The following is a 144,179-nucleotide window of genomic DNA, read 5'->3' as shown; positions in this document are numbered from 1 at the left end:
TTCACTTTCTAAAAGACCATTGACATCTGATTGAAGATAACCCGTCACAAAAAAATCACATAGGGAATTTTTGTCCCATATTAAAAATAAAGTTTAGTGAAATGAAGTGTAGAAAAATAAAGTTACACACAAACACTTAGACCACCCCCCCAATTACACTCACAAACATAACATTTACAACATATATACATATAACATATGCAAACATAAGCACACAAACACTAGGGGAGCCCAAGTACGAAAATTGTGTTAAACCTGTTACATATTACCATGAACATTGGAGTGAGATCGATAATTCTGGGCCCATTGTTCATGGTTAGGTCTACACTGATAACCTGCAGAGGCTTTTAGGGAGTCGCCTATGGAAAATTTAGGGTACTGAAGTTTGTCACTGTTTTTCAGGCACATGCCATTTCAAGGCTTGACATGTTGGGTATCCATTTAGTTAGCACAATCTCATCTTTTTTTATTTTATCAAAATTGGATAATATTTCCATTTGTGTGTTCTAAAATTAAGTTTATTAGAAAAAAATAAGCACAAATGGAAGGAGTGCCAGGCCAAAGGATAAAAGATCCCAGATTCATTTATTAATTTGTACTTATTAGTTAAGTACAAACTAATAAATTACAAACTAATAAATTACAAACTAATAAATTAATTTGGACTCTGTTAGATTCCTTTCACACGAGCGTTCCATACAAATACATGGGTGTTCATTTTTCATACGTAAATGGACAGATAAAAAACAGACACCCATGTATTTCTATGGACTAGCGGATGTAAACGGATGATCATCTGTTTACATCTGTTAATGTCCGCATCCATCAACATTGTTTTTTTTAATAGAAGAAAACACTAATTTCCTTGCGTTAAAAAAAAAGTAACGGACGAAAAACTGATGTAAACAGACAAAACCAGATGTAAGCGGATGAAAAATGGATGTAAATGGACTAAAACAAATGTAATGTAAATGGCCAAAAAACGGATCTAAACCGATGAAAAACGGATGTAAACTGACATAAACTGATGAAAAACTGATTTAAACTGATAAAAAACTGATGTGAACCGATGAAAAACTGATGTTACATAGTTACATAGTAATCTCCCCCCCGTTTTCATGTGCACTCCTGAACGCCCGATCGGTGTGCAACAAGCTTACCGCAATCCACGACCTCTTTGTTTCCCGCTCCCTCAACCTCCTGGCGATTACGGAAACCTGGATCCAGCCCACTGACTCTACCTCCCCTGCTGCACTCTCCTACGGAGGTCTCACCTGGACCCACTCTCCCAGGCCTAACGGTCATAAGGGTGGTGGGGTTGGTCTGCTCCTGTCACCGCAGAGCACCTTCCGAGTCCTCCCAAACCCCCCCTCCCTATCCTTCTCCTCCTTCGAGGCCCACTGCGTCCGACTATTCTCCCCAAACCCCCCTGAAGATTTACCGGCCTCCTGGATCCATACCCCGCTTCCTGGATGACTTTTCCTCCTGGCTACCCTCTTCCTCTCCTCTGAGCTACCCACCATCATCCTTGGGGATTTCAACATCCCTGTCAACCGACAACCCGGACACATCCCATCTCCTCCTCTTAACCTCCTCCTTTGCACTTGCACAGTGCATATAATCCACCACCCACTCCAACGGTAATATCCTTGATCTTGTCTTCTCCAACCGCTGCGCTCCCCACAACCTCACTAACACCCCCTTCCCTCTCTCTGACCACAACCTGATTACCTTCTCTATCTCCTTGTCCTCCAACGCCTACCCCTCCAAATGTCACACTACTACCAGCCGTAAGCTCCGCAACCTTAACCCTGCCCCCCTCCACTCTGCAACTGATCAACTCCATGACAGCATCCTCCCCCTGTCCTGCCCCGACTTGGCTATGACTGCCTACAACAACGCGCTGTCAACAGCCCTCGACTCACTAGCGCCTTTAACCACACGCAACTTCAGACCCCGTCCGCTCCAGCCCTGGCAGACTGATCACACCAAAACCCTCAAACGACACAGTCGTGCCCTGGAGCGACTATGGCGCAAAACCAAATCCCAACAAGCCTTCACCCGCTACAAATCTGCCTTCCACACCTACACCTCCTCCCTCCACGGAGCCAAACAAGCCTACTTCCTGACCCTCATCAAGGCCCTCTCCTCCAATCCTCGCCAACTCTTCTCCACCTTCAACTCTCTACTCTCGCCACCCCCACCTCCACCCAGCACCTCACCCACTGCCCTTGAGATTGCCAATCACTTCAAAAACAAGACTGACACAATTCGCAAGGACATCGCCGCAACTCACACGCCCTCTCGACCTGTCCCCTCTCACACAGCTACCCCCTCATCCCCCCTCCCCCTCGACATAACCCGCAGGGACTTCGTCGCTACTCAAACTCCCTCCAACCCCGTTCCCCCTCACTCAGCTACCCCCTTATCACCCCTCTCCCATGGCCCCACCACTGCTCTGACCTCCACTTCCACCCCACCCTTCATTCCTCATACTGAAGCCCCCCAACACTTCACACCTTTGACCTTACTACCATCGAGGAAGTCTCCAAGGTCCTCTCTGATGCCCGCCTCACCACCTGCCCCCTCGACCCTATCCCCTCACAACTCCTACAACCTCCCTCCCCCTCCATCCAACGCTCCCTCACCCACATCTTCAATCTCTCCCTCTCCTCCGGCAGTTTCCCCTCCTCTCTGAAGCATGCACACATCACCCCCATACTTAAAAAGCCCTCCCTGGACCCCAATGACCCGAACAACCTCAGACCCATCTCCCTGCTCCCATTTACATCTAAACTCCTCGATCGCCTAGTCTACACTCGCCTAAGCTCTCACCTATCTCTCAACCCCCCACCTCACTCCCTCAGTCTCTGCCCGAATCACACACCTACTGAGCGACATATCAGACTGGATGTCTCTCCACTTAAATTGAACCTCTCCAAACCGAGTTTCTTGTCTTCCCCCCAGCCCGGACACCACCCCCCATTAACTTCTCCATCACATCCAACAACGCCACCATCAAACCCGCCCCGCAGGCCAGAGTACTTGGTGTCATTCTGGACTCCAACCTATCCTTCCAGCCCCAAGTCCAATCTTTAACAAACTCGTGCAGACTCCACCTCTGCAACATCGCCAAAATACGCACGTTCCTAACCCCAGAAACCACTAAACAGCTCATCCACTCCCTCATCATATCACGACTCGACTACTGCAACTTCTTCCTCACTGGCCTGCCTCGCCGCTGGCTATCCCCGCTTCAGTCGATCCTGAATACGGCTGCCAGACTCATTCACCTCTCCAACCGCTCCGCTTCCGCCACCCCCCTCTGCCAATCCCTCCACTGGCTTCCGATTGCGCAACGGATCAAATTCAAAATCCTAACACTGACGTACAAAGCTGTCCACAATACTGCCCCGAACTATATCACTGACCTAATATCCAAGTACCGCCCAGCACGCACACTCCGCTCCTCACAAGACCTCCTTCTCTCTAGTTCCCTGGTCTCCTCCTCCCATGCCCGCCTCCAGGACTTCTCCAGGGTGTCACCCATCCTCTGGAACTCCCTGCCCCAAACCATCAGATTATCACCTACTCTCCTCTCCTTTAGGCGCACCCTGAAAACACACCTCTTCAGGGAAGCCTACTCCACCCCCTGCTAACTTGCCGACCTCCTCCACTCTTCCTACCACTCCATCCCCCACAATTATCTCCTCCTGTGCCACCATCCCCTCCCTCCTAGATCGTAAGCTCGAAAGAGCAGGGCCCTCAATCCCCTCATGTTTTGCATTGTATTGGTATTATTCTGTCACATGTTCTATCCCCCTTTGTAATGTACAGCGCTGAGCAAACTATTGGCGCTTTATAAATACTGTATAATAATAATAATAATTAGTCTTGCTGAAAAAAAAAGACAAAAATCCATCCAGTTCAACTATTAAAAAAAAAAAAAAAGTTATAATCCTATACCGACAGTTGATCCAGAGGAAGGAAAAAAAAACAGATGTAAACTGATCCGTTTTTCTTGGAAAAAACACCTGACTGAACTGATGAAAAAAAGGGAACATCCATGTGAAAGGGGTCTAATTCTTTGGTCTGTTGCTCCTTTTGTTTGTGCATGTGTTTTGTTCTGGTAACCTGCTGGGGTACCCACTGGAAGGTAGCCTTGTCTGTTGTGAGCAGCCCAACCTGAAACAGTGAGCTCTTCAAATGTTTTTTCTCACTGCTTTTAGAAAGAATACGGGTGTGATATAAGAAGTGCCTACAACAATGTAATGGAAACACCCTCTTTTTGGTGGGATTTTTAGAGGCACAAGTCAAACCAATAGCATTGTAAAAGATACATATTTTTTAGTAAACCATATTTTATTTATACAAAGTTAAAAAGACATATAATTACAAAATATAACATCAACCATGATTCTACAGTAAGTACATGAAGGAGGATGAATCATGCATGCATTTGCACTTGACGCGTTTTGAGACCAACAGTAATATATTCTTCAGAAGTGCTTTAACCCCCCTGGCGGTATTTCCGAGTGTAGCTTGGGGTAAACTTTCAGTAACAAAAGCGGTAACCCTGAGCTACACTCGGGAATACCCTGCAGCGTTGCTCAGGGATTCCCTTGATCAGTTACCTTGTCCATTGCTCTCACGATGTCCCCCCTGCAGTGTCCCCGGCCATTTCCTCCGGCCGATGCCAGCATCTGTCTTCCAGGTTCCGTTCCCTGCGAGCGTCAGGATGTACGGGACGCACAGGGGATGGAACCAGCGGGAAATTAAAAAAAATGTAATAAAGTGACATTCACTCAATACACTAAAATCTGATAGTATAACATTACTGTATCAAACCATTTCACATATATTTTGTCCCTAGTGCTTTGTCCTGTGCTCTGCCTGCATTTTTACTGTTCTTTCTGCCTAGAAACTGAGAAAAGTCCATGGCGTCCAAAAAGCGTCCCTTTAGGTCAAAATCGGTTTTAGACCAGCTAGAGAACAGCGATAGTAAATTAGAACTACTTGCAGAATTGAGTGATAACGATTCGTGGGGAAATTCGTCATCAGACACTGAAAATGATTCTGTGACTGAGCTCAGTGATGTGCGAACTTGGCGCTCTATTTCAAATTTCAGTGTTTTTGGTTTGATTACATTATTGAATGAAATTAATTATTATTATATTATTATTTTTATGATTATTTATTATATTATACTTTATGATTTCGTGTTTTAAATTTTATCCTACCCGGGATGTTTACTAGACTCTGGACAGATTTCAGTGAGTTATTCCTAAGAATTACAGGCCTACAATAAAAAAAGACATATTTCCATGCAAAAAAATATACCACTTTGAGCACAGAAATATTGAGATAATCAGACTGCTAGGGAGGATAAGGGCAAGACACCTAAGGAGTAGTTGACTCTCAGTCAACTGGTGGTTGTTTCATGTTCTCTGCCCCAGAGTAGGGCTATCCAAGTCAAAAATTATGTTTCTTGAGAGTGTCATTATTTCTTTGTTGGATATATTTAAAACATGACAATAATGATATATTTACTATAGGTGTCATGCCCTTAAAGCACTTCTGAAGAAGAGATTACTGTTGGTCTAGAAACGCGTCAAGTGCAAATGCATGCATCCTCCTTCATGTACAGTTGTGTCCAAAATTATTCAACCCCCAATGCTGTAAAGGGGTTTAGGGACTATAGTGTACATTTGGAATTGTATTCAGAATCAAATCCTACAAGGACGTTGTAACTACCCAAATGCAACTAAAATGACATCAATTGTTTATGTAATACAGTAGTAAATGGTTCTTATGTGGTTTCTTCATTGCCACAATTATTCAACCCCTTAAAGACTACCACTCTGAAGAACAGAGGTTCATACAGGTGCTTTCCATCAGGTATTGAAAACACCTGTGGATGTCACCGAGCAGCAATCAAGCATAATAAGCACCAATTAGGCAGCTTTAAAATGACTGTGATACTCAGCTCCTTCTAGACATTTACTGGTGTGGTTACAAACATGGTGAAGGCAAGAGAATGGTCCAGGAAGACAAGAGAAGAGGTGATTTCTCTTCACAGGAAGGGCAATGGCTATAAGAAGATTGCAAAGATGTTAAACATACCAAGAGACACCTTAGGAAGCATCATTCGCAAATTCAAGGCAAAGGGCACTGTTGAAACGCTACCTGGTCGTGGCAGAAAGAAGATGCTGACTTCGACTGCTGTGCGCTACCTGAAGCGTAGAGTGGAGAGAAGTCCCCGTGTGACTGCTGAGGAACTGAGAAAAGATTTGTCAGATGTGGGTACAGAAGTTTCAGCCCAGACAATAAGACGCACACTGCGTAATGAAGGCCTCCGTGCCAGAACTCCCAGGCGTACCCCCTTGCTGTCTCCAAAGAATAAGAAGAGTCGACTGCAGTATGCCAAAAGCCATGTGGACAAACCACAAAAGTTGTGGGATAGTGTTCTGTGGACTGATGAAACAAAATTAGAACTGTTTGGGCCCATGGATCAACGCTATGTTTGGAGGAGGAAGAACAAGGCCTATGATGAAAAGAACACCTTGCCTACTGTGAAGCATGGTGGAGGGTCAATCATGCTTTGGGGCTGTTTTGCTTCTGCAGGTACAGGGAAGCTTCAGCGTGTGCAAGGTACCATGAATTCTCTTCAGTACCAGGAGATATTGGATGGAAACGTGATGCAGTCCGTCACACACCTGAGGCTTGGGAGACGTTGGACCTTTCAACAGGACAATGATCCCAAGCATACCTCCAAGTCCACTAGAGCATGGTTGCAGAGGAAAGGCTGGAACATTTTGGAGTGGCCATCGCAGTCACCAGACTTAAATCCGATTGAGAACCTCTGGTGGGACTTAAAGAAAGCAGTTGCAGTGCGCAAGCCTAAGAATGTGACTGAACTGGAGGCCTTTGCCCATGAAGAATGGGCGAAGATACCCGTAGATCGCTGCAAGACACTTGTGTCAAGCTATGCTTCACGTTTAAAAGCTGTTATAACTGTAAAAGGATGCTGTACTAAGTACTAAGATTGAATGTCACTTGGGGGTTGAATAAAACTGATAATGCTGTGAGCACAGAAAAGACATTTGTGGTTATTTCATTATAACTGTTATGTTATATTTGTCTGACCTACAAGTGCCTCTTTAATGTAAATGTAAGCAAGATGACTGAATGATCAAAAGCAATGTCAAACTGGCCAAAACACTCAATTTCAGTGGGGGTTGAATAATTTTGGACACAACTGTACTTATTGTAAAATCATGGTTGATGTTACCGCCATATTTTGTAATTATATGTATTTTTAACTTTGTATAAATAAAATATGGTTTACTAAAAAAAATGTTATCTTTAACAATACTATTGCTTTGACTTGTGCCTCTAAAAATCAAAAAGAGGATGTTTCCATTGCTTTCTCACTACTTTTAAGACCCAGCGCCTCTTGGATGCTTTCTTAGTTGAAAAATAACTTTAGTGTATTTTTTACTGCTTTGGAAACTCCTGTGCAAATAACATTTGACATAAAAAATTGTAACTACCACTAAGGATGCACCGATATCAGTTTCTTATCGGCAAGTACGAGTATCGATACTTTCGGTCAAGTACTTGCCGATACCGAATACTGATACTTTGCGGTGCGATCTGCATCAGCAAACAGATGCCGTCTAGCCCAAACTGTCTTTGCTGCAAGGAGAGATAAGAAAGCGGCGGGTATTTGAAATTCCTGCCGCTTTCTCTCCTCTCCTACCACTGACATTAAGCATGGGATGCCTGCAGAGAGGTTGCCCGCACCGCTCTTGTGTGAACTCGGTCTATGACAAGCCTGGGTTCACACAGCAGCTGTGGGGAAACCGCATTTGACTTGGACAGGAATCACGTTCCTGTTCAAATCACATGCTAATCTTTGCAGTGCAATTTGCGTCCAATAATGCAAATTGTGCCACAAAGTATCGGTTAAGATATCAGTAGTATTTTCATGAGTACTCATGAAAATACTTGGTATCGGTACCGATACAGGTATCGGGCAGCACGGTGGCTAAATGGTTAGCATTTCCGCCTGGCAGTACTAGGGTCATTGGTTCAAATCCCAACCACGGCACCACCTGCCTGGAGTTTGCATGTTCTCCCTGTGCCTGTGTGGGTTTCCTCCCACACTCCAAAGACATGCCGGTAGGTGAATTGGCCCGTGTCTAAATTGGCCCCATATGTATGTTTTACATACACTCCCAGCTGCTACAGCAGCCAAAAATGTTTGTAAATCTGACAAGCCATTGGCAGATCCAAGACCAGCATGGCAGGTTCCACCGCGTAGAGAGGAGGGAGATCAGCAAACAACAGGTCACCCATCTCCCCTTCTGATATCACTTCCAGGGCCTGGCAGTAGTAGGGTCATTGGTTCAAATCCCAACCACGGCACCACCTGCCTGGAGTTTGCATGTTCTCCCTGTGCCTGTGTGGGTTTTTTCCGGGTACTCCAGTTTCCTCCCACATTCCAAAGACACGCTGGTAGGTGAATTGGCCCCTGTCTAAATTGGTCCTAGCATGTGTATGTATGAATGTGAGTTAGGGACCTTAGATTGTACACCCCTTGAGGGTTAGGGACTGATGTGAATGTACAATATATGTAAAGCGCTGCATAAATTGACAGCACTATATAGGTACCTGAAATAAATAAATAAATCTCTAACTACCACCATTTTATTCTCTAAGGTGTCTGATTTTGGCAGCAAAAGAACACCTGTGCATCCCATGCTGGAAAAGACGGCCCTTCTCATGAGTATGTGGATAGGTATGCCAATGTTAATGAGGCCTTATTCTTCCTAGGTCCCTTTTTCTAGAGGTTTAGCAGTATTTCCATGCATTAAGTTGCAGCCTCTTTTACAGGGGTCCAACTGCTCACTTGAATAGCATTGTGAGAACTGGTAGGCTCATGGTTAGCAGTCAATCGGGAGATGACATGCCACCTTCTGCACATGTTTGAAGAGAGAGATCATGGTGAAATCCCTTTTCTCTAAGCCACATGGATACGGTTGTGGTGTGGCCCTATTCAACTCTGTGGGGTGTGGTGCCCCCAGAGGTATCACCTGCTGAACCAATATGGCTTATTTTGTTTGCCGTGCCGCAAATCATTGCAGCCATGGCAATGTGTATGGGGCTCTCAAGCAGCCACTCCCTGGTTTTTTGTTTAAAACATGCCTCATACACTTGGTTTTGCCACCTGAAAGTGCCCATGTGAAAGGGACCTTAAGCTGGCCATAGATGTATAGCACCCTGAAGTTCAGCAGAGATTGGGCGAATTTTGATCAATCTATGGCCATTCCTGCCCTGGGCCTGCTGGATTATTATTTCCCTTTTACCAGCACTACAGCCAATTCCCTGAAGCGCTGATCAGTGTCTTCTGACAGCAGAGGAGTTCCCCTGTCAGAATACAGTAGCATAGCGGTGAAGATTCCTCCACTTGTGTGAAAGGGGGAATCCATTCAGTTATTTAAAAAAAAAAAATTGATCCATGTATGGCCAGCCTTAGAGTGTCTAATCGGACACAGAATTCTATTTCTCTAAACACAGATAAAGTGACTTCACCTACATGCAGATAAACACACACAGTGGTGTATTTTGGCTTTGTGCTGCCTTAGGCAAGACTAAAATTGTGCACCCTCCCCCCGCATCTAAATTTGTCCCACCCTTTCATCTGCAAACTCCACCCTTCCTCTTTAGGCTCCACCTCTTCCTATTAGAGCTCCACCCACTGACAATGATGGGGCGCTATTCCTCCCACTGACACCAATGATGGGGCACTATTCCTCCCACTGACACCAATGATGGGGCACTATTCCTCCCACTGACACCAATGATGGGGCACTATTCCTCCCACTGACACCAATGATGGGGCACGATTCCTCCCACTGAAACCAATGATGGGGCACTATTCCTCCCACTGACACCAATGATGGGGCACTATTCCTCACACTGACACTAATGATGGGCCACTACCTCTCCCACTGACACCAATGATGGGGCACTATTCCTCCCACTGACACCAATGATGGGGCACTATTCCTCCCACTGACACCAATGATGGGGCACGATTCCTCCCACTGAAACCAATGATGGGGCACGATTCCTCCCACTGACACTAATGATGGGCCACTACTTCTCCCACTGACACCAATGATGGGGCACAATTCCTCCCACTGACACCAATGATGGGGCACTATTCCTCACACTGACACTAATGATGGTGCCCCAGCTCCAGCTGCTCCCTCACTCGATCTTCAATCTTCACGCTGCCGCTCAGCTCCTCCTCTCCAAGCTCTGCCTCCTCGCCTGTGATTGGCTGCCTGTGTGCCTTTTCTGAGCTACAGATAACAGGCGAGGAGGCGGAGCTTGCAGAGGCAGGAACAGGCTGCAGTAGGCTGCCCACTGATCCCAGGGGTGTGGCCAGATTCGAGAGGAGGCTTGTAATCCCGATCAAGATCCAGGAGCATGAAGACACCGGACGGACACCCTCTGCACCCCTCCTCCAGCAGCGCCTTGTGGATCGGATCGACGTGGGACATGGAGTCACGGACACAGGTAAGACACAGCAGCCCCTGTCCCTTTCCCACGGAAGTGTCCCTTCCACGGGAAAGGGGGGGGCGGCGCTGCCGCCGTGCCGCCCCCCTGAAAAGTGCCGCCCTAGGCAAATGCCTTGTTTGTCTCGTGGCAAATACGCCCCTGAACACACAGTATGAATGTCACCATTGTAAAGTAATTACATACATTTATATGAGTTTTAAAATGTCCTGTAAATGCAGGTTTGACAGCACTAGTGCGAAGTCTTAAAGTGATACTAAACACTCACTGTTTAACCATTTGCCCTCTGAAAGATTTACCCCCCTCTCCTGACCAGGCCATTTTTTGCAATACGGCACTGCGTTACTTTAACTGACAATTGCGTGGTCATGCAACTCTGTACATAAATGAAATTGATTTAATTTTTTCCCACAAATAGAACTTTCTTTTGGTGGTATTTGATCACCTCTGCATTTTTTATCTTATGTGCTATAAACAATAAAAGGCTGACAATTTTGGAAAAAAACATTTTTTTTAATTTTTGCTATAAAACATATAAAAAAAAGAAAAATACAATGTATTCATAAATTTAGGTCAAAATTAGTATTCTGCTACATGTCAAAAAAAACAAAAAACAATAAGTGTATATTAATTGGTTTATGTGAAAGTTATAGCATCTACAGATGGCAGTATATATGGCTAAATGGTTAGTACTTCCGCCTGGCAGCACTAGGGTCGTTGGTTCAATTCCCAGCCACGGCACCACCTGCCTGGAGTTTGCATGTTCTCCCTGTGCCTGCGTGGGTTTCCTCCAGGTACTCTGGTTTCCTCCCACACTCTAAAGACATGCTGGTAGGTTAATTGGATCCTGTCTAAATTGAACCTAATATGTGTATGCTTGAGGGTTAGGAACTGATGTGAATGTAAAATATATATGTGTAAAGCGCTGCATAATTTGACGGTACTATACAAGTACCTGAAATAAATATATACTCTAATTTTTATTTATTTATTACACTAGGAATGGTGGCGATCAGCAACTTATAGCGGGGCTGCGGCGGGCATTCTGACACTAACTGAAACTGGGTGGAAACTGACATCTCCAGTGACACCAATACAGTGATCAGTGCTCATAAATACCACTGACACTTTGCTAATGGCACTGGGCAACAAGGGGTTAACATCTGGGGCGATCAAAGGTTAAAAACCAGCAATCAAGGGGTTAATATGTATCTAACTATGGTTTGGGTACAAATGTGCTGCTTTTATTCACAAGTGGTTCATCTTTATTCTCTCCCTGGAATGAAAAGGTTCCGGGGAGAGAAGATCCAGCTAGATTCTGTGCCTCTCTTTACAAATACAGGCACAGCTCTGCTTCTCCATTCGTTGCAGGAGATCAGCAGAGCCCCAATCAAAAATCATTGGCCGGGACCTGCTGACAAACATGTTCTGCATCGAATGATGGCGGGGGTCAGCAGAGGGGGGGGGGGGGCTGCATGTGCACGCTCCAAACTTGGAAAAACACAGAGACTTACAAGTTCGTCGCTGGTCCTGTAGCTGCACTGTAATTATATTAATTAAAAAAAAAAATCTAAGCACTCTTTTTCTAATCGTTATGCTGGTCACAAGCAGGAGGAACTTCTAGTCCTCTGATGCTGGTCACATGTTCAAAATAAAAAAAAAACAGTCTTTGGAATACAGAGTAAAAATTAATAATTAAAATAGAACTAAAGGAAAAACTTTTGTTTTTTCATTTTGGATAGAGTAAGGAAGGGTTATACCCTTGTCAAATTTTCTTTTTTTGCCATCTTGGTCCCATGGGGAAGATATACCTTCACTTCCTGTCCCATAGCCAAAACAGGAAGTGAGAGGAAATCCCTACAAATAAAGGAATCCCTTGGAGTCTCCCAGGTCACTAGAGACAGTGTCCGCTTTGGACTATTTCCCCCTTTATTACTTTTCTGTGGAAACCCAAAATTTGGAATTTTCTTTTGCTTTCACTTTCAATGTTAATGGTAAACAGGACAAATAGAGAGGGTGAGTCTCCCTAATGGGGACACAGACAGCAATAAAAACCTAACAAGGGTTCTAATCCATCTCCATTCTATCCAAAACAAAAAGAAAAAGTTTTGATTTAGTTATACTTTAATTTCAATTAACTATTTTAAATTGTCATACAAATATATATTTGAAATCAAATCTATTATTTTTTGGCAATAACATGGTATGGGAGAATTTCTGCCAGTCACATACTGCGTCATGCTTTTCTAGCCTGTGTCTTAGAGTAACAGGTAGGTGAATCCTCCATCAATTAAGATGTAATATCCCACTTCCATTGTGGTTAGTTGGTTAGTGGGCATGGAGGAGGAGGGATGGAGTCATTTACCACTGTGTATACACCCACATGTGTGACTCTATAGTCACATGAGCTGCTCAGATGTGATAGGGAGGAAATGCTCAGCATGGAAACTCACAGAAAACTGAGCATGTGCAGTAGCTGCCAACACTACTCTGCAAAATCCCCAACTGCATTGGGGACATGAACAGAAGGGGGCGATAGAGAACAACAGGATCAACCAGGTTTTTTTGCAGAAAATGAATCCCATAGTGAATAAGTATGAACAGCATGTAATACAGCATTTATTGATAGTTTTTTTATGATGTGGGTTTAGTTACACTTTAGGCACTATACACACACACACCTTGCAAGGAAATTGAACTGGTAAGTGCAACCAAACTTTATACTTCCCAGATCCATTTCTCCTGCACTTAGGGTATATTCACAGCTGCATTTCTGGCTGACAGCAAGCAGATGCAAGAAATTTGATGGTGTAGACAGCCCCATAAAAAGCCATAGGAGGCTGCTGGCTCCTGCAGCTAATTGCAGCCTCTCCCATGTAATTGCTATGCGGTGATTACTTGGGAGCTATCCAGGGTCAATCACTTACAGGTAATCTCCGCATAGCGATTACATGCAAGTGGCTGCAATTAGCTGCGTGAGCTGGCAACCACTCATCACTTTCAAAGGGGTTGCCATACACAGCTACCCCCACACCCCCCAGTTTTGCCACATCTGCTCACTGTTGGCCAGAAATGCAGGTGTGAATGTGTAGCTTTAAAGTGTTACGGAACCCCGGACCCTTTATTCACTATATCTGGTCACACAGCACACGGAAATACAATTATTTTAGTAAATATAAACTGCTAAATACCTTTTCTCATCAGCAGTTAGAGCAGTCTTGTGACTGCAGATGAGCACTAGTTAAAGCTTGTAGGAGGAATTTTCTTTCTGCTCTAGGAGGATGCAGAACCCCTGACCTCTGTCTGGACAGTGTGGATTGGCCCTGTGCTGATCACATGTACTCTCCCAAGAAAAATAAAAAAAACCCTCTTGATCAATACACACTAAACTGAGCATGTGTAGAAGGGCTATGGGTTCAGTTTGTCTTATCAGTGTGGACATTTGAACAAGAGGAGGAGCAGAGAAGACAGGATCAAACAGCTTTTTTTACACAATGCAGAGGACTGACCCCTCAGGGTCCACAGTGAGTATAACAAGCATGCTTTGCTGCATATACAGACTGTTTTACTGTTGTGGGTTTAGTAACACTTTAATGCACATCTACATGCGTATAGCTACATAAAACCAGGATAAGTGGTTCCTGAATGCACACATTTCTTCTTTATCTAAACCCAGCTAGAGGGAATGCACCTACATGTCCAGTGTGCTTTCATGCAGAATGTTTGTAATCCCAGGTCAGAGTCTGGAGCTTGAGCCTGGGTTCACATTGATGCGGTGCGAAATTTACTCTGGTTTCTGTACGAATTCCACACCGCATCATAATCGCACCCCATTCATGTGAACTGCTGCGGGTGTGTATGTTAACAACACCCTGAAATCGGTTCACAAAACACTGTGCGATATGCAGAGTTCTAGTGGGGACGAAAAAAGGGTCCCGCACCTTTCTGGTGCAGATGTGGTGCAATTTGAGCCATATATTTTGTATGGCTCAAATTGCACCGCACAGAATTTGCGTGTGATTTGGACAGGAATGCGGGGGAGGTTCCTGTGCGGATCACATGCAATGTTCCGCACCGCAGAAGTGTGAACTCAGGCAGAGGGTTCAAAAGTAGACCAACAAAGAAATTTGTGAAAAGAGATTCACAAGAAAGCGGCTACATTATGGACAGAATGCGATACTCAGAAAAATTTCCAAAACTTATGCTTTATTACACATTAATAATTGACAATTGGGCAATCGCCCTGGTTTACCATCACCTCAGTATGAGACAATACACACAGACCTAAAACCATTTAAAATCACACCAAGACTGGTCTGGATATATATGTGCTGCAAAGGCTGTGACAAACATAGTCTAGAACATTTACAGCACCGCACATTGGTTACACTCCCTGTAGGAGGTATTTTCAAAAAATTGGACCATAGGTATATAATATCACATGTTATGCATATAAGCAAATACAGTTACCACGTGGAGAGAAACATAACCCTAAGCCTATACAAGGCAATGTGGGTAAAAAATTGAATGAAAAAAGGGGGATATACCCCAGTAATGTAATTATGGATTTATGCAGTACAACCCTGTAAAGGCACATGTGGTTGGGGCTCATCTACCCGTGGTAGACCTAAATAGTTGCAAAGATTCTTAAAAGTGAAAGAGTCCCTGTTGATGTCTTGATGGAAAGATGAATGTAGATAGCAGAGGCCTGCTTTATATGGTTTCTTCACCACAACGTGTGGACTGCAAACCACTTTAATATTTGAAATAGAATGAGGCCCAATGGGTCTTCCGCCTGTTGCAATATATGTTGTATGCCTTGCATCTAGGTAATGCATCATAATGTCCCCATCCTGAAATAAGACAAATAATATGAGGATAGTCACTCTGGGTACTCTCACTCTGATGTATATATAGTATAAGTAACAAGAAGCCTTCTTCGTTATTCTCGTAACAATCCACTCACCACCTGTGCAATGGGTAGTAAAAAATAGAAATATCCTTCATAGGTACTGCCGTGTTGATCCAAGGAACTACCGCTTACATCAGCCGACATTTCGCGGGTTCCAACCTCTCCATGGCGCCTGTACAGCTTTTGCATGACTCATGGCATGTGAAGATGGCTGCTTCCTCCTTGTAGGACAGCGTGTATATCGCCAATGCGTATGACCGGAAGTGACGTATCTGACGTATGACGTCAACGCGTTTCGCCAATGGGCGTATCTCACTCAGCTTCGTCAGGACCAATGAGATTCCTGCCTTTCAGCTTCCTATTTATAGTGGGTTTAAACCCACCCACATATGCAAATTATTAACCTGCAGCTATTCTCAATGGGAAAAAGGCTAATTACTTAGCACAACAGCTGGTCATTTATCACATTTAAAACAACAGGCAACTGGACACATCTGTAAATGCTCTAGACTATGTTTGTCACAGCCTTTGCAGCACATATATATCCAGACCGGTCTTGGTGTGATTTTAAATGGTTTTAGGTATGTGTGTATTGTCTCATACTGAGGTGATGGTAAACCGGGGCGATTGCCCAATTGTCAATTAATAATGTGTAATAAAGCATAATTTTTGGAAATTTTTCTGAGTATCGCATTCTGTCCATAATGTAGCCGCTTTCTTGTGAATCTCTTTTCACAAATTTCTTTGTTGGTCTGCATATTTTTTGGCTACTGGATGGAAGCCATATATTGGGTGATACAGTAATTTATATTTGAACCTCTAAACCTATTTTTTTTACTAAGAGGGTTCAAAAGTGCCTTGAGTGGAACAGAACGTGTCTGGACTTTGCTGGCCCCTGCAGCCTGGGAGAGTGCACGGGTGTGCATAAGCCATGTCTGAGAGAAACTCAGGGCAGTTGCTGCTAATTCGATACACAACCTTGGAGTGGCGATAGTGATATGTTTCAGCCAGGAGGACGACTTGCTTGGGACACGAGACCCCATGTTGGGGAGACTTCTTAGGACTAGGGCTCATAGGACTGGGAAAGGTAGGACAGCTACACGGGTCAAGAGAGAGAAAGCTGAGGTGACTAGCGAGTCCAAGGAGGCTGGAGGAAGTCTGAGTTCATGAGGAGTGTTTGGGAACCTGGAGTGCTGGGCAAACCCTGTCAGGAGGCCAGGAGTGGGCCCATACAGCAAGATGCTCCAACAAGAAGGCTGAGGGAGTCTGAGGAACCTGTGGTCAGGGAGACCATTGCTAACAGTGGAGGGGTTGCTGAAGTGTAGCCAGGCGGACTAGCATTTTTTTTATTATTTCATTAAAAGTGGGCTGACAATCCTTTAAAACACAGCTTGGGTTGGCATGGACTTCACTAAAAAAGCATCTACCAACTGAGCCAACCAACCCCCATATCACATTAGCTTCAACTGTATCTGGATGCATGTATTTTTATACCCATGTACATGAGGCCTTATAATCAGCGGAGGTAAAAGACATGGGCCGCCAGAGAGGTTAGCTTAAGAGCTCTTCTCTTGCAAGGACAGGTCTCATTGTAAGCTGAGAGGATAGTCAAATTATTTTTTTTTGGGGGGGGGGGGGGGGTAGTGAGTAGCTGGGGCAGCAATAACAGGAATTGGTCACTCATGACATACAGGGAGGGTGGGGCTGTGCTATGGGCCTGACACTTTCTGGAGTTCAGCATTGGTAGTGCTTTAAAGTGGAAATCCAGGATTCCCCCCCAATGCTAAACACTCACCTTCTTATGTGTCCTTTTTCCAGCTAAGTACCACTGGACTCCTTCAACCTCTCTCAGCCACTTCCTGTCTACATTGATTTCTCTAACTGGTTGCCATCCACAGCTGCCCCTAATTCTGTCCACTCCAGTTTTGATAAATCCCCCACTCGTGTATTTTTGGATATCAGTTTAACTGCTTCCCCCATCGCCCTATAGCACAAATACTGCTACAGGGCAGCAGAGCTGCACAAAATCATGTATATATATATATATATATATATATATATATATATATGTGATTTTACACTTCCAGATAGGGGGCACACACGCTGCCCTACCCATGCCATTAATGGTGGGTATGCCTGTCGATCACGGGGTCCCAGCTGGAGATTCCCCACTGGCACCCAACGATCACCAAAGAACACTGACAGGGGTCAGTATGTAAATAATACAAATTCTCCCCTGCCAGCTTCAGCACGCTGCTTTGTTTTGCTCTGCATATCAGAGCAATACAAAGCAGCATGCTTACAGAGTAAATTTCACGCAACACACATAGTAAAACAGCACACAGTTAACCCTTTGATCACCTCAGATGTTAACACCTTCCTGCCCAGTGTCATTAGTACAGTGTCAGTGCTTTTTATTAGCACTGATCACTGTATTGTTGTCACTGGGGATGTCAGTGGCAGTTAGTGAGTGTCAGTGTCAGAATGCCAGCCGAAGTCCCGCAGTCCTGCTGTAAGTCACTGATCGCTGCCATTACTAGTAAGAAAACATTCTTTTAAAAAATTTCAGTATCTATGCTGCCATTTGTAGACGTTAGAACTTTCATATAAACCAATTAATTTACTCGTATTGGGATTTTTTTTAGCAAAGACGAAGCAGAATACATTTTGGCCTAAATTTATGATGAAATTTGATTTTTAATTTTTTTTTACTGGATATGTTTTATAGTAAAAAGTCAAAAATATTGTTTTTTTTTTCAAAGAAGTTAAAATACCACCGAAAGAAAGCTCTATTTGTGGGGAAAAAAGGACATAAATTTAATTTGGGTGCAGTGTTGTATGACCACACAATTGTCAAAGTAACGCAGTGCCATATTGCAAAAAATGGCCTTGTCAGGAAGGGGGGTAAATCCTCTGGAGGGCAAGTGGGTATTATTGCATTGTTTACCTACACACTCCTGTTTATAAATATATAGATATCCAGAATAGCCACTAGAGGGAGCCCCATATTCCTCCACCATCATTCAGGGATCACAGATTATGAAACATTATTTCAATGTTTACCATTACTTTTCAAGTGACTTTTAATATAGTTACATATAGTTACATAGTAAGCCAGATTTAAAAAAGTCAAATGTTCATCAATTTTTGGCCTCATGCGCCCTGGACATTTTTGCAGCTGCTTCTAGGGTTGTCTGGCGTTTTTTTTTTCTTTCCTGCCTCTAAACTCCCCTGCATGTTAGCGTAGGTGTCCATGCGTACATGGGCTTTTAGCAGCTTTCAGTGGCAGGGGCTTTTAGAGGCAGAATAAAAACACTGCCAGTGCATCCAGGAACAGCCAAGTTTTGGCAGAAATAACACTTGATGCTTGTAAACGCATCTAAATTATTATTATTATATTATTATACAGGATTTATATAGTGCCAACAGTTTGCTCAGCACTTTACAATATAACGGGAGACAATACAGTAATAATACAGTTCAATACAAGAAGGATTTGAGGGCCCTGCTCCTTGGAGCTTACAATCTAAAGAGGGTTAACACTAGGGGCGTTTAATGCTTGAGCATTAATTCATTTCAAGGGCCAGAATAAATGAATATTCTGGTTCTGGAGTAATGGTGTGGGGGATATTTTCTTGGCACTAGCAAGGTGTACCTAATAAAGTGGCCGGTGAGTGTGTCTGTGTAAATAGATATATATAATTTATGATCATTTATTTTTAAATAAAATTTTTGTTGTCCTTGAAATTAATGGTAAAAGTCTTACTTATCACGGATACAGATCATTGGGTGGTAGCATTAGCAATTCACTAAAGTCATTGTAATTTACCAGCTAGGGAGATATACAGTTAATGTAGCCATAACACAGTCTGGATCAGACACGTTGGGTGAGGTAGGAATATACCATTAACAAAAAGAGGTGGTCATATGGAATTGTCAAACAAATGGCAATGTGCAATGCATATAACCTACTACAGCAACACTGACATTTATAAAGAAAAAATTGTGTTTAAGGCTTTGTTCACATGGGTGTACTTAAGCATACATCCAAGCAAAGGGCTGTGTTAACACAGGTTTTCCGTGCATCTGCACACAGGCAGTCCTATCCATGTCTACTGGGATGTGCAGCTACGTGGACACAGCCATTGCTCCTAATTTGACATGCACTACCAGTGGGTACAGGGGCGGACTGACCATTTGGAAACTTGGGCACTGCCTGAGGGCCCGGGGTCAGTAGGGGGCCCCATGAGTTGCTCCTGGTACCTTTTTCATAGGCTTTTTTGAGTTTGGGCAAAGGCACAGGGGCCCCATGAGTTGTCAGTCTGCCCCTGAGTGAGTATGTCCCTAAATGCAGACAGTGTGAGCTCAGGGACACGCACATGCATGGATGTCAAATTAGATATCCGTGCACCTGCTGCATCCTAACAGAAATGAATGGGACTGCCTGCATGTGGATGCATGGAACAACTGTTTAGGCAAACACAGCCCCTCGCACAGATGTACGCTAAGAGATGCCTATGTTAACGAGAACTTAATTGCCAGCAAAATGACATCTCCTGGCCACTTTGTTCTGTGTATAAACAAACCAGCCGGGCATTCCCTTCATCATCTATACCAGACCCCTATCGTAGTTGAAGTCAGAACTCCCTTAGCTCCATGTTTAGTTATTCTAAGTATTGAAGTCACTGGCTCAGCATGACAGCCAAGCAACTAGTATATGCAGAATGAGAAGTCAGTAATGGAAGCCTCCATATTTCTCTTAAGGTTTTCTTAAGGCTGGCTTCACTTTCATGGTAAAATGCAAAGCACATAATGGAGAATCAGCGATGCAGGTCCATTTTGAGTGGCAACCCAATGCACCTTGTAATTACAACAAAATGCACAGATTTCCTGACCTGTGTATTGTGTTTAAGTGTGTTTTTTTTCTTTTTAAAAGTCCAGTTTTTGATGCATTTTGGTGTGTTTTATTTATTTATTAACTACAGGTACTTATATAGTCAGGGGTGTATTTACCACAAGCCAAACAAGGCGGTTGCCTAGGGTGGCATTGTTCAGGGGGGCAGCACTGCCCCCTGGAAAAAGGGACACTTGCAGCATGGGAACCAGGCGGGAGCCAAGAGAGGCTGCAGACTAGTTGATGGTGTATGCAGAGCCCGACTCACATTCCTAGGGATATCCAGAACTGTAAAGGTGAGTGACTTTCTCTCTGGGTGGGGGCGGGCAGTGGTGTTGTTGGTCAATGTCAGGTGGGTGGGGGGCCATTTTTGTTTTGCCTAGGGCAGCACAAAACCTAAAAACACTGCTGTATATAGTGCCATCAATTTACGCAGTGCTTTACATATATATATATATATACATTGTATATTCACATCATTTCCTCCCCGTACAATCTAAGGTCCCTAACTCACACTGTCACAAACACTAGGGACAGGCTAGCAACAAACGCAGAATGAAAGGGCTGCCGTAATGTAACGCAAGTGATTGTGCAAAATACAGCACATTAAAGATCACTTGTAGCTTCTTATTTAATTAATAGGTAAGGGGTCAAAGTTTGATTTTCTTGTACATCCAAATAATGCAGAACATAATGAATTTATGTAGGCTTTATAACTCCTTTATGGCAGGTCTACATTAATTACTGTGTTGAAAGTGGCACTCTGTTAAATATCAATTCTTTGTTTTTTAAAGGGGTTTAGAAAATGAAGATTCTCTGGCTAACAGAGCTGCTCTTCACTGGAGCAAGAAAAGTACCCAGATTTGGGGTCAACACTGAAACATGAGTTGAGCTAGAAACTGCTTTTATTTAAACTTTTCTATCCTTCAATCCATAACCCATCAATACTTTTATGTACTGTACACTATGGCAACGTATCCCACTTGTTGCCAAGGAACTATATGACTAATACTTGCTTAAAGGTCAGGCTATTTTTATGTTTTATATCTACAGTATGTGTTTATTGTATTTAGTGCTAATGTCATATTTTTCTTGTTCCAAATGCATGTAGAGTGTTTACTGGATGTTTTATTTCCTGGTACTCTATCTGTGGCTTGCAGTGGTTCGAATGTTGGAAGGGTACGCTATACGAACTGTGTTTTTCATATCTTTATGTGACACCTTTTAGGTTGTCACTTATTCAGCACAAAAATGATATCTGCCTTGTCATATTTTTGCTTTATTTATCTCACTATTGGCATATGTAGAGAAGGCCATGAAGTGATGAAAGTGATGTTCAACTTGGGATTTTTTTTTCTGTTAATCAACTGTGGCTGAATTCTCATCTATGTGTGTGTTGTGTTATGCATTGACGTGTGTTGGACACATGGTCCTACAGGTTCAAAGTACTCATGGTGGCCTCCAGTGGTCCCTCCGAGAAAGGCATTATTATTATACAGGATTTATATTTTATATAGCGCCAACAGTTTGCTCAGCGCTGTACATTATAATGGGAGACAGTACACGAGACCGTACAGTAACAATACAATTCAATACACGAGGGGTTTGAGGGCCCTGCTCCTTGGAGCTTACAATCTAGGAGGGAGGGGATATTGGTACAGGAGGAAATAGCTGTGGGGGATGGAGTGGTAGGAAGAGTGGAGGAGATCGGTAATTAGTTGAGGGCGGGGTAGGCTTCCCTGAAGAGATAGGCTTTCAGAGTGCGCCCAAAGGTGAGGAGAGTAGGTGATAGTCTGATGGATTGGGGTAGGGAGTTCCAGAGGATGGGGAAGCCCTGGAGAAGTATTGGAGACGGGCATGGGAGGAGGAGACAAGGGAACTAGAGAGTAGGAGATCTTGTGAGGAGCAGACTGTATGTTTTGGGTGGTATTTGGTACAGTGATGTAGTTTGGGGCAGTATTATGAACAGCTTTGTACGTCAATGTTAGCATTTTGAATTTTATCCATTGGGCAATCGGAAGCCAGTGGAGGGATTGGCAGAGGGGGGTGGCGGATACGGAGCGGTTAGTAAGGTGGATGAGTCTGGCCGCAGAATTCAGGATAGACTGAAGCGGGGATAGCCTGCGGTGAGGTAGGCCAATGAGGAGGGAGTTACAATAGTCAAGTCATGATATAAAAAGGGAGTGAATGAGTTGCTTAGTGGTTTCCAGGGTTAGGAATGGACGTATTTTGGAGATGTTGCGGAGGTGAAGTCTTCATGAGTCTTCATGAGTTTCTCAGCGATTGGACCTGGGGCTGGAAGGACAGATTGGAGTCTAGGATGACACCTAGTACTCTGGCTTGCGGGGTGGGACTGATGGTGGTGTTGTTGGTCTTGATGGAGAAGTCGGGGGGGCACGGGCAGGGGGGAAGACTAGGAGCTCAGTTTTGGAAAGATTTAGTTTGAGGAAGTGGAGTGACATCCAATCCAATATGTCGTTCAGTAGGCTTGTGATACGGGTGTAGAGGCATACCCATAGGTAAGGCATACCCATAGAAATGAAAGGGACTGTGGCAGCATTGCTCAATATGAAAAGAAGCCAACTAGAACATTGTTGGGTAAAAGATCTCAGGGTTGGGGAAAAAGATAAGTATTATCTCAGGTAAGCTGCACTTAGAGTGGTAGGGGATTTATTAAAGGTAAACCTCATTAAAGGCAAGGTTGTCCTTTAAAGAACATGCTGTCATATGAAAGGAAGGAGAGTGAGCCACATGCTTCACTGTTGTGTAATGGTGGGGTGCCACATGCTGGTCTGTAAGATCACCATATGATTTCTCAATCCATTTATGCCTGGGCAAGGAATTGGAGATCCTCTGGGCCCAGGACACCTTGGGGTACCTGAGGGCTATGGCCAATGCAGAGGCTCACCCCTTGAGCTCACTATTTTATAGACACCCAGCTTGTCCTGACCAGTTTTCTCCAGCTGCGCTTCCACATGCCTGCTAGAACCTTAAAGCAATGAGTCCCAAAACAGCCCATGCTCAACAGGAGTTAGGTGAAGGAAGAGTCCAGAAATAGAAATTTTAATGTGTTACTTGAACACTCCATATGAATTCCATATGGACACCCTTCAATCATCATGGTCCCAGGTGAGAGTGCATTACTTCAGTTCCAAACTGAACATTTAATAAGTGAGGAGACAGAGAGGTGAGATGAGAGACGAGGAGCAGCCGATATCTTTAGGAGATTGTTAGAGTCCTACATTCCATACCTAAGAGGTGTGAGTACTGCTATAGTCCTGAACCTCTCCTTCTTTGTTCTTATATGGGGAAGCTCTGGAACAACTCCTTACAGTCTACTCTACATTCTGCTGTAGCCTGATTCTCAGTACTTCCACTGCCTGGACCTATCCTATTGTGTAAATTCTGGCATCATCTTGTGGTCAGAAAGGGGAACTACACCAGGTACATCTGTGCCCTTACCCGAAACCCTAATACACCGCGTTCCAAATTATTATGCAAATTCTATTTAAGTGTCACAAAGATGAAATATTTTGTTTTTCCGTTTAACTCATGGATGGCATTGTGTGTCAGGGCTCTTTTGATCACTGAAAACAATCTCGGACACCTGTGATAATTAGAGTGACCGGTGAGCCCAATTTAAAGAAAAACTACTAAAGGAGGGTGTTCCACATTATTAAGCAGAGCACCATTTTCAAGCAATATGGGGAAGAAAAAGGATCTCTCTGCTGCCGAAAAGAGTGCAATAGTTCAATGCCTTGGACGAGGTATGAAAAAATTAGATATTTCACGAAAACTTAAGTGTGATCATCGCACTATTAAGAGATTTGTGGCTGATTCAGAGCACAGACGGGTTCATGCAGATAAAGGCACATTGAGGAAGATTTCTGCCAGATCCATGCATCGGATCAAGAGAGCAGCTGCTAAAATACCATTACATAGCAGCAAACAGATATTTGAAGCTGCTGGCGCCTCTGGAGTCCCACGGACATCAAGGTGTAGAGTCCTCCAGAGTCTTGCAACTGTGCATAAACCTTCTATTTGGCCACCACTAACCAATGCTCACAAGCAGAAATGGCTGCATTGGGCAGAAAAATACATGAAGACTAATTTTCAAACAGTCCTGTTCACTGATGTTCACCAACCCTGGATGGTTCAGATGGATAGAGCAGTGGATGGTTGATGGACGGCCACTCTATTCCAACAAGGCTGCGACATCAGCAAGGCGGTGGTGGAGTCATGTTTTGGGCCGGAATCATGGGAACAGAGCTGGTCGGCCCCTTTAGGGTCCCCGAAGGTGTAAAGATGACCTCTGCAGAGTATGTGTATGTGTTTATGACTGACCACTTTGTTCCCTGGTACAGAAGGAAGAACTATGCTTTCCGTAATAAAATCATCTTCATGCATGACAATGCTCCATCTCATGAAAAAATATATGTTTGTGTGACTTGCGAGCCAAACTAAATTATTTCAAATGGATCGCCAACATTAAACACATAACTTCAACTGTGCATATGAAATAATATACCTTTAAATGTTGCGCTCCTTATTAACACAATACCAAAATATTATATCCTTCCTATGATGTGACACACCTTAAATTTTTAATAAGGGATCAATATTCATAAGTGACCGTGTTATATAAAAAAAATTGTATTATAACATCAAACCAATTTTATATATATATATATATATATATATATATATATATATATAAAATAGTTAAAATGTTGTTAACACTTTGATTAAAATAGCTTTTGATTTCAGTAAATATGCTGGAAACTGATTGATGTAAATAACAGTCAGAATAATTCTCATGTTATCAACTATTAAGAGTACAATTCACATTTTATTGAACAAACCTCCTAATGATAACAGGATTTTTTTTAAACATAAAACACTCCCAATGCACTGTTCCAAATTATTACGCACAGTAAGTTTCAAAACACTTTATAGGTTGTAAAGAACTGAAAATTGTCATTTGTTGTGTTTGCAGCATATTTACTGAAATCAAAAGCTATTTTAATCAAACTGTTAACAACATTTTAACTTTTTAAACATTTTAACAGGTCACGTTACATTTTAAAATAGGACCCCTTATTTGATAGCAGCTTCACAAGTTTTGCATCCATTGAACTTGTGAGTTTTTGGACAGTTTCTGCTTGAATTTGTTTGCAAGATGTCAGAATAGCTTTCCAGAGCTGCTGTTTGGATGTAAACCTCCTCCCACCCTCATAGATCTTTTGCTTGAGGATGCTCCAAAGGTTCTCAATAGGATTGAGGTCAGGGGAGGATGGAGGCCACATCATGACTTTCTCTCCTTTTATCCCCATAACAGCCATTGATGCAGAGGTATTCTTTGCAGCATGAGATGGTGCATTGTCATGCATGAAGATGATTTTATAACGGAAAGCATAGTTCTTCCTTCTGTACCAGGGAAGAAAGTGGTCAGTCATAAACTCCACATAATTTGCAGAGGTCATCTTTACACCTTCGGGGGCTCTAAAGGGGCCGACCCGCTCTGTTCCCATGATTCCGGTCCAAAACATGACTCCACCAACGCCTTGCTGACGTCGCAGCCTTGTTGGAACAGGGTGGCTGTCCACCAACCATCCACTACTCCATCCATCTGGACCATCCAGGATTGCAGGGCACTGATCAGTGAACAGGACTGTTTGAAAATTAGTCTTCATGTATTTTTCTGCCCAATGCAGCCTTTTCTACTTGTGAGCATTGGTTAGTGGTGGCCAAATAGAAGGTTTATGCACAGTTGCAAGACTCTGGAGGACTCTACACCTTGATGTAAGTGGGACTCCAGAGGCGCCAGCAGCTTCAAATATCTGTTTGCTGCTATGTAATGGTATTTTAGCAACTGCTCTCTTGATCCGATGCATGGATCTGGCAGAAATCTTTCTCAATGTGCCTTTATCTGCATGATCCCATCTGTGCTCTGAATCAGCCACAAATCTCTTAATAGTGCGATGATCACGCTTAAGTTTTCGTGAAATATCTAATTTTTTCATACCTCGTCCAAGGCATTGAACTATTTCACTCTTTTCAGCAGCAGAGAGATCCTTTTTCTTCCCCATATTGCTTGAAAATGGTGCTCTGCTTAATAATGTGGAACACCCTCCTTTAGTAGTTTTTCCTTAAATTGGGCTCACCGGCCAATCTAATTATCACAGGTGTCCGAGATTGTTTTCAGTGATCAAAAGAGCCCTGACACACAATGCCATCCATGAGTTACACTGAAAAACAAGATATTTCATCTTTGTGACACTTAAATAGAATTTGCATAATAATTGGAACGCGGTGTATATATACACACACACACACACATATATATATATATATATATAAAATGTTTGGGGGATCTAAGTAATTTTCTAGCAAAATATACAGATTTTTAGATGTAAACAAAATGTGTCAGAATTGACCTGGTCTTAAAGTAGTCAATGTGGACCTGTTACCTTTCCTAGTATGGGGAAAGGGTTTAGAAGCTCCATCAAACATTAATTGCTGTCCATGTCCCCGTTTAAGAGAATTCCCTGAATTTCTGTATGGGTAAGAAGAGTCAGACAGAACAAGAAGCAAAGGTAACTCTCATGGGACACCGAGAAAGGCTCTGACCCAACCCTACTCTTTCCAAAACTAAAACAGTAAAGTGTTAGATGGAGTTTTGAGTTAGATGATGACACAGTGCAAGTTAACTGCTTGCATAGAGGTACAGGGATAAGGTGTAATACTTATTTTATGCCCTGCTCCTGTAGGCTTCCTCCATCTGTGCAATCACTCCCATGAAGCCTCTTTTCTAAGGCACTCCAGGATCCTGACTCCTCCACTTACAGTGCTGGGTCCCCCATTGTACTCGATGATGCAGATGGACCACCCATTGGTGTATTTAGGTGTTGTGCTGCCCTAGGCATCACAAAAATCATCTGCCCCCACGGACACCAACTAACAACCTCCCCTCCCCCTCCCGTGGAGAGAGCCTGACATTGACCAACAACATCCCTGCCCCCCCACCTAGGACAGCCTTCCACTAACCCCCGCCCCGGCGATAGAGAGAAAGACACTCATCTTCATCTCCGGACATCCCCGTGAATGAGAGTCAGGCTTTACATACACCATCAAGCAGCCCACAGCCTCTCTCGGATCCCACCCGGTTCCCATGAAGCATGTGTCCCTTCTTTAATCCCTTCTTCTGGGGGGGAGGTGCTGCCCACCTGAAAAATGCTGCCCTAGGCAAGTGCCTTATGGTAAATACGCCCCTGGGACCACCCACAGCGCAGACTGGAGGAGAAAAGAGGACAGAGACGGAGCCCACCATAGCAGGGTGTAAGGTAAGCAATACAACCTCTTCAGCTACCCTAGTTGAAGGGGGGGGGGGGGTGCCCACTGCAGGTTTTTTTGGACTCCCTCCAACTGCTCGAGAACCTTCTTCTCTAAGGTGCTCCTGGCTGCGGTCGCACGTCTGCAATCCTAGCTGCTACTAGACCCAATCCTACCTGCTTCTAGTGCAGCATATGCACGTTCACTGGTTTCACTGGCCTGGGGTCCTGATGCCATCAAGGTCCATAGCCTTGCAATAGACAATAGCTGCCTGCCAGGGGAGCAGAGGGTCAGGCATGTAAAACTGTTTGTCCAATTAACCCTTGCAGTCCAGTTTCAGTCCCATTCCAATAATAATTAAAACAGTTGGGTTTTAAATTTAAAATGGAACTGCACTGCATCTGAGCACCACAAACCAAAAATGCTATCTAATTATCTAATCCATTGCTAATATTCAAAGCAAACTCACCCATCCATTCATGTCTCCATGCTTTATTTTGCTGAGAAATCACTTTGAAAAACATCCTCCTAGTATTTCTGGCAGTGGCCATCTCGAGTAAGGGCAGATGATTAATTTAGCATTTACTTCCTGGAATCCGTCTGCTCTTAGCTCAGGCATTGGCTGAACTGAGAACCCTCCAGAAGACTTCTGGGATATATGGCATAATTTGCCTAGGCATGGAAACCAGAGAGTAACAGAAAAATGTAAAAAAAAAAGTAAATATGATATACTTTCCTATCCATTTACTGATTCTAGCAGCATAAGGATTAAAAAGAGTCCATGTCGATTGAGAGAATGAAGTTCCACTTTAATGCAGCATTTTAGCAAGGGGGAGGGGTGGGCCATTTAAACAGTGGACCTTTTGCCTGTTGCTTTGCCCTGGCTGATAATAATATGGGTCCCACAATTTAGGAAACCTTCCCATAGTGGGTGAACTACAGTAGCCATTCCAATGAACACACCCTGATAATAGTGATCGCCCCATGCAAACATGGCATCTATGGGTGATGTCTGAAATCAGTAATCCATTACAGATGTAAAACATTCAGATGGATATCTTATAATGAAGGTATACAATGGATTCTTCCTCTGCTTTTTCACTGACTGCTTATCTCATTTCTGCAGCTTTAGCCAAATTTCTGAAGCCAGAACAGGAGGAACCAGTTCCCCCCTGCCATCGATCAGCGCTGTGGAATGTGTGGAGGGGAAGCGGAATGACAGCTGTCAGGGACCTGCTGGAGTGAGTGTCTCAGCACAGGTGACATCCGCCTGTTGTCCTGCACCTGCCTGCCTCCTCCACACCCAGCAATCACCTCCTAGGAGCGAGGTGTAGCACTCTAATCCAGTGTAGTCTGCTGCATAAGGTGGAGCCTCTGTCTCTCCTCCTCCATGACCATTTTGATAAGATATCTGCCATCTGCTCATTTCACACAGTCCTGAATATCCTGGAAGAAGGGGACAGCATAGATCTGCTGCTGCTGCTCATTAAGATCCAAGCAGACTCATCCAGGATAATCCATTTCTCCCATCACCATCATCATCATCAGCCATGGATGGGGAGATGGGTGCCTCCTGACTTGTCTGATCTACAGCCTCCTCCCTTCTCTGCTCCTCACTGTGTGATCAGGCTGCCAGCAGACACAATGGCCAAACAATATGATGTTTTATTCAGACTGCTGCTGATTGGGGACTCCGGGGTTGGCAAAACATGTTTGCTGTGCAGATTCACAGACAACGAATTCCATCCATCACATATTTCCACAATAGGTAAGAAAAGCTTTTACTGCTTTCTTGCATTGATGAGCTGCCTCTGGTAATTGGAGATTATAGTATTCAATGTGTGTTTACATGTTGTCATTGCTGGAGGAAACATACATTCACAGTACAAGCTTTTCCTGATAAATATACCCTTGGCTTGCTTGTATGTGCCTCTAATTAGTACATAGGGAGCAGCATTAATAATGGAGCTATTCACAGACTCAGTCAATGATATATTTATTCCAACTGTTTTTTTTTGTAATAAATACATAAATTGGTTTTGCATTGATCATATTGTTCGTTTACAGATACAAAATGCCTTTTCCAATTTAGCTACCCTGTTGCCATGAATTAGAAAATGTCCCTGTTCTCATCAAAGCATGTCCCATTCGTTCATTTCTTCCACCTGTAATTCCCATATGATTTAAAACATCAGCTGATGGCTGGGAGTTGATGCCAGTTTTGTAATCCTATGAGCTGATGACCCACTAAAACCCAATGCTGCCCCTTATGCTGAAGGGGGTATGTTGGCAGAACCTAGTTCAGATCAAAGCCAAATACCTGGCAGAGAAAAGTGTTGATTCTTCTGTGATGTTTTTGTTATAATGGGCAAAGGTTTATTTACAAATTCAGATATCCGATTGTTAACAAAATGTGCTCATTCCAGAATGGATAGGGTTGGGAATTTCTTAAGATCTAAATAGAGAGAGCAGCTCTTCTCATCCTGGGTTCCCTGGATGCATTGGTTCCTCCTGAGGTTGCTGGGGGGGGGGGGGTTCCTTGAGCTGTGGCTGATAGACCTCCCGTTTGATATTGTCTAATTGTCTAATTCTGGGGCCAACCTCCCTTTGCAGCTGCAGGACACCAGGGATCTTTTTTGCTGTTAGGGTGACATTCTGACCACCACTCTGATGGAGGTATTCTTCCCATTGACCACCAATGTAAGGGGCATTTTTCCACTGACACCAGATAAATTGATTTGGCAGGGGTTCTCAACACCTGAAAATGATTTTGAGGGTTCCTGTATGGTAAAATGGTTGAGAGACTAGTACATACATTATACACACTATATATGATTTTACCATTCTGCTATGTTAATCCTTTACAGTAAGCCACATCATGTAAATAAATAATTGTGTTTGTTAATACTGTCAATATACTGTAACTGTTGCCACTGCAGGGTTTTCATACTTAAATTCAAGAAACCTCTGCTGAATAATAATATTTAGAGAATAGGTAATGACCAGAGTGCTTTGTAATTTTTAAAGGAATTTACCACTCCTTTATCAGAACCACCCATTAACTGGTCAATTACTGCCTGTGCTTGGCATTCTTTACTAAATGACATCACACAGTGTAACCCTAGACAGACTGCACAGAGGATTAGCAGAAATTGGTATGCCGTCCAGATTCTTTATGATAATGCTAACAAAACATCCCTACTTCCCTGTAAATTACTTTTTAAAATGATTAAACCTCTGTTTCTTCTTGTACCAAATTGTATTGTAACTGCAATGTCTACCTTCATTTTGTAAAGTGCTGCACAAACTGTTGGCGCTATATAAATCCGGTATAATAATAATAATAATAATTATGCAAATTCCTGCACACTTACGGGAAGGAGGTCATTAGACGATGTAGTCAGACTGCTTTAGGTATTTGAGAATGTATGCAGTAGAAACTGTATTCTGTGCATGATAAGCAGATGTGTAACACACATAGGCAGACATATGAATGTATTTTTAATTCAGGAGCCAGGTAGTCTAGACTGAGAGTCAACAGACGTTTTAAGGGAGAAGTGTGAGCTAAATGAAAAAGTAAACATACATACCCACCTACTGTATATGGCTAAAATATTGGTGTGATGTTGCAGTTGTCTCCAAAAACACTGAGAACTGAATGATTACATGACCGCTGATCACTCAGTTCTCGATCTGTTCTGAGCAGAGACTGGTGACTGGTGACTGGCGGTCACCACTCTCTGCTCTGCCCGGCCCCTCCAGCGCTTATTGGACTCTAAGGGCTGCGGGAGCTGCTGTCTCAGGCTCTCAGCGGCGTGGTGAGAGGCTGTGACAGCTGCCGGTCAGGCTATCTGGGTGGATCCTTGTGATGTTTTTGTTATAACGGGCAAATTTTTATTTACAAATTCTGATATCAGATTGTCAAAAAAAAAGCGTGCCAATTACAAAATAGATAGGGTTACACATTTAAGATCTGTAGTGTAGAGCAGTCAATCTCATCCAGGGTTCCCTGGATTCCTTGGTTCCTCCAGAGGTTGCTGGACCTCCCGTTTGATGTTGTCTACATAGTTCTGGGGCATTGGGCAGTTCTGGGGAAGCAGGTATTCTAAGGGTCCTGACATTAAAATTGAGATCCTTCCAGAACATGGACTGGTTCTGTGATGTCAGCTGACGGCGGGCTTTAGTTGTGCCCCACATGAGAAGTATGACCATAAAAGCTTTGGCCATACTTCTGTAAGTAACACGTATATTGGCTTATTTGACAGGGAGAGTATAAAGACATTTGTAGAGTCATATTATGAAATTCTATATTATGTCATATGCCGCCATTCTTATGGTCATACTGTGTTTTTAACATGTTATATACCTCTGTAATTTATGTATACTATGCTGTTAAAAATTTTCTTGGAGGTCCTAGATAGAGAACTAGTTGGTGGGTAGTGTTCCCATAAGGAATTCCACCCTCCCTTTACATCTCCTGCCCTCTGAAGGTAGGTGGGATATCCTATTGTTATCTGTTATTTAAGGGAGGGTGAATTACAGGGAACACTAGCCATAGCTCTGAGGAAGGGGACTGGATCCCCAAAACATATCAGAAGCTTGTTGTCATCCTGTTACCAGGTGGAGGTGGAGAGCGGACTCCTCTATGTGGCTTTTGAATCTCTCTGCCTTTAAACTCACTATATTTGTGAGTATATTGTATGCTTGTTTTGTACAATAAAATGTTTTGCGCCTTCTCTGTTTTTTTATGGTTTGCACAGTGCTGAAATCCCCCAATCTGAGGAGGGTTGCACTGCCATTCTCCTTCTAAACCCTGTTTTTTCCAAGAGTGGCCACTACAGTTCATGTGATGGGTGCCTCTATTCACTTCTGAACGCATAAGTGTCAAGTTTGTCTGTAGAATTCTATCATCTTCCTCCAGAGGCTGCTAAGGGTTGAGTTGTGGTTTATAGACTTTTTATCTGAAGGTGTCTGCATGGATCTGGAGCTGGCGCCACTTGTCACAGCAAACAGATTGACACCAGAGACATATTTAGCTGTCTGTAAGGATGACAGTTGGACTTCCACTGTAGGGGAGCATTCTTGTCAACTGACCGGAAATGATTCTAAGGGTTACTCTGGGGAAAAAGGTTAAGAAAGGCTGCTATATACTGTATATCTATTATAGATATATAATGTTCTGCAGACTTTACCTTTTAGGCTCCATGCACTCTGGGCTTAAAAAAATGGCAGTTCCCTTGGCAGAAAAAAATGCTCATATAGAGTGTTTTTGTACAATATTTTAGCACGTTTTAGGAGAGTATAGTGTTTGTTTTTTTTCTGACAACTCCAATCAAAAGCTCCAATCAAAGTGCAAACCAGAAGGGGGGGGGGGGGGTTTAAGCCAGTGTGCATGGAGCCTAATCAGTCTTAGCAAATGATGACCATCTTTTGTTTGGGTACCTCAGTGGAGACATACTTGAAGAATCCTGAGACCTACAGTATATCTTGAGTGTATGACAAAACTTCAGTTGGCTGAGATAGAAAATGTTGGTTAACAGTTCTTTGTCCATTATTGTCAATGTCCAAATAAGCCTGGTGCTAAAGTGCATAACCATTAGTATGGTTATAATATTTTAGAAAACAAAAAAAAAATACATCTTATAGTACATACAGGGCCACCATCAGGGGGGACAGCTCACACACATGTAGGGGGCCCGGGCATCCCGATGGGCCCGGGCCCCAGAGGCATATCTAGCTGCAGTCTGAAGGCTGGATGATTGACAGCTGCAGTAGCTACAGGGCTCCGACCATTTCCCTCCCTTCTCCTATCACAGCTGGAGTGCATCCTGAGACATCCAATCGGGGGGGTGAGCTTGCTGTTGCCCTAGCAACCAGTAAATGTGGCGGAACAGCTTTGAGGAGAGAGGTTTTCACATCCAGGAGACGGCTCCCAGTGCCCAGGAACACAGCAGAACCCAGCAGTCCTGGTTTAGGCTGGAGCGGTGGATCCCTGTTTTTTCTCACATCTCCCAGGTGCGGTGGTTCATCGGCATGATTTGACAGCCTCTTATTTCTCCCTGCAATATGTGAGTTGCCATTTGTTACTTATTAAACAATTTGTTGTGTCCTCCTGTACCTAGAGTGGTGCTCGTTGTTTTTGTGAGAGGAGAGAGGAGCAGGAGGCTGCTGGTCCTGTGTGGGCTTCTCCTGACCACCATCCTCATCCTCAAGTAAAGGGGAGATGGCGGTACCTCATGAGGGGCAGGGGGCTCAGACTGAGGTTCCATGTACTGATCTCTTCTTCCATTCCATGGAGGAGTGCAGGTCTATAGATACAAACCATTGTTCCACTGAGAATTTCCCTCCCACCAAGACAGGAATTGGGGGAAATCTCCGTGGGGACAGGGATAGAGGAGGACATGGGATTGAGAACATGGGATGGACAAGGAGGAGGACATGGGGTAGAGGACACAGGTTGGAGGAGGAGAAGAAAATTTGATGGAGGAGGAAGACATGGGATGGAGGAGGAGGACATGGGATGGAGGAGATGGAACTGTAGGAAGAGGACATGGAATGGAGTAGATGGGACTGGAGGAGGGTATAGGATGGAGGAGATGGGACCGGAGGAGGAGGATATAGGATGGAGGAGATGGGACCGGAGGAGGAGGATGTAGGATGGAGGAGATGGGACTGGAGGAAGAGGATATAGGATGGAGGAAATGGGACTGGAGGAGGAGGATGTGGGATGGAGGAGATGGGACTGGAGGAGGAGGATGTGGGATGGAGGAGATGGGACTGGAGGAGGAGGATGTGGGATGGAGGAGATGGGACTGGAGGAGGAGGATGTGGGATGGAGGAGATGGGACTGGAGGAGGAGGACGTGGGATGGAGGAGATGGGACTGGAGGAGGAAGACGTGGGATGGAGGAGATGGTACTGGATGAGGAGGACGTGGGATGGAGGAGATGGGACTGGAGGAGGAGGAGGATGTGGGAAGGAGGAGATGGAACTGGAGGAGGAAGAGGACGTGAGATGGAAGAGAGGGAACTGGAGGAGGAAGAGGACATGGAATGAAGGCAGAGGATATTGGATGGAGGAGAAGAGACCTCCAAGAAGAGGACATGCAATGAGGGAGATGTGACTGGAGGAGGAGGATATGGAATAGAGAAGGAGGAGGACATGGGACTGGAGGGTGAGAATATAGGATTGGACTGGAGGAGGAGGATATAAGATGGAGGAGATGGAACTGGAGGAGGAGGAGGAGGATGTGGGGTGGAGGAAATTGGACTGAAGGAAGAGGATGTGGGATGGAGGAGATGTGACTGGAGGAGGAGTATGTGAGATGGAGCAGATGGGACTGCAGGAAGAGAAGTATGTGGGATGGAGGAGATGGAACTGGAGGAGGAAGAGGACATGGGATGGAGGAAAAGGACATGGGATGGAGGAGGAGGACATGGGATGGAGGAAAAGAGACTGGAAGAAGAGGACATGGGATGGGGGAGATGTGACTGGAGGAGGACATGGGATAGAGAAGAAGAACATGGGATGGAGAAAGAAGAGAACATGGGATGGCAAGTTGGTGGATTTGGTGGGATGGCCAGAAGGCGGGTCCTGGGAATGTTGGTAGTCAGGCCCAGGGGGCCCAGGCCTAAAGCTGTATAAGGGGCCCCAAAATTTCTGATGGCTGCCCTGAGTACATATACAATATTGTGTATGTATGTGTGTGTGTATATATATATATATATATATATATATATATATATATATACTGTGTATATAATAATGTATGTAGTCAGATTGAGACCATGCAAAAAGGTTACATTAATATAACAATTCCCTTGGCATAGCAAGTGTATCATTAACTCACTATTGCTGTAGCAAATTTATACTTGTAAATGTGGTATTATAAAAACTTGAGTGCCACTGTTAGTCATCCTAACGGCCAACTATACATGCACAACATCTCACTACACGCAAGCCAGTGTCCATTCATGCATGATGACCTGAAAGTCTTAACACCCCCACTCCATCATATATACTTAATGCACATCCTATAATGCGGTTGCTATACAGCAGTGTTCTGGTGACTGCACTGTGAAGAATTCTGATGTACTTTTGTGAGCAATATGTTCCAAAATTCATTAATGTGCTAACCATGAGACTGATTAGACGTGGTGTGGTCACTGTGTTATAGGCATCAGCACAAAAGTGCATATTGACTTTTAAGCAATCACGTATGGTGAATTTTTAGGTTATACTGACCTTATTTGTTGAATCATAGCAGAGACACAGAGGATTTACTGCTTGTGCCTAATCCCAACACATGATGTCAGTTTAGCCTGTATATGCAACAATGTATGTACTTTAAAGCTGAACTCTAGGCAGACATAAAAGATAAAATAAACACACCTTTATTATATGACATATTCTTAAAAGCAACTTAAACAGCAGTAAAACAGAAAAACGCATCAACTATACCCTGCATAGGTGTGAAACTAGCCTTATAGTCCCTATAAAGCAGAGTGCAAGGAGCCAATCAATTGTACCGCTGTGCAAGGAGAATGCCGATAGGAGGTGACAATTGAGTGACAGAGAGATGAGCTCAGCAGTGTTCTGTGTCTCTTTTCACTGTCCAGTCACAGGCTTTGGGGGGGAGGGGGGGTCAGACAAGACCTATAAGTGTTACTTAACTGCAAGGTCTCCTTAGCTGCCTAACAGGCTGTGTGCTGTGTAAATCTCAGAATGGGATTGACAGATGTACAAATCATTTGGGATTACAGCTCCCTTAAATGTATTTATTCTATGTATTTAGCGGTTTGCCTGGAATTCAGCTTTACTCTTGGTTCACACTATTGCGAGACATGCAGCCTGCATTTGCTCAGGCATGGCAACCCATTAATTTTAATGGACTGCCGTGGCTGCGTTTTCCACAAAAAAAAAGTGCATGCACCGTTTTGAAAATGTGGCCACAGGGAAACCACATGGTCTTTTTGACCATGTGGTTTCCCTGCAGTTCCTGCACCTGCAATGATACTGTGGGCTGAGATGTATGGGGATGCCATTCAGAATGTATGGCAGCCCCATGCGTCTTGTAGGAGCAGTGCAGTTTGCCTGCGGGTGTGGAAACAGATGCAATCCCTGCACCCGAAAACCAGTCCACAGCCTGCTGGCAAGTGTGAACCTAGCCTGAAGTTGGCCAGATAAGCCAGTGGCTGCAGAGAATACTTCCGTGTCAGTGTTTGATCTGTGCAGTTTGTCAAATATTTGATATTATACTGTTTGGTCCTTCATTAAATCATTTGTCATATTTGTTTTGTTAAAGTAAACTCGTCACTAGATGAATACAGGGCTGACATTATTGACCTCCCCATGAAAATACTGGATACCTGGCTGTACTGACATTCAGGCTCCAAGGCCTTCTGAATTACTGATAGAGTGCAAAAGTGCAGATTAGGGAAGACAGAGAAAAGTCACAAGTCCTTATCTGCATCCTTGTCTCAGATCAGCCATTCAGAGTACCTAGAAGAAAAGAAAACAGAGGGCCAGCATGGCAGCCAAGCAACTGACATTTATCTGAGAGGTCAGCAACGGTAGCCTTTTATGTTTTTGTGCTGCTCTTGTGGTATGTGTCCTATTCAATGTAATAGATAGCCAAACCCTTTTTTTTTTTAAGCTTTTGATAAAGTGGATGGGAGGGGGGATTACAAACACAAGAACTAAGTAGAACTGTCTACAAAGTGAGGGGAAATTATTTATTATTCATTTGTCACCAAAACCAGTTGTGGTGATACCTGTAAAATGTTGGGTTTCCCACCAGTTTCTGTGTTAGTGACAATGGCCATCAAGACAAACAGAGAGATGAATCTACACAATGGAGACACAAGCAGCAAAAAAAACTGTCCAGGAATCTTATTGTTCCCTTTTCTGACCTAGACTAAAAAATGTTTTGGCTATAGATACACGTAGGCTGGCCTTAGGTTATGCACATTTCTTTCCTTCCATGTGCTGAAGGAAAGCAAATTGCCCAAATGCCCAGTCAACACACTTGGTGTTGTTGGGAGAATTCCTCCCACTGTGCTATTGTATTCTGACAGCAGGAGGTTTCCACACCATCAGAGTACAATGATCACTGCTGGTGGTGGTCACATGACTGTATAACATGTTACCAACTTGAACCTCTGCAGCAATCCCTTGCTCTAGGCTGCATCTTCTGAAATAGGAAGCAGGCTAGAGAGATCACGTTTCTTGACTGTAGAAGGAAAGTGTTTACGTTTCGGCCTCTTTACACATGGGCCTAGTTGCTGACTTGCTATCCAAGGTGCAGTGCATTGTCAGCAGTGACTGACCAACGGTTAGCAGATAATTTGCAGAGGGATTGCCTACGTTCACCCTCTTCATCTCACCACAACCACGTCCACTGGATGCAGTTACATAGTGGTTGTGTAGCAGCGCCATTCACCTCTATGGGCACAGTGTCAAGAAGTATTGCCTATGCAACGCAACCTGCCCTATATTTTTGCCGCGCTGTGAAACACATCATTTGTGGCTGCGGCAGTATTTATGGGTCTTTCTAGCGGCCAATGCTTGGTTTTGACAGGCAGTTGAGGCAAGTTAAAAATGCATCTAATCCATCAGTTTTTGGCATCTGAAAGTGCCCATGTGAAAGCGGCCTTAAAGTGGTTGTAAAGGCAGAAGGTTTTTTACCTTACTGCATTCTATGCAGCAAGGTAAAAACCCTTCTGCATGCATCTACCCCGCAACCCCCCTAAATACATGCTTGATCTCAATCCAACTATGTGCACAAGAGCCAAGGGTCTCTCAGACCTCTCATTCCTCATTGGTTGAGATACAGCAGCTATTGGCTCCCGTTGCTGTCAATCGGAGCCAATGGCTTGTGAGCAAGACTCGTGAGTGAGCAAGCATGAGAAACCCACAGCAAGCTGCTTGTTCTAGGGGCACTTTGTGGGGTGGGGGGATCCTAGAGTGCCAGCTGGGGACCCCAAATGAGGAGGACTGAGGCGGCTCTGTGCAAAACCATGGCACAGAACAGGCAAGTATGCCATGTTTATTATTTTAATTTAAAAAAGCAAAAAAAACATTAAATCAAGCTTTACAATCACTTTTAAGCTGGGAACTAATGTAAACCATCTTATCAATGTGTACAAATATAACACAAATCCTTGTTTTTGTGAACAGTTCATTATGTTATAAAGCCTATACATGGGGAAAGATATATTGTCTCATAAATTATGCAGGCACTGCTTCCTGCTTATTACTGTACAGCGGTTGTGCCGTGCTGATCCTTAGCCCACTGCCAATCTACTAAATGGGGTCTGTCTGAGTGAGAACAATTGGCAGGGAGGGGGTTATTTACTAAACCTAGAAAGTATAAAATTTGGTTCAGCTCTGCATAGAAATCAGCTTTTTTCAGGTTTTATTGCCAAAGCTTAAAGCAGAGTTCCACTCACCCTGTCAAAAAATAAAAGTCAGCAGCTACAAAAACTGTAGCTGCTGACGTTTAAAAAACAGCCACTTACCTGACCCACGGTGTGTGTCCCGAAGCCCGTTCCACTGGCCGTCCTGTATTCCAGGAGGCCGGCATCTTCAGTGTGGGCACCCGGCTGTGGTGACTTGTGGCTTCACAGCCGGGTACCCACTGCGCATGCGCGAGTAGCGCTGCACTTCATGAATGGTCCTGTAGTCTTCTGGGACCTTCCCCTTTTGGGTGGAGCTCTCTTTTAATTAAACAAGCTGAAGTTAGATGCTGATTGGCTACCATGTACAGCTGCACCAGAGTGACAGTTTTTATTCATTCATGTTCATCCATGGGCAGCACAGTGGCTAAATGGTTAGCACTTCTGCCTGGCAGCACTAGATTCGTTGGTTCGAGGCCCAACCACGGGACCACCTGCCATGTTCTCCCTGTATCTAAATGGGTTACCTCCCACGCTCAGATGACATTCTGGTAGAATAATTGGCTTCTGTCTAAAGTGGCCCTAGTATGTTTATGTATGAATGTGAATAAGGGATCTTAGATTGTATGTTCATTGAGAGTTAGGGACTGATGTGAATGTACTGTGTAATGTGAATCTGTGTAAATTGACAGCACTATATAAGTATGTATAATAAATTAATTACAAAAAATAGGTACTTTTAACTCAAAATACTAATGTGATTTGATAATCCTGCATAGGCCCTGTTGATTCATGTGAATTGGGACCCCAATAATTCTTATGCAATGTAAGTATTGAGTAACATAGTTGACACACATGTATGCCATGCTACAATATACCTCTACTGCAGTGTGCAAGAGAGCCACCGTGTTTGGTAGGCCCACCGGCTGAACCCAGAAGAGCTTCCGACGATGTCACCCAAAAAGATGGAGACGCAGGATGAAGCAAGGGCAGAAGATGAGAAGATTTTGCAGGGCCATACTGGATCCGATGGGCAGTACCTTTGGGACCAAAAAAAAAACAAATAAAATGGTGTTGTGCTAATATCAATAGTACTAAGGACAAACAGAAAAAATAACCCCAAAACAGAGATGATAAGTATAAAGGCCTGAATCCAGACCTAATTAGGTGCAATATGAACTGTAGCAAAGACAAGGTGAGTAATAAACAGCAAGTGAACATAAATAATACATAAAATGTAAAGGCCTGAACCCAGACCAAACTAAGTGCAACATAGATTGTGATGAAATACAGCATGAACAATAGTCACCAAGTGAACATAAAGAATGTATTCAATATAATAGGACTAACACGTTCTAAGTAAAAATGCACAAAAAACACAGTGTAGAGAAAACTGTGCTAAAATCAAATATGTGCAAAACTAATCATACAAGGTGCATGAAACTTTAAATGCATGATAAATAATACATAAAAATGTAAAAGCCTGAAATCAGACCAAACTAAGTGCAATATGGATTGTGATGAAAACAATGTGCACAATAATCAACAAGTGAACATAAATGATGTATTCAACATAATAGGACTAACACATCCTAAATAAAAGGGCACGAAAAGCACTGTGCAAAGAAAACTGTGACAATCAAAAAGCAAAAGAATATATGTGCAAAACTGATCATACAAAGTGCCTGAAACTAAAAATGCACCTTATAATCAGGATTGATGCCAGTGAACAACGCACAGTGGAAATTAATCAATAAGCACAAAAAATAATTAAGCAACGTGACATATAACAAATAATGAGTGACCCTCAAAATAAACATGTGATCATCAAATCGGCATAAAGTCCATGTAAATAGACCACCAACTCCAAACGAACAAAGCAACTGGGTGAAATGAATGATAAATCCGTCACTGGCGAAAATGCCTCCTCACCTCCACACCAAGACCCGAAGGGGCCACACAGCTTTCAGGCCTCACACTCCCAGGGCCCTTAATAGATATCCAAGATGATAGAACCACACCGATCACAGGAATATGGCCTTCCTCACCGTATAACCGTAACAATTTCCGTAGTGTTGAAACTGGTAATCCTTTTCACAGGAACATCAGCCAGCTCAGATGCACCCCAGAGGAAAAAGAGAGAGCACTCCCATAGTGTAGTAATCTTAAAGCAAAAACTTTAATGGAGAATTGCCAAATGAACACTTACATCACATCAGTTGAAATCAGGCCTCAAACACATGTATTGATATGAGTTTATGCTTCCAGGGTGTACCAAAATGGCGGCGACCATCACCAAGCTCTGCTAACAGACCCACACGTTACGACACTGTCCTGTGACTTCATCAGGGTCAGTTTACACTACAAAAATGCACTCCGGATCAGGGGCGGACTGACAACTCATGGGGCCCCTGTGTCCTTGCCCAAACTCAAAAAAGCTTATGAAAAAGGTACCAGGGGCATCTCATGGGGCCCCCTACTGACCCCGGGCCCTCGGGCAGTGCCCGAGTTTCCAAATAGTCAGTCCGCCCCAGATATGTTTTTGCTTACAGTTCAAACCACACACAGTTCCGGGTCAGTTTTGATGCAGCTTGCTATATTCCTGTATGGTTCTGTGCAGAAAAAATGCAGCATGTTCTACACCAGAATATGACTCGAACTGACTGCACTAGTGTGAACCATGGCCATTGGAATACATGGAATAGTGTGAACTAGCCCTAAATGTGAAGGACCTGCAACCAGGTAAACAGGGTTTTTTTTTTAAATGGGGGGGGGGGAAGGATCTGATTTAATTTCTATTTTTTTGAATAGGATTTCCAAAGTTCTCATATTGGTGTGATGGTAAGTTTAGGCCATATAGTGTATAACAGCATTTGTAAACCTCATCAGAGCATCCTGTAATAATTATGTATGACAAATTAAATTGTGTAAAAATTATACAGTTTATCGTCTGTTTCTTGACAAAGTATAGTATAAGTTCTACTTACCTATCAGTAATGCATCATGTCTATATTTTACCTTATTTTAAAACAAAGCAATCCCCAAAGGAAAAAGCCTGACAAAAATGCCAACCAGGAAAATAAAATCCCATACATTATTGACCAATAATTAAAATATGTAAGGCAGGCTTGAATAATTCACAGCTGCTAAGCTGTCAGGGTTACTGAAGAGTACAATTTGGGTAGTGAAGAGTGTCTTTATTGCTCATATGAGGCATTGGGCATTATCTGGGGACCATTAGAGCTGCATGTCTTTGTTTAGCATAGACGAAGATTGTGCTTTTATATGTTTTGCTTATACTGTGTCCATAGCCGCACTCATCATAAACCACAATGATCTTACTGGTATTTCCATGGATACAGAGAGCTACATGCATCATCATTATGCCTGGGTATGCAAGACAACCTGCTCTTAAATAGGGTGGTAGGACAACATAATTGGGTTGATTTACTAAAGGCAAGTAGACTGCTGCTGATTTCCATCATCCAATCATGTGCAAGCAAAATGCTGTATTTTATTTTCCTTGCAAGTGATTGGCTATTCTTTGCATTGTGCTCTGGAGCAAATTGCCTTGCAGGATGCACAGTCTAGTCACCTTTAGTAAATCAACCCCATTGTCTTGTACTGTGTTTCCTACAAGACGAAGGGAAATGGTAGTGGGTTTGGTCAGAATACTTTGTTTTTAGGGTTTATTTTTGATGTTATCTTGTACATTTGGTGATCTTGTGTGCTACAGAGACAAGATAGTCTAGTATAGCTTAATGGACAGATCCCAGGGATGTTCTCAGTGAGATGCTGAAAAGGGCAAACACTGTACCTATAATGTGTTCCTGAGAGCTAAGCAGATATGGCATAATGTTTCTTTTGTTTTTAGTTAGTTATTGTATATTCTACCCTAGAATATATTCTAATATGGCAGAACTGTTAGATGACGAATAGTACTCTATACAGGGGTGTGGAAATTTTTGAAAAAACTACTTGTCCAGGGACTAAATCTGCATCCCAAACTACTTGTCCCGCATGACAATTTACTTTTCCAGATAAAAAAAAAAAAACCCAAACTGTAATTAAATATAAGGGGCTTTTAGGAATGTCTGGGGCTTTATGGCGACTAAAACATTTAATTTTTTTTAACATTGCACTATATATCTCCTCCTCCCCAACCTGCCTGTCTCCAGCACCGCACCCAGGGACTAGCAGGGAGAGGAGAGACCTTGCAGTGTAATGAGCACCGATTGGGTGCTCCTCAGGAAAGGGGGTCATCAGGCGTATCCTTTATCTCTTTTGCTGCCAGAGCCGTTTTTTTTTTTTGCACACGCTTAAAAAATCACTTAACCATTTGAAGATTACATAAAACTCCCAAACATTATATATTTCCTGAAAACAGAGACCCTAGAGAATAAAATAGTGGTAGTCCCAATTTTTCATGATGCACAATATTGCTGCAAAGGTAATATTTTCAGTAATAAAACACTTAATTGTTGGGCTCAAAGCAATAAATTACCCTATTTTTTTGTAAAATATAAAAGATGAGGTTACATTGAGTAAATAGATATCCAACATGTCAAATCTTACATTTGCGTGCATGCATGAAATGGCAATAAACTTCAGTACCCTATATTTTCTATAGGTGACCATTTTAAAGCCCCTTCTAGGTCATCAGTATAGTGTTAAGGAGGAGGTCTTGTGCTAAAATGATTACTCACATTCTGGTGTGCGCGGCGATATGTAACATGTGTATCGCAATCAACGTTTTCATGCGTAGGAACCCCAGAGCATGCTTTTACGTTTGTACATGTGTATATGTGGGGGTGGGGGGGCTCGATTTTTTGTACATGTGTATATGTGGGGGTGGGGGGGCTCGATTTTTTTTTTTGTCTGAGGGGATGTTATATGCTTGGGTGTAACTTTGATTTTTTACAATTAAAAATTTTTTTTTCTTACTTAACTTTTGTTTTTCATCACATAGCGGACAGAAAGTCCCAAATGTGATGCTTTTTGGTGACAGGTTCTCTTTATTGAGACATCCAGGGTATAAAAGACCCTGCATGTCTGCCCTGAATGTAATGCAGTGTGCATCTTACCCGGCCTCAATGGCCTGGAAACCTGTGATCAGGGCCCCGGTAGTGATATCATAACGTCACTTCCGGGTCAGGACAAGAAAGGGAGGTGTCCGCTGTCCTCCCTCCCCTCGGAGGCTGGCACCGTAGTGGGCTGTGTGAAAGCAATCAGGTGGCAGCACAGCCACCTGAATGCTTTCACCTGACAGGTGAGCCCTGCTGCTTGCCTGTAGTAGGACTAAAGGTTGAAAAAAAATACCTACGCGGCCCCCGGAACTACATGTCCCGGGCGTCGGGCGATACAAATTTAACATCCCTGTTTACAGTTCTGACCTTGGCTTCCAACTTAAAGAAAGAGGTCTAAGCAAAGTTTGGGGACATCTTAATAGTGGCAAAAAATCCAGGTTTATACTTGCTGCCTCGCTAACTAACTGTCTTTTGTTTCTCCCTCTTAGTCACCCGGCTAGCCTTAGTTTCACAGATGATCAGAAGTCATAGACATCCAAGGTAGAGTAAGACTGCAAAAATGTAAATTCTTATTCTACAGTAAACTATTCCACCAATAAAAATGCCCAAACTATGCAGAGACAGTGGCAGTGAAGACCTGCCATTTCACTGGCAGACATGGAGGAAGTTGGGAACTTTTTTATTAAACTCAAAAATATGTTAGTGACAGTCAGCCATGTAATGTGTGAATGGGTGTGTGGTGCTCTTGGCTGCCCTGCATACTTGGCAATGGACTATCTTGGCTATGTAGAAATCTGACACTGATGCCGAAGCTTGCCGTCACCTCTCCATCTCCTCTGCCTTTTGCACATTCCTATTGGCAAGTCATGTGGCCCATCATGGTGAAGGTCCCAAAGGAATATGAAGGCTTAGCTGTAAGTTCTGACACAATCTGGAAATGGCAAAACTTTGCCAATCAGGTTTCTGCCCTATCTGCACGGTTTTTACATTGCTATCAGTGTGTAGGTACCTCTAGGTGCCTACACTGTATAAATGTAGAATTGATTTTAGTTTTAGAAACTATTGGGGTTATTTACTAAAACTGGACAGTGCAAAATCTGGTGCAACTCTGCATTGAAACCAGATTCTGAGTGCTCCAGTTTTAGTAAATCTCCCCCAAAGTCTCTTTAAAGGAATTTAGTAGGGTCACACATTGATGAAAAGAGAGCTTGGAATTCAATGGGAGACATATCAGTAATTTAAAGCCAGTAATGTAATTTAAAGCCAGTTATTTCGAAGATTATAAAACTGAATGTAATGGGGGTGTTTGATGGATTTTATGAAAGTGTAGATATCACTGAGATTCAGCTTTGTCAATGGAATCTCAGTTGTCAAGCCTCAACATGACAGATGTTCTATTGGTTGGGTGTGATTGTAATAAAAAAATAACTATTTTCATATACTTTGTAATATGATTCACGGGAAGCATGACAATGATCTCCTATAATAACTCTTCATTGAAAACCTTACACACCTTACAGCGTTTCATGCTGACATTTGCAAAGCGTTAATTAGTTCTCCTATATAAAGACACATTAAATATAAATGTCAAGATTACATTCGTGATCATTTCGTGAAATGTTTGAAAGGGCAACAACTTACTCAGTCTTTAGTGTTTTGTGCATTGAAGTCAGTACTCTCCAGTGTTCGAGAGCCCTTCATATCTCAACACTTGTATACAAAATGTATATTGTGGGTAGAAATTAAAGAATAAAAAACATTTTACCACTTTTCAAGTGATGCACAAAATGTAAAGTAAATCTGTCGCACACCTGGGAATTGTATGAATAATATATAAGTGGCTAAATGGCAAATTACATTTTAAAGTGCATGTACACAGGGCCGTATGCACTTGTGGGCCTGTACTTTGGACAGTGAGGCTAGAGTACAGGTGAAACTTGAAAAACTAGAATATCGTGCAAAAGTTCATTTATTTCAGTAATGCAACTTAAAAGGTGAAACTAATATATGAGATAGACTCATTACATGCAAAGCAAGATAGTTCAAGCCGTGATTTGTCATAATTGTGATGATTATGGCTTACAGCTCATGAAAACCCCAAATCCACAATCTCAGAAAATTAAAATATTGTGAAAAGGTGCAATATTCTCGGCTCAAAGTGTCCCACTCTAATCAGCTAATTAAGCCATAACACCGGCAAAGGGTTCCTGAGCCTTTAAATGGTCTCTCAGTCTGGTTCAGTAGGAATCACAATCATGGGAAAGACTGCTGACCTAACAGTTGTGCAGAAAACCATCATTGACACCATCATCGAGTTTCACCTGTATTGTTGCTAAAGTGATACTAAACAGAAAAGTGTTAATTGCCATAATTTATCTACATAAATGATATATAGTGGGGGAAATAATTATTTGATCCCCTGCAGATTTTGTAAGTTTGCCCACTTACAAAGAAATGAAGGGTCTTTCATTTTTATCATAGGTGAATTTTAATTGATAGAGACAGAATATCTACCAAAAATCCAGGAAAAACACTAATGTTATAAACTGTGTTGCAGTTCAGTGAGTAAAAAAGTATTTGATCCCCTACCAACCAACAATAATTCTGTCTCCCACAGACTGACTGTGTGCACATGCGGTACACAGATTTGTCCTGTCAGTGCTCCTAATGACAACTCATTGCATGTATAAAAGACACCTGTCCGCAGAATTTCTTTCTTCCATTCAAACCTCGCCACCATGGGCAAATGACCAAAAGGATGTTAGGGACAAGATTGTAGACCTTCACAAGGCTGGAATGGGCTACAAGACCATCAGCAAGGAGCTTGGTGAGAAACAGACAATGGTTTGAGTGATTATTTGCAAATGGAAGAAATACAAAATAATTGCCCTTGGTCTAGAGCTCCTTGCAAGATTTCGCATCATGGGGTAAGGATTATCATGATAAAAGTGAGGGATCAGGGAGGAGCTTGTGAATGATCTCACATCAGTTTGGACCACAGTCACCAAACAAACCATTGGTAACACAATATGCCGCCATGGATTGAAATCCTGCCACGCTCGCAAGGTCCAACTCCTCAAGAAGGTACATTTACAGGCAAGTGTGAAGTTTACCAATGAACATCTAAATGATTCAGAGAAGGATTGGGAGAAAGTGCTGTGGTCAGATAAGACCAAAATTAAGTTCTGTGGCATTAACTCATAAAATAAAATATAGTGCTGTTGCGCTTAGTAATAGATATTCATTCAACTTTGATAAGTATATGCTGAAGTCCTAATTTGTGAACCAATACCACAAAAACAAACAAAATACCATGTGGACCGCTCATAAATTAAGTGCATTAAATTTGACAATACATGAGTAATAATGCTTCACATATAAAAAGTGAATAATTGTAACATTCAGTCCCAATTCGGAAAAATAAACTGCCCAAGTGTTGAATACTAATTGGTGAACTTTGTGCAAAAAAATTACAGGTGCTCCTCTATGCTTAATCGGTGCCCCACATGGATGTGCACTCACAGTTAGCCGTGGACCACCTATCTCTAGGTTGGTCTTAAGCACCTGGTTTGGGAGTAGCCCAATGCGTGATGGCAAGAATGGCACCAATATTCATCCCTGGGAATCATGCGATCTGGCTGATAGTAACCAATAGGATGATGACCAGCGTGGATATAAATGACAGTGTAGTTTCAAAAGAGCCTTTTTAAACTTTCTCCACTCCTCCCAGGAAGTAAACCAAGTTTCAGCATGTGAACAGAAACAAAAGCAAACATCCTATAGTGTAAAACCATAAAAAACTTTAATGATGGGGAGAAATTATAAGAATAAAACTCACAAGCAAAGTGCCCATAACCTGGCACTCAGTGTATTCAGCTTTGCTGCCTGTGAATAGGAACCAAGATGGCCGCAGTGTTCCAGCGTGCGTACCAAAGTGCGGAAATTGCATCTTCAAACCTCGACCGGTTTCGATCAATGGATCATCATCAGGAAGTGCCTCAATTCAGGAAGTCATCAGGAAGTGCCTAATTTGAGCGCGGTCTACATGGTATTTTGTTATGGCATTAAATCGACTCTCCATGTTTAGAGGAAGAAAAATGCAGACTTTGACCCTAAGTACACCATCCCTACAGTCAAGCACGGAGGTGGAAACATTATGCTTTATGGCAGTTTCTCTGCTAAAGGTACAGGTCGACTTTGCTGCATTGAGGAGCCAGTGGACGGAGCCATGTATTGTAAAATCTTGGATAAGAACCTTCTTCCCTCAGCCAGAACACTGAAGATGGGTTGTGGATGGGTCTTCCAGCAAGACAATGACCCAAAACATGCCGCCAAGGCAACAAAGAAATGGCTCCAGAAGAAGCACTTTAAGGTCATGGAGTGGCCCAGCCAGTCTCCAGACCTTAATCCTATAGAAAATTTATGGAGGGAACTGAAACTCGAGTTGCCAAGCGATAGCCAAGAAACCTTAAGGATTTAGAGAAGATCTGTAAAGAAGAACAGACCAAAATCCCTCCTAAGATGTGTGCAAACCTGGTAACCAACTACAAGAAACATCTTACGTGTTTGCCAACAAGGGTTTCTCTAGGTCATGTTTTGCTCAGGGATCAAATACTTTTTTTACTCAATAAACTGCAACTCAATTTATAACATTTTTATCATGTGTTTTTTCTGCATTTTTGGTTGATATTCTGTCTCTATCATTTAAAATAAACCTATGATTAAATGATAGATCCTTCATTTCTTTGTAAGTGGGCAAACTTACAAACTCTGCAGGGGATCAAATAATTATTTCCCCCACAGCATATCATGCCACTGTATTTTTTAATTTTTTTTAAAAAATCCTTTAAATACCCTATTTCTGCAGTTCTGTTGTGTGGTCACATGATCTTTCCCTGTTCTTTGGCAACTGCAGGGAAATATCCTTGGGGGGGTAGGGGGCTTCTGTTACTCTGAAGTATGCCCTCTACAGTGTGAGTCTGCGTATGGCCAGCCCTGATCGGTGCTGTGTAAGTCATGTGACTAAAAAAAACAGTATTCAAAAGAGTAATTCAAATTAAATGATAAATATCAAAAAACTGTTTTCCAGCTCCCTATAAATCTTTATTGAACATCAAATGTGTGTTTTTCATACGTTAATATGGTGTGGGTGGAGTCAAAGATGATTGACACCAGCTTTCATTTTGTTCAGATGACATTTGCATGCAAGGATCTTTTTTTACTTTACAGTTATTAGCAATAAATTTGATACATTTAATACTGATTTATATTAAAATGAAGCTTGTTTGTGAGTTTCTTATGAGTGAATATAATCAATCAGCATATTATATCCCACCCCATTTATCAATAGGGGGACATGGAGGAGGAGTAGGGAGGATAGTGTCATTTACCACTTTGTATACGCCCACATGTGTGACTGTTTAGTCATGTGGTCTGCACAGATAATAAAAAAGAAGGAAACTGAAATATGAGCATACTCAGTAGAGGACACCAGCTAGTCTACATAATGTCATGCCTGCAAGGGGGACACAAATGGGGAAACAAATGCTTTATTGGCTTTATGAGTATGCACACTCTGTTATATAGAATGTAACCAGAGTGTTTCATAGTCTGGGTTTATTGAGTAGGGAAGGGTTGGAAACTCTGTCAGGTATTATTGCTGTCTGTGTGTCTTTTGGGAGATGTATCCTCTCTATTTCCCTTTACTTTGGACAAAAAACCATGAGTTTCAACCATTATGCCTTACACTATTCCAAAATGTAAAAAATGGTTACAGGTACACTTAAAAACTAATAGCCCATAAAAAAAATCTTTTTTTGGTGCAGTATTCATCCAGAGCTGCATCCCCGCATTCCTTTTTTTATGCTACTATGGCATACACTTTAGTCTGACAGCTAGCATTGTTTACCCCAATTCTCTGAGCCCAGGATCTCTTGGACCCGTTCAGCCTGTGATTGGGCAGTGAAAGGAGAAGCAGCTCTTTGATGATTTAATATATCTGTCATTCCGCTTACTCCCTGTTAGCACATGAACTGATTATTGTACTGCTCCTTACTTTCACACCAGAGCCGTGCTGTACAGGCACAGCAAGAGGCTGACACCAGGTCACATTCAGGTATTTACACTGCTTGCATTTAACCACTTGCCTACCAGGCACTTATACCCCCTTCCTGCCCAGGCCAATTTTCAGCTTTCAGCGCTGTCGCACTTTGAATGACAATTGCACGGTCATGCAACACTGTACCCATATGAAATTTTTTTATCATTTTTTTCACACAAATAGAGCTTTCTTTTGGTGGTATTTAATCGCCGCTGGGTGTTTTATTTTTTGCGCTATAAACAAAAAAAGAGCAAAAAATAGGCGTCACTGATGGTCACTGATAGGCAACACTGATAGGCGGCACTGATGAGGCTGCACTGATATGCAACAATGAACGGCACTGAGAGGCGGCACTGATGGGCAGCACTGATGGGCACTGATTGGTGGCACTGACTGGTGGCACTGCAGGGCACTGGTGGGTGGCACTGTTGGGCACAGGTAGGAGGCACTACTAGGCACTGATGGGCACAGGTGGGTGGCACTGATGGGCACTTGTGGGCGGCACTGCTGGGCAAAGGTGGGCGGCACTGGTGGGTGGCTTTGCTGGGCACTGATCATCAGTGCCCTGATGATCGGTGCCAATCCGTCCTCTGATAATTGCTGATTACCAGCAGTACTTTCCTCACGCTGTGTCAGCGTGAAGAAAGTGCAGCCAATAACCGGTAACTGCATTTACCGGTAATCTGCTGTGTAATTGGACACGGCTGATCACATGATAAAAGGCCGCTGTGATTGGCCTTTTACCACATCACATGATCAGCTGAGTCCGTAGGACACAGCGATCATGGAGATTGCCGGTTGACCTATTTATGATTCAACGTTGTTCTCCTCTGTAACCTGTACATGACTAGATTTGATACAAAGGAAATTTGCACATTGTTTTCTAAGGAAAAAAAATGAAGTTTTTTGTGCACACAAACGTATTTGATTTCCCAGGCTGCTTTGTAATATGTGCGAACAAAATGTGTGAACTGCTCAACACTATTATAATTTGTGTTTGAGATTTTTTACGTATTTTATAGAGTTGGAAGAACAGACGTGACACGCTAAACAGGTTCTTTCATGCTTGAAGACAAATTGAAGTGTTTGCATTATAATTACTGTGAGCAAAGATGTCATAAAATATGTTTAAATTAGGTGTCTGGTCATTTATAGAGGTTATGTAAAAAGAGATTTAAAGCAAATATGCTACAAACCAAGGAGCATATTCAGGGCCAATGCATAAGCAGAGGTTACATTAAAACGGTGTTAAACCCCAAACAAAAATGTAATATATCGCCGCTCATTAGCTGGCTGCATCAGTTTTCCTTTCTTAGGCTTTTCCCCCCTATTTTCACTTGGTGATCTGTCCAGTAACACACCTCCTGGAATATACAGACACCATTCTGGATGAATGAGCACAGGGGGCAACTTTGGACAGCGGCATTGTCAGCCTGGGGATAGGGGGGTGTTAGCAGATTTAGTTACACTAACAAACTAAAGCCAAACTTCAGCTAATACTTTATAAGCAGTTACAGTGAACAGTTTTTTTCCTTTTGGGATAAAGGTTTTCCATAAATAAATAAAATCTGATCATTGTAAGCACCCCTGCCAGTGTTAAATGGTTTGTCTCTCCCCTGTAACTGATAGATTCTGCTGGAGAGCTTGTTCTGTTGTAAAAACAATAGACTTACTTGCTAGATCACCAAATGAAAATAGAACAAAGAAAGCTAAAAAAAAGAACACGAGTGCAGCCATCGCACCTAAGAAATTGAGAAATGGTAAGCTATGCTAAAATAAATAATTGTTTTTGGGTTTTATACCACTTCAGGTAAGCCAAAGCAATTGACATCCAGAGATATGGGTAGCTGAAGTTTATACAAATTACTTTTCCTGTGTAAGTGGCCTGCCCACCCCTCCACTCCCTCCTGTTGGTCAGTATGGCTGGTCATCCGGGGGTGACACCACACCGTTTTCTTTTTTTTTTTAATGTTGCCATGGAGTTCCCCTTAAAATCCAGACATGAAGGGCCTGGTAAGGATTGGGGGGACCCACATGGCATTTTTTTCACATTTTTTTTATTGCAGGCAATGCTTTTTCATACATTCAGTTGTCAGTGGGAAACAGCGGGGAGCCCTGCTCATTAACACTGAAGCTACTAAAAGTAGTTTACACACTAAGCTAAACACTACTAAATGCCTGCAAAAAATGCTAAAACCTTAGCGTTTTTTGTCCAGCATTTCTAAAGCAGCTTTTAGCTTTTCTAGTGTACATGAAGCCGTACAGAAATGTGTTTTATGTTTGGTTTGAATTGTCCAGGCTTGTCATAGATTTTCTACATTATCTCTAAATGTATCCAATCTCCCTACTTGGTAGTTGAACGATAAAGTGAAATTCCAGCAAGAGACAGTATTTCATATTATCCTCCACTCTAAATAAATACATCCTTTTTGTCGGGTTTCCTCCTTACATGGCCGGTATGTCATTTTACCCTTGTATTTCAAGGATGATGACTACTCAGAGATGTGAACTTCACTACTTCCCGAAAAATTAGACTGCTACTTTGTAGCAGAAAAAATTGGAGTGAAGCGGTCAGGGGTGGACTGACCATTTGGAAACTCGGGCACTGCCCGAGGGCCCAGGGTCAGTAGGGGGCCCCATGAGATGCCCCTGGTACCTTTTTCATAGGCTTTTTTGAGTTTGGGCAAGAACACAGGGGCCCCATGATCCCCTATTGCCCGGGGCCCCATGAGTTGTCAGTCCGCCCCTGGAAGTGGTAGACCTAACCTCTTATATCACTAAACCGCCAGCATTGTGTCCTGAAATTATCTTTACTACTTTAGTACTACTATTCTAAAAATATCTGTAGTGTGCTAACTCCTCATCAAAAAAATATAAAACTCGAACAATATGCATCAGTCCACAATAAATCAATTGTGAAAATATGATAGTCCAATCCCAAATTCAAAATGTCCTAATAATGTGCTGTCATCCACTTGTAACGTGCTTGTATTAAGGGCACACTCCCTGCTCACCTTAGGGTTCGACCTACATGTTATAATAGGTCAAATGTGTTTTTTGTTGGAATGTATATCCTTCATATTGTAATAGATCCGTATATTATTCCCTCCAAATATATCTTCACTCAGTCTTGGCTCCAAACCATGCATGAAAAACAAAATATATTCCGTATTGCAACACCAATTAAATAAACTAAACACTAAGTGAACTAAACATATGCACTTACACTGAACAGAAACACAACGTGCTCCACAACAGGGTGATTCAATATTAGCATATAAAAAACACCCTGCCTTTAGACTTTCTCTCTGTGAATGAATCCTTCAAAGGAGGTGTTCCGAGTGAGGGTAATGAATCAGTGCCCCTGCTCAATAGTTTTATTTCAACAAATAAGGAAAATGTGCAAAGGAAGCTTTACTTACTGGATTTACTCTCCCAGTGGTTGTGGGAGGGGCTGGCTCAGGCTCTCGGCGGATCACTGAGAGGATGAGCCAGCTGCTGGTCCAGGCTTCTGGGTGGATCCTGACAATATGGTCAGGATCTTTTCAGAACCTGAACCGGCTATTTTACATCTGCCAACAGCTTTAGCCAACTGTCGGTTGAAAGCAGGTCACAGGAGTGCAGAATGAACTGCACTCCTGTGATCTACAGAAGTATAGCCAAATACTTCTATACTTCTCCTTAAAGTATTGGTTGGTAAATGTAAAATGTCCTTTTTAATTTTAAATAACCAATTATCTAGAATGAAAGTCTATTAAATAGCTACTGATCACTTTACAGATATATATGCAAAGGCTCAGATTGTACAGGAAAATATTTCCATAATAAAAATAGAAGTGGTTCCTCCTTAGTAGGATTTGCAAACTGTGACCATGAATTAAAGAGATAACATGAAAAATGCAATAAAATATTTTTTTCTACAATAAGACAAAACAGTAGAAAGAGCATTATATGCAAAATGCTGTAAGCCAAATGAGTAAATCAGAATTTGTTTTAATGATGTCTAGTACAAAATACATATTTTATAGGTTATTATGCAACATGCAATTTGCTTTGGGCCTTGCATTATATTACTCAAAAAGCCTGAAGGTCTTCACAACCCAACTTCCATAAATTATAATATACTGCATTTAAGTGTCTGGTCTAAGGGTATGTTTAGGTTATCCTGAATCTATCCTTAGCGATTCTCTAGTCTTTCAACAACTGGAGCTGTGGCCTTACACTACTGAGTGCACACACAAGCAGATATTATACAGACTAAAATCCAGAATGGGTCTCCTATCGGTGCATATGTGGGGAACTCAAATGTTGGTCTAACAAGCATCCCTTGATGACCCTATGAAGGACATCACCAGGGCAAAGAGCACCTTTCCATCATTAGTCATTAGCTCAGTTCCATCATTAGTCTTGCACTCCCAAGAATCCCTTCTCCAATTTCTCAGAGTGGGGAGACTCTCAGTCTTTGCAGCTACCTAGGGCATTTTGATTGCTTGGGTCTAGAACATGGTATCCAGGGGCTACAATCAACATTTTCAAACTCTGCCTCCACCCTGCTTCATGTTGTCAAACATGCAAATGTTCCTACTACGATTAATGCAGCTCCTTTTGTGTAGGAGGTCATTGTTTTTTTTTAAATGAAAGATTCCATAGTTTCCACTCAAATCTGTTCACCATTCCCAAAGCAAAAGGGGGTATTCACTCCATACGGGATCTAAGGGTTCCCAACTCCTTCGTTTGGGTACATAATTTTTGCATAGCGTCAATCGTTGTTTCCTTCCATCAGGGAGACTTTCTGGCCTCTGTTCATCGTGCACATTCCAGGAATTAAAAATTGGCGGTTAGACTATCTCATTCAAAAATGTCTGAACTCAAGGGAATGGTCTCCTCAGTCATAGATGTTTCAAGATCTCTGTCAAAGGTGAGTAATTCTGGATGTAGACCTCCTAGCTTGCAGATTCAACAACAAACTGAGCAAGTTTTTTCCAAGTCCAGGGATCCTCGAGTCATAGCAGTGGATGCTCTAGTAACTCTGTGGAGTCAGTTCAACCTGATCTATTCCTTTTCCCCTCTGAAACACCTTCTTTGCCTGCTTTCTAGGATCAAGATGGAGAGCAATCCAGTAATTTTCATTGCACTAAACTGACCCCGCAGGACATGGTACTCAGAGCTTGTCAGACTCCTAGCAAACTCTTGGTGGACCCTTCCAGATCACCGCAGATCTTTTGTCTGAAGGACAGGTTTACCACCCTGCTTCTCGGTCGCTGATTTTAATGGCCTAGCTGTTGAAGCCCTCGTACCTTAAAGAACTCCAAGAAAATGAATTAACTCTAAGTCAAAAATCCTATTAATCTGGATTGTCACCAGAACAGATGTAAAGGAAAGATTTTCCAGGGTGGTGATTTGTTCTGGTGCCAACTGTCTAAGAGGGGGTTTCCCATAGTTTGTACAGATTTTCTTTTACCTCTGGCTGTGTCAATGGGACAGGAAGTGAAGAAAATACTCCCCATCTGTCTTCTGTCCAAAGCTAAAAATGTTTTGACTTTAGATGCATTAGACTGTAAAGCGACCCATAGATGGGTCACTTTATTTTGTTCAAAAAGTATCTTGATTCCCCCATATACACTTGACTCGATTGAGGCATTGTGCTTTGACAGTGGGGAGACTTCCCCACCTGTAGGATGCACTGATCAGCGCTGATCGAGCTGGGGAAATCTGACAGGCTGGTTGTACAGAAGTCAATTGGTAGATTGACATCTGTAAAACTAACCTGCCCATACATGGATCAGCAGGGAACGTCGACAAATTTCTGTCTATGTATGGCCGGCTTAAGCTTGTGAGGGCAGTGCTCTCTTTCCATTTATTTCTTGTTATTGTTACGTGTTGCTATGTATTAGCCTTTGGAACATTGAATGCATTATAACACTTGTATTACTCTCCTTTGCTTTATCCAGTACTTTGTGTAGGGCCATGAAAGATGATGGTGCTTTATAAATATATAGCAATTATTGTTTTCAGATTTCAGTCAAAATACACCACACCAGTATATTCCTGAAGCCAAATTCCCATTGTCCTCAGATCCTGCTGGAAGGGTTTTAAGTATGGTTGGGAGCCTCCTGACATCAATTTAATGGTATATTTTTATTAATGCTGAAAGGTCTGGATGCGCCATTGTCAGGATTCATGTAAATCACTGGTGTTACTGGAGGGGAATATTTCACCAGGCTGAAGAATGTTCAAGTTCTAAGAAATGTTCTCAAGGGTATCTTCTATCACCAGTGTTCAGTATTTATTATGTGGAGTAACTGTATTTCTAAATTAATTAACTCTCTTTAAAGAACCAATCTCTTCAAAACTTACAGTTTTCATAATGTTGGAGAGTTAAGTAGACCCTGTCAGGTCTCTCAAAGTTTAAATTCAGCCATCCCCTGAAATAGAAGAGAGTGAGCTCAATTCACATAGTTATTTTCCTCTTTAAAATCTGAGATAAAATGGTTCATAGCATTTTTCAAACATTTTTAGCAATTCAGAACTAAATTTGCTACTAAAATAATAATGTGAGGTATTTATCTCATGAAACCATTCATTCTTTTATCTCATCACAAGATATCCAGTGGAAGGGATACAGTGGAGAAGGATTAGAACCAATATCAGTTTTTATTGCTAATAAAGAAGTAAAATAGTTAAAACCGTAGAAATATGCCAACTCACTAAGTCAGTGTGATCCCTGCAACATATGTATTAAAGTGTTACTAAAACCAGGACCCTGCATTCACTATATCTGGTCTCCCACAGTTCACAGAACATGGAAATGCAATCATTTTAGTAAATATAAACTGCTAAATATCTTTTCTCATGAGATATTCTTTAGTGAATTGAGCCCAGTATATACTCATCACTGTGGTGGTCTATTTCTCCTCTGTTACAGTACTGCAGCTTTGTAAATCCTCCTCAACATTCAACACTCTGCAGTGCAAAGGGGGTCAGAAAAATTAACCAACATTTTTTAAATTTTTGCATTTGTTTGCAAGTGAAAGTTAAACTCCAGACAAACAGCCAAATATACACATGAAATAGGAAGCTGTTCTACGTGACAAAAGGACATTACACAGCTCTGCCACACCTCACCATCCTTTCTGGCAGGAGAGGGTACTGCATTTTTCTTTGCTGCTGTATCACTTTCACTTGCAGGTCTCCTCCCCACTGCTATCTTGTGACTGGACAGTAAAAGGAAAAGTGGCACGATAATGAGTTTATCTCTCTGTCAGTCAGCTCCTATCAGCTTAATGCCTTGTACTGAAAACACCTGATTGGCTTCCTGTGCTGCGTCTTCTCCTCCTTTTTTTGAGCTCTGCTATACAGGGCTGGGAGAGGCTGTTACATGTCAAACTGAGGAGGTACATACAGCGACTGCATTAAAAAAAAAAAATTGCAGTGCTGCATCTTCCCATGGACTGCAGTGGGCTGCCCATGGGAAGATATCCCACTCTCCCTATATAATTTTAAATGTATCATATATTATGAAGAATGTAAATAGAGTAGGGGACCACCTAAAACACCAAACTGAAGAGGAATATAGCCAGGTGCTATCATAGGGAAATCTCAACACCAAACTTCATTTTCAGGTAAAATGTATCATTTTTAGGTGGAAGACCTTTTAAACAAATCTACACGCATACACTATAATGCCAAACATATTGGAACGCCCCTCCAAATCATTGGATTCAGGTGTTCAAATCACCTCTATGACTACAGATGTATAAAATCAAGCACCTAGGCATGCAGACTGCTTCTACAAACATTTCTGATAGAATGGGTCACTCTCAGGAGTTCAGTGTTGACCAAGTGTGGTACCGTGATAGGTTGCTACCTGTGCAATAAGTCCATCTGTGAAATTTCCATGCTGCTAAATATTCCACAGTCACCTGTTAGTGGTATTATAACAAAGTGGAAGCAACTGGGAACAACAGCAACTCAGCCACGAAGTGGTAGGCCACGTAAAATGGCAGAGCGTGGTCAGCGAATACTTAAGGGCACTGTGCGCATAAGTCAACAACTGTCTGCAGAGTCAATAGCTAAAGACCTCCAAATTTCATGTGGCCTTTAGATTAGCTCAACCACAGTGCACAGAGAGCTTCATGGAATGGGTTTCCATGGCCGAGCAGCTGCATCCAAGTTTTACATCACCAAGTACAATGCAAAGTGTTGGATGCCGTGGTGTAGAGCACGCCACCACTGGACTCTAGAGACAAGTGTAAAGTTTGGTGGAGGGGGGATTATGGTGTGGGGTTGTTTTTCAGCAATTGAGCTTGGCCCCTTAGTTCCAGTGAAAGGAACTCTTAAGGCATCAGCATACCAAGACATTTTGGACAATTTCATGGTCCCAACTTTGTGGGAACAGTTTGGGGATGGCCCCTTCCTGTTCCAACATGACTGCGCACCAGTGCACAAAGCAAGTTCTATAAAGACATTTATAAATGAGTTTGGGGTGGAGGAACTTGACTGGCCTGAACAGAGTCCTAACTTCAACCCGATAGAACACCTTTTGGATGAATTAGAGCGGAGAATGCCAGCCAAGCCTTCCTTTGCGACATCAGTGCCTGACCTCACAAATGCTCTTCTGGAAGAATGGTCAAACATTCCCATAGACACACTCCTAAACCTTGTGGACAGCCTTCCCAGAAGAGTTGAAGCTGTTATAGCTGCAAGGGTGGGCCAACTCAATATTGAACCCTACTAAGCCTGGCATGTCATTATAGTTCATGTGCGTGTAAAGGCAGGCGTCCCAATACTTTTGGCAATATAGTGTATATATGTATGTATGAATATATTATACTGCAATTTGTTACAATAATTACATCCTTTTTTTTTCTTTTCTCCAGGAGTGGATTTTAAAATGAAGACAATAGACGTTGATGGAATCAAAGTGCGGATACAGATCTGGTAAGTGCGGTTATAATTAATTCTACACAGCTAAGGCACCAATCTGTAGGTATAGGTAGTATTTTAGTTATTGTAAATTCTATTAATTTAGTAGTCATTTGGTATATTTTGCCATATTATGAACTGATGTCCCTTCCTATTGTGTAGTGAGGGCACCTTTGTATTCCTGTGTTTGAATTCTTTATAGTAACTTTGTCGCTAGAATAAACAAATATAATAAAAAAAACCTATCCTGGAAAGAAAAGGGTAACACTTGGGTGCCCTGTCACCTGTGCTGCCATTCTTTGCTCCTTTGCAAAGCTATGCTGGCTGAAGAACCTTCTGAATTTGACACTTCCAGGAGTGTCAGATGCATGGTTCTCTCTCTGCATGCTGTGGTTTCATCCAGTAGCCCTTACATTACTACTGTGTCCTGTAATAGCTAACAAGGCAGCAGATGAAACAATGCTGCACAGTGGGGGACCAGCCGTCAGACACACACGGAAGTCTAGTTGATGCAGAAGACTTTTTAGCAAGTAAAGATCGATAGTGGGACAGCCAAGTCCCTTACTTTTTTTTTTTTTATTTTACAGGCTGGGCTATTTTTGTTTTTATTTAGTTGCATAGTTGCTATAAAACCTACTTAGTTTGGCGCCATTGATTCACGTTTATCCACGGGGCCAGTGTTCTTTTATGCTCAATTATTATCATAAAACTGTTATCAGCCTTGCTGGAATTGGTATAAAGAATAATGATGATAAATTATGGTACAGATATCTTTCCTAAGGGAAATGCTGTTCTAGATCCCCTTCATCACTGAATGCAAATAGAAAGGAAAGCACACTATTATACAGACATAAACACTATGGTACTTATTCTCCTTTTGAATGAAAGTTGCTGTGGTGTATTAAGAATCCTTGATTTTAAACCAAGTGCTTCAATGAAACACTGCCATGGCAAAACTGAAACATGTAGGATCTAGTGATGAATGCATTATTAATATGTACAAGCCAGCATTTATAAAATGTAACTTACACTCTATTATTAATATAAGAGTGAGGAGCACAGCATAGTCAAAGCATCCCTTCAATGCTGACCTCATTTCTGAAGATCTTGGTAATTTGGCATGTGGTCTGTATTTGAACTTGATGATAAAAATTCGAAATTCCTGAAAAAGACCAAGTGTCTTAGGCCTTTGGATATGTGCCCTTTCCAAAAGTACTGAGTGATATGTTTGTATTAACATTTGTATATAGTTGCACTTTAAAACAATATTGGATGCAGGGTGCTTTCACTGTTGACCTGAATTTTATTTTCAAAGAATCGCTTCTTGTAATGCATGAGCAATACATGACCACTTTCCAAGTATTTAGTGTGTATAAGGTCTGGGCTACTGCTCAACCAAATTTTACGTTCAATTTAAAGCAATCAGTTGCTATGACTGTGGTAATTTGCTTCTACAAGATGTGCTACCTGGCAGCAATTACAAACCATTTGTCAAGCATGATTGTGGCATTGTGCAATCATATGCAATTAGCTATGTATTTGTGTTCCCATGTACCATGTTTTATTGGAGCCCATTACCACTGCCATAAAGGTAGAACAATTCTGCATTCATTCTCAGCTTAATCAAGACAAACCGGTGGCAAGTAATTTTACTGGCACTGTTTCCAATAAAATTCTTTTTATATATACTTAGCTGCTGTGATGGTTTATCTTGGCTGTTGAAGTAAAATGCGATCTCAGAGGACTGCAGAGCATTGCATACCCAGTTGTGACTTGGTTATTTAATGGTAAAGATTGTTTTTTGAATTTGAAATGCTGTTCCCAAACGTTTTACTATAGACGCTCCTTAACTCCTTAAGCCCTGTTCACACTGTTGCGACTTTTCATGCGATTTGACCGTTCAAATCGCATCTAATGATCAGCAATGGAACCGTTCTAATTGGTGCGAATCCGACGAAGATTTGAAAAGTAGTTCCTGCACTACTTTTGCCGATTTCAGGTGCAATTTTCATAGGCATCTGTGCATGAAGTCACAAAGATGGCGGGGGTGTGGAGAGATAGGCACGTTTTATCACATATGATGGGAATGTCCAAAGATACAAATATTCTGGAGAGAAGTGGTACACCAAATTAGAAAGATTACGGAAATTGATATTAGTCTGGACCCTGGAACCTGCCTCTTACATAATACAGAAATAGCAGTAAATAAATATAAAGAATCAGGAATATATTTTCTAAATGCAGCCAAGGGATTGATTCCAACATTTTGGCGTCAAGTAGAAGCTCCAAAAAAACAAGACTGGATAGTTAGAATGGACCATATTGTAAGATTAGAGAAACTGTTTTATGCCCAGGAAGATGGTATGGGGATATATCAGGTGAAATGGAAAAAATGGGAAGAGTTTAGATCAAGTGTGAATGGACGAGAGTAAGGCCTCTCTTTTTCTTGCCCCCTTATGATGAGAGCATGATTTAGAGCCTCTTTTTTCTCTTGCCAAAGAGCGGTGGATGTAGGGTGGGGTGGGAGGTTAGGGTGGGGGGGGGGTGACTATGGAGCTGCTAGTGGGGGGGTTGGGAGAAATAAGGAAAATATGGGAAATTAATGTTCAAATTAGATACTGTTGTTATATGAATGTAGAGAATTTATATTGTGGATTTTAAATTTCCTAATATTTTGAAAATCAATAAATATTTAAAAAAAAAAAAAAGTCACACTTGAAGTTACACTGCCATCCAACTTTGAAATTGTGCGATTTTAAGTGGATTTCAAAGTCGGATCCAGTGTGAACCAAGGCCAAAATAATAATTGAACATATTACCATATCCAACCAGAATGTTTTTGTTTAGTTTTAGACATGAGGACAGCACATATTTCTCTCCAGTTTTTATTGCTGTCCATGACCTTCTGGGGAAATTTAATTTCTCTTCCTGTCCCCCCCCCAACAACAGGACAAGAAATGATAGGTGCAGTTTTCATTGATTGACAGTAATAAAAATCTTATAGAGGTTCTAATCCTTTCTGCCTTTTACCAAAAATGCAGTTTGTTACTGTTCATGTTCTATCCCTTCTCCACTTCGTCCAAAACTTAAAAACAATTGTGTGGCTACACTTAGGCTTTAAAGGAGGGAAAAATGTTCTCTATGGTACAGTTATTTATTGACATTGAAGATAATTTTAATTTAAATTATTGCCCCTGGAAATCAGGGACAGTCAAGGTCAGCTATGAGCTAGATATGCTTTAGATAATTATATGTCTATTTCCAGATGTTTATGGCCAGTAAACCATAACACCTACCTGTATAGCCAAAAGTATTTGGACACTCTTCCAAATATTTTTCAGGTATTTCCAGCAAAAGGCACTGTTAATGCTACAGCATGCAAAGACATTTCAGAACAATGTGCACTTACAATTTTTAGTCAACAGTTTTACAAAGTCTAACCACCTGATATTGAGTGGCTATGTCTTTTGCCACCAAAACAGCCCTGATCCATCGAGGCATTGATGTGACAAAACCTCTAAAGCTATCTGGTACGAAGCCATCAGTAACAGATCCTTTATGTTCTGTAAGTTGCAAGGTGGGGCTTCATGGTCTGGACTTGTTTTTCCAGCACATCCCACAGATGCTTTATTGGATTGAGATCTGAAGAATTTGGAGGCCAAGTCAACATGTCAAACATTTTATTTTGTTTATTAAACCATTCTTGAACAATTTTTGCAGTGAGGTAGGGCACAATTTCCTGCTGAAAGAGGTCACTACCATCAGGAAATACCATTTCCATGAGTGGGTGTACTTGATCAATAACTGTTTATGTAGGTGGTATGTGTCAAGTAACATCTGCATGAATGTCAGTACCCAAGGTTTCCCAAAAGAACATTGCCCAAAGCATCACATTGCCTCCACTGACTTTCCTTCTTCCCATACTGTACACTGGTGACATCTCTTCCCTAGGTAAGCATAACACACACACCTGGCCATCCACATGATGTAAAAGAAAATGTGATTTATCAGGTTATGCCATCTTCTGCCATTGCTCTGTGGTCCAGTTTGGATGCTCACATGCCCATTGTAGGCAATTTTTGCAATGGACCCGGGTCAGCATGGGCTACACAGTCCCAACAATTTGAAATGCCCTTTTTATCTGCTTTCAAAACATCAACTTCAGGGACAATATGTTTACTTGCTACCTAATATATCCCACTGACTTTCATTTGCCATTGTCATGAGATAATGTTATTCACTTAACCTGTCAGTGGTTCTAAAAGAAAAAAAATTATATATGCACACACACTATACTGCCAAACGTATTGGGATGTCTGCCTTTACACGCACCTGATCTTTAATGGCATCCCAGTCTTAGTCCATAGGGTTCAATATTGAGTTGGCCCGCCCTTTTCAGCTATAACAGCTTCAACTCTTCTGGGAAGGCTGTCCACAAGGTGTCTATGGGAATGTTTGACCATTCTTCCAGAAGCACATTTGTGAGATCAGGCACTGATGACAGACGAGAAGGCCTGGCTTTCAGTCTCCGCTCTAATTCATCCCAAAGGTGTTCTATTGAGTTGAGGTCAGGACTCTCTGAAAGCAAATTAAGTTCCTCCACCCCAAACTCTCTCATCTATGTCTTTATGGACCTTGCTTTGTGCAGTGGTGCACAATCATGTTGGAACAGGAAAGGGCCATCCCAAAACTGTTCCCACAAAGTTGGGAGCATTGAATTGTCCAATATGTCTTGGTATGCCGATACCTTAAGAGTTCCCTTCACTGGAACTAAGGGGCCAAGCCCAACCCCTGAAAAACAACCCCAAACCATAACCCCCCACCAAACTTTACACTTGGCACAATGCAATCAAGCAAGTACTGTTCTCTTGGCAACCGCCAAGCCCAGACACGTCCATCAGATTGCCAGACAGAGAATCGTGATTCATCACTCCAGAGAACACATCTCCACTGCTCTAGAGTCCAGTTGTGGCGTGCTTTACACCACTGCATCCGACGCTTTGCATTTCACTTGGTGATATAAGGCTTAGACACAGCAGCTTGGACATGGAAAACCTTTCCATGAAGCTCTGTTGTGCTAATCTGAAGACTACACAAAGTTTAAAGGTTTTTAGCTATTGACTCTGTAGACAGTTGGCGACTTCTGTGCACTGTGCGCTTCAGCATGCGCTGACCCCGCTCTGTAATTTTACGTCTACCACTTCATGGCTGAGTTGCTGCTGTTCCCAGTTGCTCCCCCTTTGTTATAATACCGCTATCATTCAATCTTGGAATATTTAGTAGCAAGGAAACCTATCATGGTACCACGCTTGAATTCACTGAGCTACATTCATTCACAAATGTTTGTAGAAGCAGTCTGCATTCCTAGATGCTTGATTTTATATACCTGTGTCCATGGAGGTGATTGGAACACATGAATCCAATGATTTGGAGGGGTGTTCTAATACTTTTGTCTATATTGTGTGTGTGTATGTGTGTGTGCGTATATATGTACTGTATGTGTTTACAAGTGATAGTTGTGAGCAGAGGGCCTGAGCCAGAGGTGGTGGAGTTCTTTCAAGTTCCAGTGGAAAAAAGCCCTGGGCAGCAGACATACAGTATTTGCCTTTGGTCAAGTGTAAGATTACCAGTCACCAAGCATTTGTAATAATCTAAATCTCTGCTCTAGACTTGCTATAGCAGTACAGCCTCAACTTACATACATGAATTGAAATTTGGCTGGTTCAGCAGGGACTGCATGAATTTTGATCCATGTATGGGCAGGCTGCTTGTACAAAAGTTGATCCACCAATTGACTTCTGTACAACTGCCCTGTCTGCAGTGGTGTATTTAGGTTTTGTGCTGCCCTAGGCAACACAAACATTGCCCCCCCCCCCCTCGCCTGACATTGACCAACAATACCCCTGCCCCCCCCCCCCACCCGGAGAGGAAACCACTCACCTTTACAACTCTGGACATCCCTGGGAACGAGAGTTGGGCTCTGCATACACGATCAAGCAGTCTGCAGCCTCTTTCGGCTCCCCCCTGATCCCCATGTCGCAAGAGTCACTTCTTGCAGGGGACAGTGCTGCCCCCTGAAAAATTCCGCCCTAGGCAACTGCCTTGTTTGCCTTGTGGTAAATACACCCCTGCCTGTCAGATGTTTATTGCTCTATCAGCTCCGCCGGCTATAGCCAGCAGCACTGATCAGTGTCTCCCCGCTTTCAGAATAAAATAGCTCAGCAGCCAGGGTTCCCTCATCCACTTTTACTTGTGGATGGGGGAATCAAGTAAGTTTGAATTGTCTAAAGCCAGCCTTATTCTTTACTTAACTTTTATGATTTACTTTTATTATTTGCTTGTAGGCTCACTCTGTCAGAGCAGAATTGTTAGGTAATTAGAGCATCCTTTCTTCTGCCTGAGATCAGTGCTGATATGAAATACACAGAAAGCTGTCATATAACTGAGATGCTGTCAGGATTACACAGAAAGAAGTAACACCTCCTTTTTAATAATAGATTTAAACTCCAACAGCACAGAACATCAGTTATCAGCCCTTAACCTGGGGCAGGAGAAAGGTCACTTCTGTGTGGGCCCTACATCCTGACACTTGGTTTACACGTTTGCTCAGGGGGAGAATATAATTAAATTGCAGCACACACATCTATCCCTGAGGGGCTGGACTGCAATAATATAACAGTTTACGGGTCTAGATTCAGATCCTTACAGATGCCCTTTCCAGAGCTTTGTTAGTAATGCAACCCAGTTAGGGAATCTCACACATTGATGGGTTAATATGGTATAAAAAATGCTTCCAGACATTCGGGCTACAGTAAGAGGATTTATTTAACACAGTACTGAAGCCATCATGGTTCAAGAAGTTTTAATACACAGTTTTAAAAGCTATTATATTGACTGTGAAGCCACATATTTGCATTTTTAAATCAGGTAAAAACAAATCAAAAGGAAACTACTGGACTTTCAAAAAACATTTGTACTAAAGTATGACTTTATGTATAGCCAAAACTAACAAGTTTTCATAGAGAAGAGAATGATTAAAATTCCATCAGTTTTTTTTTTTTTTTGCTCTCCTGTTGGGAAGATTTCCTTATACTATTTAACTAAGCCTTAATTGTAAATCATCATTTTTGGCAAATAACAAATCTATACTGAACAAGGGTGTGTTTCCTTGCGCACCATCTGGCCAATTGATGAATCTAAAATATAACCTTAATTCAAATATATAAAAAATGTATGCTCAGCTGTAATTACGTAGTGACCTATTTTAATTCTTTATACTCTTGACGAAGCTCTGTTTTCTGAAACAAAACATGTAGAGTTTTTTTGTTTTCTTTGGGTCTTTCTTTGGGAGCACTTTTTGAGTGCACGTGGTATTCACTCCTCTCTCCCCCCCCCCCCTTTTTGGAGAGGTCTGTACTGCATTTTACAGTGCATCATTTGCATTCCTCAAGACAGTGAGGTATTTTTGAGTGGATATGGTGATGTATGGGGCTTTTCCATGAGAGGCTGACATTTAAGCCTGTGGATGAGTGTACCCTTACTACATATCTGTAGCAAGATAGATTATACTATTCAATTAGTATGTCCATGGGGTAACTCCATTTCCTTAACAGAGATTATATATTCAATCTGATAGGTTTATGATCACACTACAGTACCTCCTTGTATGCCATCACTTCATGTAAAACGGTATGGTATATGATTTTGGTCTGGTGTTATCAACCATTTGGATGTAAGGTAAACAATTGCAATGGTATTTGGTTATATTGTTGTGCGCAGTTCATTCCACTGCAATAGGCATTAATTGCAGATGAGCATACATTTTTTATATATTTGAATAAAGGTTATATTTTAGATTCATCAATTGGCCAGATGGTGCGTAGTGAAACGTACCCTTGTTCAGTATAGATTTAAGATTTCCTTATAGTTTGTGTCATGGTGTCTCAACAGGAAGTGAGAGGATATATCTACAATGTGAGGAGAACTTCCCTCCCAGACAGTTGTCAGCGCAGCAAATTTCTCACCTTTTTGTTCTACTGAGAATTGTCCAATTTTCAGTCTTCATGACCCGGGATAATCAAGAGCAAGAAAGTGGGTTAATTTACTCAATATATACACCCTTCATCACTCTATTCAAAGCTAAGAAAAAAAATAGTATTAGCTACAGTATATATGCATTTCATAGAAAAATATTAGGCAAACAGCTCATCAAGAGGTTTGTAATATGAGATAGTATCAAAAAGTTTCAAGGCTAGTTTTGTAACATGCCAACAGATGGCAGCACAAGGCTGCATGCACAATCACAGGGAGCACCGACCTTCATAAGTCAGTGTGCCAAAAGACATTGTCCTGTGTACATCGGGAGCTGTGCAACTGGTGCTATTCTGACCATGTGCATTACCTGCAATTTCATCAAGGACAGCAAGTTAGAACAAACAGCAAACATAAAATTCTGCGTGCAACTCCCAAGTTTCGTCATTGGTAAAGATCCTCAACATGAAGGATGGGTTATCCATGGCATGTTGACGGAGTTCTTGGCAGACTTTGACACGGTATTCCTTCTGCTCCTGGGTCAGCAGCCAGGGGACAAATTTGGCAGCAACATGGCGCATGCTCAAATTACATGTGAGGTTTGCCTGAATTGTTCCATATGACACATCGACACTGGCAGCAGTGTTGTGAATGGTTCTCCATCGATCATCATGCACAAGTTGCTGAATGGTTTTGACATTTTCAGGGGTTGAGCTAGTTGAAGGTCCTTCTGATCTCTCGTCGTCCTCCAGCCAGGGCTGGTGTAAGGATTTTTGTCTACTCAGGCGAAGATGCATTTTGCCGCCCCCCTTTCCCCACCATTCTCCTGCCACCCCTCCCCTCCACCATATCCTTTCACTGTCTACAGCTCAGCTGGTACCTCCTTCATGTTGTGCCTGTAATGTGATGGGATGCAGCATGAAGGATGTCACACACCATTGATAAAAATGGAAACCCCCCCACCCTGATCACATGATCACACCTGCTCAGATACCCTGCTCTGATCATACCTCCTCAGATACCCTTCAACCCTGATCACATCTCCAGATACCCCCACCCTGATCACATGATTACACGTCTCAAGATCCCTCCACCCTGGTCACACCCGAGATACCCCTACTCCAATAATCCCCTCCAGCTACCCCCCCCACCCTGATCACACTTCCCAAGATCCTCCCCACTTTCATCACACCCCCTAGGGATCCCCCATTTTGATCACACCCCTCAGAGACCTCCCACCCTGCTTACCCCTCCCTAGATAACTCCACTGTGATCATACTCTCCAGATACCTCCACCCTGATCACCCCATCTACTTACCCCAGTCTGATCACCCCCCAGTTACTTCTCCCCTAAGACATCCCCAGATACCCCCCTCCTTCATCACACACACCTTGAGTTTACTAATCCCTCAGATCTCACAAGTCCTGCGGCTCCTCCCAGTCTTGTGGCTCCTCCTCCAGATGATGTCGGTGGAGGAAGTTGCGGCACACCAGGGCCAAAAGGATTAGCTGAGTCTGGGGCAGGCATGAGGAGATCAGCACCTGGACCTCTGGTGGCAGGGGCAGCTGCAGTAAACTGCAAGGAGCTTCCACCACCCTGACCTCCATTTCCACCGGCAGCCCCCCTTGCCTGACTCCTCCTGCACAGCTGGGCACACACCTCCATCCGGCCTGGCAGTGGGACCAATGCTCCGTCCTCCTCTGTATCATTTCACCCCGCCTGCCTATTGCTCTCTCCAGCTCTCTCATTCTGACAGAAGTCTACTAAACTGCAGGCAAACTTCCACACTGCGCCCTCTCTCCTATGGGGTTTTGATTTGCCTGCTAGGGGAAAGTTATCCAATGCTAGGGGTTTTGATTTGCCTGCTAGGGGAAAGGCAACATATCATCTACCTTGATGTGAATATCCCTGAAAATACAGCTCAGGTACATATATATTTTTATACCTACACTGTTTACTCTTAAATCAACAGCAGCAGGCTCTTTTTTTTTTAAAAAAAGGCTTACTGTTCTGGGAGTTTACGCTCTCATGAGATATTGGAACAGATGGCTAAAACCTAAGAAGACAACATAAATTCAGCATTTCATATGGCAAAGACAATCAGCTTTGTCATACTGTAAATGCAAAACCAATTTTTTAAATGCTTTAGGACAGCTACGCTACACAGCAATAATGAAAGTGAACCATTCTCTGAAGAATTTTGAATCCAAGTGATAATGTGGGTAGTTTAGTGGGAAAAATTATGCCTAAATGTGGACTAAGGTAGGAACTTTGTCAGGGAGCCCCTACTGTAAAAGTTTTCAAGAGATATACATGGCAGCCAGTGATATAGAACACCTATAGCTTAAACTTTTACTTCTGAATGGACTGCCCTATTGACAAAGTCAAATTTCTCTTGGGGGTTTAAATTTCCCAATGTTACATTATATTGTTACATAGTTAGTCTGGCTGAAAAAAGACAAAAGTCCATCTAGTTCAACCAAAAAAAAAAGTTATAATCCTATGCCCACAGTTGATCCAGAGGAAGGCAAGAAAAACCCAGCAAAGCAAAGCCCCAATTTGCTCCTGCAGGGAAAAAATTCCTTCCTGATCCCCCGAGAGGCAATCAGATATTCCCTGGATCAACTTTACCTATAAATGTTAGTATCCAGTTATATTCTGTGTATCTAAGAAAGAATCCAGGCCTTTTATAAAGCAATCCACTGAGCTGGCTAGAACCAACTCTTGAGGGAGTCTATTCCACATTTTCACAGCTCTCACTGTGAAGAAACCTTTCCGTGTTTGGAGATTACATTTCTTTTCCTCCAGATGTAAAGAGTGCCCCCTTGTCCTCTATGATGACCTCAGGGTAAATAACTCTACACCGCGTTCACTATATGAACCACTGATGTATTTATACATGTTGATCATATCCCCCTTAATCTCCTCTTCTCAAGAGAGAATAAATTCCATTCCTCTAATCTTTACTCATAGCTGAGCTCCTCCATGCCTCTTATCAGTTTCGATGGCCTTCTCTGCACTTTCTCTAGTTCCCCAATGTTTTTTTTTGTGAATTGGTGCCCAAAACTGAACTGCATATTGTCTGCATATTGTCTAATGAAAAAGATCCAAGATGACTTAAAGCCCAACTCTGGGAAACCAAAAAACTATTCCTTGCAGTGGGGCTGTACCTACACTGCAAGGGTTAACTGCTTGTTTAGAAATTGTTAAAAAAAATGTGCTTACCTGATCCTCTGCACTGGCTAGACCTGTCGCTGCAGCATCTTTTCCCCTATGCTCTATGGTATAAGGTCTCAACATTATTTACACTAATGCAGGGTCCATAGACCTGCACTGGGCGCAACGATGCTGAGGGACAGTCCACTGCTGGAACACCATTTGCTGAGAAGCACAGAATCAGATAAGTTAAAGTTCTTCTCTTGACTAGACTAAACAAGAAATTAAAGTATATGTGAATCCTTGCCTTGTTAAACAACCCATTCAGTTTAAAGTAGAAATTAAATGCAAAACAGTTGTGTATTTGTTAAAAGAAAAACAAACTTTATTAATACCTTTTTTTTAATAAGTGATCACATAATCTCTTTTCTGTTTTCAACTGCAAGGGCTAAGAGAGCTAGAGGTGGCGAAACAGCAGTACACTGATCTTGTCAGTGAATGGCAGTGCAGAAGGGGGGTGAGGTGTCGGCACAAGTCTGACCATTGGAGGAGAGGCAGACTGTTTTCCCAGCACAGTCAGAAAACTGACCATGCTGGGATCTATGTGCTTTTGTGTCTAGTGTGATCAGTTTGAAAAAGGAAAGCAGGGGGACTGGAAGGGCTTCTGTTAGAAACCATGGGGTCCCATACAGCCAACCTAACATGACCCTCTCCCCCAATTACTGGAACAAATCCCCTGTATGGCTGTCTCTGCAGCAGCAGAAAGCCAGTGGGAAGGAGAGCAGAAAGAAGCCAGCTCTCAGCTGCTGCAAAGAGAGCCATACTGGAGATCACTTCCACTAATTGCCTCCCCGCCATGTCAATCACCCTCCCTGCCCATATTCGATTCACCCAGCTGCCTGGGCCATCCTTGCTGGCCTGGGCCCCGTACAGCAGGACTGGTGGTACCTCCTTATCCGCAGCCCTGGAGACTGGCAGGTGTTTCATGGTTGCCTGTAGCTGGCCAACTAACCTGCTGGATGTCAGTATGCATGCAGAGGTCTGGAATAACCGTTTTCGTGCAGCACAGGGAATGCTCACAGTGTGGAAAATCAAATATACAGGAAGGCTGATTCTCATCTGTGCTCTAATATCTGTCTAGACTGAGCACCAAGATGAAAAAAAATCAATTTCTATGCATATCCATTGTTTGTGCCAAGACATCCAGCGTGTAAAGCCGTATGGCTTAGGGTGAAAGTATCTGATTTACCATAATGTCATCTTAGGATCTCGGCAGGGTTTGAAGAGCTGACATAATAATACCCATCTTACACGCTTCAGTAACTGACACTTTTATACATCTGTTATTTAATCTGTTAACCAAGAAGCATTTTGTTTTGTTGTTTTGTTTTATAGGGATACGGCTGGGCAGGAAAGGTACCAGACAATAACCAAGCAGTACTACAGAAGGGCACAGGTAAATGTTACCCCAAATTTTTTAGGATTTTAATGTTTTTGTGCTAACTGCCCACAGATTATTTTCTGTTATCCCAGTATTTGGTGAATGCTCCTAGTTGAATTGCCTAAAAACTCTTGCTTCCCTGTGTTTGAGTTTTCAGCTGCCTCCACTTGCAGTAGCCTTCAAAAGATGGTCAGGTCTCATACATGGTACTTGAAGGGACATTGCCAGGCCTGGGTACCTCATGCAGGCAGTGCAGGGACAAAGTCCACTGGCTTCCAGTGCCAAAAGGCCAAACTGCTCGGCCTGCATCTCCTCTCATCTCTCTCCTGCACTTCAGATTTGGTATGTTATGTTCAGCTCTAAGCTGGCTTGTGGCGCCTCTCCCTTCACATTAAACCATAGTGCCCAGGGCAGCCGCCCCTCCTGCCCACCCCTTTTTTCCTCGTGTATGCAGGTGCCTTGAAATGTAGGTATTTGATCACCAAATGTTGACAATGCAGTGGGATGACATTACCATAGTGTTAGATTTACCATCGGACACAGTGAGCATGTGTTTATAGGCAGCAGAGGCAAAAGGGAACTTTTCCCTGTATAACTGTTTGCCACACATTTTTTTTCTCATGAGCAATAGGAATAATCATCATCGCATAATCATAATATTCTAAACCTGTAGGCGTCATGCACACTGCCACTTTTTGAGTGTCAGATGTTTTTTTTTGTGCCTTTAAACTCCCCTCCATGTTAGCACATGTTCTTGCACACATAGGCGTTTGCAAGCGTTTAGAGGCAGAAACAAAACAACACAAAAAAATGTTTTATGAGCGTTATTAGGTCTTCTCTGACGTCAGAGGTGCAGTCTCATGTGGCCCATAAGAGACTTCACAGGTCATGTGACTGGGCTTGGGTGGGAAACTGAACTGGGTTAACTTGGCAATCTATCCACATGACATGCTTATTATAGACTATCTTTCCGCATGACATGCTCTTTCCACACCAGTCATTCTCCAGGGGCCTTTCTCTAGAATAGTGTCTGCATGAGTGGCTACATGAGAAATTCTCTTGGACAGTTTTGCCAGGCCATTCTCTTCACATGGCAGACAGTCCTTCGGGCAGTTTCTCTCTCTAGGACATTCCTACTAGACTGTTGTCTTTACATGCCAGGCTCTTTCAGGACAACCACTTTTCAAGGCAGGTTCTCAACACTGCAGTCTCTTTCAGTAGATCAGTTATTTTTACAACCATCATTTTATTATAGCTTTCATTCGTACATTTTTAAGCATCCTGGATATTTGATGCAAAAAATGTAATTGTGATATGGATGGTATTATCAAAAAGTTAGTATTCTTTTGATTTTTGATCATTTTTTTCTTATATTATTAGGATTAGGTTTACTTTAAAGGTTAGGTATAGGAGTATAGCGAAAACAAAGAAAAAAAAGGTCTAAATAATCACATCTAATCACCGGATGCAAGGAAGAACAGGGCAGGGGGGCATTTTCCCTTTGAGTCAGTACAGATAATGTATGGTGGTCTAGTGGTCCTGAGTGCATTCAGACCACAGTTAGAGTGAGAGCTGCAGTTATTGACAGCGGGCAATCATTGTATATCCTATCTGCTCCCTGTTCACAAATGATTACAGCAAGAGTGAGACTTTCTATTACTTTCCTTAGTAAATTACTGATATCCCAATAATAGGTTTCTCATTGCCTGTTCAAATTATTTGACTCGAGGAAGTGAAGAGTCTAGGGCCTTTGCATCTCTATTGTGGACCAGGGACATGGTTTGCTTGGCAGTTGTTAAAAAAAGCTACATGAACAAAAACACAGCCAATGCACATACAAACAAAATACATTACATACTGTATAATACATTTACTGTGCACCTTCAAAATGTGTTAGACCATGAAACTTGACAGGGTTGTTTAGGCACCAGGGTTCCCATAGGATAAATACATGACTGCCTAATGCAGACCAAAGCTTAGTTTAGTACAAATGTTGGCTTTGGGTGAATGCATTTCAGGTGCATTTGAACCCAAAACCAATATTTTTAGATATTGTAGCTAAAAATTCCGGCAGCTTAGTTTAAAAAAAAAAAAATTAAAATGAAAACTGCCAACACATCTAAACACTAGAAGCTGCTATATTATACATTTTTGGTTTTGGATATTCAGGAAATTTCAACACAATAAACAGTTGCAGGAGAGAGATTATAGATGACATTCTTGGTGTTACAGTGAATTGTTTGCTAAAGGAGCCTAATTTACTTCCATACCACAAGCGTAGTCCTGCCCCCAACCAAAGGTGACTGAGGTGAACCCTAACTATGTAGACCCCAGATCAAAGGTGATCCAGGTGAACACTAATTGTGTAGGCCCGAGGGTAGCCTTCTGAAGCACCAGTGACCTTCGGCTTTAGAGCTCCAAGACAACTTAAAGCCAGGGTTCTAAGGTAAAGATAACAAGACAACCGCCTTGGGCAACAAACTTGCTGAAGAATGTCCATCATCTACAATTCAAAAAATGTTTTCTTTGTAATCTGCATGAATCTACGAACTGATTAACAACTTTGGGACCAAAAATATATACTAGCATGCAAAATAATGGGAAACACCTTTTTTGTGACTAAACCGCTGCTCTCAAAAAGTACTACTTTCTTTTGTGTTGGTCTCTCATGTTAGATTTTATAATGTGTTAATTTAGGTGTCTGTGTGTAGTAATCATTGCATGTTTAGGATCACCATAGTATAGCAGTTTTGATATAATGGGAATTTTAAATAACATAGCAAACATAATAATTATAGTGATTTACAAATAGGCATGTATTGTTTACTTGTTGGAATGTAGCTCCAAAATGAAACAGAAATATTAAGAGGCTGCATCTGAAGATGCTGCCTTCAGTACAGTAATTGGCCTGCAGTAACCTGAAGCAGTATAGTTATCCTAATTGTCTGCTATGGCTCGGAAAATGTTATCTGTAACAGTACTAGCGAGTCTGTTATTGGGGGCATCAGACCTTCGTTAAATTGTGCTGGTGGGAGTCATGACCCATTTCTTGCAGGTTGTGCTTGTTTTAGCTGAGCATTTTCCTCCTTTGTACCAGAGAATGGCATATAGTATAACAACATCAAGTTTTAAAACTCATTTTATCATTGTAATGACCACTCTTCTAAAATGCCCACATTTCTACAACCAAGACAGTGTTTGAAGGTTATAAGTATTTGCCACAAAAGCAAATCAGAAATATTGGAAGATTATCTGAGATATAAAGCTTTTCCCCCTTCTGTGCTTTTATTACTGCAATGTTGCAAATAGTAAAAATTAAAACAACAAGAAATAAGTAGGGGGTAAAGATAAGAACAATAAGAATGGCTGTTTGGAGAACTGCTGAACAATTAAAAGAAAATATTAATGCAGGTAAAAAAAGAAGATCCAAGCATTCTAATCAGTTATATAGGTGTCTAACCTGCGGCCCTGGGGTTACATATGGCTCTTTGGCACCTAACTTGTAGGCCTTGTAGACCGTAGTCTGTGTTTTGGTGTTTACTCAGATTAGTGAAGGAAACCTTCTTTAGAGAGACCTATTTGTGAAATCGATACTTTTATTTCTTTCACACAATCTTACCTTTTGCATGCTGCCCATCCTTTTTCAACCATCAGTTTTTTTTCCTTCAATCTTGTATAATAGATCTGATGCTGAGGAAAATAGCAAATGTGACACAAGTAATTACTGAAAGGCCACAACTGTGGAAGCAACAATTTTTAGCAGTCTAATAACATGTCCCAAGTCTAAAGCTGGCCATGCTTGTATAGATTTTTGTTCAAGAATTTTTGTTTCAAGAATATTCTTTTGATTTTCTAATTGTTAGTGGGGTCAAATCGATGTTTGTTTTCGACCGCAGTGACAGGAACATTTGAACGGGCAGGAAGGAAAACTTTTCTCAATCAAATGAATTTTCGGACAGTATATATGGTGATCATTCAGAAATTACATTAATTTTAAACTTGAATGTTAAAAGCAAAAGACAATTTTTGAACAACATTCGTCCATTCACTGAATGTTCAAAGAATGTTCGTACGACTTTTCGTATGAATATTCTCGGCCGAAGATGGACAGCTTACAACTCAAAACACATAAGTTTCCCCACACACTTACCAGCTGGCCAGCAAAAAAATCAATAAAATACACAGTGTATTTTAATATACAGAGTTTTTTATTGCATATATTTGCAAATATGCAGTTTGTGAAAGACACACTGCCTCATCAAGGCCCCTCTGTGAAGGGTGGTCCCTAACACTAATCTATGGGAGCCTCCATGTTGAAGCATGTATAGCAGGACGTAACTTATGCCTTAACCACTTGCTGCACACAGCAATTTTGAAACTTTTCCCAACATGTTAAAATCAGCGTTTTTTTGCTAGAAAATGACTTAGAACCACCAAACATTATATATTTGCTGAAAGCAAAGTTCTTGAAGAACACAATGGCCATTGTGCAACATAGAAAATTGCAACAATATATGCGCAGTCATTTATCAAACGCAAGACCTACGTGTGCATTTGCATTTGTGCATAACCATGGGGAGATAGGAGTACTTTCATTTTTTTATTTATTTTATTTAATTGTATTTTTTTACTCATTTAATTTGTTTTGGGGGCAGTGACAGGTACAGATGACAGGTACTCTTTATTTAGAGATCAGGGGTCTATAAGACCCCTGTTCTCTCTTCTACCCTCCAAGGCAGCCAATCAAACACAGATCCATTTGATTGGCTGCTTGTGAACTGAAACTGGAATTTACAAATTCCTTGTTGCTTCCAGCTTCATTCATCACAGAGGAGAGGGAGGAACAAATATTCCTCCTTCTCCTTTGTTTGCAGCCATCCTGAACAGTAGTGCAGCTGCAGCCATGATACTGGTATACTGCTTCCTCCTGGGGCCATATATATATTCGACCTCTGCAATGGAAATGGTCAAAGGTCTGAGGACACATCAGAGGCCCAGCACAGCGTGATGGCATCTGAAGATCCCTATTGTCCTCATGCCCAATACAGCTTGAGTTATGTTATGGACTTCCCAGAGAGGCCTTGATGAGGCAGCATGACTTCCACATATACAGTATTTGCAAATTTGAGCAAATTAATCCTATGTTCTTAACTCATATTTTAAAATGGTGTTTTTTGGGTTTTTTTGCTGGCTAGCTGGTGAGTGTGCCTGAAAATTTTTGTGTTGTGTTTGTTCAGTAAAAAGCCTCATCTGTGTGCATCTTACTTTAAAATCTAGTTATATCTAGTTATTAGCAATAACGCAGGAATAAATGCAACTAGCACTAAAAAGTACTGCAGCTGGGAAAAGTCCAGGTCCAGATGGATACACTGTGAGGTATTATAAAAAATATAAAGAACTATTAGTACCCAAATTGAGGATATATATGAAGGCATTGGGGGGAGGATGGAAATGAGGAGGGAATCCCTACAAGCACATGTAGTTCTCATACATAAGGAAGGTAAAGAATCTAAAGATGTTACTCACTGTTCAAGTTATAGACCGATTTCCTTATTAAACACAGATACTAAATTATTTGCAAAAGTTCTGGCAAACAGGTTGAAAGATCTAGTACAAAAATAGAAAAAGATGCAGCGCTTCATATTAGGAAATAGACATGACATAAAATGGAAATAAAAAAGGGTGAATAGAAGTCTAAAAAGTGCAACGTGGTATTCGTGGTTCCTTAGATGGTTGTTTGAAATAACGTGACTTCCGTGGATCATGGAGAGTGAGTATATAATGTACTAACCAGATAGCACATGTTAATGTGCATAGGAGTGAATAAGACCTACTCCAGAAGGTATTCTGGAAAAACCGGAACTCTGCACAAAGGTGATGTCGTCAGGTGGGGTAGAATCACCAGATGTCATCCGACCAGCACAGGTATCCTCATTCCAGTGTGATGTATTATTACCACATAAGGTGCATCGTGCGATAAGGACTTCGGCCACCAGGGGGATCAGGCACATGGGTGTACGTATCCTACCATGGATCACCTTAATGAGGGGTGGGGGGCTCGCAGGTTCCAAAAGAATGAGCCCAGAGAGAAAAAAGCTCCAATAGTGTAGTATTTATTGTAACAGCAGGAGTAACAATTAACAGCAAGTATAAAATCGTGGAAGCAAGAAAGCAACTAACACTTACATCCAGATATGGTAAGGTAGCATATAGGTCATGGATCCATGTACAGGGGGGTCTCCCAAAAAAAGGTTGAAAGATCTAATGCCGGAATGGATACACATAGATCAAGTGGGCTTCGTTCCAGGGAGAGAGGGTAGAGATAATGGACTGAGATCTCTATTTATCATACAAAAAGGCAGGAAAGAGAAAACCCCCACGTTGGTAATCTCGACTGATGCTGAAACGGCATTTGATAGAGTAGATTGGGGATATATGATGGACACATTGTAAGTATTGGGGATAGTACATAGAATGAGAGAATGGATAAGGAAACTATATAGTCAACCCTCTGCAGGAATCATGGTTGACGGGGAATTATCAGAGTATTTTGGGATGCTAAATGGAACAAGACAAGGATGCCCTCTGTCTCCACTTCTATATGTTTTGTCACTGGAATCTCTATTGGCTACAATAAGGATCAATATAGATATAAAGGGAATATGGATAGGAGACACAGAGCATAAGGTGGCAGCTTATGCAGACGATATGCTGTTTTATGTGGGAAACCCAAGGATAACATTGCCAAACTTAATGAGATCACTAAAAGAGTATGGGGAGATATCAAATTTAAAAATTAACCCAACAAAAACAGAACTTTTAAATATAAACCTTCCAAATAGAGAGAAAAATAGGCTACAGGAGGAATTTCCCTTTGGAGAGAAAAAGAATTAAAATATCTAGGAATAAAATTAACTGTATCCTCCAAGAACTTATATAAATTGAATTATATCCCATTGTCAAATGAGATCAGGGATGAACTAAGGAAATTAGAAGGGGGAACCCAGTCATGGTTAGGCTGTATAAATTTGATAAAAATGGTGATCGTTCCAAAAATATTATATAAATTTCAAATGATACCAATTAAACTACCAGAAGTATACTTTAGAACAATTAAAAAAATGTTAACAAGATTTATTTGGAGGAATAAAAAACCAAGAATAAGCCAGGAAATTTTATGTAGTAGAAATAAAGAGAAAGGCGGAGTGGGAGTACCAGATTTAAAAAGATATTATAACTCGGTATTAATGGTGAGAATTTTTGACTGGACATATAATGCAAAGGAGAAAAGCTGGGTTAAAATAAAAAATATACTAAGTAATACTAAATTAAGTGGAATTGTATGGTTACTTCCACAACACCAAGGATTAGCAGATAGCACAAGTTTGTTCACATTCAATGTTTTAAGAGTTTGGGATGTTTTACACAAACAGATGGGATAGGAATTAAATAATTGTTAATGCCCTTATGGTCCACAGAGTTTTTCCCCCCGGGTAAAGAAGGTATCACAGGGAAGTGGATTAAGAAGGAAAATGCACAATTAAGGGATATAATGGTGGAGGAGATAATAGGTTCATTTAAGGAATTGGAAAAAAAGGGAGAAGTTTTCACGAGAATGGATGAGTGGTGTTATTTTCAATTGAAACACTTTATAGGGAAGTTTTCAAAACCTTTAAGAACAAGAGAGGATTGGAACCCTTTTGAGCACTTATTAGGTATATGGGGAGATGGGAAACACAGAACTTCTAAAATATATGAGATTCTCACTGAAATAAACACAGATATAAATCCTCCATATATAGAAAAATGGGAAAGAGATATAAGAGTAACAATAGATGCGGAAAAACAGAGGAAAATGTATAGAATAATCCACGGAAATATAAATATGCAGGAGGTAGAAATTAACTATAAATGTTTGGCAAGATGGTATATCACACCGAGTGTGGCACATAGATTGAGTTGAGATAACTCACCTTTATGTTGGCGTGGATGTGGAGGTAGAGGTACAATGTATCACATATGGTGGGAGTGTCCTACAATACAAGAGTATTGGGGGAAAATAAAAAGCTTGGTTCAGAAAATTACAGAGGTTGATATTCTAGTAGACCCAGAGATTTGCCTTTTTCATAGTACTAAGCTTTCAGTTTAAAAATATAAAGAATCTGGTTTATTGTTCTATTTGAATGCAGCAAAGGGACTGATACCCAAGTTCTGGAGGAGACAGGAGGTGCCGAAAATAAAAGATTGGGTTGATAAGGTGGATCAAATATGTAAATTGGAGGAACTTTATCATATGAATGAACATAAGATGGCGAGTCACCATATACGATGGAACAAATGGGAGGAATTCAAAAAGTCAAAGCTAACTATAGAGTTTATGGGGGACTAACATAGAATAATACGGCAATATATTTTGTTCTTCTTTTATAGGGATTAGGATCTCCAGAAATGAACAGGAAAAGGCAGAACAGAAGGGGTGAAGGGTTAGATGGGGGGGGGGGGGTGGTATATAGGTAGGGGGAAGGGGGGGGGGGGAGGGATGAAATGATAAATGTTTTGATAATGTGCAAAGGTTTTAATGAGTATGTTTGTACAACTTGTTTATCTGAAAAATCAATAAATATTTAAATAAAAAAATAAAAATAAAATCTAGTTATACTGTAAATAATTTGATAGTAGTCCTCATGCCCACTGTATGTTTTTACAGCTGTTGTTTTTGGCTTTTGGTATTTTGTTCCACAGCCAGTAAACTCTCCAGAGTGTTATCCGTGCACACATAGGCTTTAATCAGCGTTTTGTGGTGTTTTTTTAGCTGGAAAAAACCCCAGAACTAGTGGGTTTCTAGAGGAGTGTTTTAGCTGTAAAGGGCTCTAATGCTGAAAAATGTGGTAAAACACAGAAAACCAGCGTTTGTGGGCGTTTTTTGAGCAAACATTTTATTTATTTATTTTTTGTGTAAAAAAAAAAACGGGAACCCAGAAAAACGTAGAAAAACGCTAATGCAAAAACGCTGGAAAACTCACGTTTTTAACACGACTTTACACAGCTAACGCTACCAGTGTTATTAAAACGTCCAGTGTGCATGGAGCCTAATGGATACCATTCTTGTTTAACTTCCAGTCTATAATTGTCTCCTGCTGCATGCCTATAGTCTTCAACAACTATTCGAGCACATAAGCAGTTATGTAGTATGCCTGTAGTCTCTGACCATCTCTTGTTGCATGCTGTGCTCCCCAAGAGCTTTTTGTAGGATTACATCCACTAAATATTATGTGCGGCCCATTGGTAATATCAGGGGCCACACTGGAAGCCCTTTGTATCAAGTTAGTGGACCACCACTGCCCTAGCCACTGAGAATACTATGTAATTATTGCATGTATACTGAAAGTTGTCTGGGTCTTGATAATTTATACTGATCAGGGACTCCTTTGTTAGCAAAGAGAACTTTCAGACGTCTGCAGAGACTATAGCTAATCGATCTAGGAAGATGCAAGGAGTCTGTTTGCTGGGTTGGATTTCACTGACTGATACTTGGGACGTGGTGGTGGTGTTGGGAATGCATGCTCTAATTAAATAAAGATTGTTGTGTAGTTTGACAGACACATTAGGATTTGGTAACATATATTGAAGGCAAATATCCACAATACAACACATTATGAATTAACAAAGAAACGTGACAGAGGTTCCAACCATTCTGCCTTGTTCTTTCCAGACCTGGTATCCCTTTAACAGACTCTTTACACTTGGGGGGCAGGTAGGACAGGCCGATCACATGATCGGGAGCCAGTTCCACCAACTCCTGATCATTAGTAGAGACCAAGAGCTGTCTTTGACCGCTCACTGTGTTGGGAGGACACAGTAAGCCTACTGTCAGCAGACAAAGCTCTGCTGTCTATGAGCTCATAAGTAGGGCAACTGGATGTACAAGTCTACCCTCTTCATCATCGCACATATGCAATACGTGGGCGACAAGGTGTTAACAAACTTGTGTTGAAATCATGAGATTTCTAATTGCATGCTGTTGTGATAACATTGCACACCATTTAATGACATCTTAATTATAAGCCTCTATGATGTGCTGTGATGAGCAAGCTTTTTTCAGATGTTAATGTATTTTAGCCACAAAATAGTGTAAAACTAAATCTCACAAAAGCAACATACTAAATATACCATACCTAGCATCTCAAGTGTCCTGTGACTACTAGTATCATAAAGTATAACTAAAAGCTAAACATTTTATTTTGTTTTGGACAGAGTGGGATTAGAACACCTTTCAGTTTTTATTTCTGTTCTTGTTGTCCTGTTTATCATTGAAAGTGAAAGTAAAAGAAAATTCCAATATTTGGGTGGTCCCCAGAAAAGTAATATTATTTTGCAGAGATTTCATTTCACTTCCTGTTTGGCTATGCGACAAACATGGAAATCTCTGCAATGGGACAAAAAAAATGACAGGGGTTATAACCCTCCCTTGTTCTATCCACAAAAAAAGTTGTGCCTATAGTTCTACTTTAAGTCAAGAGTTTATTTGTTTTAGCTCAAAGGGGAAGGGGGGGGGGGATGTTGGAGCTCCTATCTTTATTTTCTGTTACAATACATCTTTATTGAAAATTAGCATTATGCATACGGAGTAACAATAACTCCTGTTTGTATCAAGTAATGCACTTCAAAGTCATTACAGAAAAATACATAGGGGGAGAAGATTTACTAAAACTGGAGCACTCAGATACTGGTGCAGCTGTGCATGCTAGCCAATCGGCATCTAACTTCAGTTTGTTCAATTGTTTAAAGTGTTTAAAACCCACAACAGTAAAATCAGTCTGTATATGCAGTAAAACATGCTTGCTATATTCACTGTGGATCCTAAGGGGTTAATCCTCCACATTGTGTAAAAAGACTGTTTGATCCTGTCTTCCCTGATCCTCCCCTTCTTCTACTGCCCCCAATCCATCTGCTGATAGCACATAGCTCTGGGAGTCACTCTGCACATGCTCAGTTTAGTGTGTATTGCTAGAGAGTTTTTTTTTCTTTGGGAGGGTGCATGTGATCAGCACAGGGTCAATCAGCACTGTCTAGACAGAGGTCAGGGGTCATGAAGCCTCAGTCATAGAAGAATGAAAATTCCTCCTACAAGCTTTAACCAGTGCTCAGCTGGACACTGATAGAAGTCACAAGAGTACTCTAACTGCTGATGAGAAAAGGTATTTAGCAGTTTATATTTACTAAAATAATTGCATTTCCATGTTCTTTGTACTGTGGGAGACCAGATATAGTGAATACAGGGTCCTGGGTTTAGTAACACTTTAGGCATTGACAATAAAACCTGGAAGCTGATTGGTTTCTATGCAGAGCTGCACCAGAATTGTGCACTCTCCAGTTTTTAGTAAATCTCTCCCATAGTTATACAACTATTCCAATAGTACTTTTTGGCAATTTTCACACCCCCATTTAAGAATCATATGTATATTCTTAACATAGGTGAGGTTCAATAAGCAATAACTGTCAGCATAATTTGCGCCCAACTTTGCTGGTGCCAGAATCCAATGTAATTGGGGTGTATAGTTGAGTATTACCCTTCCTGACCCCCCTTACTGGGCGAGACCAAGGGCAATACTCATGCTTTTACTACAATAGAGAAAAGTATTGGTCATTGTTACTGTTAGAGTAAAACAATGGAGAAAATGAAACAAACTTAAACAAGTAGGTCTCAGAGATAGACAGATGGTACTAAGAGGAGAATAGAAAGAGAGATTGAGACAAGAGAGGAAGCCAGGGGGTGAGTTCTCCACAACTGCTGCCAACGCAGGTGCAAGCTACTTCAAGTTGACTTATCATAGGTGTAGCACAGATCTATCAAAATCTTTGGGTACGTAATATTCTATCCAGGGAGACCAGATCTTTTCGGACTGAATGTACCACTTATATATGTAAAGCGCTGTATACATTGACGGTGTTGTATAATTACCTGTAGAAAGAATAATATTAAAACATTTAGAGACCTCATGTCTTGCTAATATGTTATGGTAATTATCCCAATTTTTAATGCAACAATTGACTTTCACATAGCAGTAAGTTGTAATACAGGCAGTGGCATGCATAGCCGCTCCCACAAGCTGTGACATCATCAAGGTTTGCACTCCCTCCTCAGCATGTCTCTGAGCACTCCCCTATTAAAGTGACACTATGTGCCGGTTCACACTGATGCGGTATGGGGTTCATAGTGAATTATGTGTGTTTCTTGCATCACATCAGAATTGCACTCCATTCTTGCGAGCCACTGTGGATGTCTATGTTAAGTTAACGATACCCCAAAAAGGTTCGCAGAACGCAGTACAACTGGGTCAATTGGATCACATGGGTGTGAACACCCACATGATCCGATTCCAGTGCGGAAAATAAAAGGTGCGTGCACCTTTCCTGTGGGCGCTGTGCAATTTGCGATGCGATTTGAGCCATACAAAATAAATGGCTCAAATCGCACTGCAAAGAATCGCACGTGATTTGAACAGGAATGCAGTCCTAATCACATGTGGTTTCCCGCACCACAATAGTGTGAACCGGCCCTAAATAATATCCTTATTTTCCAAAAATAATAAATACACATCCACTACTTATTGGCCCTGTAATCTGTTTTTCATTAAATCATTTCTTACTGTGTTTTCTTTGCCTCTTTGAAACCTGCTCCATAAGCTCCTGAACTTCTCCATTTCTTCATCACTTAAATTTGTTCGAAGCAAGAAGTGAATGTTGGTTGTGGTCATCTGCACTGCTCTATACACAATACAAATCCCGTAGTCTTTAGTCTCTAGTCCATCCCAGGAGTAAGCAAATGAGGGTGGCTACATTCCTACATAAAGTGGGTTCACGGAGAATGAACATAACCACCATCTAACAGGAAGTCAGAGCAGAATGAACGTAACCACCATCTAACAGGAAGTCAGATCAGATCAGAATGAACGTAACCACCATCTAACAGGAAGTCAGATCAGAATGAACGTAACCACCATCTAACAGGAAGTCAGATCAGATCAGAATGAACATAACCACCATCTAACAGGAAGTCAGATCAGAATGAACATAACCACCATCTAACAGGAAGTCAGATCAGAATGAACGTAACCACCATCTAACAGGAAGTCAGATCAGAATGAACGTAACCACCATCTAACAGGAAGTCGGATCAGATCAGAACGAACGTAACCACCATCTAACAGGAAGTCAGATCAGATCAGAATGAAAATAACCTCCATCTAACAGGAAGTCAGATCAGATAGGAATGAATGTAACCACCATCTAATAGGAAGTCTGATCAGATCAGAATGAACGTAACCTCCATCTAACAGGAAGTCAGATCAGAGGAGAATGAACGTAACCTCCATCTAACAGGAAGTCAGATCAGAATGAACGTAACCTCCTTCTAACCGGAAGTCAGATCAGATCAGAATGAACGTAACCTCCATCTAACAGGAAGTCAGATCAGAGCAGAATGAACGTAACCTCCATCTAACAGGAAGTCAGATCAGATCAGAATGAACGTAACCTCCATCTAACAGGAAGTCAGATCAGATCAGAATGAACATAACCTCCATCTAACAGGAAGTCAGATCAGATCAGAATGAACGTAACCACCATCTAACAGGAAGTCTGATCAGATCAGAATGAACATAACCACCATCTAACAGGAAGTCAGATCAGAATGAACATAACCACCATCTAACAGGAAGTCAGATCAGAATGAACGTAACCACCATCTAACAGGAAGTCAGATCAGAATGAACGTAACCACCATCTAACAGGAAGTCGGATCAGATCAGAATGAACGTAACCACCATCTAACAGGAAGTCAGATCAGATCAGAATGAAAATAACCTCCATCTAACAGGAAGTCAGATCAGATAGGAATGAATGTAACCACCATCTAATAGGAAGTCTGATCAGATCAGAATGAACGTAACCTCCATCTAACAGGAAGTCAGATCAGAGGAGAATGAACGTAACCTCCATCTAACAGGAAGTCATATCAGAATGAACGTAACCTCCTTCTAACCGGAAGTCAGATCAGATCAGAAAGAACGTAACCTCCATCTAACAGGAAGTCAGATCAGATCAGAATGAACATAACCTCCATCTAACAGGAAGTCAGATCAGATCAGATCAGAATGAACGTAACCACCATCTAACAGGAAGTCTGATCAGATCAGAATGAACGTAACCTCCATCTAACAGGAAGTCAGATCACAGGAGCAAAGAGAGGAATTTGGAGATTTGGAGGAGGCTAAAATTAATAGAAGGTACTTTTTGAAGTAGGAACACAAACTTGAATAGAATGCTTTTCCTTGGAAACCAGAGTTTAATGTCAAATCACCAGGAGTGGAAAGGTGCTAGCAAGCCTGGATAGCCACAGTGGTCTAACTGTCATTGTATAACAAGCAATACTAAGCAAACAACATCCATTTTTAACTGTATCAGTACTGCCAAGGCCATCTGTGGCAGAAAGCAAGGTAAAGGGGGCCTTAAATGTGGACCCTAATGTCTCCAAAGGGCCGCATATAGCATTTTTTGTATGTGATGCTACAGAAAACTGTCACAGACTGAAGACTTGCTAGAGGAAATGGTCTGAGATTGTTCTTTAGATATAGTTGTAGACTGAAGTCATGCTAAAGGAGACAGTCGGGACATGCTGCATGAAACCACAATAGACTACTTTTAAGGGCCCCTTTACAAATCAGTGTTCCCCATAGTGATTGCTGGGGCCCAAGGGCAGCACTTCAGACATCAAAGGGTTGCATATGGCCCTCGGGCTGCAGGTTGGGCACTAGGGGCATAAAGGGTAAGGTCTACGGATGCCTTTTGTTTGAGTTTCATGTTGTGGATATGGGTGCACTTTAACTGCATGTTACAGAATTCCTGTACAGTCAAATGAAATGTTCTGTTTTAATAAACTGAATTCAGTCTGTCACAGTATAGTTGCAGTTTAATTGATTTAATAAGATAGAAGAAAATAGATTTCATAGACAAGCTCTTAAGCACTGAGATCACAGGTCAAGCAGCTCTCTTACTGAAGTAGCTCTGGTACACCCCTGTCTATAGTCTAGAATGACATTTCGAGGATTAGAGGTTAGGCTTGAGACCTGTGCAATAGAAAGGTTAGCGAGTGGGATGGTTAAAATGACATTTTATCTATTTTTCATTTAAATGCCATCTTTTTAAAATAATTATAAGACCAGAGTATTGTTCAGAAGAATAATGTATTGACCTGGGTCACTCCTATACAAGTCAGCTCTTAATGATTTTTTAACATTGTTATTACTCATGTGCTTTTCGAGAATATCAGTGTACATCTACAGGAAGACTATACTTTCATCAGCCTGTATATTATAACATAGAAGAAAGTATATAGAAATCAGTTTGACCTTTAATGTTCATGTCGCTGGATAGCCAGCAGAAGAAAATCATACGTATTGGTGCCTTCACTGTCGGGATCTTGATATTGAACATACTGTAACTATTAAAGTGTTACTAAACCCGATTGTACATGCTTTGACATTTATAAAAAAAATAGCAGCACTATCATTATGATTCACATACCAAACCATTTGAATGATTGTAAATACTTTTTTTAAGCCTGTTTAAATGTAGTGCAATTTAAGATGCAGGTTGAGTTGTACAGAACCACATAACAATGAAAAACCTTGTTTTTAATGGTGGCTATTCACATCAATGCGACTCAGCATGGAGCAATTTTGGAAAAGGTTCTTGTATGACTTTGGTGCGTTTTCAGTGCAATTGTGACCTCATAGAATATACAAACCGTCTCAAAGTTGCACCCATATTCGCACTGAAAATTGGAACGCAGCAGTGTGAACCTAGCCTGATTCTTTTTGTAACTTGCCCATGAGATCCTTTTCCAGTTCTCCCACAAGTTAATGGGCAATATGTGGGAGGAGCTCATTTCCAGATTGTGATGTGTTCCGCACATGTCACTGCAATGTGTTCATCTAATATGGCCAGGGCTGCACTGAGCGGATTGGTACACTGGTGATAATGTGACTAATTTAAATATCAATAACATTATTGTAAAAAATAAGACAGAATGACAACACAGAAGACTGATAGCATTGCCAACCTGAACACTGTCAGGATCAGGTATTTTCTGTTTGCAGATCTATTTTTTAAACAAATGTCCACCACACATAGGGGAAAATAATTTGAGTAAAAGGGTAAAAAAATTATTTTTGGGATTAATGACACATTAAAAATGTCTTCCCCTTGTGAAATCATCGACAGGGTCAGTGACGTCACAAGGGGGCCCCACCACTCCATTTTTTTCACAGTTTTTTTATTTCCGGCAATTGCACGCCATTTTTTAACATTCAGAAACCTCACTGACAACTGACGACTCATCCATTGTTAAGGACGTGGTGGCCAGCTTCCCGGCCCACTCCTTAACAACCAACTATACACCTGTTGTTAAGGAAGCTGGCAGCCTTCAGTTCAAACAAAAAAAAAAGCCTCTGCTAAACGCTGGGCAGCGGTGTTTAGGAGCTGTCAGCGTTTTTTTCTGCCAAAATACTGCTGCTCCAGAATGCGCTGACAGTGGGTCAGGTTAAACTTAATATGAGATTATAAAGTTAATTGTGTTAAAATGACTTTCCACAACTGTAGAGAAAGATTTTGGTAAGGGTTAAATGGAGTTAGGAAGAATTAAAATTAAGGCCAGATTTATACTTATTGTGCCCCAGGGCTGCCGTGTTGTTCTGCCACTTCTTATGCCAGTCAGCTGGTGAGCCTTGACATCACTCATTATAGCACACCAAAACCAGAAGCAGAGAGGTTAAAACATTTTTAAACTTGGCAACTAGAGAAGTAGGCAGACTGTCATTTCACTCCTCTACAGTTGGGTTCTAGGTGTATGGACCAGGAGTGGGTGAAATGTAGGTACACAGTCAGGGCTGCTGTTAGAAACCACAGGGCCCCATACAGCCAACATTACAGGACCCTCCTCCCCAAACAAAATCACAGTTTACTATGCTTCATTTATGAATGAACACAGTGAGTGATTGGTATTGATCACTCATTGTGTTAATTCAGGAAAGGAAGGGGTTGGTAAATGTAACATATGTACCAGAATCTTCCCCCCACTTTCCATCTGAAGGATCCTATTGCATGCTTGCAGCTGCTGGTGGGAAGGGGACGAGGAAAGCCGGCAGCACTGCAGGGGTGGGGGGCACATGGGTCGCCAGGGCAGCAGGGGGAAAACATATTGCCAGCTGCCTGGGCCCCCCTGCTGGCCTGGGCCCTGTACAGGAGGACTGGTGGTACCCCCTTATCCACAGCCCTGTGTACAGTAGGCAAAAGGCTTTGCTCTATAGCAGATGTGCGGGTTCGCTTAATGGCTCCCCTACGCATTGGAAAACGCAACGGGTTTTCGGGTGCACAAAACTGCATGGTGCCACAGACGGGTCAGGGACTTTTTCCCTGCGTTCAAATGAATGGGCTGCTTTGCCTGCACAAATGCACAGGGCCCACACAAGTGTGAAGGCAAGTGTGCATGGCCAGGCAAAACAAAGCAACAGGTCTACACTAAAGCTATTTTGTCAATGGAATTAAAAGTTTAAAAACCTCCTTGCTCAGGCCCCAAGCACATAGGGCATTTTTTTACTGCTTGTAAACGCCTCCCATGTTATCCTATGTGTCCATGCACACATAGAATTTTAGAAGCTTTTAGTGGCAGGGGTGTTTACAGGCAGGGAAAAAACCCAGGGCCAGTTCGTCCAGGAGCAGCAGCGGTTTGGCAGAAAAAAACGCCTGACGCGTGTAAGCACGTCTAAATGTGCCTAAACGTGTTAACGCTAGGTACGTTTAACACTTGAGCGTCAATTAATTTCAATGGACAGAAAAAAATATTACTCTGGCCAGTTAAACGAGATTATGCCCAAGTGCTTGATGCCTGTAAACGCGCCTAAATGCTTGTAAAAGCATCCGCCATTTTTTTTTTGCCAAAACACTGCTGCCAAGAGGAGGAGCATTTTTAAAACATCCTGTGTGCATGATAATTCATTATCTGTGAAGAGCTAAAGCAGTTGAAGAGCTAAAGCAGGTGAAGAATCTTCATCAACCAGCACATTTTCAGGTTGTGGCTGCATAATTATTTATTATATCTTTGGTGCAGAGCTTTTCACATTTATATTGTTATGTTGTGGGATGCCTGGTCTCCTGCTGCACTCCATGTTTTCACTAAGGACACAGTAGTATTGTAGGACAGCAAAAGAACTGAAAAAGCTCAGGGATACATTTTTTCATTTTTTACATCTGGCAAAAAACTTTAATGGCAACCCCACTAGAAGGACATGCTAGTTCTCCTGCTGCTTTATTCAGAACTTCAAAAGTGGAAGTATCAGGTATTTTAGTTGCTGCTGCTGGCTGGACAAAGAGGTATGATAGTGCTGGAAAGGTCAGTGTTTCTGTTTGGGTACCCAGGCATTAAAGTAAATCTGTACTTTTCCCCTCCATGTGTAAAGCAAATGTTTGCTTTAAAATGGATTTTACTTCTGCAGCAGACAAGTTTTCAAGTTCTCAGTCCCTCTGTATGAGCCCCTATCCCCAACTCAAAAAATAAATGTGTTTGTGGTGAATGGAATGGCATGTCAAAAATGATGGGTTTTCAAAGACCTAACTCTGCCACCTTCCTGAGATTCTGAACAGCTGTTAAGTAGAAAGAACATATCGCTTTTTATTACTGCCTACTGTTAAGTCATTATTTAATCAGTAATTTACAACCTTCTCATGCTGTCAGGGCAGAGTCGGTTACAAGGTGATGTTGGACATAGGCAATCTCTTACAGATAATGGAGAAATGGGTCTCTTTATATGATTATATCTTAGTACAGGTTCATTTTCATAATAGCATACATTTTAAAATGTAGTTCTGGTGCCTTTGTAATGAAAAGCACAGTATGTGTTGAAATTCCTGTTTAAAAGTTTAGACAAAAATATAACTTCATACAACCTGTAAAATTAACTGATATTATGTTTTCCATGTATATCATAGGGGATCCTTTACATTCTATAGTATACGAGTGAAAAGCCTTTTGCCAAAACAGTGTGAAACACAATAGAGCTATTTTAGAACATAAGGCATCCAAATGTCTCACAAATCCAAAAACAAAGGATTTACTACTTACTTTAATTTACTACTTTGTGTGGACTCAGCCACACAAATCATTCCTTTTTGCTCCTGGGCCAACTGCTTTTCTGTATCCACTGGCATGTAGCACAGATACAGCCTAATGGACAATTTTCCTGCCAGCATGTGAGAAAGGTGAACATAGCCCAGTCTGTCTCACGCAATGCAGGATGTCAATAGAGTCACATTAGCTGCTATGTTCTCATGCTGTTCCAGCTTTACCTAACAATCGCCTGGTATTTCTCTACCAACAAATGCTATACTATATTGCCAAAAGTATTGGGACACCCCTCCAAATCATTGGATTCAGGTGTTCCAATCACTTCATTGGCCACAGGTGTATAAAATCAAGCACCTAGGCATGCAGACTGCTTTTACTAACATTTGTGAAAGAATGGGCCACTATCAGGAGCTTAGTGAATTCAAGCGTGGTACCGTGATAGGTTGCCACCTGTGCAATAAGTCCATCCGTGACATTTCCTTGCTACTAAATATTCCACGGTCAACTGTTAGTGGTATTATAACAAAGTGGAAGCAACTGGGAAGAACAGCAACTCAGCCATGAAATGGTAGGTCACGTAAAATGACAGAGGGGGGTCAGCGCATGCTGAGCGCACAGTGCACAGAAGTCGCCAACTGTCTGCAGAGTCAATAGCTAAAGACCTCTAAACTTTGTGTGGCCTTCAGATTAGCACAACAGTGCATAGGGAGCTTCATGGAATGGGTTTCCATGGCCGAGCAGCTTCATCCAAGCCTTACATTACCAAGTGCAATGCAAAGCATCGGATGCAGTGGTGTAAAACACACCGCCACTGGACTCTGGAGCAGTGGAGACATGTTTTCTGAAGTGACAAATCACACTTCTCTGTCTGGCAATCCAATGGATGCTTCTGGGTTTGGCAGTTGCCAGGAGAATGGTACTTGCCTTACTGCATTGTGCCAAGTGTAATGTTTGGTGGAGGGGGATCGTGGTGTGGGGTTGGTTTCCAGGGGTTGGGCTTGGCTCCTTAGTCCCAGTGAAGCAAACTCTAAGGAGTCAGCATACCCAGACATTTTGGACAATTTCATGCTCCCAACTTTGTGGGAACAGCTTGGCCCCTTCCTGTTCCAACATGACTGAGCACCAGTGCACAAAGCAAGGTCCATAAAGACATGGATGAGTGGAGTTTGGGGTGGAGAAACTTGACTGGCCTGCACAGAGTCCTGACCTCAACCCGATAGATCACATTTGGGATGAAATAGAGCGGAGACTGCGAGCCAGGCCTTCTCATCCGACATCAGCGCCTGATATCACAAATGCGCTTCTGGAAGAATGGTCAAACATTCCCATAGACAAACAGCTAAACCTTGTGGACAGCTTTCCCAGAAGAGTTGAAGCTGTTATAGCTGCAAAGGTTGGGTCAACTCAGTATTGAAAATGTATATTATATAGGGCACGATTGTTAGAGCCCAACCTCTGTAGCTGTAGGATAAAGGTGCCAGATGGATATCAGGGATGGATTGATGGATGGGAGCAGTAACACTGAGGCAGCTCTTCTTAGAGTGGAAGCAAGGCTCTAATGCAGTAACATAAAAAAGAGAGGAAGGCGCCTCTAAGTGCAGTATTGACAATTTATTAATAAACAATAGATAAATTGCACTTACAAGATAAATTGTTAAAATCATCGTGTGGTGTATTAAAATCCAGGTGGAACATCCAGCCGTCCAGCAGCAAACTCTGTCTATAGGATCAGGAAGTAGAGCCCAGGATGTGCCTGTGCATCAAAAATGAGGCCTCTTGAAGAGGGGAGGGAGGGTTCTCAGCACAGCCAGTGCCTGAGTTAAGGGCAGATGGGTTTCAGAAAGTAAATGCTACATTAATCATCTGCCCTTACTGAAGATGGCCACTGCCAGAAATGCCAGGGGGCGTTTTTCAAAATGATTTGTCAGCAAAAAAAAGCATGGAGACATTGATCGATGGGTGAGTTAGCTTTGAATATTAAATAAAATGTTTGGTTTGTGGTGCTCAGATGCAGTGCAGTTCCATTAACATGGAATTAACATGTAAAATGAAATATTTATTTTTCTAATTTACATTTCGATATGTTTTACTCCCAGGTATATTAAGGGACTGGAGACATAGCCAGGGCCACACAGTGCTTCCTGGGAGATCTTGTTTAGATTTGTGAAATATTTAATGCTTTGTTTGTGTCATTAATTCTGTTTTTTGTGTTTTGTTTTAGGGAATATTTTTAGTGTATGACATAACAAGTGAGCGTTCCTACCAGCATATAATGAAATGGGCCAGTGATGTAGATGAGGTACTTATATTGTTTATCATTTACTTCAATCAATCAAATTAATTTACTAAAACTGGATAAATATACATATCCCTTGCTCATAGCAACCAATCAACTCAACAAATTTCCCTAAACTACACTATATAATCAACTGACATCCAGTTGATTGATATAGGTTAAGCAGACATGTTTTTTTTAACCAATTTTATAAATTACCCCAGTGTGTTTATTGTGGTATTGCTAGTCTATATAGTAACCAAACATGATGACCAAATACATTAAGTAGATGGACTTGTGTCTTTTTTCAACCACCCTAACTATATGTAAGCATTGATTACATTATGAAATAAAAACCTCATGTTTAAAAAAAGTGATAGATCCTAAAGAATGAAAAGTATAGTATCCATATGTTTTACATCCTACTATGGTCTTAGAATATTTGTCAAACCTATATGTATAATAAGAATGGCATATGTCCACACACAAATAAAATGTAAATTTTGAAGACAAATGTGTGTACAGTAATAAACAATGGGGTTGATTTACTAAAACAGGAGTGCAAACTCCTGTGCATCTATGCATGGTAGCCAATCAGCTTCTAACTTGACCTTGTTCAATTAAGTGTTGACAAAAAAAACCTGGAAACTGATTAGTTTCTTTGCACAGCTGCACCAGATTTTGCACTCTACAGTTTTAGTAAATCAACCCCATTGCATACTTCTTAACTTTTAAACATATTATTTGTGAAATAATGGAAAAATGCACAATAGTAAATATTCAACACCAAAAAGTCTTCCAATTCTTCCGTCTAACTGTTTAACATTAAACAAAACTGCTTAGGTAACTTCAAACATGTATACAAACACCTAATACGTCTAGACTAATAGAGGTTTTGTGTATGACTCTGAATCCTAATGTGACACTAAAAAAATTGATTCCTAACTGAAAAAGTACATTCTATTGTGCTCAGCCTCCTCTAAAACTCCATATTCAGTTTTTTTGCTACTGTGATCTGACTTCCTCTTAGAGAGTGGCTACATTTGTTCTCTGTGGTCCCACTGCATATAGGCTTAGAGTGATCACATGGCATGATGATCACACTTATGGGGTGACCTTCATCCCCTCATTGTGGTCCCCTACTGATCTGGGTTGTGTGACCAATCAGAGACATCATGCCTCAAAACACACCCTTGACGTCCTTTGCATTCTAGCTGCTTGAAAATAGATCAAGGATCAAACTTTAGTTTTATAACTATATTTAAAAAAAATCTGACCAATCAATACTGGATTTTTGATGCAGTCATTGCTGGAATCAGTGCACTCTCCATAAGGCACAGAGATGTTTGTAAGCATGATGCAGTGACCACAGTGGGTGAAATACTGTAGCTGTCAGCTAAGAGATATTGTTATGGTACCTTCCCCAGTTGACTGCAGTTACAAAATGTCTGATGCAGTAGATGAATGAAAGTATTCTCTGAACTGTGGGACCACAGCTATATCACTTGCTGCGGATTGCTGTAGCATGTTTGGACTTCTCGGTCATTATACAGCAGAGAGACTACAGTAAGGGGAGTGAATCATCTCTCTAGATGACAGACAGAGCTGCCAGATCCTGCAGGAAGGCTATTGGTGGCCAACTGGCCTTAAAACATGACTGAAATTTCAGTTTTGGGTTGCCTGACCCTGAACCTAACCTATACTAATACATTTACACATGTGCTTATTATATAATCTTTAAGTAATTGTGATAATAATACATATACGTTATGTTTTAGTATGCACCTGATGGAGTGCAGAAGATTTTGATAGGGAACAAAGCCGATGAGGAGCAGAAAAGACAAGTTGGGAAGAACCAGGGGATGAAGGTAAGTTTGCATGAAATGCAAAAAAAACCCATATTAATTATTTTCATTATTATTACAACACTGATATATTATGCAACCCTTTACAGGGTGACTAGGACAGTTCACATAAGTGTTGACTCCTGTATTTGCTCACACTCTAAGGTCCCCACCACACTCATATGCAGCAGGAAAGGTTTGGTAGGGAGCTAGTTTACCTATCTGAATGTTTTTGGATTGTGGGAAGAAACCATACAAAAACAGCATAAATGCAGTGAGATCATACAACTTCAAGCGGATATTTCCATGAATAGCTAAATTTAGCAGTTGAACACAGGACCCAACAAGAGTGCTTACCCATTAGCCATTGTGTTGCCCAAAGACCAACAATATTACAGCCACTGAACTTGCTGTAAATGTTTTACATTTACAAATAAACTATGATAGTTTTGGGGTCAATTTCCTTTACAAAATGCCACAATGCTGCTTCCAAAGTGTTATTTTAGACACCACAAGCTACTATAATGTGACACTGACCCATTTGCTAGAGAGCACAACATTTACTATTTCTCCATTTTGTCTTAGCCAAAGACAAAATGGCAAATTCAGCCTTCTTTCAACCATTCTTAGTAATTATTAATTTTAATTACAGTGTGTATGCAGTGAAACAGTTAAGCTGTGTGAATGGAGATGCGCCAGGAACATCCTTGAAATTCTTATATTAGTGGATGGGTTCCCTTAGCAACCACCTCCCATCTTCCACAGGGGACAGAATGTGCACCAACTTCACTGCTGTGCATTTTATAGCTGACAAGAGCAGAAACATATCATATTCTTCCCCGTTGAACTCAAGTGGTTGATAGAAACCATTGGCTTTAGTCTGAAAATATCATCCATTCGCAGTGTAATACAACAAAGGTATGATTAATATTTTGTGGATTAAATTAATTACTGTGTTTACACATATATACATAGTATCTCTAGAGGTACTGATCACAAAATGGACTCATTTTGATTTTATCAGAGCATATTTTTTGTTGCTCCAAGTACAGCAATAATGATTAGAACCAATGAATTTAATGTAAGGTAATAAGACTGGTTTACACTTGTGTTATCAAATAAATTATTATATGATGACAGCTCAAAGGTCCCTATTGTCAAGAATTTGGTAGATAAAAGGACTCCATAGACATGAGCACAAATGGGTTTCAATGTGTGATGGCACCAGACCTTCACAGACAGCCAACCAGTCTTGGGAGAAGCATCTGGATTGGTCATGTTAGGTATTTTTCAACTGACGGTTATTTATTTACCTGCTAAAGATATTCCTGCTCTTACGCCTCCCCCCTCCACAGCTATAAAGCTGCAGTGACAGCTATAGAACAAGACTGAACCATAGACACAGTCAGGTTTATTGAAATATCTTTTAAAAGATCATTCAGATCTGTATATAACATAAAGGAAACCTGCATTATGAGACTGTGGTGACCTTTTCTTCTAAATGTTTTTGCTTGGCTGTTGTCCTTATCCAGTAACACTAATTTGGAACAAGTATTGAGACCAGTTCTGATCTCACTGGGGTTTTTTATTTCAGGTCAGTGACCATGAAATAATTCCATATTAGCCTTTTATCCAGATAACACTATATGATACTTCTTGCCTGATGTATTAATAGGATACCTGAAAGTTTAAAACATCAGATCTCTTTTCCAGAACACCAAACTGCAGACTATACTTATTCTGCCTGACACAACCTTTTAGAACTAGCTAACTTTTAATTTATTAAATGTGTATGGCATGTAAAGAGCTAAAATTAATGCACATGTTGTGAAGTGCTACAAATATCTAAAATAATAGAGTTTAAAATTAACTTGCAGCAGTACAAAAGCTATGAAAATACCTCTTGCTCTGTAGTGAAGGCATCCTGATTAGAGTGCCCCATGAGTGCCCAGTACTGGGTTGAGTGCCTTACCGGCTCCCAATACTATAACAGCTCTGTCCACCTTTTGCCACCTCATGAGCCTTATCGTTGGCCTATCACTGTGATACGTGACCTCACTAACCAATAAACAAGGGAGAAGGGAGTAGGCGAGCAGGGATGGCAACCAGCATGTTTGAGCCCTGTACTCAAAATCCGAGCAGACATTCTGACACCTGGAGCTTTTATTGCACAGTATGTGTGGTATCCTAGCTTTTATATAGCCACAGGTTTGCTTTAAAGGTGTTCCTGGTTATTAAAAACTGTACCCATGGCTGAGACTTCCTACTTTTACTGCTTGATGACACTGTCACACTATGATATCAGATCTTCCCTGCTGCAATGCCACAGGCTATAGGTAACCTAGATACACATTCATTTTAATATAATCCCAAACCTATGTGCAGTTTTATTATTTTATATTGATTTGCATTTATTTAACTTTTTGAGGGGTTAAAGTGTAAGTTATGTATTTCTCTGTTTATGGACCATGTACACTAATGTTAGCCTTATGTATGCCTGTAAAACAAAATAGAAAATGGGTAAATGGTATATATCTACATATGATGCATCTTGGTGTTCAAAATATGAATTAACTGCAAGAACAAAAAAAAGCTAATATTACCTTTTTCTGCCACCAGTAATCCAAAAGTAATCTTCATCCAGATCTAGGATAGTAAACGATAACAGATTTGCACCAATTCTTACCTGCTTTTGTGATCAATACAAATTAACTGTGTTTGCTATACCAGTATTCTCTGTTTGTCAATGGTTTTGTTCTCAGCTTTGGCAGTTTCCCACAATACTGATAATGTCTCACTAGTCCTAAAGTGGTTATATCTTTTAGGACAAAATTAGAGAGTGAATTGATTCCTTTAGAATGATTTCCCTAATACTGTGACATTTTAGTCACGCATATCACTTCAAACTGAATTAAACCTTAAACATGAACAAGGTTCTAACTCTTCTCTCTTCAAAGTTCTACTAGTGTAAGGCCAGCTTTTGTGTTTACTACTTATAATGATTGCAAGCTCAATAAACTCAGTTTATATCTAGCATATTACATAGTTCAAAAATTTTCCATTCTGCTCCTTTGAACAACGAATGTCGATTTGACCTCACTAATAATTAGGATCAAATGACTGTTCTTAAAACTAAAAATTTCAAATAAACGTCTAGTTTGTGGCCAGCTTTAGTGCTGATGTGCAAGAGATTAGAGAGTCTTTAATTGATGTCTCTGTATATCTGTCTGACGTCCAGATTTAACTGATAAGCATATACATTGTTTTCTACAGTTGTCCATTAGTGACAATGATCAGATGGTATCATACAACACATATAAAGCTCAATTCAAAAAGCTTTAACACAAGGATGAGAATCTTAATTTCATCCAAATGACTTTAATGTTCAGACTCTTTAGGCTGATAATAGCTGTCCAGATTTTTTTTAGTAAAGATACCTAATGCTAGCTTTGTGAATTGAGCCTATAATACTGCAAGATTTCTACAGATAACTCTGATTTATACAAGGATTACATTGTTGGTCCTGTTACATATGATGATTTTTAAATATTCTTCTCAAGTTTAAAAAAAATAAACCTTGAAACACGTACCAATAAACCATTTTTTTAAATGCTGACAAGCAGGGTTTTTATAACAGGAGAGACCTTAGTGGTCTCTGCTGTCATAAATGTCTCTCCCGACCTGTAAGTGGTAAGGTAATCTAAGCAGTGCATGCGCAGCTCAGACCACATACACTATATTGCCAAAAGTATTGGGATGCCTGCCTTTACACGCACAAGAACTTTATTGGCATGCCAGTCTTAGTCCGTTGAGTTCAATATTGAGTTGTCCCACCCTTTGTAGCTATAAGAGCTTCAACTCTTCTGGGAAGGCTGTCCACAAGGTTTAGGAGTGTGTCTATGAGAATGTTTGAGCATTCTTCCAGAGGCGCATTTGTGAGGTCAGGCACTGATGTCAGACGAGAAGGCCTGGCTCACAGTCATCGCTCTAATTCATCCCAAAGGTGTTCTATCGGGTTGAGGTCAGGACTCTGTGCAGGCCAGTCAAGCTCCTCCACCCCAAACTTACTCATCCATGTCTTTATGGACCTTGCTTGTTTTATGGAACAGGAAGGAGCCATCCCCAAACTCTTCCCACAAGGTTGGGAGCATGAAATTGTCCAAAATGTCTTGGTATGCTGATGCCTTAAGAGTTCCCTTCACTGGAACTAAAAGGAAAGCCCAACCCCTGAAAAACAACCCCACACCATAATCCCCCCTACACCAAACTCTGCACTTGGCACAATGTAGTTAGGCAAGTACCCTACTCTTGGCAACCGTCAAACCCAGACATGTCCATCGGATTGCCAGACAGAGAAGCATGATTCATTACTCCAGAGAACACGTCTCCACTGCTCTAGAGTCCAGTGGCGGCATGCTTTACACCACTGCATCCGACGCTTTGCATTGCACTTAGAGATGTAAGGCTTGGATGCAGCTGCCCGGCCATGGAAACCCATTCCATGAAGCTCTCTACACACTGTTATTGTGCTAATGTGAAGGCTGCATGAAGTTTGGAGGTCTTTATCTATTGACTCTGCAGACAGTTGGTGACTTCTGTGCATTGTGCACTTCAGCACACACTGACCCCGCTCTGTCATTTTACATAGCCTACCATTTCGAGTTGCTCTTTTTTTCCCAGTTGCTTCCACTTTGTTATAATACCACTAACAGTTGACTGTGGAAGTTCATGGATGGACTCATTGCACAGGTGGCAACCTATCACAGTACCACGCTTGAATTCACTGAGCTCCTGAGAGCAACCCATTCTTTCACAGATGTTTGCAGAAGCAGTCTGCATGCCTAGGTGCTTGATTTTATACACCTGTGGCCATGGTGGTAATTGTAGTCCAATGATTTGGAGCGGTGTCCCGATGCTTTTGACAATATAGTGTATATGGTACCCTTTCTGTGCCATGGTGAGGTGACTCCTGCACGCATGCGAGTGAGTGATGTAATTGCAGCCCAGCCATTTAAGTGGCTGGTGAGCGCAAACCAAGATGGAAGACCGGATGAAGATGGAAGCACCCAGGACCTGAAGGTGTAATGACAGCTCAGTGCTGGAGGGCTCTATTTGACAGGTAAATCTGTCATAATCTACTAATATGTGGGCATACTGGCATAAACTTCCTGGGGACCATAAAAAATAAGTGGCAGATTTTAATACCGCTTTAATTTTTCCCAGCATAGACCAGTCCTGAATCCCGCCCCTTGCTTATCTTTGTTCCAGGAGATGGCAGTGTTTAGAGTACCTCCTTCTCCTGCCAGAAGGATGTAGAGGGGAGAGATCATATATGGGTGGAAGGTTTACTGTTTCTAACAATATTAATGATAAATATTACATTTTGGTTGAAGATAATCAACACTCCTGGATGATTTTTGACAACCTCTAAGGCATGTCAAGAGCTTTCTCAGAGCTTTCCAAGATGAACATTCTTTGCAGTGCATATGTTATCCCTGGAATTGTTCCCACAACAGTTTTACTTATTCATTGAGTAAACTGTGCTGCTTGTTTTGCCCAAAACGTATATTTTCCACAATTTCCAAGTGGTAGTTTTTGTTTTTCATTCATCAATCCTTCCATGACAAAAGACTGTAAGCATAGGTAAGGGGGTGAGGGGTGGGAGGGGGTAGCAAATTTAGTTTTACCATAGAGTAGGGCTTGAAAAGTGAAAACTGCATTTCATTCATCTCAGGAAGGAAAAGTATGTTTTCCCAGGGCTTTTCTGACAAAAAACAGGCACAATAACAATATTTGCAATTGTTGTGCAGAGCCCAAGGCAGAGTAGGTCTAAATCAATGGTCCAGAAAAGCTATATAACTGATAATCAGCATTCATCCATGCAATTACAACCTCTAAACACCAGGACTTTTTTTTAAATCTGTGTTTCCTTATATGTCTGTGTGTCATTTGTTTCGAACAAAAAATTTGTGATTTTCCTGAAGCCAGCCTTACTTAACCATGGTTCCATGGAACTCTGGGGTTCCTCCAGAAGTTGATGGGGGTTCCTTGAGCAGTGGCAGATTAATAAGCAGAGCCTTTGACTCTGACCCCACATTCTTCTAGGTATGATTATATCCGCAATTGTACTGTGAACTCTTGATTTTATAGTTTTAGCGAGGATTTGTTGAGACCTGGAAATTATTTCATGGGTTTCTTCATAGTGAAAAGGCTGCGAAAGGCTGTCCTAAGCAATGGACCATACTGTGGATTTCAAAGTTAGCAAAAAAGAAAAATCCTAAGTTGGGTTCTAACCATGAAGATAGTATAGGCTTACTGTAGTCTTCATGACCAGTGCTTTTAGCCTGCATATTGCATGAAGATATTTGTTTTCACTGGAAGAAAATATGTTTAAGTCCTAAAAAAGAACCACAGCCACAAATTACAAGATAAACATGAATAGCCCACTAAAAGGTAAATTATAAAAATCAGCTTTTGCTGATGGAGGTGCCCAGGACCAGCAGGAATGCTGACAGTGCAGCGCTGGAGGGCATCATTTGATAGTTAAGTCTGGCATAATGTGCTAATATGTGGTGCATACTAACATTTTATAGCATAAACAATCCGGGAGCACATTAAAAAAGAGTTTATTTTCACCTGAAGTGCAAGGAGGTGTATGCTACCTCCTGGATCTCTCTCTTTTATTTAGAATTTACTGGTTCACTGAATGCCAATAGTATAGATTTTGCTATACTCTGGTGCTCCAAGAGAAGAAATATGGCCACTCTGACCTCCTTTTCTCTCCTCTTCCCATTCACAGAAAGCTTTAGATTTTTTTGAGAGGGTGCAAAAAAATGCAAATGCAAAGTAGTCAGTGATTCGGCAAGGGGAGCAGATGGGTGTGCAGTGCAGCTGCAGATAACACTATGGGGGATATTTACTAACAGTGGAGCACTCAGAATCTGGTACAGCTGTGTATGGGAACCAATCAGCTTCTAACTTCAGCTTGTTCAATTAAGCTTTGGCAACAAAACCTGGGAACTGATTGGTTGCACCAGATTTTGCACCATGTAGTTTTAGTGAATAACTCACTATGGCTGCTGTGTAGGACACCTGTAGCTGGGGTGTAAGAGCATTTGAAGTATATGGATACCTATATTATTAGCAGTTAATGAAGCCATAAAGAAAACAAGTATTTCCACTAAAAGAGTTATGATTCCCTGGCCTACCTCTGCTTGTAAACAAAAAGGCCTGGAGATCCCAGGTGACATCATTGACCACATGTGGGTATGACTCCCTGGCCAGTTTGTTGACATTCAGCTATTAGCCGAGGAGCTATCATTTGTGGCAAGCATCAGGCATGAGCAGCATGGGTTGACATGGGTCATAGGGTGTTGCTCATCATGATTGACAATGGGTCTAAAATGCTTTATATTGGATTTACATTATGGGACATTATCAAATTCTGAAATCCCCCTTTATGTTAAAGTCCCACTTACCAGCAGACCCCTACACTGCACCCCATACATCCAATAGTAAACAGAACACACAAAACATAGAAAAAGTTTTTTATTAATAAAAAACCTGCTCCATGATGTAAATCCAACATCAATCACATTGTCCAATAATGTAGATCCGTTGTCAAGTGAGATGAACTTGATGATCCTCCGACGACTCAATACTTCTATCTTTTGAAGACTCTGGGGCCACAAAACACAAACAAATGAGCAGGTACAATAATTTCACTTTTTTTGTAGAGTAGAGTAGACACGTGGCAGTTAAATGTAGAAACAATGTAAATAGCTCATGGAGAAAATTTTCATTTCAAGGTAACAAAAACACACCACTGTGTTTTTATCTTGTTTGCAATAAGTTGGAAAATGAGATCTTCCATCATAGATAGGAAACTCTTTGATCGCTCACTGGACTCTGGTATCACTTGATGATTGTAAATGAGTGATTCTCCTGCACAAGTTGGGAAGTGGCTATGGTTGACCATGGAGAATGTCAGCGGTGTCACTTCTTTGGGGGTAGAGGTAAACCCTAAAAATTGGACAAATTTGAGACTTCTGTTCAGAAAGGTCATATCTAAAATCATTGCAGTTTTAGACACATGAAAATGATTATTTATTTTCATATAGTTATCACCCCTTGTGTATTCAACCATGGTTTGTGATTAGAACTGTGAACATTTTAAATTGTAAATTACTTGAGGATGCAGAATATCTGCTTTTGATTTAGAGATGGAACCGGAGCAACAGTCCACCAGTCAAGTGGGACAGAAAACAGTTGCATATTATTTGAGCTATGGAAAGTCTTGTGATTTTTCCCATTAGCTTCACCACCTCAAGTGCTGCCATTGAATAAAATGGTTGGGCAGAGAAACTATGACCATCATGTTTTTGTGCTTAATCTGATGCCTTAGACAGCATTTGAGTGCCTTGTTGTAACTATTGCCTGGATGATGTGTAGCAGAGAAAACAGATGTTAGGTTTTTGTACAAGTTTGCAAAGCATAATTATTCCAAATTAGTGCAAATCTGTTAAGTGTGGAGACTGCAATGTGTAATAATTATTTACACAGATGCCAAAACCAGATCCTGAGATACACCTGAAAGACCCCCTTGTTTTAAAAGCAATAGAAAATTCAATATTTTGAACACTAAGAAGTGTCTGGTGTATGTAGATATATATTAACCCTTTATTTTATTTTACAGGCAATGTTCAGTCATTGAACAACATTTTCAGTGGACCATGAACTAAGGAGAAAATGTATGTACAAACAGATAAGTATGTATTTGATAGTGAAAGTTTGTGTATCTAGTATTTAATGCATGAATCCTGTAATTTCTAAAAGCAATGTTATACACCTCAGTGAATAAGCAGCAGAAACCTTGTGTGTCAGAATTCATATAGAGATCAATATGATATAAGAGTGAAATTTAAGGTAGCAAAAGTTATTGGCCCACTGGATGATGAAGAGATGAGGAGCAGTTACCACTTACAGTAAAGTGCTGTGACCCAATTCTGCAGCTGGGCAATCATCTTAAGAGGTCAATGAAGGTCCTCTTCTGCAGGCCATTGATCCATGAAGCTGTCATGTTAGCATCTGTTTGATCTACAACTGCCATGGTGCTAAGCATGTGATGAGTTATGACACCAGCCATTTGATGGTTTGATAGTTTGGTTGAGAGCACAAGCATATGTGACAGATAGCATTCCCGGTAAATCGATGGGTTTAGTTCTGCTTTAAGAAGGTACAGAATGGTAGTGAGTAGTGTCATCAGCACAAATGGTACTAGTGACGTTATTGCTTTTATTGTGTGCCATCAAGTTGATGCCCAGTCCTGGCAAACACATGGATAGCCTTTCTTCAGAATGATCTGTCCTCCAGTTGGTTCTTAAAGTGTATCCATACCCAAAACTTTTTTTGTTTGTTTTGGATAGAATGGGAAATAGCTAGAAGAACCCGCTCTTTGGAAAACAATAATGCTTGGAAAGGTTAAAGGGAAAAGAAGAATAGGGTGACCAGCAATATGGTAAGCTGGATACAGCCACAGAAAGTATGAACATGCCCCTGGGAAAACTTAGAGTATCTATATCCAAAGCTTTCTTTTTAGTTTTGGTTAGAATGGAGAGAAGTAAGAACCACTATCAAGTTTTACTGCATTCTGGGACTCCATTAGAAAGATTTCCTCTCACTTTTTATTCTGAGTTGTAGCAGACAGGAAGTGAGAAGAAGGGAAAAAGTCAACAATAAAAGGTGACAGAGATCCTAGAATTCCCCTACATAAAAAATACATTTTTGATCCGGTCTGTGCTGATGTTAAAAAATTTCCCCCTTTCTTCCTGTCATCCGGGCAACCTTTTACCTAGAAAGGAAGTGAAGGAATCTCTCCAGCAGAGTGTTTGACTATAATAAAACCTGACAGGCATTGTAATCCTCCACACTCTAAAACTATAAAAAAAAGTTATGGATATAGAAACGCATTCAAGTTTTTCCAGCGGCATGTATATATTTTCTGTCACTGTATCCAACTACCTTTTTGTTGGTTGTTCTTTTCCGTACAAATTTTCTGAGCACTATTGTTTTTTTTTTTTTCAGTAAATTCATTGTTCTCAAAATATGTCCAAAATAAGGCATCTTATTTGTGCTATATGTGACTCTTCTAATGGCTTGGAATTCAGTGATCTTGCATCTGTACTTCACCTGTAGACAGTAAAAGAACAACCAAGCCAAGCTGACTCTTACTTAAAGAATAAGAGCACTTCTAGCCCCCCTTCCATGCTGATAGTACAAGCAAGACAAGCTGACAAAAATATAGGTGTAGATATAGGGAACTCATCCTTAGTAGCCCCCTTTCCATGCTGAATATTTATGAATAATTATTATTTACCTGTAACATTTCCCTCTCAATATCTTTCCTATGAAGTCTGCCCAGCTCTGTATGGCCTTTCTTTTAGAATCTTCCAAGCTGGCCAGTGTGCTGCCTATGCATGCACAGCTTGAATTTCATTCATGAATGAGGTTTAGACCATGTACAGTGCCTTGAAAAAGTATTCATACCCCTTGAAATTTTCCACATTTTGTCATGTTACAACCAAAAACGTAAATGTATTTTATTGGGATTTTATGTGATACACCAACACAAAGTGGCACATAATTGTGAAGTGGAAGGAAAATGATAAATGGTTTTCAAAGTTTTTTTACAAATATCTGAAAAGTGTGGCATGCATTTGTATTCAGCCCCCTTTACTCTGATACATTAGTGAACAAACAGTATCATGAAGGCCAGGAAACACACCAGACAGGCCAGGGATAAAATTGTGGAGAAGTTTAAAGCAGAGTTAGATTATAAAAAAATATCCCAAGCTTTGAACATCTCACGGAGCACTGTTCAATCCATCATCTGAAAATGGAAAGAGTATGGCACAACTGCAAACCTTCCAAGACATGGCCGTCTACCTAAACTGACAAGCCGGGCAAGGAGAGCATTAATCAGAGAAGCAGCCAAGATGCCCATGGTAACTCTGGAGGAGCTGCAGAGATCCACAGGTCAGGTGGGAGAATCTGTCCACAGGACAACTATTAGTCATACACTCCACAAATCTGGCCTTTATGGAAGAGTGGCAAGAAGAAAACCATTGTTGAAAGAAAGCCATAAGAAGTCCCATTTGCAGTTTGTGAGAAGCCATGTGGGGGACACAGCAAACATGTGGAAGAAGGTGCTCTGGTTAGATGAGACCAAAATTTAACTTTTTGGCATAAAAGCAAAACACTACATGTGGTGGAAAACTAACACTGCACATCACCCCGAACACACCATCACCATTCTGAAAAATAGTGGTGGCACCATCATGTTGTAGAGATGATTTTCTTCAGCAGGGACAGGGAAGCTGATCAGAGCTGATGGGAAGATGGATGGAGCCAAATACAGGGCAATCGTAGAAGAAAACCTGTTCGAGTCTGCAAAAGACTTGAGACTGGGGCGGAGGTTCACCTTTCAGTGGGACAATGACCCTAAACATACAGCCAGAGCTACAATGGAATGGTTTAGATAAAAGCATATGCATGTGTTAGAATGACCCAGTTAAAGTCCAGACCTAATTACAATTGAGAATATGTGGCAAGACTTGAAAATTGCTGTTCACAGATGCTCTCCATCCAATCTGACAGAGCTTGAGCTATTTTGCAAAAAAGAATTGGCAAAAATTTCACTCTATAGATGTGCAAAGCAGGTAGAGACATCCCAAAAAAGACTTGCAGCTGTAATTTCAGCAAGCGGTGGATCTACAAAGTATTGACTCAGGAGGGCTGAATACAAATGCATGTCACACTTTTCAGAAAACCATTTATAATTTTCCTTCCACTTCACAAGTATGTGCCACTTTGTGTTGATCTATCACATACAGTTGTGGCCAAAATTATTCAACCCCCACTGAAATTGAGTGTTTTGGCCAGTTTGACATTGCTTTTGATCATTCAGTCATCTTGCTTACATTTACATTAAAGAGGCACTTGTAGGTCAGACAAATATAACATAACAGTTATAATGAAATAACCACAAATGTCTTTTCTGTGCTCACAGCATTATCAGTTTTATTCAACCCCCAAGTGACATTCAATCTTAGTACTTAGTACAGCATCCTTTTACAGTTATAACAGCTTTTAAACGTGAAGCATAGCTTGACACAAGTGTCTTGCAGCGATCTACGGGTATCTTCGCCCATTCTTCATGGGCAAAGGCCTCCAGTTCAGTCACATTCTTAGGCTTGCGCACTGCAACTGCTTTCTTTAAGTCCCACCAGAGGTTCTCAATCGGATTTAAGTCTGGTGACTGCGATGGCCACTCCAAAATGTTCCAGCCTTTCCTCTGCAACCATGCTCTAGTGGACTTGGAGGTATGCTTGGGATCATTGTCCTGTTGAAAGGTCCAACGTCTCCCAAGCCTCAGGTGTGTGACGGACTGCATCACGTTTCCATCCAATATCTCCTGGTACTGAAGAGAATTCATGGTACCTTGCACACGCTGAAGCTTCCCTGTACCTGCAGAAGCAAAACAGCCCCAAAGCATGATTGACCCTCCACCATGCTTCACAGTAGGCAAGGTGTTCTTTTCATCATAGGCCTTGTTCTTCCTCCTCCAAACATAGCGTTGATCCATGGGCCCAAACAGTTCTAATTTTGTTTCATCAGTCCACAGAACACTATCCCACAACTTTTGTGGTTTGTCCACATGGCTTTTGGCATACTGCAGTCGACTCTTCTTATTCTTTGGAGACAGCAAGGGGGTACGCCTGGGAGTTCTGGCACGGAGGCCTTCATTACGCAGTGTGCGTCTTATTGTCTGGGCTGAAACTTCTGTACCCACATCTGACAAATCTTTTCTCAGTTCCTCAGCAGTCACACGGGGACTTCTCTCCACTCTACGCTTCAGGTAGCGCACAGCAGTCGAAGTCAGCATCTTCTTTCTGCCACGACCAGGTAGCGTTTCAACAGTGCCCTTTGCCTTGAATTTGCGAATGATGCTTCCTAAGGTGTCTCTTGGTATGTTTAACATCTTTGCAATCTTCTTATAGCCATTGCCCTTCCTGTGAAGAGAAATCACCTCTTCTCTTGTCTTCCTGGACCATTCTCTTGCCTTCACCATGTTTGTAACCACACCAGTAAATGTCTAGAAGGAGCTGAGTATCACAGTCATTTTAAAGCTGCCTAATTGGTGCTTATTATGCTTGATTGCTGCTCGGTGACATCCACAGGTGTTTTCAATACCTGATGGAAAGCACCTGTATGAACCTCTGTTCTTCAGAGTGGTAGTCTTTAAGGGGTTGAATAATTGTGGCAATGAAGAAACCACATAAGAACCATTTACTACTGTATTACATAAACAATTGATGTCATTTTAGTTGCATTTGGGTAGTTACAACGTCCTTGTAGGATTTGATTCTGAATACAATTCCAAATGTACACTATAGTCCCTAAACCCCTTTACAGCATTGGGGGTTGAATAATTTTGGCCACAACTGTAAAATCCCAATAAAATACATTTACGTTTTTGGTTGTAACATGACAAAATATGGACAATTTCAAGGGGTATGAATACTTTTCCAAGACATTGTATATGTAGGGCAGGGTTTCTCAATCAGGGTTCTTTTAGAGATTGCTAAGGGTTCCTTGAGCAATGAACAATGTTTGCCCCAGTTCCCAGTGACATCTTTTTATCTATCTGTAAGGGGTAATTTTTCCTCATGATCTCAATCGTAAGAAGCATTCTTCCAACTGATCATCTCACTTATGTATCATGAGTTGTAGATATAGTAAATTTTACCAGGGGTTCCCTGAGACCAGAATGTTAATTCAGGGGTTTCTCTGTGTTAAAAAGATAGAGAAAGGGTGATGTAGAAGGTACTAGCTGGCTGAAAATGTTATGAAAGAAAAGATATGCTGTACTTGGCTGGTCACACAGTAAAGAACTGTGAAGAGAAGCAACACATAAGTATGTGGGGCGTTCAAGTCAAACCCAGACTTTTGAGTTTATATAATAAAATTTCAAAGAGTGGAAACTGCATTTATTTTTCGACATACTCCACTGCTACATTTATACACTGACTGTATCCCAGCATTTAACTAATGCCTGGAAAGCTTTAGCATAGAAAGATTTGTCAGTACGCCTGAGCCATCCTAGGACAGCCTGCTTCACTTCATCATCATTGTGTTCATCGTTCCCACAGAAAGATTTGTCTCTTGTGCAAATTCACGACAGGTTATGCGTCGATTTTCCAGGATCAGGCATTCCATGCATTGAATGTTCACAGGAATGACTGCTGTGAGCTGGGAACCACCATGCCCTGGATCATCACTGATAGATGTATGGCCATCTTTGCAATATTTACACCATTCAAATGTCTTACCGAGGCTGAGCGTCTCATCACTGTACTGTGCTTGAAGTCTTTTGTAGATATCTGCGGATTTTATGCCTTAACTCACAAGAAACTTAATTACCACACGCTGTTCCATGCACTCACTAACATTGTTGTCTGTCATCTTCATTATTGGTCTCTGGACTGGCCCTCAACATGTGCGCTGCCTATCAGTATCAGTTTGGCTTGAACGCCCCTCATATATGCTATTAAATAAGTTCTAAGGATAAGTGAAAAACCCTGTTTCACTATTTAAAGCTGAATTTGACTCTCCAATGAAAACATATTGCCGGAAATGATGGTGTCTAATATGCCTACTTTAGGTACTAAACAAAATCCTCATTCCCAGTTCTTTTTTTTCTGCTGACTACTAAAGCCAAACTCTGCCTATGTCAACGTGATCTTTACCATCCACTGTAGGTTCTTTAACATACCACTCAAGCAATGCAATTCAGTTGTAGTTTGAATGCGTTCACATGGTTAGTCAATGACACAGAAACAACTGCATTGTGTTACCACCTCCACTACTGGTGCAAATTTTAATGTATGCTTGTAGTTCAGCTTTAAAGTGCCCATGGGCACAAGGTGGTCACTGACCAGCCAATGCTGGTTGGATTGGGTGACCTTTCTTATGTCTGTGAGTTTCATACAATAACCCCAACTGATCGCTGGCCAATAATCAGCTAAATGTCACTATATATTATGGTGCTGGTGGGGTCTAAACACTCTTATTAAATAAACCTGCACGCTTGGCGGATACAAGGTGCCAACATTCCTCTATATTTGAAAAAAAAAATATTCTAAGCATTCAGATTGGTCTTGCATATCACTTCCCTTCTAATATTTATAGCCACTTGAATATAACATGCTTTGAAGTAGATCTTATGTTTTTCTTGAAAGGAATATTTACTCACTGTTGTGAGATCTTACCCTTAAATTGTTCACAGTAGGCAGTCATTTTGGTAACAGTTGTGTTAGCTGTGTTTTTGAATTTGAAGACATAAATTAATTTAATATAATGGTTAACAGATAATTCTGTTTCAATAGTTTTTATTTTTTTTTTCAAAAAGAAGTAATTACAAAATGCAAAGCCAAGTAGACCATGGCTATACAGTGTCAATAAAATACAAAGAGTTAGCCAAAATAACAGCTGGCATGGCATATAAGACAGCTACAGAACTTCCAAGAGTTAGGTAAGTGGAATTGTCCGGCCAGTGGAAGAACAAACCTATTAAATGGCATGGGAACCAATAAACAAATGGTAACGGAATGCAATCAGCTAGAACAGTACAGATGTTCGCTAAAGAAGAACAGATAATTATTAGCAGACCGCAAGATAATATGTGAAATTATCATGTCTGCAATTTAATTATTGTTACAAACAAGAAATACCTATGGGCCTTAACAGTGCAAAGATGTTTAATTTTTACAACAAACAATTAGACCTTAGTCTTCAGTTGTCTCTAGTTCATTCTATCATGATGATTGACAGCACAGCTCATACAAAAGTACAGCAGTGAACATTGCCATTCTGTATTAGAGAATGAGCTTTCTGAACCTTGTTCAGACCTTCTCAGCTTTGACACAATGAGGAGCAAGAGTTCTAATACCCATTAAACAACATTGCAGTGCACAGTCACTGTACTTGTTACAGGACAATAATTCCTAATTACGTAAGGCTAGCTGATGGGAAACTGGTATGCAAACACAGAATGTAAATAATATATTATCCATTTGTAAACCTTTATGAATATAGTTTATTCACATCTGCAAATAAGACAAGAAACTAATAAAAAGATAAGATCATTTTCTGTTGCTTTTAATGTTTACAATCCTAACATTCATGACGATTAAAGAACCTCCCTCCTCCTAACTAATTCATTTGATCTGGCTTAATATTTAAAGTTTACTGTGCAAACATTGACATGGAGGTGCTGCTTTCTCATGTTACTTTCCCTGGTTATAGTTGTAATATAATGGGATTGTCATAGTATATAATAAAAATAAAAGCATTTTATGTATTTCTTAAATAAACTGCAGAAACCTGATAGTATCAATATCAATTTTGGATAGTATTTGCTTATTTTGCTAGTACTAACATACATTATCAAATATTTTATGTTGGAAACGGTACAATTCTTCCCAAAGTAATAGTACTACAAGCAAAGATAAGAGTAAAGCTGGCAATACATTGGTAAATTTTCAAGCGAACATTCATATGAACATTCCTATGAAAATTCTCAGCAGATTCGATGACTTGACAAATGTTGTTTGAAAGCACTTCAACTATATTAGAATTAATAAAACTGGAGCACACAGCATATGGAGCTGCTGTGCATAGTTACCAATCAGCTTCTAACTTCAGCATGTTCAACTAAGCTTTGACAATAAAACCTGGAAGCTGATTGGCTACTAACCACAGCTGCACCAGATTCTGTGTGCACTAGTTTTGTGTGCTTTTAACATTATATTTTGGAGTGGATGGACTTTCCCAAAAGAAAGGCACATACACTTTTAGAAATGTATTTGTTTGAGAAAATTTTTTCATCCTGCTCCTTAAAGTTTTCTCATCACTGCGGTCTAAAATTAGCATCGATTTGACCCCGCTAACAATTAGAAAACACAATGTGAAAAGCTCTAAAAATATACACTGCTCAAAAAATGAAAGGAACACTTTGAAAATACATCAGATTTCAATGGGGAAATTATCATGCTGGATATCTATACTGATATGGACTGGGTAATGTGTTATACACTATATTGCCAAAAGTATTGGGACTCCTGTCTTTACACGCACATGAACTTTAATGGCATCCTAATCTTAGTCCGTAGGGTTCAATATTGGGTTGGCCCACCCTTTGCAGCTATAACAGCTTCAACTCTTCTGAGAAGGCTGTCTACAAAGTTTAGGAGTGTGTCTATGGGAATGTTTGACCATTCTTCCAGCAGGGCATTTGTGAGGTCAGGCACTGATGTCGGACAAGAAGGCCTGGCTTGCAGTCTCCACTGTAATTCATCCCAAAGGTGTTTTGTCGGGTTGAGGTCAGGACTCGCTCATCCATGTCTTTATGGACCTTGCACTGGTGCGCAGTTATGTTGGAACAGGAAGGGGCCATTCTCAAACTGTTCCTATAAAGTTTGGAGAATGAAATTGTCCAAAATGTCTTGGTATGCTGACGCTTTAAGAGTTCCCTTCACTGCAACTAAGGGGCCAAGCCCAACCCCTGAAAAACAACCCCACACCATATTCTCTCCTCCACCAAACTTTTCACTTGGCACAGTGCAGACAGTCAAGTACCATTATCCTGGCAACCGCTAAACCCAGACAGGCCCATTGGATTGCCAGACAGAGAAGCATGATTCTTCACTCCATAGAACACGTTTCCACTGCTCTAGAGTCCAGTGGCGGCGTGTTTTACACCACTGCATCTGATGCTTTGCATTGCACTTGGTGATGTAAGGCTTAGATGAAGCTGCTAGGCAATGGAAACCCATTCCATGAAGCTCTCTATGCACTGTTGTGCTAATCCAAAGGCCACACGAAGTTTGGAGGTCTTTAGCTATTGACTCTGCAGATGGTTGGCGACTTCTATGCACTGTGCGCTCAGCATGCGCTGACTCCGCTCTGTAATTTTACTTGACCTACCACTTCATGGCTGAGTTGCTGTTGTTTCCACTTTGTTATAACACCACCAACAGTTGATCGTGGAATATTTTGTAGCAAAGAAATTTTCACGGATGGACTTATTGCACAGGTGGCAACCTATCATGGTAGGCTTGATATCACTGAGCTCCTGAAAGCAACCTATTCTTTCACAAATGTTTGCAGAAGCAGTCTGCATGCCTGTGTGCTTGATATTTACACCTGTGGCCATGGAGGTGATTGTAACACCTGAATCCAATGATTTGGAGAGGTGTCCCAATACTTTAGGCAATATAGTGTGCCTCCTTGATTTCTTAAACTCCAACCATTTCCCCCAGATGGCCTTATGTTTCTCTAAAGAATCCTCCCCTGTATACATCAACTCCATACACCATAGACCAGGCTTTTAGCACCGTTTAATAGATGCGGAACCAAGGACATCTTATATTGTGCTATCATTTTCTCTGTACTTTGAAACAAACATTTCCAGGGCTCAACCTGTATATATACTGTTATTTCATGGGTTGTCTTAGCAACCTCCTCCAAAAAAGCCTGTATCTTTGTGCATCCACGCCACAGATGGTGCATCACATCCCTTTCAACATAGTGGATACATATCCGCCCTGAACCTCCGCACCTTCAGCAGGGTTATATACCACCTAGAAAAAAGTTTAAACCACATTTCTGTCATCTTAGTGTCAATTGATAAAAAACACGCTAAGTTTAAAACCTTCCTCCTCTGGTTCTCAGCCAATTCCCCTCCCAGTTCCTGCTCCACATTCCCGAAATAAGGTGGGCACTCTTTCTTCTTCTTTCACCAGTACCTTGTATACTTTTGAAATACTATGCTTAATATGAGAAGGAGAATTAAATAATCTCTCTATTAACCTCAGATTGTCTTTCCCCCGTAGGGGTTTTGGTAGCGCTTGTGCAAAATGTTGTAGTTGTGCATATCTCTATATATCTGATGGCATACTACCGCATTTTTGCTTTAATTCAGAAAACGTGCAAAACAGAATCTCTTTCATCACATCCTGTAACTGTATCACCTCATTTTTTGCTTATCTAACAAAATATAAATAATCCTCCTTTCCCAGTTTATAATAATTTGTGTCTAACAAAGATATTAAAGGTGAATTATATTCCCAATGATACTGCCTACAAAGGCCATCCCACATTACATTACATTACTAGTCATTGAATTTGTACTATTTGCTAAGTCGTGGTACACCCGTGGGATCCAAACCATCTTACTTAAATCTACTTTACTTTGTGCAAACTCTATCTCTACCCAACTTTTATCTTCCTTATTATGTGTCCAATCAGCTATTCATGTAATAGTGACCACCTGGTAATACTTTTTAAAATCAGGTTGCACCAGCCCCCCTCTTTCTTCTCTTTTGCCAGCACAGCATAGGAAATTCTTAGTCGCCTATGTGCCTATATATATTTTAATACAATAGATCTCAACTTCCTAAAATATTCCTGAGGGAGAATGATAGGCAGCATTTGGAATTTATATATTAACAGGCAAAATATACATTTTTTTATGCATTTATTCTACCTAACCAGGAAAGGGGTCTATATCTCAGGGAGTTTAAATTCTCTTTAATCATATTAGGCAAAGGAATATAGTTATCTCCATACAGAGCCGCAACAGATGTTGTTAATTTAATCCCTAAGTATCCTAGTTCCTCTTTACACCACGCAAAGGAGAACTGAGACTGAATTGCCTGCTGCTCTTTCCATGTTATATTCAGAATCTCTGACTTTGATGTATTAATTTTAAAATGAGATAATTTCCCATATTGCCTTAACTCCTCTAACACGACAGGGAGCTTACTCCTTGGGCTGGTAATATAAAAGAGTATGTAGTCTGTGTACGCAGCGTTTTTATACTCCTTCTCCCCAACTCTCACACCCTTAATATCCATACTCATCTGAATCGTGGACAGCAAAGGTTCCAAAGCTATTACTGATAGCATTGGCAAGAGGGAACATCCCTGTCTGGTACAATTGAATAACTCAAAAGAAGGGGAGAGGCTTCTATTTACTCTATTTTTCGCCATTGGATAATGGCAAAATGCTGAAATCCATTGCATCATCCCGATGCCTAACCCTAGGTGTCTTAGTGTTTCAAACATGAAACCCAGTCCACCTTATCAAATGCTTTTTCAGCATCTATTCAAAGGAGTAAAGCTGGAACTCTTCTTTACTTAACTTCATGGATCAGAAATAATATCTTAAAACAAATATCCTTCCCTTCTTGACTTATTACAAATCCTACCTGGTCTTTATGGATCCAGCTTGGCATTGTAGGCTTTAATCTTTCAGCTATTATTTTAGCAAAAATCTTTACGTCTGTATTTTGTAATGATATCGGCCTGTAACTTAACAGGGCTGTTGGATCTTTCCGCTCTGTTAATATGAGGGTTATATGAGTCTGCAGTGACTCCTGCATTTTTACCTCCTCTCCTAGTGCATTTGGATATTCACATAACTTAGGAAGCAAGAACTTTTGAAACCTTTTATAATATATGCACATACCGTACATGTATTATAGAAGGAGTGGTGTAAATGATTAAATGAGAATATGACTCGTTGAGGTATCATCTCGATTATAAATGTACAAATTGGGGTGTGGAAGTAGGACTTTAATTATATCTCAGGGGTTCACAAGTGAACCTTTATGTTACACACACAGACACATACAAATTATTAAATTGACATATAGAAATAACCATCTTTCTTGGCTATAAAATGTGCCATCCCATTTCCATCAGTATACCACTTATATATTATTATTATTATTATTATACAGTATTTATAAAGCGCCAATAGTTCGCTCAGCGCTGTACATTACAAAGGGGGACAGAACATGTGACAGAACAATAACAATACAATGCAAAACATGAGGGGATCGAGGGCCCTGCTCTTTCGAGCTTACAATCTAGGAGGGAGGGGATAGTGGTACAGGAGGAGATAGCTGTGGGGAATGGAGTGGTAGGAAGAGTGGAGGAGGTTGGCAAGTTAGCAGGGGGTAGGGTAGGCTTCCCTGAAGAGATGGGTTTTCAGGGTGCCCCTAAAGGAGAGGAGAGTAGGTGATAATCTGATAGGCTTTATGTGATTCCCAGAGAATCGACAAAGAAACTTCTGGCATATCATTGATGGAAAAAACACTTGCAGCTCCTGTCCTACCCTTTAAATTACCTTAGGATCTTGAATGAGAGATTCATTCAATTTCCAGGTAAATTCCCTAGGTAAATCTGATGTCACTTCTAACTGGACCATTACCGACACGTGATCTGACAGGGTAATTGGTTTAATAACCACTTCCTTCAAAGAAGATAATAATTGATGTTCTAAGAAAATATAGTCAATCCTGGAATAAGAGCCATGCGCTGCAGAATATTAGGTTTAGTCTATAGTTTAATTCGCCAAACATCTACTGATTGATGTTCTGCTAACAGTCTGATTGTCTCCTTCTGCGTTTGCTTTGGCAAAGGTGGGGAAGCCCCTGAAGAGTCTACCTGGGGATCTAAACACATGTTAAGATCTCCAGCTACAATCAACTTCTCCTTTTTAAATGTCATAAACTTTTTTGGAGTTTTCTTCAGGAACTTATTTGGCTCTCTGTTTGGGGACTAAATATTAGCAAACATGCATTCCATATTGAATAACCTTCCTTTAATAAATAAAAATTGTATCTCTAGGTCTGCCAGCTGCTCCCTTGATGTAAACACAGTACTTCTATCAAAGCCAATAGTGATTCCTCTTGAATGACTCGAAATTGAGTCGCCATAGAGCCATGTTGGGAAAAATCGAGAGGATATCCTACATACTGTATGTTTGTTTCTAATGAAAATAGCCCTTTCTTGTTGTTTCTCACACATGTGAGCTGTGTAACAATGAAGCTTAGTATTAAGCCACTGTAAGCCAGCCAAGTTCAGGGTTCTTGAAAGGGCTTGAAAGCTTGTACCTATTGGAACAGAATTTCATGTGACAGCAGGTTACATCTTACCAAATCTGTCTCCTAAATAAGCCTGCAAAGTTGAAAGAGTTGGTAATTAATATTTCAGTGCATAGATATCATTGACCTATGGGAGTTTATTATTGAAATTGAACTCTGAAGGTTTTCCATTGATATGCAGATTTCTCATTGGAGATATGCTTGTCCTTGTCACAATTGCTTTCTACCCAACTAAGAGTTCTTTAGGGAAAAGAGAGTGAATGTGAATCACTCACAGACATACGTGCTTGTCATTGCTTACTAGCTAACTTAAACACTGTGCTCTGTTCTTCTATGATAACTTTTAGATGTGCTATTAACTAATAGACAGCAATCTATACATGACAGGACTCAGTAGCTTTTCTTCCTCTTTTGTGTGCTGTTCATTCTGGTGTTTGGTTCACTAAAAACCTACAGCAGGATATTCTGTAAGTAGTTCTGTAGTCAGGGGCGGACTGATAACTCATGGGGCCCCCGGGCAATAGGGGATCATGAGGCCCCTGTGTCCTCGCCCACACCCAAAATAGCCTATGAAAAAAACAATGAAAGGTACCAGGGGCATCTCATGGGGCCCCCTACTGACCCCGGGCCCTCGGGCAGTGCCCGAGTGCTCGAATGATCAGTCCGCCCCTGTCTGTTTTATTAGCTGTGTGTGGAGCTTCTTCAATTGTAAATGCTTTGCTATATAGCAAAAGTTTGTGCACAACTATACTAAAATATTTTTGTCATAATTTTCATCAGTGGCAAGTTTACAGTGAGGAAAACTAAATGAAAATCAATTTCAATCTTAGACAACAATAGAAAATGGAATGAAAATGTAAGGGAGGGACATTTGCCCATGTGAACTGCCTTTACTGTGAACAGTAAACTGATTCTTATTATAGAAGTAAATATTGACCTTGAGTATTGGTTTAGTTATGCTGTGCCTGTGCTTGTAGCTGCAGAATTTTTTTTAGTTGTGTACAGTTACTTGAACTGTTAAAAGTTCATGCAATATGTACAATGGCATTATATTTTTGCACTTCTGTCAAAAAAGCAATATTTTTGTATCTAAATTTGGTTTTATTTATAAAGACGTTATACACTATATTGCCAAAAGTATTGGATTGGGACACCCCTCCAAATCATTGGATTCAGGTGTTCCAATCACCCCCATGGGCACAGGTGTATAAAATCAAGCACCTAGGCATGCAGACTGCTTCTACAAACATTTGTGAAAGAATGGGTCGCTTTCAGGAGCTCAGTGAATTCAAGCATCATACTGTGATAGGTTGCCATCTGTGCTATAAGTCCATCCGTGAAATTTCCTTGGTACTAAATATTCCACAGTTAACTGTTAGTGGTATTATAACAAAGTGGAAGTCACTAAGAACAACAGCAACTCAGCCGTGAAGTGGTAGACCACGTAAAATGACAGCGCGGTGTCAGCGCATGCTGAGTGCACAGTGCACAGAAGTCTCCAACTGTCTGCAGAGTCAATAGCTAAAGACTTCCAAACTTCGTGTGGCCTTCAGACTAGCACAACAACAGTGCATAGAGAGCTTCATGGAATGGGTTTTCCTGGCCAAACAGCTGCATCCAAGCCTTACATCACAAAGTGCAATGCAAAGTACGCCACCACTGGACTCTAGAGCAGTGGAGACGTGTTCTCTGGAGTGACAGATCACGCTTCTCTGTCTGGCAATCCGATGGACATGTCTGGGTTTGGCGATTGCCAGGAGAACGATACTTGCCTAACTGCATCGTTCCAAGTGTAAAGTTTGGTGGAGGGGGGGTTATGGTGTGGAGTTGTTTTTTTTAGAGGTTGGGCTTGGCCCTTTAGTTCCAGTGAAGGGAACTCTTAGGGCCTCAGCATACCAAGATATTTTGGACAATTTCATGCTCCCAACTTTGTGTGAACAGTTTGGGATGAATTAGAGCGGAGACTGCCAGGCCTTCTCATCCAACATCAGTGCCTGACCTGGAAGAATGGTCAAACATTCCCATAGACACACTCCTAAACCTTGTGGACAGCCTTCCCAGAAGAGTTTAAGCTGTTATAGCTGTAAAGGGTGGGCCAACCCAATATTGAACCCTATGGACTAAGACTGGGATGCCATTAAAGTTCATGTGCGTGTAAAGGCAGGCGTCCCAATACTTTTGGCAATATAGTGTATATCACAATAGCTAAATCTGTTTCTGTAGCGCACGTTTAAACCTTAATACCATAAATAATGTTATTAGATTTTTACTCCGGGTATATATAATGAGTTTGGAAATTCTAGAGAAATACTTAAATAATGCATTATAATTTAACTAAACCCATTAGATTTTAGTCAACTAAAATATGACTAAAACTAAAACAATTTAGATAACTAAAATACGACTAAAACTAAAGTGACATTTTAGTCAAGACTGTGGGGTTGATATACTAAAGGTAAATAGTCTGTGCACTACAAGTGCAGTTGCTCTAGATCTGAGGGGAAGTTCTGAAATGAAGGAAACTGTGCTGATTTTTATGATCCAATCATCTGCAAGCAAAAATGTTGTTCTTTACTTTCCTTGCATGTGATTGGGTATTCTGTGCAAAGTGAAGCTTTACCTCATTTACTAAGCTCTGAAGCAAGTGCACTTGCAGTGCACAGTATATATGCCTTTAGTAAATCAACCGTTATGACTAAAACTAAATCGAAATTTGAAATCAAAATTAACACTGATGTGAACATCCCTCCAAATGACTGAGGTTGTGTTTTTTCCATTGAAAAGAAATTCCATTAATGCTATAGCTTGGAAATACATTTTTGGGTTCCTTCAGACTTGCAGCTAATAGGTGGTAAAAAGAGATGGTTCAGCTGCAAGTTTACTGCCCCCAAAAGCCTAAACAAAGACATGCAGCCATTTAGGGTTGTAAACATGTCCAGCAAACAGTAGGCAGTACCACTGCGGAACACAAATCATTAAGTTAATGGGGCTGCATTTAAGGTGAAAACAGGCAGTGAGAAAGCAACAAATCACCTCCCCAGACACCTGTCAACCACAAGCTGAAATGCAATCCATCACAGATCAGTTTTCAGAGAGGTGGAAATTGTGTGCTTCCAACCTTATGGCAACAGTCTGGGGAAAGTCCTTTTCTGCTCCAGCATGACTGTGACCCTGGGCACAAAGCTAGATCTATAAAGACATGGCTTGACCAGTTTGGTGTTGAGTGAGCTGCAGAGAACCCTGACTTTAACCCTAACAAACAACCTTTGCAATAAATCAGAACACCAATTTTGAGCTAGTTTTCTCAACCAACATCAATAGCTGACCTCACAGATACTCTTTTAAATATGGAGGTTGTCATAAATGCAAAGGGTGAGCGCAACTCCATATTATTATCCATGGTTTTGGAAGGAGATGTTCAACAAGGCCGTATAGGTGTGATGGTCAAGTTTCCACACACTTTTGTCCACTTACTCAATTGTACTGGCTTGTGTACATGCCGTTGCTGTCAAACGCTGGCTTTTTCATTGAACAGCTACAGAGCCTAAACTCAGATCACAGCAACAGACATGCTTTTCCACTTTTTCGTCAACACAAAATCATCTCAATAGGACATGCTGCATCCAGAAAAACACAACACAAAGAAAGTCATCATCGCTGCATCACTGAGGTAATTGTAAATTTGCTGACCTGCGCAAAGTCTGGCAGAAGGATGGTTTCAGAAAATGCTTTTGTCCCTGCTGGCAGATAGTAAAAGCTTAGATAAATGGAAAGAATTTAACCAATTCTAAAGGTATAATCTTTTTCTGTAGAGGGTTTGATTTACAAAAGTGTGAAATGAGGAGAAGTCAAGTCTTCCCATAAGCATTCAGTCCGGTGACAGTGAATTTAGAAAAAAGGACTTCTTCTGCACATATGTGAATCACAGGCTTATATGTGGGACAAGTGTCTTGTGACTTCATTTTAACCATTTAAGCTCCTGAAGATTTTACACCCTTCATGACTAGGCCATTTTTTGCTATTTGGCACTGTGCTACTTTAACTGGCAATTGCTTGGTCATGCAACCCTGTACCGAAATTAAATTTATATAATTTTTTTTCATACAAATAGAGCATTTTGGTGGTATTTGATCACCGCTGGGTTTTTTTTTTTTTTGGGGGGGGATACTGTTTATTGTTTTCTTTGGTTGTACAATACAAAAACATACCCCCCAAAAAACCCTGGTCCAAAACCAGACCTATCTATACAAAGTAATACTAATTAAGAAAAAGCACCAAAAGAAAAAATCTCCGACTCAGCTGCAAACCTTATCCCAAAACAGGTATAAGTACTTAATAATAAAAGGAGTGCGCTAATCATAAATAAAGTGCCAAATAATTCCAAACAAAAGAAATATAAAATATACTAAATAATAATCCAAAGATAAATAATGTCCACAAATCTTGTATAAAGTCCAACCACCATAAAGTGATAAACAATGTTGCAATCTTGTATAAACAATGAACACCGTGAAGAAAATCCACCACCGAATGAATTAAATAAACTCACCAGAGCGATATGCGGATCAAATTATAAATCAGCATAATCGCTAGTGCTCTGGGAGCGATAATCTGTTTGAGGTATCCAAAAGTATGGGAGCAATACTCTGCAATCAGCCAACCCACATGGATGAAGAAACTTTGATATCAAATGGACCTTCTCTCTCTCTCCATAAATAAGGCAATGCCCGGGGAATTGAAAAGAAATATAATAGTGCAGTACGTTCTTTAAAACATAAGCTTTATTAGATGCCAAATATAAGCTCACAAAAGAAGTGTCTAAGCCGACACCAGCAATAACATCCTCTGTCAATACAAAGGACGAGCCTCGCTCATCGCGGTAGCCCAACCAACAGTCTCGAAGAACGTCCTAAAGTCACATCCATTAAGCCCCACCCATATTCTATACAAAGATAACCTAACTATGGCCCGCTATCCCTCCTTTCGTCCCCTCTCCCCCATCCTCTGTGCAACCATCCTTCATCATCATACAGTGACATAAGCAGTCCGCTGTGGAGCAAAAAAAGAAACACAATCAAAGGATTCTAGGCCACATGGTACCCTTTCATTGGGAAATCCTATGACTGGAGTGTAACCCCAGTAGGATCCTTCCTCAGAACAGCAAGTAGACAATCAAGAGTACATTACTCGGTGGTATGTAGATCAACTCAGTTAGTCATGAATCAATGGGAAGGTTTCATCCTGCAGTAGACATGTCTGCCAATCAGCATTGCCAAACCATATCAAATTTTCTTGGGCATCCCCTATGTAAGTATGTGGCCTTGTATAAGGCAAGTATTTATTAATTATAACTTTCCAAAACGACAGAGATGGGGCTTCAGACTTTTTCCAATAGAGCAATATAGATTTGTGGGCATAGAATAAAGTAACAGAGAAGAATGTTCTCTGAGCTCTAAGTGGCACTATTTCCTCGACCAGCCCCAGGAGGCACATTGACATTGTCAATGGGACCTGTAGAAGCGTAAGCTCCTGTATTGTGCAGGTGACCGCCAGCCAGAAATTTTGTACTATCGGACAGTGTAAAAAAATGTGATCAAAGTCTGTGGGCGATTCTGTACACCTCCAACACTCTGCTTAGGAGGTCCTATAAATGTTAGCTAATCTAGCCGAAATATAATAAATTCTGTGCAGGAGCTTAAATTGGATGAGACAATCCCTGGCTGAAACTAGTGCTTTGAATGGCACCTCCAACATATCATCCCAATTGTGCCCTTGATAGTTAGGAATAAGGGCTGTCCAAGTCTCTTTACATTTACTGATATGTTTTTTTAGACAAGTCACAAACAATTCTTTATATACCTCAGACACCAGCTTAGTTGTGAATTCTTCTCCCAAAAAGTTGCTCCAAACTGGAAGATTGAATGACAAAGGTAACCCACCCAAACTGGTTGTCAAAAGCATGCCGCAGTTGAAGGTATCGAAACAAATACCAGGTTGGTAGATTGAATTTAGATTTTAAATGATCAAAAGTACACAATTTCCCCACTTCCACTATGTCCTCTAACCATTTAACCCAAACTGTAGCTCAAATTATTGGATCTGGTATGTTAGTAAAGTGGGGAAACCAGGAGTTGAACCACAATGGGGAAGAGGTGGAACTACAGAACTCCTCAGGTTTCATGATCGCTTGCACTCTATCCCAATCCCGGAGAGTTGCCCTCATAGAACCTGTCAGTGGCAGAGTTACTTGGGAGCAGTACCTGAGGGCCCGGGGTCAGTAGGGGGCCCCATGAGATGCCCCTGGTACCTTTTTCATAGGCTTTTTTGAGTTTGGGCAAGGACCCAGGGGCCCCATGATCCCCTATTGCCCGGGGGCCCCATGAGTTGTCAGTCCGCCCCTGTTTGGGAGCCTCTGTATACTAGATTGGAGAGACTCTCATATGACCCCAGGATAGCAGCTTCTAAAATCATGGTGGCATCCTCAGCATCTTAAGCAAGCAGGGTCTGGCAAAGACCATCTGAGCCGCTAAAAAAAAAATGATAGCAATCAGAGAATGCCAACCCGCTTTGAACGGATGGTTCCTTTAACGTACGTATACCTATCCTGAGGTGCAAAGTGGGCCACAAAAAGGAAGGCCACAAAAAAGTGCCCAGAGTACCCAAACTGGTGCGTTTCTAAGAAAATCCAAAAAGACTGGGAGTATCTGAATTTTAAGGAGATTGACTCTGCCTATCAAGGATAAGGGTAAATGTCGCCATGCCTCCAGCCTACGTTTTACCATAGGGAGCAGAGGTCACAAATTTAGTGACGGGTATTCACCAATCCTAGGAGATATTTGGACCTCAAGATAACTAAATTTAAATACCCAAAGGAGTGGGATGTCTGGGTCAACATGTGCCTGAGCCCCAGCATCAATGGGCATAATGCTAGACTTCGCCCAATTGACCCTAAGGCCTGAAAACTTGGCACAAGGTACCAAAATGTGACAAACTGTACACAAAGACAGGCCTGGGCCCTGTAGAAAAAGTAGTAAATCATCAGCGTACAAAGCCGTACATTCACAGATACCTCCTACCTCAAGGGCTTTCACCACCGGCGATGCATGCAAGGCTATACCTATTGATTCAATCATATATTCAAAAAGAAAGGGAGACAGGGGACACCCCTGCCTTGTACCTCTACCCACTGGGAAAAAAGAGGAGACCACTGTGCCTATATGAAGAGCTGCAACCGGACAACTGTACAATAAAGCAAACCATGTTAAAAACCATAGCCTGAACCCCATGTGGCATAACACAGTGGCCATATACATCCAAGGCCTTCTCCATATCTAGGGAAAATATTACCCTCAGCCCCTGAGTAGTATGCTTCACCTGTGAACAGCATTCTCGAGTTGGTGTCAGTGGATTTTGCAGGGATAAACCCTGTTTGGTCAGCATCTACCAAGGTGGTAAGCACTTTGGATAACCTAGTGGACAACATTTTAGTAAGGATCTTCAAATCCTGATTCAGGAGGGAGATAGACCTATAAGAGGAGCACTCCAAGGGATCCTTGCCCGGTTTTGTCAACAATATTACATGGGCCTCTAGTAACAAGGAGGGTAGTACTCGATTGTCTAAACAGTAATGATATAGGGATCGAAGTCTAGGAATAAGGGTTTCCATTTGTAGTCTGTACCATTCAATAGAGAACCCATCCAGCCCAGGTGATTTGTGAGAAGGGAAACTCCTAATGGCTAGTTCTATTTCTTCCCCCATAATGTCTACTTCCAGCCTGTCTCTATCCGCTAACGATAAAGAGGGTATAAGGAGTGTATTAAACACCTGCTCTAACTCTCCCTCATTGTAAGAAGGAAATTGGGCATATAAGGCTTCATAATAACTTACAAAGGTGCACAGAATATCAGAAGGAGAGGTAACCTAGAGTCCCTTCCGAGTTCCTAATGCCGGATATATTAGTATGTGCCTTCTGTTCTGCAAGTGATAGAGCCAACAATTTCCCATTCTTGTCACCTTGGTCAAAGATTTCAGCCCTCTTAACCCAGGAAGTCTGTGTCAGCTCAGTGAAATGTACAGCCAATTTACGGTGATTTTCTAATAGTTCCACATAAGTATTATCTGAGGGGGAAGAGGCATGAGCAGCCTCACAGGCTCGCTCTTCCTCCTGCAGGCTCTGCAACGTAGCATGCAAATCGTTATGAGTACTCTTGATGAGTACTCATACTGGCCCCTCAAGCACCTTAAAAGCATCCCAAACAACGTGCAAACATGTGGACATTAAATTGTACTCCCAATACCTATCTATATACCTAATACCCAGGCAAAGAGAAGAGGGAGGTGCATAAAGGGAGCCAATTTACACATTAAATCATACAGTGTATCGATTGTACCAGAAATGGAGGAGGAATATATATGTTGACCAGGATTATTTTAATGGTAAACAGGTCAGCAGCTAAGATTAAGTAGCATCCCCCGAGATCAGAGATACTGTAATTTGCTGAATGGTACAGGGTACAGTGTTACTTATCAAAATAGATACCCCTTAGCATAAGTCAAATAGGTAACATGAAACACCCTCTGGATCCATGGACGGCACAAGGCCAAAATCCGATTGCCATCCAGATGGGTTTCCTGAAGGAAGACAATATGGGGTTCTACAGGTTTCAAGTATTGGAACATCAAAGCCCTGCAAAATTTATCATTGAGGCATCGTATACTCCAAGACAATAACTTAATCATGGACACTGTTATAACCTAGTCCAAGGAATACATCTATACAAGATAATTTCACTTGCCAAAGGGTACCAACAGTACCATAGGGCTCCACAGCCAAAATTATACCTCCCAGGATTAGCCAGTGGTTTCACATTACTAGTAGTAGAAACACCCAAAAATAGAAACTCCCTGCTGTTGTGTAAAACCAAACATAGAACTAGCACACACAGCTTTGTCTCTAAACTATGGTTAGCATGGAAACGTGACCCCAACAAGTTCTTTAGTCCAACAACCATTGTGGGACAGGTAGGCTTCTGTCATAGGATGTTGTGCACCAGGCCTGCTGCCTTCCTCCTGGATAAATGCTCCTTTCTCCTACCTCCACTCTTAACTCCAAAACGCATTGACTCCTGCTGCCTTCCTCCTGGGTAAATGCTCCTTTCTCCTACCTCCACTCTTAACTCCAAAACGCATTGACTCCTGCTATATTCAGAACAAATGGTGTATTTATATTTTTGTATATGTTGACCAGTTCTCACCTTTAGCTGCACCCGTTTTACGATCAGTGTCTGTTTCCTGAGAGAATCATCCCCCACTCCTCATGTGATCTTTATCAGCTTCTAATTGGGGTGGAGTTGAATGCTCATTTGAGCATCTCCCTATAAATTTAGATCAGCTCATGGGGGAGATCTCTGATGGGGGGCACAGTCTCTGATGGGGTGCTGCTTCAGATTGAGTGCGGCTTCGAACGAGTGCATAGAAGAAGCAGTTAAACGCAGCAGTTGAACTAAAGCAGGAAAACCCAAGCAGCAGGAAGACACAACAACAGTAAGAAGCTCTACTGCATGCTGGAAGACTGCAAGCAAACACCCTGGGAAACCTCTTACATGCCTGAGACCCACTCTGTGTACCTTTATATAATACGCCCCTTTTCTCATCATATTACTACCCTCTGTTCCCAAATCTCATTTCTCTACCCCTCTGCTCCACCCCACAACCTGTACATCTCCCCCTCACTGCTATCATCTCCCTACTACTGCTCTCTTCACCTCCCCAAAATGTCTCTTCCACTCCTCCTTCTCATTTTCCTCTCCTCTGTTCCCAAATTCCATTCACTATATCCCTCTGCCCCTCCCAAACATTTGTATATCGTGTCCTCACTGCTTCCCTCACCCCTCTATGGCACCCACCACCTCCTCCTATTACTCCGCTCTCCCACTGACCCCAACACCTCCACTAGGAGTTTCTCACGCTCCTGCACATCCCGCTCCCATGCCACCTTTCTCACCCTTCTCCTCCTCCTAGCCGCGGGGGACATCTCCCCAAATCCTGGCCCTCCACCTCCCTCACCCGCTCAACACCCTCCCACTTCCACGTCCTACTGCAACCCCCGCAACTTAGTATCTGTCTCCCTGCTCCCTAAAATCTCCCCCCCGTTTTCATGTGCACTCCTGAACGCCCGTTCGGTGTGCAACAAGCTTACCGCCATCCACGACCTCTTTGTTTCCCGCTCCCTCAACCTCCTGGCGATCACGGAAACCTGGATCCAGCCCACTGACTCTACCTCCCCTGCTGCACTCTCCTATGGAGGTCTCACCTGGACCCACTCACCCAGGCCTAACGGTCGTAAAGGTGGTGGGGTTGGTCTGCTCCTGTCACCGCAGAGCACCTTCCGAGTCCTCCCAAACCCCCCCTCCCTATCCTTCTCCTCCTTCGAGGCCCACTGCGTCCGACTATTCTCCCCAACCCCCCTGAAGATTGCTGTGATATACCGGCCTCCTGGATCCATACCCCGCTTCCTGGAAGACTTCTCCTCCTGGCTACCCTTCTTTCTCTCCTCTGAGCTACCCACCATAATTCTTGGGGATTTTAACATCCCTGTCAACCTCGACAACCCGGACGCAGCCCGTCTCCTCCACCTAACCTCCTCCTTTGCACTTGCACAGTGCATACAATCCACCACCCACTCCGACGGAAATATCCTTGATCTTGTCTTCTCCAACCGATGCGCTCCCCACAACCTCACTAACACCCCCTTCCCTCTCTCTGACCACAACCTGATCACCTTCTCTATCTCCTCGTCCTCCAACGCCTACCCCTCCAAATGTCACACTAGTACCAGCCGTAACCTCCGCAACCTTAACCCTGCCTCCCTCCACTCTGCAGCTGATCAACTCCACGACCGCATCCTCCCCCTGTCCTGCCCCGACTTGGCTTTGACCGCCTACAACAATGCGCTCTCAACAGCCCTTGACTCACTAGCGCCTTTAACCACACGCAACACCAGACCCCGACCGCTCCAGCCCTGGCAGACTGATCACACCAAAACCCTCAAACGACAAAGTCGTGCCCTAGAGCGACTATGGCGCAAAACCAAATCCAAACAAGCCTTCACCCGCTACAAATCTGCCTTCCGCACCTACACCTCCTCCCTCCATGCTGCCAAACAGGCCTACTTCTTGACCCTCATCAAGGCCCTCTCCTCCAATCCTCGCCGACTCTTCTCTGCCTTCAACTCTCTACTCTCTCCACCCCCACCTCCACCCAGCACCTCACTCACTGCCCTTGAGATTGCCAATCACTTCAAAAACAAAATTGACACAATTCGCAAGGACATTGCCGCAACTCACACGCCCTCTCAACCTGTCCCCTCTCACACAGCTACCCCCTTATCCCCCCTCCCCCTCGACATAACCCGCAGGGACTTCGTCGCTGCTCAAACTCTCTCCAACCCCCTTCACCCTCACTCAGCTACCCCCTCATCACCCCTCTCCCACGGCCCCACCACTGCTCTGACCTCCTCTTCCACCCCACCCTACATTCCTCATACTGAAGCTCCCCCAACACTCCACACCTTTGACCTTACTACCATCGAGGAAGTCTCCAAGACCCTCTCTGATGCCCGCCTCACCACCTGCCCCCTCGACCCTATCCCCTCACAACTCCTACGACCTTCCTCCTCCTCCATCCTACGCTCCCTCACCCACATCTTCAATCTCTCCCTCTCCTCAGGCACTTTCCCCTCCCCTCTGAAACATGCACACATCACCCCCATACTTAAAAAGCCCTCCCTGGACCCCAATGACCCGAACAACCTCAGACCCATCTCCCTGCTCCCATTTACATCTAAACTCCTCGAGCGCCTAGTCTACACCCGCCTATGCTCTCACCTCAACGACAACAACCTCCTCGATCCCCTACAGTCCGGCTTCCGTCCCCTACACTCCACCGAAACTGCCTTACTCAAACTCTCCAACGACCTGCTAACCGCCAAAGCTAATGGACACTATTCAGTGCTCCTACTCCTTGACCTCTCTGCGGCCTTCGACACAGTCGACCACCCCCTCCTCCTCAAAAAACTACACTCCCTCGGCCTCAGAGATTCTGCTCTCTCCTGGATCTCATCCTACCTGTCACAACGCTCTTTCAGCGTTACCTATAATGCTACCACCTCCCCCTCACTCCCCCTCTCTGTTGGGGTCCCTCAAGGCTCTGTCCTCGGGCCCCTTCTCTTCTCCATCTATACCTCCTCCCTTGGCCAACTCATACACTCTCACGGCTTCAACTACCACCTCTATGCCGACGACACACAAATCTATCTCTCAACCCCCCACCTCACCCCCTTGGTCTCAGCCCGAATCACACACCTACTGAGCGACATATCAGACTGGATGTCGCTCCACTTCCTTAAATTGAACCTCTCCAAAACCGAGTTTCTTGTCTTTCCCCCAGCCCGGACACCACCCCCCATTGATTTCTCCGTCACATCCAACAACGCTACCATCAAACCCGCCCTGCAGGCCAGAGTACTGGGTGTCATTCTGGACTCCAACCTATCCTTCCAGCCCCAAGTCCAATCTTTAACAAACTCGTGCAGACTCCACCTCCGCAACATCGCCAAAATCCGCACGTTCCTAACCCCAGAAACCACTAAACAGCTCATCCACTCCCTCATCATATCACGACTCGACTACTGCAACTCCCTCCTCACTGGCCTGCCTCGCCGCTGGCTATCCCCTCTTCAGTCCATCCTGAACACGGCTGCCAGACTCATTCACCTTTCCAACCGCTCTGTCTCCGCCACCCCCCTCTGCCAATCCCTCCACTGGCTTCCGATTGCGCAACGGATCAAATTCAAAATCCTAACGCTGACGTACAAAGCTGTCCACCATACTGCCCCGAACTACATCACTGACCTAATATCCAAGTACCGCCCAGCACGCACACTCCGCTCCTCACAAGACCTCCTTCTCTCTAGTTCCCTGGTCTCCTCCTCCCATGCCCGCCTCCAGGACTTCTCCAGGGTGTCACCCATCCTCTGGAACTCCCTGCCCCAACCCATCAGATTATCACCTACTCTCCTCTCCTTTAGGCGCACCCTGAAAACCCATCTCTTCAGGGAAGCCTACCCCACCCCCTGCTAACTTGCCTCCCTCCTCCACTCTTCCTACCACTCCATCCCCCACAGCTATCTCCTCCTGTGCCACCACCCCCTCCCTCCTAGATTGTAAGCTCGAAAGAGCAGGGCCCTTGATCCCCTCATGTTTTGCATTGTATTGGTATTGTTCTGTCACATGTTCTGTCTCCCTTTGTAATGTACAGCGCTGAGCGAACTATTGGCGCTTTATAAATACTGTATAATAATAATAATAATAATAGATGGAAGCATATTTGTAAAGTCTCCCAAAAAAAGTAGGAAAAAACACTTTTGTATTTTCATAGGCAAATCAGCCCATTTTCTAGCTTCAGCAAGGATCAAATCTGTGTCCCTAAAATTTAGAAAGTGGACCAAGAAGGCCCTTAACGGTGCTTCTGAGGAACGATTGCACATGCGGACCCTATGACCACTCTCCACAACATATGTTGGAGGCATTCTAGATGACCGCGGAGCAGCTGCTCCGGATGAGGAAGGCAAGACGACGCTGGACAAACACGTGACCCACCCTTTCGTGGAACTCCGAGGCTTCGGATCATGCTGTGGTTTTGCCTTGGCCTTAGCTGACATGATAGCCACTGCGGTGGGTTCCAGAATGGCTGGGGAGACAGTCAGTGCCCACGCGAACAACTCTGCGCCCAGTAGAAAGATAAATAAGGCAGGTTAAATACGGAGCTCTCTTCCCACACTTCCTTCCTGGCTCAAATCCTAGCTACGCCCCCCACCACAGAGTTTTTCAACATTTTTATTATATAAATGAGAAAACAAAAACATTTTGATAAAAAGAAATGTTTTTTACTTTCTGCTATAAAACATATCCAATAAAACATTTAAAAAATCAAATTTCTTCATAAATTTAAGCCAAAATGTATTCTGTATGTCTTTGGTAAAAAAAACCCCAATAAGTCTATATTAATTGGTTTGCATAAAAGTTATAGTGTCTACAAACTATATAATGGATATATAACAGATTTTTTTTTTAATACTAGTAATGTCGGTGATCAGCGACTTATACTGGGACTGTGATAGTGCGGCGGGCAATCTGACAATTTGTGGGAACTGACTAACTGCCATTGCCATCTCCAGTGACACTAACAGATGGGGCAGCAGGCACACGAATGAGCGCTTGCCCCCTTCCCGGAAATATACACGTTACCCAGTGCACAGCGGCAGCCCTGTAGCAGTAAAGCTACAGGAAGCGGTCCGCAAGCAGTTAATTGCTTCACACTTGAGTAAATGTGTCCTTTGAAGTGTACAGTATGGTTAGCCTATGTGCTGCTAGGTACTAACATATTTATAATGTATCTTATTATAGCACCTTCTAAATATTTCTAAGCTAGAAGTTGTCAGAGAATATTTTTTATAAAAAATACTATGATTACTTTAAAGCAGATGTAAACCTGCACTGAATGACATTTAGTTGGTTTAAGCACTTTGTATAATAAACAATTGTAAATCTTGATAAATAAAATGTTTTAACTTTTTTTTATCCTTTGTTACATCTCAGTACTGCTTATCCTCCTTGAAAAAAGTTCCTGTCTATGTACACTTTATTATTATTAGCTGCATGGCATTTCTCAGGGCATTTTCTTGATGGTGACCACAGTGGACTATGTCTTTATAAATTGTGTTGAAATGGTCACTTGTAGTCTCCATCAGAAACCCTTGTGACAGAGTGACAATGCAGGAGCACTAATGGTAAACAGGCAGAGTGTTGCCACCCTACAACAGGAAGTACCTAAACAAGGATCTTCATGGCAGGATCATCAAAATTAATTAGAGCTACAGATTTAATATGAATGAAAAGGACAATTGAAATTATATTTACATGTTAGATGCTTAAATAAGATTTTAATGATTGGATTGACATATACTTTAAGAGAACTTATGTGCTTTTGTCAAATGCTTTTTTTATTAATCCCCTAATTATTTGTTGCAGCTTGCAGAAGAATATGGCATGGACTTCTTCGAGACAAGTGCCTGCACTAACTATAACATAAAGGAGGTAAGAAAGCTAACCTTCAGCATGATCTTTACACACACTCTCACACACATACTCTTTATACACTTCCCATGAAGTTCCATGAGCTAACTTTACAATAGGTATTCTAGATCTATTTCAGTTCTGGAATGGCCTAAGCTCAACCACCCTATATAAGGTCTATCCAGAAGGTGAGAGACTTATGGGTTTGTCATTTTACACCAAAGAGCAGCCTCAATCCTGTAGAAATCACCAAAATATAGATAACACTGTTCAACAGGTAAAAAGTTTTGGGCATAAAATTAGCTAATCTTACATAATTTTGGGGTGCTGAAAACGAAAACGACCCTAAAAAATGTTGATTGGCTCTAGTTTCCATGATATATTCACCCATCTAATGACGTAAGCCATTCAAAATTCTGATGCAACTTCAGCTGCATATTGTGCAATTGATACTGGTGACCAATAGAAAATTGCATGTATACTGAGATGATGCAATATTAGCCTTTAATTGCATCACTTCACTGCATAAAAGCTGCAGTATCTGTAGCTGATTGTAGTTCGACAGCGTCTTTACATTTCGTTTTATGCTTATATAGGCTACTCAGTAATGCCTCGAACTTGTGTGAATACAGCAGATAATTTCTGCTATATCTGCGGTGAAATAACTTTTATCTCACAAAAAAGGAGGATAACAGGAATGATTAAGAAAGCCTACAACTTGTATTTTGGCTGCAAGATAGGAGACCAGGACAAGAGCTGGGCACCACATATATGCTGCAATTCTTGTGGGACGGCACTGGAGCAATGGTTGAATGGAAAAAAGCATCTATGCCTTTCACTGTGCCAATGATTTGGAGAGAGCCAACAGATCATGTTAGTAATTGTTACTTTTGTATGGTGCCTCCAATTGTAAAAGAGCTAAATAAGAAGAAAAAGTTATCTGTGCACTATCCAAATATTCCATCGGCAATACGTCCAGTTCCTCATGGAGAGGGGCTACCAATTCCTAAAGCACCAGAATCCTTCGTGGTTGAGTCAAGTGAGGAAGAACCTGAAGCGTGTAGTCACGTGCAGTTGTAAGAGATAGCCCTTTCCTCGAATACAAGAGAAAAGCCAAGAGAAGCAAAACTGACACAAACTGAAGACAAAACTAGTGAGAATCCTAAGTATTAAAATGATTCAACTTAGCTTATGGCTATAATTTTTCTTGGTAATCCTATGCAATATATTATGCCATTTAGGCTTTGTTATGTAGTCAGTATCACTTGCTTTATATTTGTGGAAAGACATCTATCTATATAATTATTGTGCATTATGTAGTCATTACGCCTATAGTAGAAAACTTTCCCTTTACAGAAAAACTAGAGCCAATTGACAAATTTCATTGTTATATTTGAACTCAGAATGTGAAATTCATTAAGAAATGGATCCTTTGTTTCCAAAACTGGCAAAAAATAAAAATTTGTTGAACAGTGTAATTTGAGTGTTAGGATTATTAGGAATGGATCACAGTTTAGGATTTCTGTACGACACAATAAAAGAAATATGGTTACATAGAGTCCTATCTTTTAATAGTTCATGCTAATCAAAGTCCTAGTAGGCTGCTGAACTTGTAAAACTTTTCAATATGGCATTAGCACATTATACATTAGTGGAACACTATTATTCAAATGTTAAACCCTGTCTCTCTCTCTCTCTCTTCTCACTCTCCTTCCTTCCTCTCTCACTCCCTCTTTCTCCCATCCCTTTCTCTACTCCCTTCTTCACATCCTCCTCCATCTCTCTTTCCCTCCTTCTCTCTCCCCCCACTCTCTCCCCCCTTCTCCCTCCCTTTCTGTACCCCCCTTTCCCCCTCCCTCCTATGCCTCCCCCCTACACACACTCTCTTCCTCTCCCTCCTCTCCCTTTCTTTCCTTCCTTTCCCCTCTCTCTCTCTTCCCCGCTCATTCCCCCTGCCCCATCTCTTCCCTTCCTTTCCCTTTTCTCTTCCTCCCTCTCTCCCTACCTCTTTCTCTCTCCTCCCCTCTTTCTGCCTCTCTACCCTCATCTTGACCTGACTGCTGCATACTATACTCTGTTGTATGTTATATATTCCTGACCCCTGCACTTTACACAATATGATGTACATTACATAGTCCTGACCAAAGTGTTCATTGTCTTCATGGTTTTAATAAAAATCCTTTGTCCTGAGGTTTCTGTGTGTCTGTGAGATTGTCACATGTAGCACACTAATAAGCGGTATTTTGCAGGTACAAGGGCTGTGGTATATGGGTGTAGTGTATAGAGTAAATAGGCACAGGTTCTGTTTAATCTTCCCCCTTTAAGCCAGTCCCGCTGTTAGGCCATGCCCTCTATTCACTGCAGCAAGTGTGTTGTACCGCAGAACTTGTTTTTTTCACTGTATCCCCTGATGAGCCAGGTCTTTCAAGATCCTAGTCATGCTTACATTTGGTAATGTTTCTACTTGTCACATACCTGGTCAAAAGCTGAAGTGATGAGAGGACTCCCCTTGTGGCTGAATGCAGAGCACCCCTGAAAGTGGTGACAGGTAGGGCTGTGCCAAAAGAAGCACGGGTTGCCAACTGTGTATTTGCTTGTTGATCTGAGATGGTGATGCACTTGATGGAGGCAGGATCGGACAAGAATGTCAGCAGGCCAAACAACACTCTGGATGTGCAGACGGACCTTAACAGCAAAGCTGAGCCAGAAGCGTAGTCGGAAGTCAGGGCCAGGATCATACATGGTAGATCAGTCAGGAACAAGAGCAGAAGCAAGGTCAAGATCAAGCCAGGGTCATGCACAGGGAAGCAGGCAGTAGTAGAGTTTGTGAGAGCAAGCTGAGGTCGGAGAGAAGAGAGAAGCCAGAACAGGTCAAGAGGTAAGCTGGGTTGTTAACAGGTAATCCAAAAAGACTGAATCACAATCACTCTTTAGGTGACACTAAACTTATATTTTTATAAAATAGCATAAATGTAACATGTCTAACTATAAGTAGAATGTACCTTCTATCCTATCCTTTGTTTCATCTTTCAAATGCAAGCTTTTTTCTGCTATTCTCAGACTTCCTGTTCTAGGGTGGCTACATTCAACTCATAAATCAGCAAAGTCAGCAATAAAAAGAACATATAAGCATTAACTGCAATGTAAATAATAGTATTATAACTAGTTTAGAGTTCACTCCAGAAGAATGGCTAGGATAGGATATAGTGCAGTGTCTACTGAAAGGTACCTCTCAGCATAAGCATTAGGTGAAGGTCTTTGTGTAGCAGCTGTAAAGGGGCAGTCTTTAGTCCTAACTCTGCAACCAGCTAGCGTTTGGGCCCAGTTGCACTGTTGGTGTACATGAGTACAGTCACACCTGCAGACAGCAAATAAAGCTACTAGATGGATGTATAGTCAGTTCCTAAAGAGCTCAGTCTCTTTCTCAGTCTCAAGGAGAATGGCTGGGATATAGTGCAGTGTCCCCTGAGAGGTACATCTTAGCATAAGCAAGAGGTAAAGGTCTTTGTGTAGCTGCTGTAAAGGGGCAGTCTTAATCCTAACTTTTCATCCAGCTAGCGTTTGGGCCCAGTTGTACCGTTGCTGCACATGAGTACAGTCACATCTGCAAACAGAAAATAAGGCTACTAGATGGCTCCTAAAGGGCTCAGTCTCATTCTCTAGCAGCAGATAGTAAATCCCCACAGCAACAGCTCACCTGTTCCAGTCCACACTCTTCTCTGCCCCCAGGTGATTCTGTCTGTCAGAATCCCCAAATTCAGCACTCAGGTCCCACTCAGGCTGCCAATACGCAGCAGTGGTGGTGCATACTGGACAACAATGTGCACTCTCTGGTCTCCCTCAGCAAAAGTAAGATGTGTCCTGTATTGCCCGGCAAAATGCAGCTCTTTTTTCTCCTCCTGACAATCTCTTCTCTGGGGAATGTAGTTCAAAGGCTTTTGATCACCACAGTATAGTCTCTCCTCCAGTCTACAGTTCCCGCAGTGCTGCCTGACTCAGTCTATTGAACTCTTCCTGCACAGCAGCTCCCTCCTTTTGCTGAGATAGCTGTTAACCAGTTCAGCACCAGAGGGCAGCAGCTACAAAGGGCAACTTCAACCAGTGTTTCTTTCACTTTCCATTCTTAGCCAATTACCTGGCTATCAGGGGCGGACTGACAACTCATGGGGCCCCCGGGCAATAGGGGATCATGGGGCCCCTGTGTCCTTGCCCAAACTCAAAAAAGCCTATGAAAAAGGTACCAGGGGCATCTCATGGGGCCCCCTACTGACCCCGGGCCCTCGGGCAGTGCCCGAGTTTCCAAATGGTCAGTCTGCCCCTGCTGGCTACATGTGTTTTTATCAGCCTTGCTAATTATGTAACCATACTCAGTGTTTCTACAGTACAGTATATTGTGCTCATAAGTATTATGACTAGGACAGTGTTTCTCAACTTTTTTTAGGCAAGGCAACCTACAACATTTTAGACAGTCCCGAGGCACCCTTTAAATTGTGGACAGTCTTGAGGCACCCCATTCTAAAATGCAAAAAACTATTCTAATAGTTTTATATAATGCAGCAACATCCACACACATAGGACACCCAACGTTAGAGGTGATTTATTCTTCAAAAGCAAATACACTTTTGCACACTGGTACTGACTAGTATTCCAATGTTTCTCTTTTCAATCAGTTTTTTTTCCATCACTAAGATGATGTGACCCGAGCACTGATGGGGAGAGGCAGGGGAGGGTCAAACAAGGATGCTGTGCAGGCAACCGACAGAGGCTAGAACAGGGGTGGGCAAACTTTTTGACTTGAGGGCCGCAATGGGTTCATATATTGGACCCGGGGGCCAGACCAAGAGTAGATGAATGATGTGTATGTGTCATCCATAGTAAGTATAGTAATATTCCCCCATAGTAAGCATAGTAATTAATCCCCCATATAGTAATTCATCCCCCATAGTAATTCATCCCCCATAGTAATTCATCCCCCATAGTAATTCATCCCCCATATAGTAATTCATCCCCCATAGTAATTCATCCCCCATAGTAATTCATCCCCCATAGTAATTCATCCCCCATATAGTAATTCATCCCCCATAGTAATTCATCCCCCATTGTAATTCATCCCCCATATAGTAATTCATCCCCCCTATAGTAATTCATTCCCCATATTAATTCATTCCCCATATTAATTCATCCCCCATATAGTATTTCATCCCCCATACTACTATTCCCCCCCAAGTAGTAAGCCAAGTCCCCCCTGTGTCAATTCACTTACCTTTGCTCCGCGCGTTCCTCTCGCCGTGCTCCCGCGCCGTTCCGGTCTTCAGGGCGGACTGTGAGAGGAGCCTAGCTCCCCTCACGTTCGTCACGCTGCCCCGCCTACACACATCCTGACAGCCATCCTGACAGTATCACGCTCCACGGGCCGGATTAAAAGGTCCGCCGGGCCGTATACGGCCCGCGGGCCGTAGTTTGCCCATTGCTGGGCTAGAAGGTTGTAATGGTGTAAAGGTTTATTCAGAAAAGCATTCCATAGAGTGATTCTGCTAAACATATTGACATAGAGAAACCAATATGGTGTCAGTTTACAATAGTGCAATGAAAACTCTATAAATTGCAAAAATCCATAGCAAGCTGGGATACATCTCTAATTGCTTTAACTATTGTAAATTGACTTTTCTTATTGATTAAATCTACGTGTGACATATTTTATTATACCTCTGATGTTACATGTTATTTCAACAAGTAAAACAAAATACCTGGTTAAACTATTGGCTAGTAATATTATTTTTTTTTCCTCTAGTCATTCACCCGACTGACAGAACTGGTTCTTATGGCTCATAAGAAGGAATTAGATGGTTTACGCTTAACTTCCAACAATGAACTGAATCTAGCTGACCTGGAAGACGATGGGCATAAAGCAGATGCATTGGCAAACTCAAAGTCTTGTTGGTGCTAGACAACTCCCAATGGAAGAGAGAAAGAAAGAGAGAGGTGTAAAGATCAAGTTCAAAGATCAAAGTTTTCTTTATGGATCTATTGTGAAAGCTCTGCATCAAAAATATAATCCTTAAGGCCCCAATTACTAGACATGACTAGAGCTTTGCAAATTTGTTCAGTTAAGGAATTGTATATTTTCTTAGAGAAAGTAAGAAACGTCTACCACTCCAGGTAAATGGATGGCTGCCAACATCTCAGTATGGGTACTGCTGATCCTCAGGTGTTTTCATGGACATTGTCCATGAAGCCCTCTAGAAGGACATTGGAAAGCAAAGAAAACTGATGAATATTTTCAGCTATTTTTTTTCCTTTGTTCTATTTCATGTAAACAAAAGGCAGAAACTTATATAATTTAGTCAAGAGACCTTCAAATATAACTATGTGCCATTGGTCTGTATGTGAAACGCATTGCAAGGGAAATATGCTAAATAGCACTAGGGTCTGTGAGGAATAGTGGCCCACTAAAGTGGCATGTACCAATAGTTGCTCACTGTAGGTAGTACAAGTCTAAATATTTAATTGTATAACAGCTTGTAGAAACTGTGCTTACTACAGTGGCAAGTAGTAACATACTGATTCAGTTATAAAGCATTGTTTTCTGTGGGCTCCTGAAGTTATTTAAAACAAATGGCATCCTAATTTATGTTGGTTGTATTGGTAGGTGACATGGTTTATAATTTATAATAATGTTAATATGGGTGGTATGTATATATTGCAAGAGATGTCTTAGTGGTATGGAATCAAACATTTGGGAAGCACTGACCCCGAGGTCTTACAACTTGACCTGTGCACTAAGCTAACAGTCAATCTTTCTTTAATAGGATTTTGACAGTGCTCAACATCAGATGGCTTTAGCTGTAGACATCTAATACACCTGCAGCGTGCAATCTCCAAAGCATAGTAGATTCTAGAGCCCAACTAAAGAACGGATGTAGATACCCAATGAATGATCATTGGTTGCAAGTCTAATAGTTGCGCCAAGCAATGATTGAATGGATATTCCATACAAAAAATTTATATATGTATTTCCTACTGGCATGTAGTTTCATTATACTTCCAGGCCAAGTGAATCAGTTAGCTGAACTGGTGCTTCCCTGTCCTGGATTTAAACAAGCAGGTTCTCTGGCAGATACTGAGTTACTGTGAGTTAAAATTTACTTTTTATGCTTTGTATTTATGTTGTCAATAGTCGGGCTAGTGGCAATGATGAAGACTTGATACAACTTTGGACCAATGATACTCATAAAAGCAAACCTTTTTGCTATCTCCACAGCAGGAAACATTTGTTTTGCCTTATTAATTTATCCTCTGAAAATCTGCATCATTTCCGCTAAGAAAGAAAAAACATTCACACCTTCCAAACCTTTCATTTATAGATAGAGAGAAAACAGGTGGCGCACACACCTAGTGCATTATCCCAGGTTTATTGTAGGAGTGAAAGAATAATGAAAACATACTCACAGACGAAGCATGTATCTAAAAAGCATAGAAAAATGACAATGGCCACAACGGCAGGCAAGGTGTTCTCACTGTCAGTGCAGTCAAATGGCTGACGCGTTTCGGGGACAGATCCCTTTCCTCAGAGCTGATGACCAACCTGTATGGAGGTCAAGTAGTAAATAACCAGGGCTAGATGCCTTGGAGCAAAACTCCACCTCCTCTACTTGTTACTCATTTATAGAGTTACATTTCAAATACATGTTTATGGTTCAAGTCAAGACTAGGCTGTTAGACCGAGAGCATTGACATTTCTCAGTCTGCCATGCCTGGGATGATTAGTGGTCTAGTGTGAACTCTTAAGTACTGAACTCCACTTTTCCAGATTACATTGCGACTGTGATATGTGGCCACAAAGTTCCACAATGAGTTGCCAGAAGAGGTATTAAAACAAAACAGCTGCATATTTAGGTTTGTTCTGTTCATGTACTAAAATGTTAACTAACATTATGTATGTACCGGGGCTATTCTTCATTCCCAATCCCGTTTTATATATATAGGGTTCACATTGTTAAAAAAAAGAAAAAACCTGTTTAAGTGTTGACAAAGAGCTAAATACAAGTTAAAATTGGCAAAGAGCAAACAAATGTAAGTGAATTGCTTTGCCTATCAAGTATTTGTGTTTCTGTTTAGCTACTTTCTAATCCCTACAGCCCTGCCAGACACTATACAAGGCCATGACCATATACTTTTTTTTGATTCAAGGGAAATCCCTTCTTAGTCAAGTGTCACTGGAACAAACATCACTAGTGGAATATTTCCCCCAAAACTAGACAGGGGTACTAATTCTTAATTACTCTACAAAAAACACTATAGATTCAATTTACAGTAATTTATCAACAACTTAAACAATTAAGTGCATTTTTTCATTGTGTAAGTGCTTCTGTTTGTGTGCCCTTAGCTAGGTTTTATATGCCTTTAAAATTGCATATGGTGGAAATAGTAAAAAGTATTTCAGTCAAGAATACGTTAATATATGTTTTATGCCTTTTTTTGATGCCACCTATTCATTCTTATGTTCATTCAACTTTATCACATTTTAATGAATTTTGCAGAGTTATAAAATGCAGACAAAATACACAAACAATATAAAATGTATTGCTTTCTATAGGACTCACCACACTTCCATGCTGTAAGCTGCGTGGCCTATTTCACTGTATGGGGGTCCTTCAAAAAAAGCAGCTCACAGCAAGGTAATGTGAAATAGCTCTAAGGATATGACTTTTCAAAATGCATTCCTTTAATATTAGATCAAAAAAGAAAATCAGTGCCACATTTGTACCTGAAAATGGCAGTATGCATGAATGTGCAAAATTTTCCATCTTCTAATTAAAGAAGTCATTTCTGCTGAGGTTCCTTTCAGAGTTTCAGTGGTCAAACACTTGTCTAATTTTAAAGGATAAATTAATTTTTATCCTCACTTATGTAATCACATAGGCTTTGACACAGTTCATGTCAGGCAATTGGTTGCACAGAGCACTGTCACTTGGGAGGGGGGGTGGGTTGGGGGTGGTTGTGCATGTGTGCTTATAATCCACACACCTAACAAGCGGTATTTACACTGATGGCTCCAGCAGGGCTTTGAAGAGGCATGTTGTAACAATGCAGGTGATGTCTGGCACCTATTTAGTCCCTACTATATACCCTTGATTTTAGTTTCTTAATTTTAGGTCTTCACAGAGGACAAGTGACATAGGTGAAAATAATTCAAGAATAAATGAATACTGGAGATCATGCAGGACATGGTACATGCTAAGAAGCAAGAAGTCATAAATCCAAGCACAAAACTTGACTAAGGGAATATGTTCAGAGGGTAACGGGTTAACTGATAACAGAATTTAGGGAAATTAAATCAGAAGGCTGAGGACCAAACTGTAGCAAACAGAATCAGAAAGCTAAAGCTTATGAGTATCGGACTGCAGAATATAAAGGAACAGGGACTGAAATAAGGACTAATCCACACAATATGCTAGAAATGCCTGAGAAGGCAAGTATTTAAATACCCTCAAGTATTCATCAGACAAGATATAGCAGAATAGAGGTCTCAGAACAGGTTTAGAGATAAATGTATGAATACAGGTGATATGGATATGCCGGAATCTAAAGCTACCCATGTGTATTGCCAATTTACAAATGTGGTCATTCATGGTCAGCCTTAAAGGCAATAGTCATCTGTGGTGCACGAGAAGATACCACTGATGAGGCTTGTCTGGGGTAGAAAGAAGCAAACAGGTTTGAAATGTTATCTAGTCACAATTTTTTTCATCCCTAATGTGGGTGTGTTGGAATGGTCTACCACATGCCTTTCCTGGCTTACTCCATAAGCTGAACATGAATGGTCACATAATGCAAATGTTTGAATTTTGAGAAAAGGCTGATCAACCCTGATGACAAGGGCCACCTGTGGTTGGACCTCGCTGATAATTTTAGTCTTTTATTTAACCTTTTATTTGCATTTACCATTTTCCCAGTGAATGGTTAAATCATTCAGCAACAACAGGTAAAATACTAGGAACACACAGGAAATATTTAATTAGATCATGCTACTAAAATGATTAGTTGTTGCTAGGAGTAGCAGTGGATCCCTGCAGAGAGAGGAAAAGTGACTATGACGTGAGATACACAACTAGCATTTAGTTAAGGTGGTTGTAAAGGCTGAAGGTTTTTTCCTTCATACATTTTATGCATGAAGGTAAAAAACCTTCAGTGTGCAGTATCCCCCCCCCCCCAGCCACCCTAAAACTTACCTAAGCCACCTCTCAATCCAGTGATGTGCACTAGAGTCTCGGCTATCCAGGACTCACTCTTTCCATTGATTGAGACAGCGGCGGGACCCATTGGCTCCCACTGCTGTCAATCACAGCAAGTGAGCCGATGAGAAGAGAGAGAGAGGGTGGGGCCGAGCCACTGCTCCTTGTGTGAATGGACACATAGAGCAGCGTGTGCCCACATAGTAAGCTGCTTGCTGTGGGGGCACCTGACAGGAAGGAGGAGCCAGGAGAGGAGGATCCAGGCTGCTCTGTGCAAAACCACCGCACACAACAGGTAAGCATAGACATGTTTGTTATATATAAATATATATACAGTTGCAAGAAAAAGTATGTGAACCCCTTGGGATTACATGGAGTTTTGCATGAATTGGGCATAAAATGGGCTCTGAACGTCATCTAAGTCACAACAATAGAAGAACACAGTCTGCTGAACATAATACTACACAAACATTAGATGTTGCCATGGTTTAATTGCACATAACATGTAAACATTCACAGTGCAGGGAGGAAAAAGTATGTGAATACTGTGAATGTTTACATGTTATGTGCAATTAAACCATGGCAACATCTAACGTTTGTGTAGTATTATGTTCAGCAGACTGTGTTCTTCTATTGTTGTGACTTAGATGACGTTCAGAGCACATTTTATGCCAAATTCATGCAAAACTCCACGTAATCCCAAGGGGTTCACATACTCTTTCTTGCAACTGTATATATATATATATATATATATATATATGCCTTTAGAATCACTTTAGAGTAAAGCAGACCTTGCCCCAAAACACGTGATCTGGCATTTTCAGCTTTCATTGACATGTCCGTCATTTACGTGAGCCCAACAAACGGAAGTATTTTTATATTTATCTTTGCAGCTTTCTTCCAGCATTTTGTACTTAGGTTTGGGGGAAGAAGGTTGCAATGTAGGTGCACATTTAGTTTAGCGCATGGTTTGCTTTCATTGCACATGTTTGGATCAGTCATGTGAGATCAGTCATGTTTGGTTTGATCATATGAGATAAACTGATGCTATATGCTATTTGTGTAGCACTTACAATAGAAGCCATTTAGACAATCTATGTTTCAAAGTGTCCCTACTCTTTGCATATATTCATTAGCATTTTAGTAGCATAAGTTTGCCCATGTGTTCCTGCAACCATGATAGAGGATGTGCACAGAAAGACACGGGTCACAGACATAAATCCAGACTAGAATTAAACCTTTAAATCCTGATGCACATGAATTACACATTATCTGCAACCAGTTTGGTAATGGAGGAAGGACCTTATATACATAAACATTTTGTGAGTTACTAGTCTTCAGCCACCTACTCTGAAATATGAATTTGATTGGTAGCTGTGGGGGGAGTAACTCACAGAGGCAAGGAACAAGGATCTCAGCACAACAGTCCACAAGCTCAATTTATGTTTTTTTTTAACCAAAATTATTCTTAGCAAATTCTTCTCTCACAGTAGTACCTCAAAATGAACACAAATGTATGACCCTACTGGCCAACATTTCAGCTATTTGCTCACACAGATCTTCAAGTTAGCGTGGCTTGTTCCTTTGCTGCCCCTAGGAACGCTGTTGGTCTGGCTCTCTCACTCATCTGTAGAGTCCCTTACTGCAGAGAAAGCCATAGCTTGGGTGTAATTCAAACTTCTGTTCAAAAC

The 144,179-nt window shown here is 41.6% G+C and overlaps 1 protein-coding gene across 1 annotated transcript; it reads left to right on the top strand.

Moving 5' to 3' along the window:
• The first annotated feature begins 28,956 nt into the window (after nt 1-28,956).
• On the top strand, nt 28,957-141,089 carry RAB15 (RAB15, member RAS oncogene family). The gene is made up of 7 exons (XM_089680264.1): nt 28,957-29,496; nt 59,130-59,190; nt 71,759-71,819; nt 93,209-93,286; nt 95,041-95,130; nt 132,209-132,274; nt 138,045-141,089. The coding sequence occupies exons 1-7, from the start codon at nt 29,283-29,285 to the stop codon at nt 138,198-138,200; spliced, it is 726 nt and encodes a 241-aa protein (XP_089536390.1). The 5' UTR covers nt 28,957-29,282; the 3' UTR covers nt 138,201-141,089.
• The last annotated feature ends 3,090 nt before the right edge of the window (nt 141,090-144,179 follow it).

The sequence above is a fragment of the Staurois parvus genome, unplaced genomic scaffold (genome assembly GCF_062004578.1).
Source record: "Staurois parvus isolate SC_StPar_1 unplaced genomic scaffold, SC_StPar_1.0 ptg000237l, whole genome shotgun sequence".
Taxonomy (NCBI): Eukaryota; Metazoa; Chordata; class Amphibia; order Anura; family Ranidae; genus Staurois; species Staurois parvus.
Note: the sequence above shows the minus strand (reverse complement) of the source record. Positions and strands in the feature narration are given on the sequence as shown.

Coding starts and splice junctions, on each gene's coding strand:
- RAB15 (XM_089680264.1), top strand. CDS start 29,283: ATGGGGAGATGGGTGCCTCCTGACTTGTCTGATCTACAGCCTCCTCCC. Junction 71,820..93,208: donor AGTACTACAGAAGGGCACAG/GTAAATGTTACC, acceptor GTTTTGTTTTAG/GGAATATTTTTAGTGTATGA. Junction 93,287..95,040: donor GGGCCAGTGATGTAGATGAG/GTACTTATATTG, acceptor GTTATGTTTTAG/TATGCACCTGATGGAGTGCA.